Source organism: Sodiomyces alkalinus (assembly GCF_003711515.1).
Source record: "Sodiomyces alkalinus F11 unplaced genomic scaffold SODALscaffold_2, whole genome shotgun sequence".
NCBI lineage: Eukaryota > Fungi > Ascomycota > Sordariomycetes > Glomerellales > Plectosphaerellaceae > Sodiomyces > Sodiomyces alkalinus.
The window spans coordinates 3,166,173-3,301,851 of NW_021167080.1; the positions used below are offsets into that span (position 1 = coordinate 3,166,173).

Genomic DNA, 135,679 nt, shown 5'->3' on the forward strand with positions numbered 1-135,679 from the left:
TAATTCGGCCAGCAACATTTCACAGAGGCCGAATTTCGTCGGCCGATAGTACAGCAACCCCGTGCTCTCACTCTCACGGCTTTGGCTTACGCGAGTGGACGTCTGACATGCAGCTTCATGCTCCTACAGTCTACTCACATGTCGACGGTCGTTATCACATCATTCTATCATATCTTAGGCCCCCCGAGACAGCAAACCAGACACCAACTCACAATCTTCATCACTTGCTTGCTATCTTGTCGTCCCGACTCCCAGCCACCGACTCCACGAGCTTACGGCAACATCTCCTCAGTCCTCACCATGGCCATCCAGAAATCCAACCGCAACGGGGCTGCCCCCACAACAGACCTCGTCACCCTCGCCGACAACATTGCAAGCCAGACCAAAGCCATCGCCCAATACCTCGAGGCCAACAACGTCGAACCGCCCTCCTTCTCCCCGGCATCCAGCCAGCTCCCCAACACCGCCGAGTACGTCGCCCTCTACAACAGCCTCAAGACGTCGCTCCAGGACCTCGAGCGCCTCGTCGACGGGCCCAAGCGCTGGCTCCGCTCGTTTGTGTGTCAGGGGAACGACCTCGCCGCCCTGCAGGTCGCCTTTGAGCTGGACTTTTTCGGCCTCGTCCCCGCCGCCGAGGAGATCTCCATGGGGGACCTGGCCGCTGCCGCGGGGCTGGATGCCGACAGGACGGCGCGCGTCCTCCGCATGCTCACCACGCACCGCATTTTCCAGGAGCCCCGGGCTGGCTTTGTGGCGCACTCCGCCACGTCCTTGGTTGTTCATAATGATGAGGATTTGAAGTGTGCCGGGGCTTACACGTCCGTTTTGTTCTCTTGTTGACCATTTCTTCACCCTCGACGAAATGTTCAAGGCCTCTCCCTCCACGACCGACTGCCTCAGGGCATCCCCCTACGAGTCGGACAGCATCCATTCCCCGTTCAACACGAGGCATGGTGTCCCCATGTTCCGCTATTACGCCGAGAGACCACGTGAAGCCGCTCGTTTCGCCAAAGCCATGACCGGCGTTGCCAAATGTTCGTACATGCAGCCTTCACGTTCCCTTGGAAGCCTCAAGATCCCACATGCAGCCCCCTGAAGACTCGACGGAGGATTAACTGGACGCAGTGGACCGCCCCATCACCGAGCTGAGGGACTTCTTCCCCTGGGAGACGCTTTCCGGCACAGTCGTGGACGTGGGCGGCGGAAACGGCCATATTTCCAGGGCCCTGGCTCTTGTAAGTGCATGATGTGACATTGATGTGTGCCCCTATCCTCTTCGTGCTGCGTCCAGTCTTCCCGGACACATCATCTGACGCGAGACCACACATCCAGGACTTCCCCCACCTCAACTTCATCGTCCAAGATGGATCCCCCGAGATGCTCGCCCAGGGCCAAAAGATGCTGCCCCCCGCCCTGCAGGGCCGCATCAAGTACATGCAGTACGACTTCTTCTCCCCGCAACCGCTCCGCGACGTCGCCGCCTTTATCATCCGCCAGTGCACCCACAACTGGTGCGACCGCGACGTCGTCAACATCTTCCGCGCCTTCGTGCCGGGTCTCGAGGGCAGCAAGCCCGGCACGCCGCTGCTGATCAACGAGGCCGTCCTCCCCGAGCTTGGTGCCTGGCCCGCCCACGAGGAGCGTTTGCTCAGGCAGATGGACATCCTGATGTTGATTGGGTTGGGGGCGAAGCAGCGTACGAGGGCCGAGTTTGAGGACCTGCTCAAGCAGGCCGATCCGAGATATGAGGTCAAGAGTGTGTCTGTGGATGGTGCTCTGGGCTTGTTGGAGGTTCATCTGAATCACTGAGGTCTACCGTTGGTGTGAGGAATCACATGCAAGAGTAGGATGGCTGTATCTTACTGTGGAAATCAAGTCCATGTCAGGACTCAGGGCCCAAATATCAATGTTCTTGATTCTCACGATGCATGTGGCGTTTGATGTTGTTGTTCACTCAAGTGTGTCCACATCAGTCCTCGCCTTATACTCCGGTCCCTGGCCAAAGTTGAGATTGCCCTGCCTAGACACATAGTCCTGTCAGCATGGAATGAAATAGGTTGGGGCCAGAGTGTGCTGCATGCCATGATACCGTGATACGGCCTTTCAACTAGATTATACGAAATAAATACACCGTCTACACCCTCCCAAAGACTGTGCCCCTTGTGCTGCCGCATGTTACGCCACTGGAACCAGAAATATACTAGGAACAACGCGGTCTTGGTATTTCATTGCTCTGTCGGGCTGTGGAAACGATAGACATGCAAAGTCTTACACGGAATTCAGACGCTGGAGCGCATCCACAGCCGGAGCCTCCTTTGCAAGGAGATCAACCGTCTCCTTCCAAAGCTTCAACTGGGTCTGTTTTCCTGCCGGGGACAGAACGAAAGATGACGGACTGTATCATGTTAGCATTTGATGTCTGCATGTCGCCAGAATTCCAAGATGGAAAACTGGATAAGACCAACACGTACTTCTTCACCTTCTGCTCACTGATATACGCCCCCCGCACTTCGCCATGAAGCGCCGCCGCGTCCGCTATGCAATGCCCACCCTGCGCAGACGTCCACGCGATCAGGTTCACGGCCGTGGTGGCCTGCGGATCGGTCCGATGGAGCGAACTGGCGCAGAACCCCGGATTGACCGTGTTGATGACAACGTCGAGCTGGAGCTTGGCGGCGCGGTCGCTCAGCTCGCGGGTCCAGAGCACGTTGAGCAGCTTGCTGGTGCTGTAGCGCTCAATGTTCATCTTGTCGAGCCCCTTGAAGCATTCCCGGTACGCGTCCAGCTCGGCGAGCATGTGGGGGGCGTGGCGCTCCTTGAACTTGGCCCAGAAGTGGTTTTCCGAGGACACGATGGTGAGGCGTCCAGGCGTGCCGAGGGCTTTGGCGGTGCGGTCGAGGGGAGCGAGCATGTGCACGGAGAGGAGGGCGGTGCCTAGGTGGTTGACCTGCCGGGGGTTCTTGGTTCAGTCGGACAGTCCATGCATTGATGATATGTAGTAATAACATGACCATGCGGGTTATTCCAGTATTGTCCTGTGCCTTTAACAAGAGCATGAACAATTCAAGACGGATAAATTCAGGGGGATACAGAAGCAGCAGAAGCACAGAAGCAGCAGAAGCAGAACAAACCCCCCCCACTGCAGAAACACGCGACGAAATCAAAAATCCTACCTGAACATGCGCCTCGTGCCCCGTCTTCGACGCAACATAATCCACATTCTTCACCCCCGCGTTGAGGATGACAATGTCGAGACGATCCAGCCCGGACGCTCGCCTGCCGAATGCGTCGAGGCTCGCAAACGATTCGTGGTCGACCTCCCAGACCTGCACGTCGACGCCCGGCGTCTGGGCCAGGATCTGCTCCCTGGCCGCCTCGCCCTTGGCAACGGCGCGCACCGCGAGGATCAGGCGGGCCAGCCCATGCGCCGCCAGTTCTTTCGCTGCTTCCAGCCCCAGCCCGACATTGGCACCCGTCACGATGGCCGTCTTGCCGTCGAGGCGGACGTCGGCCGCCAGGGGCTTGGGCTTGATGGTGAGTTGGCGGTAGAAGAATCCTGCGAACGTGCCCATGATGTAGATGTGTCGAGGTGCAGAACGGAGCGGATGGGGAGCGAGGGGGAGGGAGATTCGTGCTTCGAGAGCACGAGGCGCGAGGAGGGTATTCGAGCGAGTTTTCGACCCTACTAGATATTCTTTCCGCCCGCAATAGGAGTAAAGACGATAATACTATGGAAAACTGCCAAGACCCTCGGCCGACGAATGTCGGTTTACCGCATTTCATGGGGCAGTTGGCGGTTGGCGGTTGGCGGTTGGCGGTTGGTTGGCAACCTTGTCCTTGGTCCTTGGTAGGTTGGTCGCAGATTTGGTCGTTGTCTCTCATTATCCCGTGCGCTTTTCCTTTTCCCTCTCTTTCCCTTGCCGTACTCCCATCAGCTGTTATGTGCTTTTCCCTCAATATGCAAGCCGCTGGTTTAGGTTAATAGTCTAACCACTGTCCATCCAGCCCCTCAGCTCTCAGCCCCTGACCATGGCCCGGCACTCCATCGGACACTACGGTGGACTGCCGGCCGCCCCTCCTTCTTTCTATTCCTTCTTGTTATCCTCGGTGACTGCTTCGGCGTGTGGACAGCGGACAGTGGACAGTGGACAGTGGCCCTGCTTTAAACGCCAGACGTTTCTACTCCGTTACCCGTACACCTTAATCCACATGCTCATCCTTCTTATAACTCACGTGGGGGGACCTACGTTTTACGCGCAAACGCTCTAAACCACTTAAAAGCTATATTAATCGATAGCTCTTTCTAAGCTCTATACGCCTATCTATAGCACTGTATCGCGTAGGCGCTATTTAGGGCGTAAAATAAGTGCGAAAACGCCTGGAAACGCACCTACGGGTGCCCCACGTGCGGGGGAAAAATCTGATATAGCCCGTGCGCCGCTAATAAAGCAGCCGCGCAGAGCCGTAGCCACTAACGCCTCGCGACCCTAGCACCCTATAAAAGACCCCAGCCATAATAATAGCCATAGTACTAGCTATAATAACGCCCTAGCCCACTATAACGCCCCCGGAACTAACCCTAAGCCCCCTATAATTATAAGGGGCTTAGGGGAGGTAGAAATAGGGGAAACCCCTAAAAGCCCTATAAATACAGGGACTTCTACCTTTATTACGCCCTTTAATTCGAAAAGGCAGCTTAGCCCTTCGACCCTAACCCCTAGAAGGTTTTCTAGGACCCGAACCGAGCCCCCCTCCGACTCTAAGGCCGAAGGCCTCTTCGAAACGCCCTCTAGGCCCCCCCCCCTGCTGAAAAACAGGGCCTTATAGGCTCTAAATAGGCTAAAAAGGCCCCTGGAACTGCTAGAAACCCCTCTACTACGCCCTAGAAGTCGACTAGTTTGGCTAGTAAGGCCTAGGCTAGGGGGCTTCTCTAGCAGGCTTTTTAGCTACTTTAATAGGCCTACGACCTCGACCCTATGCCCTAGATTAAAGCCCTATCTACAGGGCTTAAATCTGCTATCGACGGAACCCTATAAGGCTCCTAGCCCCCTATACTCGAGCAGAAAGTCGACGAACTAGCCTAAGCAGTTCGTAGGCTTATAGAATAACCTAAACCCCTTTATAGCGAGGCTATAAAGGGAAAAACAGGCTTTATAGCACCCCAGGCCCCCTAAAAGGCCTTAGCACTCTTAACCCCCCCGGCCCCCCTCCCCACGGACCCTAAAAAGGTCCCTAAGGTTATTTTATAGTCTATAGCAGGGGAAATAATCCCCCGGGAGAACTTTAATCCTCTTAAGCTCCGGAACAGGCTAAATAAGGCCCTAAAAATCTCTGCTATTACAGCTATTAGCCTATTAACTAACGGGAACCTTTTTTTAACCCCGGGCCCGAAATATAGCGTTTAGCAGCTCCTAGACTCTTAGAATCAGTGGTTTAAGGAGCTAAACCTGCCTCTTTCGCCCCCCTAACCTATAGGCGACTAGTTTAAGCTTATTATTAAATAGGTGCCTACTAGGGCCTTCGGAGGAGGGGAAACGCTATTATCCGACCCTGCCGACCCTTCCGACACACCGCTAAAAGCCCTGAACCGCAGCCTTTAACTGGGCCTAGGTTTAAAGTACCTAGTTACTAAAATCGGCACCTTTAACCCTATTAGGGTAGTAGGGAAGCCTCGCTGGCTAAGAACCCTAGACGGGCTTCACGGCACTATTATCGTTTTAGTACTAACTACTGAAGAGCAGAAATACTGCTTAAAACAGGGGCTCTATATAGCCGGCCAGCGGCTAAAGGTCTATAAATATAGGCCTATAACCCCTAGGACCCAGTACTCTAACTGCTAGAAATTCGGGTATACCCGAGGGATCTATAAGCGCCTAACTACCTGCTCTATCTACGCTATAGAGGGCTATAGCGACGAAGACCACTACTATAACGAGTACGAGGAATACGGCGACTACGAACACAGGACCTATAAGTGCCATAACTACGAGGGGGTATACCCCCCTTACAGTACAAACTACAAGGTCTTTCAAGCTATTAAACCCTAAATCCTATAAATAAAGGGTCTTTTAGTTCGAAAGAAATCCGGTTTATTCAGCATAACGTCGATAAATAGGGTCCGGCGTAGGAAGCTATCCTAGAATAGGCTTTAGAGGCTTCGGCTAATATAGTCCTTATCTAAGAGCCTTCCTACGTCCTAAAACCAGAAGGGTAGTATATTCGAAACCACCTAGCCTTCTATACTATCACGCCTATATCTCGGAAAACCCAGTTTTTTCCTATTAAACCTAGGGTCCTTACGTATATAAGAAAGGGCTCGGGTATCGAATTTTCACACCGCGAAGACCTTCTAGATAATATAGACACGCAGCTTATAGAGGTCTATTATCTGCAGACCTTCTATATCCTAAACGTCTATAATCAGATAGAGCAGAATCCCGAAATAATAGGCAGAGGGCCTTTAAGGCCCCTTAGCCCTACCCTCTCTACCTCTTCTACTTCTTCTTCCCCTTCTTTTCCTTCTTTTTCAGGCTCTCGAAGCCGACCCTGGACCGAAGATCGCGTGCTATAGGGCCTTTAGGTCCCTAAGCCGACCCTTATTATAGGGGACTTTAATAGGAACCACTAGCAGTAGAACGGGGCTACTACGAATCAGGCTTCTATTAAGGCCTAGGCCCTAGTAGACTGGTTAAATAGCCTTGAAGCCACCTGTTTAGTGGATCCTGAAGAAGTTAACCTAAACGGGGGGACCTTTTTTAGGTCTAATCTTCGTCAAAAGTCGGTTATAGACCTAGTATTTTACACGCCCGGCTTTAATCGTCTCCGCTTTTATAAGTGGGAATGTATCGAAAACACTCCCTCCTTACACCGCGCTATCCTGATTTCAGCCTCTATTCTAGGCTCTAAAAGTCTATCAAGGAATAGGCTATAATACCAGGGAAAAGGTACACCGTAGCGGATAATACTATTAGGCTTAATAGTCGTATATTTCTTAAGACTTTAACTTAAGGGAAAAAGGGTATTTTTCCCTCTACGCTAATATAGCGATTCTAAGGTTTTCGCCGAACACTTAGCGGCCCGAGTATATCTCCGACTATATATAGTGCGAATCTATAGTGCTACTCTATTCCTTATACTACCCCCTCTTTAACGGGACTAGTCCTTTAGGCCCGTTTTAGCCCCCTTAGTAGGTCCACGCGATTTAGCCTCGCGCGAAGCTTATCGTCCAGTTAGCGATTTTAATTAGTTACCGTTATAAGGCTTCCTAACCTCCTTCTATAATATTATAACTTTCTTCGTGTTAGCCGAGTAATCGGTAAACCGTTAATGGTATAAGCGCGTGGCTAACTCGCTTACCTATTATGATTCCTATTCTAGCGTCTCGTATAATAATCGGCGATTACTCGCCGTGTTTCCTAATATCACGCTTATCGCTATTCCTTCCTTTATTATTATAGTATATATTATTACTAAATTTACGGTTACTATTCTTTATACTTACCCCTTCTTTAGCTAGATTCGTAACTAAGGCGACTATTCGCCGCGTAGATAAATTTTCCTTATTCCCTTTTATAGTTATTTTCCTCTTCTTTTCCCCTTCCTTATATAATCCTTTATTCTTTATAGTACGTTCCTAACTTAACTATAACGTCGAATAATCGCCGTATAACTATTTCTATCTTTATTTTTATCTTTATTCCTAGTTATAATTAGTTTGTACCGTTAAGTATTTGGTAATATATCGCTTTTACTTAGTATACCTCGGGAGCTTCGCTCCTTACCGTATAATACTAATATTAGGTTTATCGGCGGCTACTTAACAGAGCCGCCCTACGGACGCTATATTACCTCTGTAGTAATAGATATTTATATTAATTATATTAATAATTCTAATAGTAACGCTTATTATTATATTATTTATACACGCTCTTACTAAGCTTATATATTTATAAGTTCCCCCCTTAGTTTTATCGAGCGCTTAGTATCTAATACGTTTTTAGATTCCCGATAAACTCTTAGGCGCTACCTAATAGATTTAGAATATTATAACGGGTATTATAACTCTTAAAGCTAATAGCGAGCTAATAACGCTTAGTCGCCGCTATTTCTATCTCCGCCTTTAGGCGGCCTATAAATAATTTCGTAAAGCTTTAGACGAGATTACCCGCCCGCCCGCTATCGCCGTCGCTAATCGTCTTATACTTAATAAGTTATTATTTATCCGGTCTCTCTTAACTATTAATCTTATAATACGGGTTTGTACTTACCGCTCGCCGTTTATATAGCTTCCGTTAATTTTAGTTAGGTTAATAACCTTAATATCGCTGATACTCGCGCCCTTATAGGTATAGTAATCCCGCCCTATAACCGTAGTCTTATTACCTTTACTACTTTAGTTTAGGCCGTTTATAAGCTTTATTATACCGAAGGTGGAGAATACCCCGCTAAGCGCTTAGCGAGACTAACCGGTTATACTTAGCGCGGTATAAATATATTCCCCTAGCTATTAGGCCTAAGTTAAGCTATAAACGCCGTTACTAAACCCTATTATCCCATTATATTTACCGCGTATACCGGTTATTATATATCCGCCCACGGCCCCTAAATCCATAAGTCGTCGGATAATAAGGTTAAGGTCGCTAACCCGTTACCGTAGCCCGCCGCCTCGCCTATTACCGCTAATAGCCCTAAGGCTATCGCTAAGTTATCGCCTATCGCCGTTAAGTCTAAGGATAAGGAGGAGGAAATAAAGGAGGCGGAGGAGACGGAGGAGGAGGGTATTAAGCCCGACTCTAATAATATTAAGATTTATAATCCTATCGTGATTATACCTGGTTCCTTACTTAACCCTACCTTTTCACTCTTTACGACTACCTATTTAATATTTTAATCGCTTTACCCTCTAAGGGCGCGAAGACCGTGAAAGAGAGTCACTAAGATATCTAAATATCACGAAATAAACGATCCTACCTTCAATTTCGATAAGGCTACTAGCTAGTTTAAGCGATAGCTACGCGATAGCGAAACCGCCTTTATAGAGGACGCCGACGAGGAATATAACGGGAATACGCCGGGAACTAACACTATTCCTACTACTCCTACCTCTACTACCGTACCGGCACCTATTCCTGCCCCTACACCTACTCCTATCGCTAGCACTACCTCTACTACTACCTCTACCCCTATTACCGTCCCTATTCCTCCTATAACTATAACAAGACCCGTATAGGATCCCAACCTGCCCCCGCACGTAGACATTAACCTAGCTATACTAACGGATAAATAACTAGACGAACGCGTTAAATAGATAAAGGTATAGAACCACCGTAAGCGTAAGCTCGTTTATCTTACTAAGCTAGAAGCGAATACTGCTACCGTCGCTACTACTGCTACCGCCTCTATTAATCCCGCTATCGATTCCTACCGAGCCGATATTACCCACCGTCGTATAGCTAAACCTTAATATTATATTATCGTAACCCTAACGGGATCCTAGTATACCCACGATATATCCACGACGTCTTTTATACACGGGTCCGCTATATAGGCTAAGTTTAATTTCCCTTTACCTAAATAGGATAACGTATCCTAGGCTAAGTATCGCACGTTTATCTAAGAAACGAATTAATAATTTAACCTAGACTCTTAGTCCTTCCCTATAGACGCTATAAAGAATTACTTCGTTATATCGTGCCTCCCCCACCACTTTAAGGAACGCTAGTAGACTAAACTACGATATAAGTACGATAGCGACTCTAATAGGGTTAGCTAGGCCGTACTATAGGCTTAGTTATCTTATTAGGTTAACGATAACGATACCCGCCTACGGGAGGTAGTAGTATAGATCCAGAGCGAGTCTATCTTATTTTAGAGAGAGGGCGAGTCCTACGCTAAGTTTATATAGTGGTAGGAAGCCCTAGAGTCGGAACTACCGGGCGAGCTCCCGGACTAGTAGAGGATATAGATAGTGCTAATAAGGGTCCTCCTACCTATCCAGGACTATATAGTGTTTATAGGGGTTCCTAAGGACTACTAAGACCTAGCCCCGGCCTGCTATAGGGCTAAGGCTTTAACCGTTAACGATAGGCTAGCCGTTACTCGAGCAGACTTTTAGTCCACTACTTAATAACGTTATTTCCGTTCGCGCGCCCTAGGATAAAGTACCTAAACAGCCACCTACGGTTCCACTAGTATCCCCGCGTCTACTCCTATATCTGCCCCTACGCCTACCCTAACCTCTACTCCTAGCTACCCTATACGCCCTAAACTATTATCGTACCTCGACTCTATCACTTACTATAACTATAACTAAAAGGGGCACTACGCTACTATATACCTTAGCCCTCTGGCATAGCGTTCGAGTAATAGTAACCCGAATACCTAACCGGTATCTATATCCCGCCCCACGGTCGGCTATATTACGGACGAGGTGCCTTAGGAACTATACCCGCTTCGGACTACCCCTACTACTATACTAGTAAAGGCACGTATATCCTTTCGCCGAGGTAAGGGATAGGTATAAACGTCGGCCCTCCTTAACGGAGGCGCCGATATTAACGTGCTAGATCGGTCCCTCCTAAGACTTAGTTAGGTCCCCGAGGGATCCCTGATCCCGGTGTCCTGGATTACGGAAGGATAAACGAAGATAACCTTTAGGTCCCTCCACAGGATTATTACCACTACCGACTATTAGAATCGGAAGAAAATACAGCGCGTTGAGTTTTACGTTATAGACCTCGATCCCTAGGGCGTAAAGATTATCTTAGGGAGGCCGTGGCTTATAGCCGTTAACCCTACGTTAATTAGTAATACAGTATATAGACTTATCCCTTAACCTACGTAGAGCTCGGTATGGTTACGTTACCGAGAGAACGATATAGGGTAGTTAGATAAGCTAAGTCTATCCTTACTCTAACCTATATAGGTTCTACGCGGGTTCTACGTATCGGCTATATCGGCCTTAATGGCCTAGAAAACCCTTTAGTGGGATATAGAGATATATTCTTAAATAGGGTCTACCCTAGCCTAGATAAGGACCTAATAGCTACCCCTACGCTACCGGAATAGTATTAAGATTTCGCTAACGTTTTTAACGTCGAAAATACCGGGCGGCTACCGACGCACTAGTAGTAGGACCACGTCGTTAAAATCGAGGAAGGGAAGAAGCCCCCTTACGGACCGATTTACCCATTTACCGTGCAGGAATTAGAGGTGCTACGCTAGTATCTATAGGATACCGTTACGAAAGAGTGGATTAGACCGTCCACTAGTCCGGCCGGCGCGCCTATCCTATTCGTCCCTAAAAAGGGTAGTAAGCTACGTCTTTATATTAACTATAGAGGGTTAAATAAGGTGACCGTTAAGGACTATACCCCCCTACCCCTAATCCACGAAATCCTAGATCGGTTATCGTTAGCGTAGTACTATACTAAGCTAGATCTTAAAGATACGTACTATCGGTTACGGATTCGGGAGGGCCATAAGTGGAAAACGGCGTTCCGGATAAAATATAGCCACTACGAATACCTTATTATACTATTCGGGTTAACTAACGCCCCCGCGAGCTTTTAACGGTATATTAACTAGGCGTTAACAGGCCTCGTCGATACTATCTATATAGTCTACCTTAACGATATCCTTATTTATAGTAAGGACTTAGTTACCCACCGCGTGCACATTCGCGAGGTCCTTATAAGGCTTAGGTAGTAGTCCCTATATACTAACCCTAATAAGTATAAGTTCGAGACTAAAAACGTTAAATTCCTCGGGTTTATCTATAGCCTAGATAGGGTATATATAGACCCGGCCCGCGTTAAGGCTATCCATGACTAAGAACTCCCTAATAGTATTAAGAAAATACAGGTCTTCCTAGGCTTTACGGGTTTTTATAGGCGTTTTATTAAGAACTACTCTAAGGTGGCCGCCCCTCTTATAGACTATCTAAAAGGGGGACCCACTAAGGGCTATACCGGGATTATAGTACTATCCCCGTAGGCTTAGTCCGCGTTTAAGGAGATAAAGCTACTATTCCAGAAAGCGCCGGTCTTACGGTATTTTAACCCCGCTCTACTAATACGTATTAAGCCCGATACTTCTACTTTTATAATTAGGGCCGTTATTAGTTAGCCCGAGGATTGGCTCTAAAGACCCGTTACGTTTATATCTTATAAGCTCCGCGGCGCCGAGCTTAATTATAGTATACCCGATTCTAAGCTTATAGCTATTATTAAGTCTTTTCGGACGTAGCGGCATTATATAGCCTATAGTCAAAGCCCTATAGTAGTCCTAATAGACTACCTAAACTATTAATACCTGCTGGATAAGCCGAAGCTTAAGGGGCAGCACACGCGGTAGCTTAAGGAGCTCGCCCCGTTTGATTTTAAGATTCGGCACCGCCCGGGGACGTTAAACCCTGCGGATAGGTTATCCAGGAAGCCCTAATATACGCCCTATAAGCGCGCCCTAGTTACTAACCGGGCTAAGGTGGTAGAGTCTTTTTCTAAGCGTTTTATAGGCTATATCGGGAATTAGGGTGGTTCCCGTAATAGCCCCGGGTATAATTTTCCCGCTCCTCCTACCTTAGTAGTTAAGACGTAAGCGGATACCCTTTTTTTAGAACCCGCTCCTCCCACCTTAGTGGTTAAGACGTAAGCGGATAACCTTTCTCCCTCTATAGAGTCTACTTCGAAGCGTTTTTCCTTAGGCCTATATAGGACCTAGTATAGTACCCGCGCTATTCCCGCTCCTCCCACCTTACCGGAAAAGATAGTCGAGACGTAACGGATAATCTTTCTTTAAAGCCCTTATCGAGACGTCTTATTTTAGGTCTTATCGGGAACTAGCGTGGTTCATGTACTACCCCCGAGTCTAACCCTATTATCCCTATTATCGATTCCCCTACCCTACTAGAAAAGGTAGTAAAGGCGTAAGCGGAAGACCCTTTTTACGCCTGTTAGCGAGAAGCCCACGGCGATAATACTATATACGGATAATGGTCTAGGAGTAGTGGTATCCTTTATTTTAAGAATCATGTTTTTATACTAAACTACTCTAGCCTCCGTTAGAAGGTCCTATAATATTTCTATAATAGACTTAGCGTGGGTTATTATAGGGTTATAAGGACTATTCAGAGGATTTCGGACTTCTACTTTTAGGATTATTTACCTAAGGATATCCGGTAGTTCGTGCCCACCTATACTATCTATTAGCATACTAAGCCGCGGTACTATAAGTCGTATAGCGAACTAGCGAGTCTTTTAATGCCTTAGCGCCCCTTTATAGAGATATCTATTAACTTTATCACGGGCCTACCGCCGGTTTATAGCGCGGCTATAGATAAAAAGCGGGATACTATTCTTATAGTAGTATACCGCCTAATAAAGTACTCGATTTATATCCTCTTAAGTAGTGGCCTGATAGCAGAAGGACTTACTAAGTCGCTATAGTATCACGTCTTCCGCACTTTCGGCCTACCTAACGGTATTATCTCGGACTAAGGCTTACTATTTATAAGTCGCTTTTAGGTAACCTTATATCGGTACCTCGGCACCGCGCGACGTCTATCTATAGCGTGGTACCCGTAGACGGATAGATAGACAGAGCGGCAAAACCAGAACCTTAAGCACTATCTTCGCGTTTTCTACTCGTAGGAATAGGATAACTAGGTTAACCGACTACCGCTCGCAGAATTCACCTATAATATAGCGTGGCACTCTACGATATATTACACCCTATCTAATACCCTAATAGGCTATAACCCTTAAGGCCCTAATAAAGTATAGCTCCTAAGGGTAAACAAGGTCCACGCCGCTAAAGCAGAGCGCCGTGCGGAGTACTTATAGCCTAGCGCCGATCTATCTCGGACCTTATTAAAAGGGCGTAGGCCTCCTATAAACGGTATTATAATAACGGTCGTGCCTAGCGTTCTTTTAAGGTCGACGAGTATATCCTACTATCCACGAAGAATATCCGGTAGAAAAGGCCTTTAAAAAAGCTTAGCGATAAGTTTATCGGCCTATATAAGGTAACTGAAATCATCGACACATATAGCCTAGCTTACTAACTAGAACTACCGAAGGGTATAAGGATTTATAACGTCTTTCCGGTTTCTCTGCTAGAACTATAGAGGTCCCGCGATAGGTTATAGCCGGGGCCACCACCTATAGTCGACGTCGAACCGGACTCGGATAAGTACGAGGTCGGAGCTATCCTAGCTTACCGATATCAGGGTAAGCGACGTTAATACCTAATTAAATAGGTAGGGTATAGCGATGAGGAGAATACCTAGGAGCTAAAGTGGAATATTCCCGATAAACTCATCAACGCTTACTTTAAGGCGAGACTATCCGGGGACTATATAGGTTCCTATAATATCCTTACGGGGAACTAAACGGGTTTATATACTATTCCCACGGGAGACCCTATAAATATAATATAAGGACGTTATCCTATCCTTTCTCTTCCTTAGGGATAATAAGACTTACTAAGAACCTAATAGGTTTATACACTATTCCCGTAAGGAACCTAATCAGAATATAGCGTATGTATCGGCTATATTAACCTAGTAAAACCCTTTAGTGGGTCGTAGAGATAAAATTCTTAGGTAGGGACCCCCCCTTAATCTAGACGGGGACTATATAGGCGTACTTAATCGGTTACTGTTTTCTTCCTTAGAGTATTTTACTCTCGACCTTTATTCTTCTTTTTTAAGCGTTCTGCTCTTAATCTCTGTTTTTCTGTATTAGGCGCTAATAGCCCTTTACGCCGTTATCTATATATCTACCTATATTAATCAGGACCTACGAATATACTAACCGGGGCATAATCTCTACTCCTTACACCTTATCCCTCCCCTTTACGAATATTACGATTAAGACGATATATCACGCTAGATTATAGTTAGGACTATTAGGGTTATGATAGGAATACCCTAAAGCTAGTTAAAAAAAAAAAAGAAAAAACTTAACCCGAAGGCTAGTAAAAAACCTAAAAAAAAATTAACCGTTCCTCTATATATACTATCACGGCCCCTTTAGGGCGTCCTTAAACCCTACTAATTTATCGTCTAGAGGGGTAGGCTCCCGCCTAGCTACCTCGCCGTTATTATCCTCTATATATACCTAGCTCTGCCCCGCGGTAATAACCGTTACCCCCTTTTACCTACTACCCGCGGATAGCATTAAAAGCCGAAAAGACAGAGGCGTCTTCGCCTTCTACTACTTCTTCTTTTTCTTCTATAATAAAGGAGTTAAGGGCGTTAGAGCCTTCTTCCCCTTCTTCACTAACTAGGTCGGTACTATATCGTTATCGTCGGGCACTTCGTAAGGATCCGGGGGACCCTAAGGACCTTACGGCACGAAGCCTTAAGGTTACATGGGGCTACCACTTTTACTAAATATATCGTTATCTATAAAGCTAACCCCTACGGGGGCTAAGGCAGACCCTAAAGGCGTAGGCAGGTCTTCCTAGGCCTAAGCCTAGGCTAGGTTAAGGGCAGCTATCTACTCGAAGGCAGTGGCCGTATATTCCTAGGCCGCGAGGTCGCGCTAATATAACGCTAGGCGTTACTACTCGATATCGAGCCGCTACTACTTAACGGTAAGACGCTACTACTATAACCCGATAAATTACTTAAGCAGCGACTATATACTATTAAGCCTTTTATAGATATCTTCCGCCGTTTTCTAGCGGGTATTAGTAACTTCCTTAGCTTAACGCTAAATAGCTATAGCTTCCTTAGTAGACGACCGGTTAACCTTTAGCGTCGCTTAACCTAAAGCCTCTCTAAGAATAACCTAGTATCGAACTACTATAGCCTAGTACTATATAGGATTAGTAAAGGAACTATACAGGACTAATAGAGGAATATAGTCGAAAAGAAAGACTATAATACTTACACGACGACTCTTGTTTAGGCCACCTTTCTTAATAGCGATAACTAAAACCTTCTATAGCTACTCGGTAGCGTTCTTACCGGCGATAAGGGAGCTATTATATATATTAGAAAACAGGACCACGGAGTAGTCTATAAAGGGAGGGACTATAGCTATAGGGAGAGTATAATAATAAAGGTGTATAACTTACTCCGCGGCACTTTAGGCTATTATACTTAGAGTAATAGTAGCACTTATTTATCCGCTAACCGTTATCGGCGTATTAGCAGGTTACGGCCTTAATAGTATACGTCTTTTCCTTAAAGTTAATCGTTACTAACTTACCTGTATAATGTATATAGGGGGCCCTTAGATCCCCGCCTATACCTATATCTATTACCCTTTAGCGTGGAGCGACCGGCGGCGTAGTAGTCGATAACGATATAGCCGCGGTAGGAGTAGGAGGCTTTAGCGTAGCCGGGGTAATAACCTATAACAAGGCAGGTTAAGTAGCCGACTATAGGGCAGACTACCTAGCGGACTATAAGAATAACGCTATAGCCGTGGTCTTAAGCCTCTTAGAGGCTCGCGTTATACTTATAGGAGTGGCAGCGCGCTTATTATTATCATTATTATCTCCCTAGGAAAGTATAGTAACTACGCTATACCGCGCGGTTAGCTAGTATTATAGATTAAAGACGTGTAGAAGTATTTATAAGATAGTAGTTAATTAATAGAAGACTATAAGACGTTAGTATATAGTATCTTAGATTAGGGGAAAACTCACGAAGAATAGTATAATCGGAGAATTAAGTATAGGAGAGGAAGAAAAGAATAGAAAGAGGGAATAATAGTAGGTTACGAGATATCCCTAAAAAGCAGTTATATAAGTACCTATTTTTAGTATTAAGAAGGAAGCTATAAATTCACGGAAGGGGTAATAACGGACCCTATATAATACCGGCTCTAGGAGTCTTTATAGATAAATTAAAGGGATAGCCTAAAAGGATAAAGGGATATATTAGGGGGCTAGTAAAGGAACCGGCCGGGAACCTATGAGGGTCCCGGGTAGGGTATTATCTGTAGTGGTTTTATCGATAGAATAAAGAGAGGGAGTATATACCCGGGTTAGAGCCACGGCCTAAAAGGCTCTATATAGGAACTAGGCGGGGACCTATTAGGGTCCTATCGTAGAGGGCTCTGGTTCGGGGTACCGGGGGACTTAGAGGACGGATTCGGGTACTGGGTTTTCGAGGAGCCGGGAGGCCGGCACGGATCGGGCGCTCCTAAGGATAGGAGTATCCGGGGAAGGTCGCTATATCAGGTGCCTATAGCAGTGGTTATAATAGGTCCCTAGTATAAACCTATAGGGGTCCAGGCGTGTCTAGTCTAAGACCCCTCGAGGCATAAACAAAGCAGTCATTATACTAGTAAATAGAATAGTCCCTCGAAGTAAATAAAGCAGCCCTCGAGGAAGTGAATAAAGCAGTCCTCGAGGAGTAGCAGAGTATAGTCTTAAGGAGCGGAGGAGCCTCCCCTTAGAAGAGGGAGGCTAGCGATTAATCTGACTCTTTAGCTATACCCACATTCTAACCCTATTATAATCCTATCGTGATTATACCTGGTTCCTTACTTAACCCTACCTTTTCACTCTTTACGACTACCTATTTAACACTAGAGCCTAGCCTCGACTAGCAGCTATAATAGGCTATTAACGCCTCGGATTAGGACTCTATAGGTCGCCACCTAACGGATACTATCTCCCTGGCTCTTAAGGCCTCTGTGCCTAAGCTAAGGGTAGTAGAGCGTTCGAAACCGTGGTAGACCCTAGAGCTAAAAGCCCTGCGAAAATCAGCTAACAGGGCTTTTAGGGTTTTTAGAAAAGCTAAAGCTAAAAAGGGGGCCTCGGCTACCCGGCTAGCGGCTCTAGAAACCACCTGGAAAAAGGCTCGAAACGCCTATTATAGGGTAGTAACAACAGTAGAAAAGAACCACTAGGAGGCCTTCCTAGCTAACGCTTAAAGCCCTGAGATTTTTAAGGCCTATAACTACATAAAGAGCGGCCTAAACGCCAAAATCCCACCGATTTAAACGCTTACGAAGCAGAAAGCCTACGCCTTCGATAAAAAATACAACGCCCTTATTCAGCCCCTTTTTCCTCTTCCTCTTCCTTCTGCCACCGACGCCCCTAAAGCCCCTGTATTTACAGGCCCTTCGAGGGACCTAGGCCTCTCTAACCCTTCTAACGGTCCCTAGAGCCTGACTAGATCACGCAGTAAGGGCCTTAGAAGACTGTGGGAGTGGCCTAGCCTATAGGCTACCGAACTATAATGCGCTATCTTTAAAGCTGCTAAGGAGAAAGCCCCAGGGCCTAATAGGATAAGCCTATAGCCGATCCAATAGGCCTATAAGACTATTCCAGGGCCCTTCTTAAAGGCCTACTTAGCTTTATTTTAGGACTTAATAGGGAGACCTCACGTTTCAATATCGAGACCTCACACGTGATATTTTAGTGGGGCCATACCGCCGTTGCTGAGAGGTATATATACCGCACCCATTTTATATATACACTTTATATAGAAAATCGCAGGCGACATCGTAAACCTTAACGTATTACTTCCTGGACCGCAACTTTGAATCCAACCGCCTAAAACACCATAACAATAAGCCACGATATCCTACACAAAAATGACCGATCACCGACCCTACGGCTCCGACCTCCTTAAGGGCGTTTTTCCTTCTAAAGAAGAGGCGCACGAAGCTCTTACCGCCCACTGCTACTCTAACGGCTATAGTCTCGTTATCCATAATTAGTATCCGAATAGCAGGGCGCCGATACGTGTCACCTACTGTTATAGGAAGGGCAAGGCGCCTACGCCTCGCGTTACCTTAACGCACGAATTAAAGCGGCGGAAGACTATAACCCAGATAACAGCCTACCCTTATAGGGTTAATATCTGCCATTATAATAGCTAAGGCTGGGTTATTAAAGCTATCGTTAAACGCGGCGCCGGCGCTAGCGAGCCGGCTTATAACCACGGTTAGATTAAAGCCACTACCTTCGCCTAGTTTCGGTCGCAGGGTATCCTATTATATAGACTTAAGATCGTTTCTTTATAGAATAGCGGTATTCGGCCCCGTGGGATTATAATAAGGCTCCGTAATCCTAAAGATCCAGCCTAGCAGCCGCTAGACGTTACCGTAACCGATATCTTAAACCTGCTCGCCCGGTATCGCCGTAACGAGCTTACTAGAAGGACTCTAATCTAGTGGCTTTATAACGTACGTTATCTTCCCTCCTGCTATTATTATTTAATTATATACTAATATCTTAGTAACTTAATATCGAGGATAGCTTTTTTTACCGCGACTGTCGTGATAGCCTTAACCGAATCTAGTCCCTCTTTATTACCCCGAAATCCACGATCGTGCACCTTTAATAAGCTCCCGATATCCTTATAATTAACGTAACCTATAAAACGAATAAGTTTAAGATACCGTTACTTAATTTTTACGGAGTATCACCACTTCGTAAAGCCTTCTCTATTACTATTGTTTTCCTAAATACCGAAAAGGAAGAGTAGTACGCCTGGGCTATTCGGGTTTTACACGAATATCTTCTTACTACTAATTCTACTCTACCGCGTTATATTATTACGGATCGAGAGCTCGCCTTAATAAACGCACTGAAATCCCACCTAAATTGGAGTCAGGTTCCTAATATCCTATATCGTTGGCATATTAATATGAATGTGTTGGCGAAAACTAAGGCCTCTTTTCCTAAGGCTACCAGGCTAGGCGATAGTAACGTTAAACGGCACCCTACATTTTATACGTTCCTTAAGGATTAGAATACCCTTATTATAAGCCCTATAGAGGAGGTCTTTATATAGCGATTATAATCTTTCCAGTAACTAGGTAAAGACCCAGGAAACGTAGTTAATTACGCCCTTAATACCTGGATCAATCCATTCAAAGAGAAGATTATAGATTACTACCTAAACAGCGTATCTTATTTTAGCTATAAAATAACGTTAGTTATAGAGTCTTCGCATACTAGCCTTAAGAGGTATTTACACTCTTCCACAGGTGACTTAACCACTATTTTCCGCAGCCTAAAGCTATATTAGAAGAACTAAGGGGAGGATCTAGCTTTAGTAAGAGCCCACCGAATTAGTAAGGTGTAGTTTCCTATAGCTAGGATTCTTTTTAGCCTTATTAGTCACCACGTTATTCTATAAGCCTTCGAACGTATTAAAATCGAGCTTTCTACCCTAGAAAAGCTACGTAGCAGGGATAGAAGGGAGAGTATACTATAACCCCCAGGGCCCTACCGGCCCTATACTATCACAACCTCTCTAGGCCTGCCTTATCAGTATATGCTTTGTACACACTTACGCGATACCGAGCCACTCGATATCACGTTAATCGATAACCACTAGCGATAGAATCGCAACGAGGTCTTTACTTATACTAGTTCCTTACCGCGACCCGATATACCCCTAGAACCAATAGTGGTTCAAGGGAAAGGCCGGCTAAAAGGTGCTATCGCGATATCTAGCACGGGAAAGAAAAAGGGCGAAGGGAAGAATAATACTAAACGGCTCCTATCTAGATTCGAAATCGTAGCTGCCGAAAAGCGATATAACGCCCTACTACCTTTAACGGCCCCTACTCTCCTATAATACGAAGCTAGTATATAGGAACCTCGGTAATCCGCCCGGGTTTTTAATAACTTAGATATAATAGAAGAGCTATCGTCCTCACAGGAACACGAATTAGTGGTTATTTCTACCTAATTTAAAGGCAAAATAGATATGTTAGTGAGGACTATAGATAAAGATATATCTCGGCAGCAGGAAGAAGACGAGGAATTAGATAAAATAGAGGCGGCGTAAGCGGCGATACTAGATAGTTAGATTTAAGGGTTAAAATTTAAGTGAGTGTTGACATTTGAGTATTAAGATTAAGTGTTCAGATTAAGTGGTTTATGATATCGCCTGCGATTTTCTATATAAAGTGTATATATAAAATAGGTGCGGTATATATGTCTCTTAGCAACGGCGTTATGGCCCCACTAAAATGTCACGTGTGACGTCTCGATATTAAAACGTGAGGTCTCCCCATTGAGTCCCTTTATTTTTAGCAGGCTACCACCCTACCTGCTAGAAAGAGGCCCTAGTGGTCGTTCTACTAAAGCCGGGGAAGAAGGACTATTCTAATCCTAAGTCTTATAGGATTATAGCCCTTCTAAACTGCTTAGGTAAAGTCCTCGAGACGGTTATAGCTACTAGACTAAGCTTTTTAGCTAATACCCGCGACGACCTTCTACACCCTAGTTAGATAGGGGGTAAAAAATAATAATCCGCTATCGATACGGCCCTTCTTCTCCTCTACTATATCGAAAAACAGCGTAAATCACGGCAAAACGCCATAATTTCTACGCTGTTTTTAGATATTAAAGGAGCCTTCGACCACGTCGCCCGCCCTTAGCTACTAAGAATCCTTTAAGAGCTCTAACTACCCTTGAATCTAGTTAAATAGGTAGCATCCTTCACAGAAAACAGGCGTATCCAACTAGCCTTTAAGGGTTAGGTTTAGCAGCCCACCCCCCTAAATATAGGGGTCCTATAAGGCTCCCCGGTTTCCCCTATTCTATTCCTAATTTATATTAGGAAGGTTATAGCGGGGCCGGATTTTAAAGGTCTTCAGTTATCCTATATAGACGATTTTCAGCTATCTATAGCGTCTACGTCGGCTAGGAAAAACTATAAGATCCTAGAAAGAGCCGTAGCCTCCCTTTTCAAAGCAGCTAATAATAACCACGTTCTTTTCGACCCGGATAAGATAGAGCTTATTCACTTCCACCGAAGACGCTCTATCGAAGACTCCCCGATTATTATAGGAGGGCACTTAGCTAAACCTACGCTAGGTACTATTAGGTGGCTAGGGGTCTAGTTTAACCCTAAGCTATCTTTTAAACCCCACTTCGAAAAACGCCTAAATTCAGCTACAGGGGTCTTAAGTAGACTCTATAGGCTAGCTAGCTCGCAGAGGGGCCTTTCTTTTTAAGGCCCTACGGCAGCTATATATAGCCTGTATAGCCTCGCTGGCTGACTTCGGCTCGCAGCTATGGTGGGACCCTAAATCACCTAAAAAGCACCTAGTCGACCGCCTAGAACGCCTATAGTACGGCGCTCTGGTCAGGGCTTAAGGGGCTTTTAGAGGGGCCCCCTTACGGCCTCTAGAACTAGAAGCAGCAGTGCCCCTAGCGTCGATTCGGTTAACTAGATCTAATAGGCTTTATGCCTTTAGGTCTTTAAAGTTCTTACCGAACCACCCTATAAGACGCCAGCTTCTAGGGGAGCTAGGGGAAGACCTCGCCCGTCTATAAGACCTATAGCCCACCACACAGCTCTATAGGCTAGGCCTAGAATTAGCTGCTTTCGTAGGGCAGTCCTAGGAAATAGAGGGCCCTATAGCTAGGTAGGAGGCCCCCTAGGCCTCCGAACCTATAGCAGACCTTAGACCCTTTTTTCCCTTAAAAGAATAGCCTATAACCGCGAACAACACCGAACCCGGCACCTAAGACCCAAAAACAGCCCACCTCGAAGCCCTTAAGGATATACAATAATCCTTAGGCGAGTAGGCCTCTATTCCCTATACCGACGGCTCCCTAGGCCACCCTATAAGGCCTCCTATAGGGCCTAAGCAGGCTATAGCTACTATAATACAGTTAGCTAATACCGGCAGACCCTATAGAGCTATAGGCTATAACCTAAGGAACTCTGCCGAGGTCGCCGACACCGAATTATACGCTATTCTTCAGGCCCTTCGGATTACCCTAGAGCAGTCGCCTAGGCCCTTAGAGTGCTATATTTTTAGCTATTCATAGGCGGCTATTCAGAAGCTTTAGCGCTCCTCTTAGTGGGCTATAGAGGCTAAGACCCTTATCCTACAGCTAAAATAACAGGGCACTTCTATCTCTATATAGTGGTGCCCTTCGTATATAGGGATAGAAGGGAACGAACTAGCGGATAAGGCAGCTAAATAGGCGTTAGACCCTTAAAAAGCTACTAAATCTATTAGCTTAGTTACCCTTAGTCACGTAAAGCGTCGGGTTAACGAGGCCTTAGTTCGAGACTAGAAGGCTTTATAGAACGAAGAGGAAGAGGCGGAGAAAAGGGGTAAATCGGTGCGTTTAGGCCGCCTTTATAGGCGCCTAGTCCGAGATAACCTCCGCTTTTCCCGAAAACCATTATCACTGCCGATACAGGGCCCTAAGTGGGTAAAGTCGGCTTTTACTTAGTTAAAAACCGGCTTCGGATACCTAAAATCCTACTAAAAAAGGGCCTAAAATAGCGCTACCGACTACTATTCCTGTCCCGGCTCCCCTATACAGAATATAGCCCACCTTATCCTTTGTTGCCCTTTTTATAAAAACGAACGAAAAGCTCTACGGGAAGCCCTAGCAGGCCTACCGCTATCCCTACCGCTATTATTCGGTACTAAAAGAGGTATACAGGCCTTAGAGGCGTATCTTTTAGCTACTAAAATAGCCTCGGCGGAGTAGTATAGAGCGTAAACCTCGGATCCTACGGTCCAGTTTTCTATTTTGGTTTTTTACCTGTTTTTCGGTATATTAGGCAGACTGTTACAGAGGATTTCCTGTATTTATTACTACTCCACTCCTTACTATAGTTTATTCTAGCCTCGAGCCTATAGGTTAAAAGGCGCCGCGCTATAGCTTTAGGGCTGTATTCGCGAAATGAATTAAAAAAAAAATTCCACATACTTGGCATCTGTGACGATATATGACTTGTTGTTACTCCATGTCAGTAAGGCGGAAGGAAGTGTTTGCCATGGAACTATACCAAAAGCTAGCCACTGCAACATGAATGCGTACATGTAGAGAACGAGGCCTTTTCGGCGGTGATGCGTTTTCCAGCGGGGGCACCGGGAGCATCAGTCCTAGCATTGGTTCAATTACGGTTACGATTACGAGCAACTCTCGCACATTTTAAACCCCCGGTAGACAATGCAACATGTAAGACGGACCAATCCTAAGACTTGATTCCAAAGCCCAGCCATTCGGACTAATAAGCACCCAGATAGGGTTCCGGGACCGGAGCGTTGGTGTAACGTCGTTCGATGTGCGGAAGCCACACCCGTCTTGGCCAAGGCCCAACGGGAGGATTCGACAAAGCCTCCCCGTGCTGTTATTGCATCGTGGCGGCGGTAGGCGCATCTCGGATCGTGCACCATCGAAGGCTCCCGTCCAGTACTTGGTCGACATGAATTTATCCGTGGCCCGTGGCTGATTTGCTTACTCCGCCGTCCGTACGTCCCAGGATCTGATTCCAGGAGACTCAGCCCTGCTGGCCTGTGCCCTATAGCTCGTCCCGTCCCCCACGGGGTGTGTCCACTAATGTGGAACTGTGGAACATGCAGGGTCTGATTGTTGCCCTATTTTGGAAATAGAAACGGGTCCCTGCTTTGCTGCGTAACGTTGGTCTGGGCCTAGACCAGTCTGACAGAGAGGAACGGTGGTCCACTGGTCCCGAAGGCCGGGGTCGTCGGACTGTCGGACACTCGGAGCCCGGACGGGCCATATGTATATGTATGTTCATGTCGATGAACCCAGAAGGATCACGACAATAACAGACGTGGAATCCTCGGACGACCCTGACGCCACTACACCAGGAGAGCGTATCCGGACCTTTACCTCCAAACTCCGAATCCCAAGTCTTGCGTCCTGACCCCTGACCCTCGGTCTGGACTCTGGAGACGCGAGGGAGCAAAACAAAGCTGACAGACACCCCTGCTTCGTACGAGTCCGGATCGTGCTGGGTAAAAACCAAGAGTTCTTATCTCCATTCTTCCCTAACTCCGGCATGTTCGGAACCGGTTAACGGTCAACGGACAAGGCTGCCTCCCTACTTCGTAGAGTGAGTCCCTACCCCTGATCATAATTTATCCCTGTCCTCCTGATAACCGATGCTCCATATACCTAGTAACCCTAACACCCAGCCCGCCTTGGCCCATTCCTTCTTAGTCCTTACTATCTGCGTCAGCACGTAATCGGGTGAGATGGAATCATTATCGCGGGCGTCGTAGATTGCACGCGTGTGTAATATCCTACTTTGCTTTGTCAGGCTGTGCAGCGTGCTCCCTACATGTATGCAGCTGCACGTGCATGTGTGCTACAATATCCATATTTACGGTTTGCCCCTGAACCCACGTTAGTAGTTACCCACCCCCAACCACCCCACGTTCCGCGTTCTGACCGGCCCCGGCCCCCGATTCCTCCGCGTAAGAGGCGTCGGCCCGATTCCGTGACCTGCGTCACCAGCCTACGGGTTCATAAGCGGCTTTCGGGCCCGGCAGATAAGATAGGCGTTTTGGTTTGGTGGCGCTACCACTGGTGATGGGCGATCGTGGTGGTGAGAGCCGGAGGTGTAGGCGATGCCGCGATGGCGTGCACACTTCATTCACATCAATGGGACAAGCTGACGGATACCCCCACGGGACGCCAAAATCCTACATGTAAGCTACATGCACGCAAGAATAAGCCTCAGGCCCCAAGCGACTCCCACATGCATGTGCCATGATGCAACGAAGACACAGCTATGCCCTGTCACCTCGTGGCGCGGTGGCGACACCCATTCTATCCGCAGACAGAACTCAAGCTTCTGCTTATCGCAACATGAACGCGTGCGTCCTGAAGACCAAGACTCCCAAGACCGCAAGACCCCAGGGGCCGGACCGCATAGGCCACAGCCCAGACCAATGATTTAATCTCCAGGCAGCATGTAAGCTCAACTGCAATTTGATCCTTCAGACACACCCACCTGATATGGGTACTTGCCATGACTTTACAGTGTAGAGGCTCGCAACTCGAGACTTGCGATACGCTCATCTCATGGTCAGAGGAAACGAACCACGAAAATCTGTTCCTTCACCCGCCGGCGGGGAAGCCATTGGCAGTTTGGCATTTGGGACAAGGCCGTAGAGGAACATTAAAAAGAGTTGTTGTTTCTGACCTTCAATGCCTCCCCCCCCCTTCCTCTTACATGGTGGCATCTGTTGTCTTGTATCTTCGTTTGCGTCTTAACCAACAGGCCACATCACCCATCCGTCAAAGCATCAATGTCCGCATTAGTCCATGCCCCGGCGTCGGGCAGCAGTTCGGGTCCCGGTTCAGGCCCAGGCCGGAAGCGCGGTGTCTCGACTTGTTTACCATGTTACAACAAGAAGCAGAAGGTGGTTGCAGTCTTTTGCTATTAGCTGCCCATGCTAACACCGTTGGTCAATCAGTGTAACCGTCAATATCCATGCAATCACTGCGCAAGGCGACGCAGACCGGAACAATGCACTTATGTATACCACGACCAGCGTAAGGCTCCGGCTGCTGCTGCTGCTGCTGCTACTGCTCAAGCTGCTCAAGCTGCTGCTGCACCGAAAAAGATGCCCCCGCCTTCGGTAAACCAAAACCAGTTTCACGAGATCCAGCTGTTCGGGTCGTCGGGCATGGGTTTTGCTGTCGACTCCGAAGGACAACCCGCCATGCTGGAACCGTCCAACAGCTGTGGGACTGCTCTCCGGGAGGACCACACGACTCCGCTCTCCGAGTTGTTCGGGTATTTTGAAGATAGCGAATCCAATACGTTGGGTCTGCTACGAAGAGTGGTCCGTTTTCTTTTTCTTTTTTTTCTTTTTTTTCCTTCTTTTTTTCCCCCTTTCTTTTTCCATCCCCACGTCCCAATCCCCGAGTCCCCGAGTCCCCCGAGTCCACTGTCCGCTCCCTCGGACCTCATCCACCGGCCCCTCCCTACAATGCACACATCACGTTGTGTATAGTTCATGGTGTCTACATGAAAGGAACATTGAACGCAGCTCATACATCGAATCACAGGCAGGCTTGGACCAACGAAAGCACAACCACCAAACCGTCCTATCTCGCGAAGTCGGCGCCAGTGTCCTCGCAGAGATGGAGCGGATGCCCCCACGGACCGTCATCGACTTCCTGATGCAGTTCTTCCTAGCCGAGGTAAACTGGATGTTCCACCTCGTACATCCCGCCAGCCTGATGTCCCATTACGAAGCGTGGTGGAACAAGCGACGACAAATCAAACTACCCGACACTGACGTCGACCCCAGCCCCAACCCCAGCCCCAACCCCAGCCCCAACGCCAACGCCAACGCCAACGCCAACGCCCACGCCCAGGCTACTACCAACGGCGGCGTCGGGGTCGAGGTGGAATGCGTCTTCAATGCGACCGACATCGACTTTGCGGCGCTCATACTGCGCATCTGCGCCTTTGCCGCGCAGTTCTTGCCCTCGGCGTCGCATACCATCGACTCGGTCCGCGGAATGCCCCTGGCGAAAATCAGGGAGGCGTGCGGCGAAGTGGCCTCCGCTCTCGGTGGCATTGCCGTGGATATCGACTCGCGGGGCTCCCTTTTCCGTGTGCAGCATGTGTGTTTTTCCGGGTTGACGGCGGGGTGTGAGGGCCATATCAGGAAGGCCTGGACGACGCTGTGCTCTGCTGTGTGCCTGGCGCAGGGACTTGGTTTCCACCAGGATGCGAGAGGGGACCAGTCCCTTTTGTTGGATGAGTTGGAGTATGAGATGAGGAGGAGGGTGTTTTGCAACTTGTATGTATGGGACGGGTAAGTGATTGAACCCCTGAACCCCTGAGCCCCTGAGCCCCCGACATGACTCCTGTTAACAACTTCACACGGGAGTAAAAAGTCTTCTATCCCGACAGCTCGACCATGTTCCATTTCTAAACGTCAGCCTCAATGTCGATAACCTTCCGAAAATGAATCTCACCACGGGGACGGATCCGGATAGCGGTGCCCCTGAAGGCTTTACTGAGCGTGGTAAGTATTGGCCGGGGTTGGCCAATGCCTCCCTCTTTTTCTTTTTTTTCTTTCTTTTTCCCGATTTGCTCTTGTTTCGTTCTAATTTTCATTTCATTTTGTTTCTGCTTCTATTTCTATTATCCTTTCCTTCCTTCCCCCTATCCCTTCGCTAACATCACACTATAGTACTCCAAGCCCGGTTGGTCGCCTTCTGGCGAGACTGCAAGCCAAGCGAAAGCAGAGGGGCAGAGTATGACCCGACAAGGGCACAGGAGAGGTACGAGAGATTCCGACGCGAGTTCATCGACACTCTACCTCCCGCTTTTGCCCTCGAGCCCAGCCTGGAATGGGACAGACAGCTCCCCCACCTTTCCATGCAGCGGCAGCTCCTCTACACAGCCATCTTCGACTCCATATGCCACAACTTCCGTCCCCTTTTACTCCTAGAGCCCGCTTACATCCGCCGTCTACCCGCGTACAAACAGGTGCTCCTCTCCTCGCAGGGCGCCATCCTAGCCCACTCCGCCCTCAAGGTTCTCGAGTGCGTGTCGACCTTGAGCGGCATGCTCGGGGCCACCTACACGCGCCTGGTGGCCATCATCTTCCACACCTTCGAAGCCGGCGCGCTCCTTTTATGTCTCTGCATCAGGGGCACGGTCCAGGACGGCGACCACCTTCACCAGGCCGAAGCGGCCTTGGCCGAGTTGCGCGCGGCGTGTCCTAGCCCCCCGGAAAGTGGCTGGGGTAGTACCATGCATGTGAGCTCCGGCGCCTCGAGGACCACGGGGACGGCGGGGGCCATGGAGATGAACGTCACGCGACGGCAGTGCGTCCAGGCCGCGCGGGAGGCGCTGGTCCGGCTGGAGCTGCTGGGCGAGGTCAGCGACATGGCGGAAGCGGGTGCGTGCAGCTTGGCGCAGCTGATGAGGCAGCTGGATGGCCACGGTGGCGGAGAGGACGCACTCATACTCTACTCCACCGCTTCGTCTCTGCCGTCGGAGAAGGAGGTCGATGAGCAGAACCGGACGCCGCCGGAACTTGAGGAGTTTTGGCCCGAGAGCGGCTGCTCGGATACCATTATGAATATGGGCTCAAGTATAACGTTTGCCAAGATGAATTGCACCTACTTTGATGGGTCACAGATGGGTGATTTGGGGGATATCTTGTTAGAAGAGGGCATGCAGGGCTGGGATGCTGGTTGAAAAGTCTCACCTGGTTCCTTACTTTGTCGGTACACGGAAATAGGGATAACATGGCGTATCGTCTGGGCGGAATATAGCACTGAGAATTACATGTAGATACAAATTACAGTTAAATGATCAAGCTCATGATCAACTACATGTGCAGTTATACTCTCAGAGCTATATGTTCTTGGGGTCAACTTGTCGTCCCGTATTCGTGGGTTAAGAAGTCAATATCCGCCTCCACGACGCATTTATCTTTGCCTGTACGACGTCGTGAAGATCGAAACCTCTTACGGCTTCTCAGTACGACCTAGATCATGGTTATATTTTATAGCTGGTGCAGGAACCCGCGTTCCAGGCCGCCAATACGGAATTCCCGGTTGGCCACGTCTCCGTCATCCCAGGGGCCCTACCCCGGCCTTTGCCGACTTCCCTCCACTTCATTCATGATTCAACTACGGATTCAAAACATACAGACATAGGACACCGATACGATAATGGAAGAAACGACCGACTGCATCCACAAGGTCTGGTCTTTGCTAAGTCTATTTTTGTATCAGAAGTAGGTTTCTAACTGACTCTTGAGTCTTCTTACCCCCGACGAAACCAGAGACATGGCCTCCGGTCCCTCTTTACGCGCTTACTGATATCATTGAGGTCGACGAGATACTAGACAGTTGTGAAAAGAAAAAGGAGACAGAAATGACGAAAAGGGGGGCACATGGGGACCAGCTTCCAACCCCGGTGAACCCAGGCGAGTCTAGGAAGCCATCCCACCGGTATACGCACACGCGCCCCTGAAGGTGTTGTCGTGGTTAGTGGGACTTCATCATACAGGCTTGTTGACTGACCTGCAGAAGTCACCCGAACTGATCCGAGAGATCCCTCCGATATCAAACCCCCAACCTCCGACAACAAATGTCAGAACGTGCATATCGGTGCGGAAACCATGCAGGTGCTCATTTACTCAGGGTTCCAGGTACCCTGAAGATTACATGTGGCGTAGAAAATCATGGGGGAAAGGGGCTGGAAATCCTTCGGGGGGGCCATCACCGAAAAATGTCGGCCGAGATTTCTCGACAATTCAAACGTAGCAGCGACAACTCCGATGGCTAGATCTGAATCTACATGTAGACACTAGAGAAAAATGCACGGTCTTTTGCTTCTTGCAAGAATAGGAACATGTAAAGTCTCACTTGATCTCTCAACTCGAACCTTCACATGAGCACTGTCTGTCCGTCCGTCTGGGAGGAAAATAGGGGCCGTCCCAGATTCCCAGCAACTAACAGCAGCCCCTTTATTCACGGGTCAACTTTAATCAATCCCGGTGACCACGCCCAATATGAGCTCCCTACCTAAGATCTTCTCCGGAAGAGACACCCAGTCCTATGCCGCCATCGCCTCTCTAGCGGTCGTCAGTCTCTACGGCCTATACCTATGGCTCCTCCCAAAACCCCTCCCCGGCATCCCTTACAACTCCAAAGCGGCGAGACGACTCCTAGGCGACGCCCCCGACATGATGCGATCCGTAGCCCAAACCAGGGAAGTGATGCGCTGGTTCGCCGAGCAGACGCAAAAGCTTGACGCCCCGCTCTGCCAGGTGTTCATCCGCCCCTTCTCCAAGCCCTGGGTGCTGCTCGCCGACTACCGCGAAGCCCAGGACGTGCTCCTGCGGCGCACGCGCGAGTTCGACCGGTCCAGCTTCACCGCCGACCTGATGGCGCCCGCCGGCTACTTCCACATCCGCTACAAGACGGACCGCAAGTGGAAGGCCGCCCGCCGGTGGCTGCAGGACCTGATGACGCCCGGCTTTCTGCACACCGTGGCGGCGCCGGCCATCTACGAGAAGACCCTCGACCTGGTGCAGCTCTGGAAAGTCAAGAACCGGCTGGCGGACGGTAGGCCCTTCGCGGCGGATCTGGACATGCACTGCGCCTCGCTCGACGCCGTCATGGCTTTCACTTTCGGGGACCGCATACGGTACTCGGCTATCGCTCCGCAGGTGGACATCCTGGAACATCTCGAAAAGACGGACGTGGGCGGCGTGAGCGCCGACAGGGACGAGCCCGTTAGGTTCCCGAAGGCCGACCTGCACGAGTTTATTGTGGCGGCTACCGAGGGGACTGTCATTCTCGAGAAGATCATCAACTCCCCGACGCCCAAATGGACGCACTGGTGGATGAGCCTGTCGCCTTGGTATCGGAACATCTTCGCCGTCAAGGACCGCTTCATCCGGGAACAAGTCAACCTCGCCGTCGAGAGGTTCCGGCACTTGGAGAAGAACAACACCGATATTGATGAGGATGCTGCTACTCGGTCGGCCGTTGATCACATTCTGCTCCGCGAGCGAGCCCTGGCGCAGAAGCAGGAACGAGACCCCGACTTCAGTAGCCAACAGTTGATAGACGAGGTGAGTGTCAGAGTGTCGCCCTCCATATATCTCTCTCCTGGGTCTGTTCCAACCGGGCCTTTTTTTTTTTTCTTTTTTTCTTTTTTCTCTTTTTTTCTTTTTTCTCTTTCTTTCTTTTTTCTCTTTCTTTCTTTTTTCTCTTTCTTTCTTTTTTCTCTTTCTTTCTTGTTTCTCTTTCTTTCTTTTTTGTATCCACGTTTACTATCTTTTCCACTCACTTACACATCTTTTGCCTCGCAAGATCTTTGGCAACATCGTAGCCGGCCACGACACCACCAGCTCCGCCCTAGCATGGGTCCTGAAATTCCTCACCGACAACCCCGCCACCCAAACCAAGCTCCGCGCCGGCCTGCGTTCAGCCCACGCCGACGCCGCCGCCGCGGGCCGCGTGCCGACTCTCGCAGAGCTGATCCGCAACAAAGTACCCTACCTGGACGCCGTCTGGGAGGAGGCCCTCCGTCTCAGCGCCGTCAGCGTCACGCGCGAGGCGACCTGCGACACCACGCTGCTCGGCCACCACATCCCCAAGGGCACCGTCGTCTTCCTCCTCTCCAACGGGCCGAGCTTCTACGGCCCTTCCCTCCCGATTGACGAGGACAAGCGCAGTCCTTCGTCCCGCGCTGCCGTCCCGAGGCGGTGGGATGAGCGTGGGGACGTTGGCATGCAGGCTTTCCACCCCGAGCGGTGGCTCGCGACGGATGAGAAGGGCGGTGTCGAGTTTGATGCCACGGCGGGCCCGCAGTTGGTGTTTGGGCTGGGTCCCCGCGGTTGCTTCGGGAAGAGGTTGGCGTATTTGGAGGCCAGGGTCATTACCACCATGTTGATTTGGAGCTTTGAGCTTTTGCCTGTTCCGGAGGCCCTGGGCGGTGATGAGGCTACCGATGGCGTTACTCACAGAGCCCGAAACTGTTATGTGAGGCTTAGGAGTACTGAGTAGGGCTCTGGAATGTAACATTTGATATAGTGTAGCATCAATGGTTCATGTTCGGACATGATTTGGCCGAGTCTGGTTAAGAAACAGACACAACTTTGCCAGCACACTGCATAGATATCTTCCAACATTCCTCCTGAATCGCAAGAATGCAGACTTATATCACTTCCGATAACCACTCTTCGTATTATTTGTATAGTTTGTCTATCAGCATGTACGAATATCCATGTCATATAAAATATCAAGTTTTATTGTGTGTACATTAATCCTGTCTCCTCTCAAAAGTTGCGTAAAGCTTGCCAGTAAAGCTGGTAAACATCCATCAGTGTCTCAGATTCAAGCACCATCAACCTCAAGTTGAAAAGGACGAATTCACTTACTTCACCAATATAGTATCAACCCATTCGGGATCGTCCCGGTCACATTCAGGGGTAAGCGTCACTCGGAAGCGGCGAAAGAGGTTGGCGAAGAGAACCAACAACTCGCATGAAGCCAAGCTTGAGCCCAAAGGTTAGCATCGCACGGGGGAAGCTCCTGTGGCAACAGGCTGGGCGAAACACGTACTCTTTGCCAAGGCATTGTCGAGCTCCTCGACCAAAAGTGGTGAGTTGCTTGTCGAGTGTCGCAGCGTCCTCCGACAGCCAACGCGTTGGATCAAAGTCATTTGGTCTGTCCCAGATGTCCGCGTGTCGGTTGAGGATATAGGCCGACGTATGAATATTAACCTGCGAGCGTTATCAGTTTCCATTCATCCCTCCGTCTCAGAGCCCGGACCCCAAAGCCCACATGCAGAGAGCACAGGGAAATGCCACTTACACCGGGAGGTAGATGATGGCCGTATAGTGTGTAGCCCTCCGCGGGAACTTTCCTCGGAAGGCGGCCTGGCAAAGGATGGCCCAGCCGCAGAGTCTCCTTAACGACCGCTTGCTGCGATGACATTAGTGATCCAATATCGGAAGTCACAGAAAGGACATTGATCTCTGATCGTTACCAAGTATGTAAGTTTCCTGGCGTTCTCGTACGTAATGTCCGTACCAAGACTGGGAAAGGCTTCTTTCAACTCGTCAAGGAGCGTCTGGTAGATATTGGTATGATGGCAAACGTAGTATATCCCCGAAATGATGGCATTCGAACTCGTATCGCTTCCAGCCGTCAGCAGCATGGCAAGCTCATCACTCAGCTCTTCCAGAGTAGGCAAGCTGTGTCCCTTTACTGCCTTGGGATCCATTAACATGTCTATGACGGCGGACCTCTCGCCGCGGCCCGTAGAAACCGTCAAGGGGCGTAATTCCTCTTGGGTGGCTGGCCCTGCTTGGCCATTCGTCTGGCATCCCGGGCCAAACCTTTTCAGGTACTTTTCCGTCATGTTGGCGCAGCTCTTTTGAACGCAGGGAACTCGTTAGTTGAGATGAGCCGTGGTACGGAAGACAGAGGAGCGCAATACCTTTCTAAACTTGACATGTGGCAAGGGGAACAAGGAAACGGGGACTCTCTCAGAAACCCACATGGCAACTGCAGAGACGTTTGGAAAGGATGGGCCAATCCATCCAGTCTCGAACGCTGCGTTTAGGTTGTCGCTGAGCTCGCTCCTGAAGTCGGGCCTCGTCAGACATCCTAGCTCCTGACCCAGCACTATCTTGGAGATGATGTCCATGGTGAAGGCCTTGGCCGCGGCCGTGACACAGACTGGTGAACCCGACGCATTCGACTCGTCGAATCTGCCCAAGAGCTGGATTGTCTTGGCTTCAATCAGAGGAGCGAGCTCTTGGATCCGAGTCCCCGATAACGCTGGCGTAAGGACCTTGCGCCTGACGCGATGCTTTGCCGGATTTGTCTCGCCTATCGACGTCCCCGGAAACGAAATAAACTGGTAGAAATGGGGGTCTTTCGTGAAGTTGGTGTTGACTTTAGTGATGTCCTGGTAGACGGCCATGTCGCTTACATGGAGGTCGTTGACCCCTATTCGGATCACCGGGCCTGTAGTATTGAGTTAGTCGCACTAAACTCATCCGCTTCTCCTGCCAACTTCCAGACATGTATTGCATGAGGGAGCGCTCACCATGCTGCTGGTGCAGTCTTTCCACCTCGAAAAGCAACCGGCCATTGTGGTAGTAGTTCCAATACCACTCCCACCACGAGCTGGATACAGCTGCTACCTTAGACCCCGGATATCTTGAGAGAGGGTGAAAATACAGGTTGTAAATGGCTTTGACGACCCAAGAAACGACACCGGCCGTCAGCAGGTAAGCCCAGCTTGACATGTTGGTAGCTCAGCTCGGGCGCAAGATTGGGATTCAGGGGTAAACCAAAGAGAACGCCCAGCCCAGAACTCGTGCACTCACTCCACAAGTGCACTTTAATATCGCCAGGGAATATCTTCCACTTCAATTCCCGTACTTAAGGATTGGTTGATTGGTTATTACCGGTTGTTTCCACTGAATAAGCCAAAGACCGATTCTTTACGGCTGGGTCCCAGCCCCAGCCGGTATCCATCTCAAAGCCGAGATTTGTCGGCCGAACAAAGAGGGACCGGACACTGTTCGGGATCCCCGGCTTCCCAGGCACCCGGAAAGCCAACATCGAGATGTCATCATACCATCCTGCTGCCTAGACCCAGAGGCCCAAGAGTCATCGAGAGCAAAACATAGAAACAAATGCGGCACGGCTCGTGGGCAGAGCACGTAGGACGCCCCGGTCTCGCAACGCGGCGCTCTTGGCAGGGCCGTGGAACCACGCCACGAGGTAAGCCAGGATCTTCAGAGGCTTATGCAGGTTTCAATGCACTGCATAGACGAAAGGCCACGCGAGCCGATGCTACCGAGCCACGCCGTCTTCATGCTTGCCCCTGTCCTGAGACCACTACTAGACGAGCTGGAAACGGCTGGGGATAGCACAACTTGTTACCAGAGATGACGGCAGGCTTACAGCAACCGCCTAATTTGTAGTTGCTCCTTTTGTTTGCCATGCCCAGGCTGTGGCGTAGCGAACTATTGAAGCCATGAGGATGGAGGTCTCCAGGAGAAATCGGAGAGCCAGGGGTTTGATCGCCTTGTAGTCGACGAAACGAACTAAAGCAAAGTATAAAAGGCTAATGTTGATCCTGTAAGTCCTGTATGAAGAGGACCAGGCTTCTCAGGCTTAACGACGAGGCAGACTCCGCTCATTCAGAAGATCAGCATCGTTAACGAGGTCTTTCACTGGCCCAGGAAGCACGTTGTATTCCAGCTATACTCCGTCAGACGTCGACCATGCGTGCAGCTTTTATGTTCCTTTCTGCGGGCATTTGGCTCGTCAGCACCGTCGCAGCGGTGCCAACCGGGACGTCACCCGTTCGAGACCAACCACTCAACGACTTCCTTTCCTCTGTGGGCGTCGATCGGTCCTCTCTACCAAGCAATGTTCGTACGCTCAACACTTGCGTCTTAGCATGCACCATCCTATCGGCCGCCTACCGGGACGCCCTGGTGACCCCACGCAGCAACGCAACTCGCTACGAGCAGGAGGCCGAGGCCTTTTGGTGCGCATTACTTATCTAGCACATTTCGTTATCTCGCAGCCAGCCACTTTCGCTGACGGACGTTGCTTGCATAGGTCGGCGAGCGCTCACAAGGAACCGACATGCCTTTTCACCCCCAGATCTATCGGTGCCCTTCGGACTGCGGTCTTGACGGCCCGGTTCTCGCGGTGCCAGTTTGCGGTCCGCAGTGGAGGCCACTCGCCGTTCCCTGGGTTTGCGGGCATCGATGACGGTCTGTTGATCTCCATGTCTGGGTTCACTGATATTCGCTACCACCAAGGCACCCAGGTCCTCCGCTCCGGGATGGGTAACCGGTGGGGTGACATCTATGCGCACTTGGCCCCCTTGGGCCGCATCGTGGTCGGTGGTCGGCTCAACGATGTCGGTCTGGGTCTGGCCACGGGTGGTAAGTGACGTGCAGCACGTGCTATAGCCTGCCAGAAACCAACCTCTCACGCCCCCCCCCCCCCCGGGTGATCTGACTGATCAAATCCGCTTACCATGTTCTTGCGTCCGGTAGGTGGTCTCTCTCATCTTTCCTCCGCACACGGCTGGGTGTCTCAGAACGTGATCTCCTACGAAGTGATGCTGGCCGACGGCCGCCACGTTAAGGCCAGTGCAACTGAGAACCCCGATCTGTATCACGCCGTCAAGGCGGCCAACAACAACTTTGGTTCGTGTTCCCCCATCCCCTACCCAGCTCAACTTCCTTCTTTTGCGTCTTTCGTCCCTTGGCTGACATTGAGTTGTTGTCCAGGTATTGTAACGCACATCAACCAGCGGACCTATCCGATGGGCAAAGTTTGGGGCGGCACTGTCGTCTACTCAGGGGCATACGCAGAAGACTTTATGGCCGCCATGGCCGACTATCAGCAGGTCGGCCAGCTTGACACCAAGTCCGGTATTCTTCCTTACCTAGCCGTCACCAACGACACCATACTGTCCACGTTTGTCTACTTCGACGACGTGGTAAGGCCTGCAGCTTTCGCACCGTTCTACGAGATCCCGAGCATCTTCGACGGCACACAGGTATATGACAGCTTCTACGACTTTGCAAACGGCGGTCTTCCTACACTCCCAAGGCAAGTAGTAACGGCCCGAGCATGAAACCCTACTTGACATATCTGTCCACCCTCGACTTGTTCTAACGACCTGCCCCATTTCTGTGTAGATGGACTTATGGAGTCACCACCCTTCTGCTAGATAGGGACGCATACGTCGGGCTGGTTTCCGTCCTGTCCGAGTTTGTTGCTCGCGTGCAAAGCGTCACCAGCGGCACGTTGGCGTTGATGGCGCAGCCGATTTCCCAGAGCATGGTGGACGAGTCCCTAGCGAGGGGCAGTGACCCCATGGCTGTCACAGCACAAGCGCAGCTATGTAAGCAGAGCTCGTCCACGGCCCACGGGCAACTGGTTTTTGACGATATTGATGTTTTTTTTGGTTGACGTTGACGTTTATTTTCTTCTGATTTAGGGGCCGCTATCAACATCGGCTGGTCACAAGAGAGCGACGACGCAACCGTGAACGAAATCCTCGTGGACTGCCTTGCGGCTGTGGATGCGTACGCTGTGGCACAAGGAGTCTTTGACTCGTTCAGGTTCATCAACGATGCTTCGCCTCATCAGCAGCCTCTGCAGAGCTTTGGCACACAGTCCTATAACAGTCTTAGGTCTGCAAGCCAACGGTACGATTCCAGTGGCTTGTTCCAAAAGCTCGTACCCGGAGGCTTCAAGTTGTCGTGACTTGATAGCAGCGGGCTCTAAGAGAGGGGATCTTTGCTGGTGGTCTGGGACTCTCGGTCGGCGCCTCATTATCATACACATGCATGTACCGATCTTGCCCGGCATGCTTATGGTCCGTCTAGAAAGAGCAGCAGACTCGATTCTGATTTACGACGTGTACGTTTAGACCTAGTTATATATACCAGGGGAAGCTGGAATGTGCAAATACAGTCGAGGTCTTGTATCTATGGAAGTTCCAACTTCCACTCACCTGTATACCACTTGCTTGTTCATCACGACTTTGTCTTCCTTAAACAAAGGAAAAAGACGCGGTGACCTAGAGCGTATACTTAATAAGGTATATATAATAGTAAGTGGAAAGGGAAAAGGGGGAAAGGGGGGAAAAGGTGGAAAGGGGGGAAAAGGGAAAGGGGTGAAAGTAAAAGTAAAAAAAGAAGGGAAAAAAGGGGGGGAAAGGGAAAAAAAGGACAAAAAACATACAACACCGGGTATTCGCTGGTCGTCACCGACCCAACTACTAATCCGGCCCTCACTGGCTTATCTAGGGGAGAGCGGACGGGATCCCGAGTTTTCCAATGGGTATGGTCGTATGTGACAGCTTAACATACACAAACAGCTTAAGTACTCACACCCAGTGTGTACGTATAGAAGTACTCCTTGCTCCGGGCGCCCGGTGATAACTTCATGTTGGTACCAGGACCGACTCCCGCCGTGTAAGTGGGCCTAGGTCTGTCCATGTCCCGTTTTGGACATATCGGCCGATTGCCTCCGGTCCGATACCGACAGGGCCGAACCCCGGCGGCCGGATGCCCATGACTTTGGCCCGCTCGACACGAATCCCCGCCATCTCCATCTTCGCCTCAAGCCCCTGCTGATCGTCGGGGAATCCTTCCATGGGACTGAGCCGTATTCTCCCCCCCTCATATCGGAACCGCACGCCAAACCGATCGGGTCCTCCATCCGGGGTCAACCCATCATCCACCAAAAGTGTCCCATCCGCCGTCCCGTCCAGACCAGGAGCAACGACAAGCTCAAACGGTTTCTCCCTCAGCGCCGCCGTCGTATTCGCCCCCTCCGTCCGCATGGGAACCACACACCCGCCCCTCACATGCAACGGGATGCGATCAAACGGGACGTCTCTCAGCGTAATCCACTCTCCGCGCCCTCGAACGACATCCCCCGTCTCTAGGTCATAGAAGACGTCGTCCGGGAAATACGCACTCACGTGCAGAGCCCCTTCTTCCGTCACGGGCGAGACGAGCAAGCAGTCGCCGTAAAAGTACTGCAGGTCAATAGCGTACGTACTGGCATCGGAAGGGTAGAGGTACCACAGCGGGTTGATGGCCGGCGTGCCGTCGATGGACTGGGCATGAAGAGCGGTGTATAAGTAATCGAGAAGGCGGTAGCGCAGGGTAATGGCGCGGCGGGCGGCCGAGGCGACGAGGGGCCAGCGGTAGAATTCCTGGTGCGGGGACCGGAATTGCGCGTGGTTACGGAAGAAGGGCATGAAGGCGCCCAAGGTGGCCCACCTAGCGCATAGTTGTTCTGTTGTTGCTTCTCGGAAGCCGCAGACCTGGGTGAGCGACGTTTAGTAGTTGTCGAGTTTCCACATGATCGGACGCAAGTGACAAAAGGGGGACGGGGAAGGGGGGAGCGGTTGGCTTACGTCGCTTCCTACCATGGGAATCTGGAAGATGGAAGCAAATGCTAACATGCCTGCGATGGACGATCGACTGGAAGAGAACGATACCAGTTTAGTTTCCCATCAAAAAATATTGAAGGGTTAGAGACTGGATGTAGGACGGGACAAGGCATACTAGTGATCCCATCTCGAGGCATTGTCGCCTAGCCACTTCGCCACATATCGACCGGCGCCTGAAAACGTGCTCCTGGCCAATATGAACGGTCGTAAGGAGGGTCGCCGACGAAGCATTGCCTCGCGAGTCGTCATGCCCATCACTTATTCACGGTGTCGCTTGTCAGAATCGTCACAACCCTGGTGAGAGAGACAGCACAAAGGGAAAGGGACAGGGAAAGGGAATGCGGCGCATTGACTCACTACTTCCATAAAGATTATGAAGATCATACTCCTTCAGACCATTGTAGTGAGCCACATCCGTATCAACAGTCCGATAGCTAAGGTCCAGACGCGCATTCCCACCGTTAGCAATCCTATAAGGCGGGAATAGCAGATCTTCCTCTTTCCCGCGGGACACCTCCCCGAGCATACGCTGCTCTTGGTGTACGGGCAAAGGGTCAATGGGGGGAAGACCATCAGCTGCTGCTCCAGAAAAATCCGTATTCGGAGACGGGCCCACCGGAATGGTGATGTTATACCCCGGGAGAGGTCGAGGGGGGGGTCGAGCAGGTGGCGGTTCTGGCGGCATCCCCTGTCTCCGGGCTTCTTCCTCCGGGTTTTGGCATGGAAAAATGCAAAAGTTGGCCGGTTCGTTCATGTCGATCCTGGTAGGGTATTAGTATAAAGGTGTGAGAGGTTGACAATATCAACAGACCAAACGCCGTCGATATCCACACCCGTATGCGGGTTGAAGTTATCCTCGAACTCTCGCGTCCAGTATTTCGTAACGTTCGGGTGATACCAGTCGGGGAACACGGTGACGCCCTTTTCAAGAATGTAGTAGTTAGATCAACTTTGTCCCTGGATAAGATTGCTTTGAAAAGAGGGAAGAAGACGAGAGATACCGGCCAAACGACACCCTTGAAGTAATATGAGTCTGATCTCTCCGACTTTAGAAATACGTCCAAGGCATCTCTGCTGCCACGGTTGAAAGCCGGGTAGTCCTCATGGGCCACTGCAGGGTCAACCATGAGGATATATTGTTGCTGCTTGCGATGCAAGTTGTGGACAATCTCCTGCATCCTGTTGATGGGAAACCTGTCGGGGTCGAAAGAGAAAACACGGCGTCGGTCCATGTAATCGATATCGGTCCACATTGTCCTGAGGGCACGAACATTTTTTAGTTCTTTTAAAAGCACATAAGGAGCGAGGGAAAAGGCAGGGATCAGTCGACGTGCTCTTACTCGAGGGGGATATTGGCGGCCGAGTAGTTTGCCACGACTTCGGCAACTTCGAACCAGTCCCGATACCCGTGCTTACACTGGTGGAACTGTAGGAACGATGTGTGTCAACGGACCAGAACCTCTCATGGCCATCGCGTAAAGAGCACAGCCGACGAGGGAACATACCCCAAGACTCCAGTACGGAACCATGGCCGGCGGCCCAGCAACCCGGGCATACTGTCGCGACACCTCCACAGGCGTCGGGCCGGCGAAAAAGTAAAAGTCAAACACGCCCCCAATGATACGATATTCGAGGAAGGAACTCTGATTGCCGTTGTCGTCAATAACAATGTCCATCCCGTTGGAGTTCAACAGAAAGACCCCATGGGTCCCGGTCGGGCGCTGCTCGATATAGACTGGATGACTGCCGTACAGGTTCTCCCGGCGGGGGACAGCCACGTCGCGGGCCCAGAGAGCGCGGGTGTAGTTTCGGTTCGGCAGGCGGAAGGAATCGAAATGCTCGCCGAGGCCGAAGAGGTTTGGGTCTGGCGGGAGAGAGGTCCGGAGGCGGAGGAACTGGGTTTCGAAGACGAGTCGCGTGCTGGATGTGTCGAAGAGGACTTCGCCTGTTGTGGCACTTGTGATTTTGAAGGAAAAAGGGGAGGAGGAAGAGGGGTCGCTGAACTCGAATGATAGGAGGGAGGAATTGGCGGAGAATGGCGACGATGATGGCCGAGGAAAGACATCTTCTGGGACTTGATATCGTTCCTTGTCGCGGTCTTGGATGAGGACATGGAGTCGGGAGTCTAAATAGTGTCTGTAAGTTTAAGAGGCAGGGCCAGAACGTGCAAATCATCTCGATTTGCCCATATTGACTTACTAGTCTGGTATTCGACAAGAAGTGTTAGTCGGAGGACAGACCGGCTATAAAGGTCGCAATCGCGACCGACCAGGTCGAGGTCCGCCGACACTGTTTTATCTGTTTTGACGATGTTGTTGGCGACGTAGCCCTTGCAGTCGTCAGGCTCATTCTGGCTTGATGCTAGAAATGTGAATATAGGAGTAAGAATGATTCCTAGTACGGCGAGCTTCATGACTCGTGCAGTCTAAAGAAAGCCAAAATAATGTGACAATGTTTCAAGGAATTGGAGAACATTGAATGAATTGAGGTTAGCCGTCAAAGAAGAGGGGGGATGTGTGTCTGGGTTATCCCCTCAACTTTTGCCGGAGAATCCACCTAGACGCCATCGCGCCAAGGGGCGTATCGGCCGTATCCAATGCAGTAATACGGCGGTACACTGTACAAAATGAGTTGTCAGCTGCCACAGAGACTTTGGGAAAGTCGGGGGATGGATATGAGCCCCCTTACAGCCGATAACAGGGGTCATAAGGAGTCGACGCACGAGTCCTGGTTAAACAACACATGTGCGTAATCAGACTTAGCACTTACACGCCGCTCGTGTTGCGAGCTTCCGCCACTAGTTCGGCCATCACCACATTCTTCGCGTGTCTTTTATTAACCTACTCGTCCATGGGATTTTCTTCTCGGAAACACTTCAAGTATTGTTATTATTGCTATATTCAGCTGTCTGACCCCGTGCCGCTAGCCTTCTCTTTGGCATGATTTCTTTGTGTCCCTGTCGTCCTTTGTTTCGGCACCTTTCTTTCTCTCCCTCGCTGTTCCTGTGTGCCGGCAACGTATTAAAGTCGGTGGAAAGAAAGCTACTATTGTGCTGATCTTATCCTGACGGAGATCCCATCATCCCACGTCATTCTTTTGCTACTACTACCTACCCAGCGCTCCGTAGTTTGAGCTAGACCCTTGCAGTAAGCTCAACTTCTAGATCCACTGCAACCATCCATCTCGTAGCGTCAGGTGTGACGGTGTGACCCCGGTCCCTAGCCTCGTGCCACCCACCCGTGACCCTAGGACTCGAGCCAGAGCGCGACCATGGGCCGTAGTCGTACCGCGTCCGTCCTCCCCTCCCCCGCAGCATATACGAATAGCGTAGAAGCGGCGGGCGACGCCCCCTTTGCCATCCATTGGCCGGTCCATGCGACTCAATGCCACCGTACCCGGCATCCCGGCCAAGGCTCAATAGAGCATCATACCCGTCCGATTATGATTCCCTTTGGGACCTCCTGCCGAATGCCCTCGGTAGCTCTGTTATTCAGCCAGCAACCACAAAAGCTCGGTTGTCTGCTCCTCCGACCCCTTCTGCTTTAGTAGTTGCCGTTTTCGACGAAAGGATGAATATTGATTGGTTGGTTGGTGCGCGTGGGTCCGAATCCCGGTGGGGCGATCGAGGATCCACTACCGGGACCGGAAGCCATAGCCGGACCGTCGACCAAGCGGGTCATTTTCTTCGAATAACATGCGTGTAGTAAGTGCATGTGGTCAACAGGAATCAAATCCCGGGAGTCGTTACGCAAAAGAAAAAAATATCCAATCAATTTGCTTAATTCAGGCATCTATATCTCAACTAGTTCCAGTGCTTTGATACCGCCTGCGTGTCTATAAATTACATGTATTCAGAAGACAAGGATGGCAAAATATGACGGGGATCGGGAAAGCAACCATCCCAAAACCACCGCCCGAATTAGCACGCACTGCGCCCCCGTCCACCCCTGGTAAGGCGCACAGCATCACCAGTCATCATATACATACGGCCACTGCGAACCGCCAAGCGGCAGCCTCTTACAGTTGTCCGACATGATCTTCTGGATGCAGCGGTTGCTGTAATCATCATCAAGATGCAACATCCGGCAGAAGCTGTACTGCGGCACAAGGTCGGGCAGCTTGTCGAGGTCGCAAACGGGAATGTTGAAGAGGGGCAAAAAGTCGGCGATGTTCTCCCCGGGGCTGTTGGTGACGTCGTCGACGAGCTTCTTGACGACGTTGCTCGTGGGCAGGTACGAGTTGGCCGCTTCCTGCGTCCTCATGGCCGATCGGATGACCTGCAGCTGGCTGAGGCCGTATCTCTGAAGTGTTTCCTCGCTCTGGCCAATGTCGGGGAAGTCCCTGACGTGGCTGGCGTCGCTACGGCTATTTCCCTGCACTGCCATGCGAGCCTGTGGAGGGGGGAGAGAGACACGGAAGTTAGCAGCAGATAACACCGGAGCAGAAATGGGCGAGTTGGAATGCGTTGCGCGCCGCTAGACGGAAGGAGGACTTACAATGAGGAAGTTGTGATCCATCACGCAGGCCACGGCCTGGGAATTCCCAATACCGGGACGCCCGAAGCAGGGGCTGAACCCATAGTCCCTCGCAAAGGGATTGTCGTTGGACCACTTGATAATGGCCACATTCCCGGTGTTCCACATGCCGCTGATCATCGAGGCCTGGACCCATCTGGTCATGGTGGAATTGGAGGGCGCCTGGGCGATGTCCTGGTCGGCGAAGGCGCCGCTCTCGATGATCCTCGCCAGCTCCGTCCCCGTTTCCCACTCGTCGTTCGGGGGCGTGTCCGCGAGGAGGCGCTTGAAGTACTTGTCCATCGTATCCATGACTTCGAGCTTCGCCTCGCCCAGCTTCGCCTGCGCGGTCGCAAAGTTGGTGAACCGGGGATCCTCCGGCGGGCTGGAGCTCGACAGACTGGCTGCGCCGGCAGCAATGGTGATCAGACCGGAATACGTCCCGGCACCGCCGCTGAAAGCGCCTATGCTCCCGAACATTCCGGCGACGATGGTGAGCCACGCTGCCTCGCCGGCGGGCTCTTGGGAGGAGTAGGAAATGAAGGTGTTGGCGAACTGGGCCGTGAAGAGCGAGGCGCTGTCGATGGCGTTGTTCAACTCTTTATACCACTCCTGGAGGAAGAGGGCCAAGTTCTGCATCGACCAGAGGGCGAACGGCCTTTCCGGGGTTCGCACGCAGGCCGCCGAGTCTCCCAGCTTTTCGACAGAGCAGGTCCCGGAAACGCTGGAATTTTTCCTCTCCGTTAGACGTCTGAGGTACAGAATGACGGATGCTTTGCTACAGTACATGGGTTGGGGGGAGTGACTTACGTTCTGCAACTTGCTGGCCAATTCCAGGCGTTATCTCTGGACAGACCGTTGTATTGGGCAATCACACGGGGAACACCCTGGACATCGGTGGGCCAGTCGGTATCGAGGCCCAGGTATAGCTCGGACCTAGAATCAGAGATGGGTTAGAACTTGGGCATGGACTGGGAACGAAAAGGGGAGTCAAAGGACCACGCCCTCCGCCTACCTTAGGACAAGCCACCGGCCGATCCTACGATCATTCCACAGTTGGGGCGTCCAAGTGCCACCGTTTCCTCCGCAGAACCAGTGGTCGTCCGGGTCTTCCGGTGTAGGATCAGGCTGGGGCGACGCGCCGTAGTGAGGTAGACCAGGGTCAGGAACAGGGTCGTCTGCTGGCCAGTCATCGCCTCCCGCAGGGCAAGAGTTGAACCAAACCCAGGCCTTTTTTTTTTTTTCGAATATATCAGCGACATTGAGAGGTAGACAGGGATAGTATACTCGGGGATAGTGTTACTAACGTGCCCAGTAGTCGGGTTCGTACCGACCATGTCAGCGCGGCCTTGGCCTCCGAGATTCGGGAAGTGCATGTTTGGTCCTCGAGAAGATCCGAGGAATGCCTTGATGGGCCTCTCCCACTCGAAGAGACTGCCGCCCAGGTTTCCGCGTTCATGTTCGGCGGCCTGGCGCTTGTTGTACCAGACATTGGCGTCTCCGTTGAACTTGTCCGTCCAGACCAAATCGGCCCTTCCGTCGCCTGATGGAGAGACGGTGTAAGTAGAAAAGCCTTCCAGGAGAAGGGCTGTGCTGTTAGAGCTCAAAACTCACCGTTTACATCCGCGAACTGGAAGTTGGCGCGGTCAAGGTCCTCGTGGTACTTGACTTGTCCCGCATTGAACCAGCCACCATGCTCGTCGCGGAGCCAGGCCGTCGCACGTCCGGACGGTTCCATGCAAATGTAGTCGACACGTCCCGAGCCGCTGTGAAAACGAGGTGAAATTGGTTAGCTCGTCAACCGTCATCGGGGCCATCGAATCCGACCAGTTGTCTTACCTGATGTCGGCAAAGTGAGCGCCGTTGTCAAAGTAACCGAGACCCCAGCCCTGGTTACACCTCGCGCTGTTAGGAATATCTCGAACATCCCAGTTAAACCGGCTCCCGTCCCACCGGCTATGCCACACTCTGAGAGCGCCAGTGTTCCGATCGATAATGCCAATAATATCGTCCTTGCCGTCGCCGTCCCAGTCTCCGATGTGTAGGGCTCTGCGGTTAAGCCCCGTCTTGAGCGAAATAGGGGTGCTCCAGGCCGAAGTGGCGTAGAAATCGGACTGTTCGCGTGTGTTCTTGTTCAGGAAGATCCATGCTTCTGCGTTACCATTGTCCGAGTCCGGCGAGATCCAAATGTAGTCGTCGACACCGGTGCCAGTCATGTCGCCCCAGTATATGCCGTCACCTGATGTGGTCATCGTTCGTTAGCAGTTGGCTCGCTAGGACTGCAGATGTCAGAGGAAGGGTTAGGCGGAGGGTGCAACTTGCCCTTTTGAAACTTGCCACCGCTCCCCAGATTCTCGTAGGGCACGAACCTGCGCGAACAGTACGACAAGGTGCACGATTCCCAGTAGTGGATGTACTAGAGGCAAAGTCAGCATCATCTGGGAAAACCGCCCTGTGGTTCTCGGAAAAAGAAAAGGGAGTCCAATATACTCACGTCCGCTCTCCCATTGTCACCGAAGATTCGACCAAAAGCAATCTGATGCCTGTCAATCCCGATGTTTGTACCCATGCCCTGATGGGTTACACCCGCATCGAGCCATCGCGGGATCATGCCCTTATCCGAACCTCGCTGGTTGATCCAGGTCGTGACCCTTCCGTGCTCGTCCATCCAGGTCCAGTCCGATCGGCCGCTGTGCACGCAGCGCATGTTAGCATTCTCTCTTTTGCTTCCGGGGACAAGAAGTCCAGAACCCCTTTCGGGGCTGAGGACACAGAACATACTCTCCATTGATATCAACTTTGTGACAGGGCTGGATGTCAGTAATCCATCGTCAAGATAGCTTGGGGTCAAGGTCGGATCGGGCAAGGTTAACAAAACATACCAAAACGGACACCCCGAATATCACCCATTCCCTTGGCCGTGAAGACCGGCCCGCCTGAGCCCATGTTCTGCCAGTAGGCCGCCCTCTCGCCAATGCCACCATTGCGCCAACAGCTTCAAGAAAGCATGCGTTAGCAACAGAACACCATCGATGGCAATGTCTCGGGATCCTTGGTTCAACTTACAAGATGTCGCCAGAGGCCGGGATGACACAGTAATCGAGCCTCCCGTCACCATCGATGTCGCCCAGGCGCACGTGTGCCCTGCCGAGGCCCCTTTCCGGGGTTTTATACTAGACCAAAAGGCACCGTTAGCAAGTCGGAAGGCACGAAATAGAAGCAGAGATTCGCTGCATACCGATCCCAGCGCCCTGAATGTGGGCGGATTTCCGCCCGTGTTGAGAGACACAAACCTAGGAGGCGTGTCAGCAGGCGATTCGCAGACAGGAAACAACGGTCATGGACGTGGGCATGGAGAAAGCCTCACATTTCTCCATTTTCAGCGATGCAAATAAAGTCATCCAAGCCATCGCCGTTCTGCTAGTGTTAGTCTCATGGCTCTAAAACCTCGCAGTCTCGCCCAGTATCTTGATGTGACGACTTACAACATCGCCCCATTGAATAGCTGAGAGCAAACAAAGTATTCATGTTAGCTTGTGGGCTTCACACCGAAGAAAAATCGAACAATGAACATACCTTCAATCGGGCATCCGTCTCTGATATAGTCGTCCTTGACATCAATGTCATGCTCTTCCGCGAAATTCCCATCTCCCATGTTGAGGCGGAACTTGAGCGTCCTGCGTTCCACCTTCCAACCCCAGACGAGCTCATCCCGCTCCCCTCCCTTGGGCGCATTGTACACGTTCACGAGCTGCGCAAACCACACGCGCGTGCCCTTGGACCGGCCCAGGTTGGTCACCTCGCGGTCATTCCGGGGCACCGACTGGTGCCTGTACGTGCCGTCGTCGCGGATCACCGAGTTGGCGGCGTGCAGCACCTGCCTCCCGCTGCGCACGTCCTGGTTGCCGCTGCCGTACTCCTTCCTGCACGTCGTGGTGCCCTCGCTGTCCTCGAAGAGCCCGGACGGGCTCGGCTCGCTCAGCCACCCCTTCCCGTTGGCCTGGTCGATCGCCCAGTCCCAGACGGCGGCCATCTTCATGTTCCCCGGGATGGTCGGGTGCGTGAGGTCCGGGTGGGGTTTGATGTCCCCGCTGGTGATGAAGCCGTCGGCCATGTCGGCTAGGACCACCTTGAAGGGGGTGACCTCGTTGCCGTGCTCGTCGAGCGTGACGAAACTGCGGAAATGGCGGTAGTAGAGGTCGCGGTACTCGGCGTTGACCTTGTCGACGTTGCCCTGGTTGATGCCGTTGGGGACTAGGGTCGAGAGGACAACGACGGCGTGGGGTACCTCGGAGAAGATGGTTTCGATGAGCTCCTTCATCCTGAGGCCCGTACCGTCGACGGGTTCATGCCGTCCGTTTTGGGTCGCGTCGTTGGTTCCAGCGTTGATGAGGACCACGTTCGGTAGCCAGGTGTGGGTGGCGCGCTTTGTCCTGGCGGTCACCTCGCTTACACGCTGGCCTGAGATACCCTCATGGTCCTGGTTTCCTCAAGTCGTCAGTCTGGGGATGCTCCAATCGCTGTTGGGGGGGGGGGGGGGGGGGGGTCGGAGGGAAAGAGGGGCGGTCCAACCTCTTTTGATTGCCGCTACTCACGTTGTCCTTCATAAGGCCACGGTTAAAACTGCCGACCATGTTCACCTTCCACCCCCTAAGCCGGAGCTTGTCACGGAGAAACTTCCGGTAGCCGTTCATCTGCGTGTCGTCTTCGGGCCCATGCTCTCCGGCCGTGATGGACGCACCGAGAGGCATTACGCGAAGGTAGAAGTCCCGCGCGTCAGCACGTTTGAGAAGTTTTATGTTTTCGTAGTTGGGCGACTGGGACGGTTCGAGGCCGGCAGAATAGGGAAGCGCGGCGCATGGCTGAAGGAGAAGGGCGGCCACTGCACCGAAACCGGCGAGTGTTGCCTTCAAGGAAACCATTGCAGGATGGCTAAGACGCGACAGCGATGGAACACACTATTATCGCCTGTCAGTTGCTCTGAGAGAAGGCGTCTTCAATGCGCGGACGTCTCGTACTTATACGCTTGCTGACTCTGCCTCAGGGATCACAACACTCGACGCTCTAGCCCTACGGGTTTGCGGCTGACGTTCCGTCCAAGGCGGGCATTGGCGCATTGCCGGTACTATAGATAGGCACCAGTAAAAGCGGATCCTTCTAACTCGTTTCGGGGTCGCCTGTTTCTTGGGGTAGCAAGATTGGTCCCTTTACGACCCCAAAGAAGGAGCGTTGTCGATAAAAGGGAGCACCTCTGTTCAAAATGCTCCTGGTGCAGTGGTGTCCTCGTAGAATGGACTACTCAAATTACATGCCCGAGGACGGATCATGCTCCTGGTCGCAGGTGCGACGCTATGCCAAAGACCGGAAGACCGGAAGAGACTTGCCGTTGCCCTTGTGTTCCGTTCGGCGGCGTTGAGTCTTGACTCTTGAGCTTCAAGCGGCTTCGCCGAATCCACGGCTCTTGACGCCGGCCCGGAAGGTGACAAGATGAGTGACAGCATATAGGAAGTCGATCGCGTCTACTGGGCGTCCGAGGAATAATTAATACAAGCTACAGGAATTGTTGAACGGAGAACAGAAAGCAAGCATACCTGTGACCTAATTAGGTGCCATCCATGGCGGAGTATCACTTCTTGACGTCTGGGTTAAGGGTCCTGGGACTTAAGATTGCTTGTGGATACGGTGAATCCTTCAGTGGCAAGGCAGAGGGGGAGGGGAAAAAATCGCCCCTACATGTAGGCACTGGACCCTGGTCGCTTCACGTCGTTGTATTTGTAATTCAAATATGACAAATGTCAGACAAATGTCAATGCAGACCCCTGTACTTCGCCCCTATGTCAACACAGCACAAAGGGATGCGTATGAACAGTCGAAGACCGTTGTAGCAGGGTGAATGAATTAATGACAGCTGGGATCCCAACGCGAGAAGAGGTTTAGAGCCCCCCACCTTAGGAATATATCAACGGTCTGGTCCGTCCAAGATGGCTTCAAATTTCGTGAGGGAGCCGAAAGACGATTCGAGTTGGGAGAGCTGTGCTCCTCCTAGCAGCCTGTGGGCGGAAAGGTCCGAAGCCGTGACCACTGACAGGGCACAGCACCCTGAAGATGAAGGTGGCTGCCGCTGGAGATGGAGACAGCTACGAATTGATCCTTGCATGGGGTTGCCTTGATCGAGGGACATCCAACGACTATTCTTTTGGTTCGACGCTTGAAGGAAACATGAAGGGTCTGGTGGTTTCCGACGTCGAAAAAAGAGGCGTTGATCGTGGACCATGGCCCGTGGGGGAAAAGAAAGCACAGTCTACTCTCGAGGAACTTCAACGAGCAGTAGTCAGTACGCCTTGTACGATTGAAGGAACCATCTTACTGCTGTTCCTGTGATTGAAGAGGTCAGCTGTGCCCGTCTTCCGCCCTCCCCTATTCCGTCTTCCGGGTCGACTTAAACTCTTTTTAGGTAAAATAATCCACTACTTCCTTACCACCCGAAATTAGGTACGTTTCGTAGGTCTCTCGAAGTACCTAAATATCCGAGAAATTAAAACACTACCTTAGGTATTACCACCACTTTTACTACTACCAGAGTAACGTCGCGATTCTGCTCGGCGTGTAATTATCTCATAGGTCGTCTTCTAAAGCACGAATACCAGGGTTAAATAGCCGTAGTTTAAATATATACTAAGACAGGTAAAGGGAGGGAAAAGGTAAGTGGAAAAGGGTAAGTGGAAAAGGGAGGAAAGGAGGGAAAAGGAAAAGGGCGGCACGGGTAGAGGGGCGCGTGTTAGGATTAAAATAAATAAATACGGTTAGTAGATCTATTATTCCTTAGTTATACGACGAATAATATTAGGGCACGTGACTATCCGGTGTTTTCCCGCTTATATAATCCGGTCTAGCGTTTTTCCGACTATATAATCTGTATCCGGATTTTTACGCGATTACCTAACCACTACTTTTTCCTCCCTTTATAATAACGTAATAAGAACTAACACTATATTATAATAACGTAATATCTCTACAAAGAGTACTCGTACGTGTTCGCTTTTTTGTGTTTAGGTACTTCGAGAGACCTATAAACGCACCTAATTTCGGGTGATGGGGAAGTAGTGTATTATTTAATCTTAAAGTAGTTTAAGTCGACCCGGAAGACGGAATAGGGGGGGGGAGTCAGGACTCTGGCTCCCTGTGTTGTTGAAGCTGTTATTGAAGGGAATGACTATTCGTTATGTAAGTTCTGATATCTACTATGTAAAACCCACTTTTTAGTGGGGCTATGAAGTTAGGCTTAAGCGTATAAAGTATCGCACCTAATTTATATATAGAGATTAATCCACTTTATATAAGTGTTATCTATCTTATTAATCCACACACTTAATAAGCTATAGTAGAATTAAAGCTACTCTAGATATCACGACGTAACCTTATAATAACCGACGATATAACTCAAGATCGACCTTACGGCTCTGGCCTACCGCAGCAGGGTTTTAACTTAAGGGAGCTAGGCTATATAGCTCTTACGACCTACGCCTTCTCGAACGGCTATAGCCGTATTATTAACGAATAGTATCCCCGTGGTAAGGAACCGATACGTATCACGTATATCTATAGGAAAGGTCGGGTTCAAGGGCGTTAAGAGTCCTAAACGCATGAGTTAAAATAACGGAGGACTTCGTTATAATCCACTACCTGCCCCTTTAAGGTTAACCTACGTCGTCGTGATACTAGCTAGGTAGTTAAAGTAGTCGTTAATCGCGTTACTAGTTAACTAAGTTCCTATAACTATAGCTAGATTGAGGCGAGCGCCTTCTTATAGTATTATTCGCAGGTTATTAAGCTATACATTCTTAAGATCGTTTCTATATAGAATAGCGGTATTCGGCCCGGCGATATCTTGATAAGACTACGTAATCCCGAAGATCTAGATTAATAGGCGCTCGATATAACTAGAATTAACGTTATAAACTTACTTACCCGGTATCGCCGTAGCGAGCTTAGTAATAAGACCCTAATTTAATGGCTTTACGAGGTTTAATTACTTTCCTGACTTTTACTTACTATTACCATTGTATAATTATATACTAATTTCTTAGTAAATTAATAAACAGGATAGCTTTACCTACTATAACCGCCGTGATAGCCTTAACCGACCAAAGTGCCGTTTTATCGCCCCCTAATCCATAATTACCCTCTTACGATATTCCTCCGATATCCTCGTAATAGATATAACGTATAAAACTAATAAGTTTAATATACCGCTAGTTAATTTTTACGGTATATCGCCTTTACGAAAGACCTTCTCTATCGCGATGGTTTTCCTTAATAGCGAAAAGGAGGATTAATACGCTTAGACGCTTAGGGCCTTAACCGACTTTATCCTCGCCGCCGATTTACCGTTACCTTACTATATTATTATGGACTAGGAGTAGGCCCTAATAAACGCGCTTAAATCACACCTAAATCTAGGATTAGTATAACCAGATAAAGATGTAGTGGCACCAGATCGTCAAGACAAAGATCAGACAAAGAGGTCAGTCCAGTAACACCACGATGCTTAATCAAAACATAACCAATAACACTATAACCTTTAGCGAAGAAGTAGATCGATAGTCACTGCTCTAATCAGGGTAACGTAAGTTAAACTGGAAAGATACCTTAAACGTAGAATAAGCAATTATAAAAGAGGATAATGATTAAATAATAATCCCTCGATAGGGATGTCCTGAGCCTGTCCTTAATATATATATAGGAGGTGGATCTAGTAGCCTTGAAAAGGGGGTTATATAACTGGCTATTAGAACCACTCCAAAGCCGTATCTACGCGGTTATAATACGGCCCTAATTATCTCGATTACGCCCTTGTAGCGTAGATAACTCCAAAAATAAGCAGATACAAGCAAATAAACCAAGCAAAGAGCTATTATATACCCTTATTCCTCTAATCACCCCGTCTTCCACGTATACCTAGTTAGGGATCCTCTTAGTTCTAGTTCCTCCGTATTTACCGTTCCATTACTATTTTCACTAACTATATCCTTAAAACGTCGCTTATCTAATCCTCTACCTATATCTCTACTTACGCTTCCGTAATGTCCTTCCTCCTACTATATAGTCGGGCTCGCTAGCCTTCTTAGCCTCTTATTAGCAGTAGCCGTATCGACTTCCTACTTAATAGCGGTACTATAACGACATAGCTCGCGATAGCGGGAGATACTTACTACTATTAGCGGCGGTATCTTATAAAGCGGCCCTATAAGGGTTATTAAACGACTAGATCTATTCTGCGCGGCTATAATTACTTAGTCTAAGCGGCACGTTCCTTATCTCGATTAACCTATAGAATAGTAAACTGCGAGATATTTCCAGGCCGTGATCCTGATATGCTTAGTCCTCCTCCTACTTACTCTATATATCCGTTCTCACGGAAAACTTAACGAGATCTTCTCCCTTATACGTGTAGTAGCTAGTGGCTAAGCTAATCTTAACTAGAGCGGACTATGGCTACTGTATCTACGGCTTCGACTGCTTTTTTAGCTTAGTCTTCTTTGGATCAGGGGAACTAATAGGGGCTTAGACCTTAGGAGACTTAGGCGGTACTATAATAGGGGCGTGCTTTCCTTAGTAACTTTCTTATACTTAGGGGTAGTAAGCTTCAGATTGCCTAGCTCCGGGAACGTGCCGCTATTATTATTATCGAATGCCAGGACTTTAGTTGGTCCCTAACTAGGGGAAGGGGACTTCTATTTAGTCGTCTAAGAGGTTTTAGGAGTTTTAGAACCCTTAGGCGGGTTAATAGGCTTCCACTCTTATTAATAAGCGTGAAATTAGTTATCTTAGACGGATTATAGAAGGGTAATATAATAGGAGTAGTAGTAGGAGCTAGGTTAGGGGTTAGGGTAGGCTGCTTAAAAACTAGCTCGGGCTAATAGCTGAAGCCGAAGAGTTCGCCTATATAGCTTAACTAGCTATACCGGATATACCGTGTATAACTGGCGTTATCTATAGCGTAATAGCGACTATCCCATAATCAATATAGCCTAGAGGAAGCGGGAAATAAGTATCCCTCCTAAATAACAGAACGGATCTATTCACTAATAAATAGACTATACGAGTACGTATTTTTCTGCTAGGGACTAGGGATAATATAGAATTTCCTGGTTAGGCTATCTATAGCCTCCTCGGGCGCCTTAATATACCGTAGCTAACTCACGGCCCCGCGAAAACTCTCTAGTAGACGCTTCTTAGCTCCTCCATTATACTATATACTATTGTATACGTATATAACCTAAGTCTCTTAATCTAAGATTAGACTAACAAAGTGGTTTCCTCTAATATAGTATATAAAGGGGATTAGCCGGCTCGTCGAAATACGGAAAAGGTCCCTATTACTAATATCTAAGTAGTTATACTTTTTCCTCTTAGCGTCGTATCCCTATAAGGTAACGTTATTAATCTAGGCCTTAGGCCTAGTATCCCCTGATCTATCTAGTGATTATTACCCTAATTAAGTCTTTCATAGTAGATTTCTCTAACGACTAGCCCTTAAAGAGATTACTGTATACTCTCTACGTAGTAAGTAAGGCTATTCGGGTAGATATAATGCTATCTGCACGGACCTTCGCTAATAGAGTTAACGGGGTTATATTATCCATAGCCGCCCCTCCTAAATACTCCCCTTCTATACTCTCTAGGAGCTATTAAATAGTATATTAGTTCGCCTTATCGCTTATAGCGAACTTAAAGAAGAGAGGATTATTGTTAGATACTTCGAATAGATGGTAAGGGAGGCCGGTTAAGGGGAAAGCCTAGCTACTCTTCTTAGGAACGTATTCTATACGGCTCCTAGTACGAGATTTAATAACTATACGTGGCTTAGGGTGAATATACCTCTTAAGTAAATCTCCTACCGGGGTAGTAGCCTAGTAGTTAGTTATATCGATATATAAGAAAGAGGGGGGGTGAAGAAAAGGGGGGGGATACTAAGGGGAAATAAGAGCTAACACGAGTATAAACTACGGCAGGTTAGTCTGATTAGGTTTAAAGGCGTCGAGGGCAGTTAAAAAAGAAAGGGAAAAGTCATTACTTATAAAATAGAGGTTAGTGGTTACGGGTAATATCCGAGAGCGAAAGGGCTAGCCGAAAGCTATAGAGTGGAAAAGAGAGGAAAAGAGATACTTAGAGTTCGAGGTTAAGAGATATTTATCCTCCTCAAATAAGCTTAAAAGTGCCTTCTTCCGCGATAGTCTTCCCCTTAAGAGTTCCTTTATAGTAGGCGTTACTATTTAGCTACTGCCTATAAAGGAGTCTTTCGATTAGTTAAAGGAGGCGTGCCTTAGTTATAGCAATAATAACTTCTTTAACCCGGCAGAAAGGTCCCTGATTAAGAAAAAGACGTTGAAATCCGGGCTTTAATTAGTCGAAAAGATTAGATAAAATAGCTCCTGCGTTATTTAGTTATAGACGTAGCCATAACTCAGGAATAAGGGATCTAAAAGAGGAAATAGTGAATTACCCCTTCCTTAAGCCGTAGCAGGTAAAGGCCCCTTTATAACTACTTTAACTAAATAGCCGTCTTTATAATTTATAGAAGTAATAAGGCTCGTAACCTCCCTTGATTGCTCGATCCCTTTAGTATAAAGGGCGAGCCTTTCTAGCGTTTTCCCTCCTCTTCTTCTTCTTTTTTTTTCACCGTAATATTAAGGCAGATACGAATATAACTATTATTTACACTTTAACTAATAATAGTAATAATAGCGACTAAATAACTAATTAGTATATTTAATAAGACCGAGTCGCACGAGAGGAAGAAGGTAGTCGGCCGTTAGTAGTCTATTAAGCCGACTCCTTGGTTTTAGTCTACTGCTTGTCTGCCCCTTAAAACCCGTAAGGAGTACTCCTTTAGGGTGACCCTAGTAGATATAGTGGTAAGTTTTTTATCGATTCCGTATATAGGTTGCCCTAATTAGGCTATGTAGAGACTAATATCCCTTAGGTAAATCCCTATTTCGGCTAGTATAAAGTAGCTAGTAAGGGCGACTCGTCGTATGTTAAGTTAGACTTCCTGTAATCGTTAATTCCTGGAGAAAGTAAGGCGGTAGTCGCCGGGCGGGTCTAGGATACTCTTCTTGACCTTAGAGACGTTAAGGTTAGTCTATTTATAAAAATAAAGGCTAGTAATAGTTCGCCCCTCTTCTATCGTCGAGTCTTTATAGCGAAGGATATAACTAGCCCTTAGAGGGAGTATCTTATAAAGATCGTCTCGCGGCCCTATACTACTAGGGCACTCCTAATCTAGGTATATGGCATTATTAATAAGGTCCTCTACTAGTACTATAAGGAACCCTAAATAGCTATAACTAATCGGGTTAATAATAAGATTCTATACCCCTTCTTGGAGTACGTATTGATCCAGGAGAGCGAGGAGTTCCCGGACAACGCTAACTGCTAATTCTATAAGTCCGCTTATATATATTATAACGATACCCTTCGGAGATAGTTTTAATAGGGTAATTAAGAGGTCTCCTAGCCAAATAATAAGTATCCGGGTATTAGTTATTCCGATCCCTCTCCTAAGCAGAGTCTAATACTACCTTAGTCAATTTATAATAACGGCTATTATCTCTTATACTCCCCTTAGCGTGGCGTTTATATTATTTAATATAAAAGCCGTTTATTAATAGGTAGCCTATTAGTAACGCGATACTTCGGGAGGTTAAAGTCTCCTAGCTCGAGATAGTATTCCGGCTATAGTTCCGGCTTTAATATATCGGTATTAGACTAAACTAGATAACCACTACTAAAGGGTTAAGGATAGCGCTTAGTATTAGAAGTGGGAGACCGTTAAGTATTATCGGATCTCTTTTCCCGTAAGGGCTTATGTCTACCATAGGGAAATTAAGGTATACGTCCCTAAGTATAAGGACTATAAAGAAGGACCGGTTTAGGAGTTAAAAAAAAGGGAGGGAATAGGTATCTTTTACGGTGATTAGGGGAATAAAGGCATAGTTATAGCTAGATAAAGTAGTCAGGGCCGGATCGGCTAATGGGTAGTGAATTATAACGAAATAAGCTTCCGAGCCTAAGTCGCTAGCGTAGTTAGGTGAAGAAAGAGCTATTATTTAGGAAAGCAGGGTAGGGTAATAAGGTTAGGGGAAAATAGGTATAAAAAAGGAGGTCTTCTTCGTAGCTTATCTTTTTCTCTTTTCCTCCTCTTTATAAAGATCCGTTTCCTACTTAACACGAGTAGATTCCACGGGCCTATCTACTAACAAAGCCCTTATAAGAAGAATAAGATTTATAGGCAGCGGCCGGCAGTCGATTAATTAGGCTAACAAAGCTAGGGAACCTCCGGATTTTCCGGATTTTATTATCATTATCGCCGTTATCGTTATAATATTACGTTTTTCTTTCTAAGGGTTTTTTTCTGGCGGGGCTCTTAACGCCGTTAACTTAGTGTCTTAAACTTACTCTTCTAGTAATAGGTATAGTATTAATCTTCTCTTTCTAGGCGAGGGACTTACGTATAGTAGGTTTAAGGGTAGTATAAGTGGGCGTGGTTAGGGGAATAGATATATAATAATAGCAATAAGGAGAGTAATTAGTAACAGAGATTAAAAAAGGGTCTTTAAGCAGTGAAAAGAGGAGGGCCATTTATACTTCTAAAATCAGGCTAATAAGATTAATATAATAACTTAACTAGTTACTAGTACTAGGGTTAGGGAGGGATTTACAGTTTACGGCTTATAGCCTTTTACGGTATTTGTCTTAATTATATTATACCCTTTGAAACCGTCCCTATACTAGTTATTCCTGACTATAACTCCCTTCCGTAGAATAGGTAGCTTATATTAAGCCAGGTGTAATCGGCTTAGGTTCGATAAGTTATACGGTGATTAGGGGAATAGAAGTGAAGAATTTAGATTATAATAAAAGAAACTTATACTTATTATAGAAAGAGTATGTGTGGTAGTATATCTCTATAACGTCTACATAGTTAGGCTTGCTTATAAATATAATAAATAATAAATATAGAAAAAACCTTCTGATCGGGGAAATAAGTCTAGATAGGTTTATAGTGCTTCTGATTAGGGTAATAAGGGTAAAAGTTTAAAAAAGAAACGGATTAGGGTAGTAGTTAGGAAGATTATTTATAGATTTGCGCCCTTTATACTAGCGTATATCGCGACTCTAGGTGGATAAGAGACTTATCTCTGTTTACCCTTAGCCCTAAAACTACACGCTAGCCTTCTAGCGAGTATAGGCTTTAAAAATAAAAGAAATTAGGGAAAGTAATGATAAGATCCTTTAATATACTTAATATTAAAGTCGAAGAGCCGGATCTAGACGAGTTATCGGGTGATTAGGGTATTAGGGGGATTAGTAGCAGATCCTTTTAACTAGGATAAGAGGGCTTAGGCGTCGGTTTCGAGGATAAAGTAAACCCTATAGAGGTAGTTACGTAGGCGCCGAAGGGTTTTTAGGACTCCCCTTAGCTCTAGCTTACTAATATTATAGACCCTCTCCATAGGAGACTAATAACCGCTTTCGTATTATACCACCGCTCTTTTATCCTTAACGTACTAACTAAGGATTCTACCCTATCCTTCCGTGCTAGCGTTAACAATAACGTAGATAATTCCCACGCCTTCGCTATACTAGATAGTAATCACCATAGGGGTAGTGGTAAGGGCTTTTTTAAGGGCGTCTATAGCGTGTTATTAAGGCTCCTCCTACTTAAAAGTAATATTCTTCCTTAGTAGGTCGGTTAGGGGTCTAGCGATAATAGCGAACTTATAAATCTAGACTCGGTAAAAGATAGCAAGACCGAGGAACGAACGGATATCAGAAACCGTACTATACCTCTCCTACTCTTAGACTTTACGATCTTAGCCTGTTTAGGGGAATAACTATCTATACTATAGACGTAGCCCACAATAATAGCCGCTTTCTAACACTACTAGCTTTTAATACCTATAATAATATCTCTAGCTAGCTCTACGTTAAGAAGCACTTTATCGATATTAGCGATATACTCGGCTATAGAACGGCGAATTCTAGGTCTGATTAGGGTATCCTTATAAGTGGTTATCAGTCCTTTTACTATAATATCGTTAATAAAGGGTCTATAGTACTAGAGAATAAAGTCGTAAAGGATACGGGTTATAATACGTATAAACTAGGCTACTGAATTAGTGGCCCCCTAAAGGAGGGTATATATTCTAAAGAGTCCGATAATAGTCGTAAAGGTAGTTAGATCTTAAAACTCCTCGTTAAGGGTAATCTAATTATAGCCAGAGAAAAGGTCTAAGAGAGATATAAGCTTATATATAGCGAAATCCTCGGAGAACTTATTAGCCCTAGGCGGTATAAAGGTATCTTAAAGGGTTACTGCGTTAATCTTAGTAGCCGAGTTAATAAGCCGTATATTACCGTCCTTCTTTTTAACTAGAAACTAGGGGTTATGATAGGCTACGTGGCTCTCCTCGATTATACCTTTCTTAAGGCGGTCCTTTATTATCTACACGACGATAGACTCTAGAGTCTTAGGGATAGGGATCCTTTTCGCCTACTACGCCTTATAAGGAACCGCCCGTATCTTCTATAGAGGGGCTACCCGTTCGTTAAGGCGGTCGTACTTAGTCGAATCCCACGTAATAGCTATCTCTCGGTTTAGGAGGACTTTTATTAGGAGCTCCTATGTCTTAGGGGTTAAGTGGTTAACGGTCTTCAGGATAGCGTCGAGTCTTTCGAGTATAAGGCGCGAACGGGGTATAATTTTAGAAAACTTTAGTGTGATTATGCTAATAAACCGCTCGTCTTCTAGCTCCTAGTCTTCCTCCTTAATTTCCACGAGGATATTCTTCTTTTAGTAGGGGTCTTTATTAGGGACACTTTTATTAAACGGAATATCGTTAAGAGGATAAACCTTAAGAGCCTTAGGCTTTTATATAGTAAAGACGCCTTCGGGATTAGGGGGATAGTATACTTCTTTAAGAAGATCGAAGGACTTCCTCTTCCTAGACTACTATAGTCTTTTCGACGTAACCGCGGCTATACTAGTAATACTATTCTCCTCTTTCTTTAAAGCCTTAAGCGCTCTTATTTAGGAATCTTTCTACATTATCCGGTCCTTCCGAACATATAAGACTAAGAGGCTATTAGGGTGATTAGGCTAATAGTGGTATAGAAAAGTCGAAAAAGATAAGTGGTTAGTATAAATTAGTTACTATTATATAGTCGTAGTTATTATATAGGGAGCCTCCACGACACACCTCTTATATCTTTAGCCCTAATTTCGTGGTATCGCCCTTAAGGCTATATAAATTCTCTACGCTAAGGGCTTTACCTCCTCCGTAAACAGGAAGGCTACTAAAGTAGCAGCGTCCTTATTATCTAAATAAAAGAAAATATCGTTATCGCTTTCCTTCTTCGCCTCCTCCTCCTCCTTCGCCCCCTAGTCGGGCGAACCGCTAGTCCTATCGTTACTCGATATTAAGGTAGCGGCCCCAGACTAACTATAAGGGACTCCGTCCTCCCCCTACTACCCGATACTTAGATCTAGTATATCCTCCTCTTCTTATCGTTTCTCCTCCTTTTTAAACTTAGGCTAGCTCTACCTATAAGGGCGGTCGTTAAGTTATTCCCTACTAGCGACTAGGACGATAATACGGGTATCCCCGTAGGCGAAGTCTATATTAATCTATCCGTCTCTATAGGTAAAAGAGGCGTGGCTATCGAGTAATAATAGCAGGCTAAGAAGTATACTAGGCCCTATTCCCTCGATTACTATAAAATAGGCCTTGCCGTACTAGTCCCCGACCTAGAGGTGCTCTTCTAGATATCCTATATAGTTTACTCTATCTATGTCGTTAATCCCCTTAATCGCGATATTACTTTTCCTGATACGGCTCTATAATCCTAGCTTTTCCACGAGGTCTAGCCGAACGGTATTAAGGACGGCTCCTATATTAATAACTACGTAAAAACGATCCTCTGTAGGGTAGGACTTAGCCATTCGCTTAGTTAGGCTAACCCGTGTAGTTATATACTTCGTATAAACCGTGGGGGGCTTTAGTTTATTAATTATTAGGTCGGGCGTCATAGATAGGGTATTATTAGGCGTAGGGGCTATAGTCGTGGTATTCGTAAACTATATAGGGCGTTCGGGTCTAAGGGGTAAGGGGTCGGTAAAAAAGGCCTCTTTAGAGGTTAAGCGGATAACTTTATAAGGCTTTACCTAGTTACCGATCGATCTTAGTATCTCCTTATAGTCCGCGAGGATAGCTTTATTAGTGGAGAGGAGGTAAACTATAGGAACCTTAACTTCTATTTCTAAAAGGTGCTTTAGGCTCTTCTTGCGGACCTTCTATATAATAGCCTCCTAATTAAATAAATTAAGGGTATTCTTTTAAGCTAAGGCTTATAAGGTAGGCCGGGCGGTGGTTAAAGTGGTGGTGGGTCTAGATATAGGGGCCGTCGAATTAGGGGTTAGTCCTTCCTCTATATCGGTATCGTTAACTATCTCTATAACCCTTTAGAAGCTTTCCGGAGTCGATAGGGTCTATTAAATAGCCTGATTAGGGGAAGCCGTTACTTTTAGCATGGGTTTACTAATTCTCCCACTCCGGATAGTACGAAAAGGGTCCTAGGGGTCGGTCGAAGTATATTAAGATATAGACGTAGTATATACCCTAGCGGTAATAAAATTAATAGATCCTATAACCTTAGTGACTCTTAAGGCTTAAGTGGCTTAGTTAGCCTAACTACTGTAACCGGCTTACTACTTCTATACCTGCTTAACTATATACTTAATTATAAGCCTATCAGTCTTTTTAGTCTTATAGGGAAGCGTAGCGGGCTAGAAGGTCGTAATATAGAGGTCTACGAGGTCCTTAAATCGGCTATAGAGCTTAGTAGCTGGCTAATATAATATAAGGCGTCGGTATAGCTAGTACTCGTTAACCCGTAGCTCGCTCTCTAAGTAGGCTGCCTAGATACCGTTCTAATCTATAACTAAATACTCGGGGAACTACTACTTAACTAGGTTATAGGTATTATCGTGAATTAGGATAAGGTAGTTATCTCTCCGATACCCTTCTTGGCCGTAATAGTAGTAGCGACCTAGTAGGGGCTGGCCGTTATTCTAGGCACCTCTCTGCTATCCTAGGCGGTTATCGTCTTACTAGGTCGGGCGGTTATTATTACGTCGGTTATTATATCTAGGGCGGGGTCCTCTATAGTAGATCTCCTTAGTGTACTAGGCGTTATTAGGCTAGTAAGCGGCACTATTAGCCTGATTAGGGACGGCGAAGTGTATTAAAGTAGTTATTATAGGTTAAGGGGCGTGCTTAAGGACGGTATAAAAGGCGTTCTTTAGATTAGACTTTATAGTAAGGAGGGCTTAAACATTTTCCGTGCCTATCCTCTTAGATAGGGCGAGCACTTAGGTAGTAGTGCCCCTAACGCCTTTAGCTCTATTATCGATAAGGGAAATAGTATACTTCTCAAGGAGGTCGGCGAGCTTATCTATATCCGATTAAGAGGCTATAGACTCCTAGACTATAGTAGGCCGCCTTAAGATAGTGGGCTGGAAAGCGGTATTATTAGGCTAATTAGACTTAGCTATACCTAGTATAGTGTCTCCGTCTATACGCTTACCCTTTACTTCCTAGATATCTGTAGACTACTCGCGTAGTATTTCCGAAAGCAGCCTATAGCTTTTAACTATCTTCCTTAGATTAGTGCCTTAAATTTAAAGTTTATTAGCGATAAATATATAGATATCTCTATGCAGAATAGTAAGGACGATACCGTAGAGCTCGGAGTCCTCGACGAAAATACCTTAAACCCGCTTAGCCTTAGCCTTCTAGATAGTAATCTGCTATAGTAAGTCCTTAACCTAACAAACGCTATAATCTTAGACGTCTTATATTTCACCCGAAGCTAATAAACCTTATAAGAGAAGTTAAGTTAGTAGTCAGGATCTGAATAAGAGTACTCTTTAATAAGCTTCTTAACTAGATTAGACTAACCACCTTTAGCGGCTTAAACCTCTCTAACTAGGTGTTTAACAACGGGATAAATAGCCGTATCCGTATATAGTTTAACGTAGGTAATCTTATCGACTTTACTAAGGCGGTTAAGCTTAGTATAGTTATCGTACTACTAAAGGAATATAGAGAGGGATTTACCACTAAAGCGAGGAGCTCTAGTAGCGAGGGGGTTTAGGGGTGCTTTTAACGTAGTAGTGGTAAGGGGTAGGGCTTTAACGACCTCGGCGATAGTACTCTCTCGGTCACGGCTTATTAGGGTCTGCAGGAGCTTAATTAGGTCTTCGGCGGTAGTAAGGGACTGCTAACACTTAGGGGTAGCGGTAGTAGGAGTATTCGAAGCCGGCTAGGTAGTAAAGGTAGACTAGGCAGGGGTAGTGTTAGGGGTAGATCCAGGGGTAGTTATCGAAATAGTAGTCGGAGCCGCGGTAGACGTAGTAGTCGGCCTAGAAGCGGGCGGAGGTAAGGCCGTAGCCCCGATATCGTGGTTCTCCTAATCAGGGGTAGTAAAAGTAGTAGGCGTGAGAATACGGGGAATAGCCGGCGAGGGAGCCTTATTGTCGAAGTCGCTAATAACGATAACGGGGGTAGGCTTATAATACTAAGTCTAAGTGTCTATAGTGTTTAAGATATAAGTATAAGGGGGTGGGCGAATAATAATAATAGGGTTTGGGCGTTTAGGGAAAGGTTCTTCGAACTAAGTATCTAGCGAGAAGATCCTATAGATGTTTTAGATACTAGCTAGGTTCTTATATATATTATCTTATCTTAATAAGAGTAATAAGGTCTTTAATAAGAGGGTAGTAGCGGTCCTAGGTTTTACTCCGTGATATGTATCTTCGGGTCTAGCTTTTTTAACTCACCTTAAAGGCAAAGGCCCCCTATAAATAGGAGATTGCCTGTTAGTAAAGGGACTATACTCACGGATATTAATATCAGTAATATTATACGCTAAGTCTTATGAAGAAGTATTGTAACTTACTCACAGGGTCCGTAAAGGTCTTATCTATTAGACTATCGGGTCCTTATATAAGGCATCGTTATTTCGCTTCTACGCTCGGTATTAGTATTTTCTTTAGATTATTAGGGGTTAGTTACCCTAATCCGAGTCAGCTGCTCTTAGCAGTCTTATCTTTTCTTCGCTATTATACAAGAGTCTGTTTTAATTAGTGGTGGGGGTTATAAGCCTCCTATTAAGTCTATTCTATATCCGGGATCTAACTCTATCGCGATCTAATCAGTTTCTTTTATTCCTATAGTTACTACCTCCGCAGCGGCGGGTCTTAAAATTAAAAATGCTAAAGGTACTTCCAATCTTACCTATATAGTCGTTTCTTTTTCTAAATCTATTAGGATAAATCTCCCCTCGGTCTTAAAGCGTTAAATTCTTCTCGGTCGTTATGTTTATATTCCTTAGGGGTTATTAACTAATAGTCTGTTTAAGAGGGCCGGAACCTTCCTTAAGCGCCTTTTATTACTCTGATTAGGGTTAGAATACTTTAGGGACGCCGAATAAATCCGCCTCCGAGCACTATATTATAACCAGATAAAGACGTAGTGGCACTATATCGTTAAGACAAAGATTAGATAAAGAGGTTAGTCTAGTAACACCACGATACTTAACTAAAATATAACTAATAACACTATAACCTTTAGCGAAGAAGTAGATCGATAGTCACTGCTCTGATTAGGGTAACGTAAGTTAAACTAGAAAGATACCTCAAACGTAGAACAAGCAATTGCAAAAGAAGATGATAATTAAATGATGATCCCTTAATAGGGATATCCTGAGCCTGTCCTTAATATATATATATATAGGAGGTGGATCCAGTAGCCTTGAAAAGAGGGTCATATAACCGGCTGTCAGAACCACTCCAAAGCCGCATCTACGTGGTTACATTAGTTCCTAATATCCTATATCGTTAGTATATTAATATAAACGTCCTCGCGAAGACTAAGGGCTTTTTTCTTAAGCCTACTAAGCTAGCTAACGGCAAAGTTTAACGCCACGCCTCCTTCTATTCCTTCTTTAAGGATTAAAACTCTCTAACCGAGAGTCTAATAGAAGAGATCTTTACATAACGACTTAAAGAGTTCTAGCGGCGGGGTCAGTACCTAAAAATCGCAGTTAATTACGCGATGAATTTCTAGATCCTGCCCTATAAAGAGAAGCTTATATATTACTTTATAAATAAGTTCCCTTACTTCGGTAACCGTACTACCTCTATTACCGAGTCCTCGCACGCTAGCCTTAAACGGTATATCCTCTCTTCTACCGGTGACCTCGTAACTATTTTCCGTAGTATGAAGCTATACTAGAAGAATTAAGGGACGGACTTATAAATAGAGAGGGCTAACCGAATTAATATGGTGGAGTTTACAATAGTAGGAGTTCTTTTTAGCCTTATTTTACGAAGAGTTATTCTATAGACGCTTTAAAGGATTAGAATTAAGCTTGCCGACCCAGAGGTAATATGTTAAAAAGAGCGAAAGTAACCGTAATAGCTAGGGCCTTATCAGTCTTATACTATTACTAATACATTTAGCCTGCCTTATCGGTACGTACTATCTATCCACCTACGCGATTTAGAGGCGCTTAGTCATTTATTATTTAACCTCTACTAGCGATAGAATTGTTATTAGGTTAATACTAGTACTACTATTCTATCTACCACTACTCCGCCCCTTAAGCCGATAATCGTATAAGGAAAAGGCCGGCTAGAAGGAGCTGTCAAGATATCGAGTACGGGTAAGAAGAAGGGATAAGGGGAGAATAGTACTAAACGGCTCCTATCTACCTTCGAAATTACGGCTACTAAGGAAAAACGTAACGCCCTCCCCCCCTTAACGGCTCCTCCTGCCCTAACCCTATGATATAAGGCTAGTACGCAGGCGCCTTATTACTCGGCCCGGGTCTTTAATATAGATATCGACGAACCACCTTATAATAGCTTACACGATCACGAATTAGAGCGTATTTCGACTAAGTTTAAGGGTAAGATAGATACGTTGTTAAGGCGTGCCGAGGAGGAAATAATCCGCTAATATAAGGAAAAAGCAGAGCTAAGGGAGTTAGAGGCGGCGGCGTTAACTGCTTTAGAATAGCGTTAACTGCTTAAGAATACGAAAGTTCTAATTATTTTTGCTTATAGCTTATTAAGTATATAGATTAATAAGATTGATAACACTTATATAAAGTGAACTAATCTCTATATATAAATTAGGTGCGATACTTTATATACTTAAGCCTAACTTTATAGCCCCAATAAAAAGTGGGTTTTACATAGCAGATATCAGAACTTACATAACGGATAGTTATTCTCTTATTAAAGCTCCTACTAGCCACTGCTAGTCAGCTAGTATTAACTGTTATAGGGGAATAGACAATTTAACCGGTGTTGCTGTGCTAGGTGCATATAGCCACCTTATCGAGGTATGACAAACCATATTATACTAGACGTGTAGAGTACCTCGATCCCATATATCCATAGTTATTTCCCCTTATTTTTGCTAATAGATAGATATCCCCGTGAAGTACCACGAGCATTACGTAGACAAATATATACATAATTCCGCGTACCTTATTTGTGTTCTGACATGCTGCTTTAGAAAAGGTTCATATTGACCCTGCTGAGTCATAACAGAATGGGCGAAAACGGTAAGAACAGGCCACCGCCTAACGTACGCCCAGGATCGAGACCAGCCAATCCATCTTCAAGGTACTAGGTACCTCGAGCGGGGCCATTTCTCGGTGTATTTAAAGTAACTGTACCCGACTAGCAGGTAGGATGAAGTCTTCACCAATTATCTTCACCAATTGTCTTCACCAATTGAACAAGTCACTTTGCTTGTAACTTTTCCTTGTTCCGAGTCCTGACAATTCGCGTCCAGAGACAACTCCCACTACCTATGCGTTTGACGCCATGTCGGTTACCGGTTCCGAGGTTGAAGACTCGGTGACGTCGGAGCCCGTCTTCCGGAACGTTCACTGTTCCCGATATTTCCCCTGTCCTGTCCTGTCCTTGTCCCTGAAGCCCATGGAGTGCAGTATCTCGATAAGAACATGAAGCTATGGCTTATTGGCAATTGCTTGAGCTAAGCTGCAAAGGCAGGTCGCTTCGTGCTTATGTTCTAGAAGCGTCCTTTGGCTCTTTAGCCCTCTAGGCACCGCGACAAGAGCCATTGAGCTGCGCTGGATCAAGGCAAGGGTTTGGTGTGGATACTGAGTCTGTAGGGCCTGCCATCTGGAGATAGCTTGGTCTTTAGTTGTGTGGATACTACGAAGTACGGAGGCGTGCTCTTTGCATTTGGGGGTGTTGCTTTGAGTGCCCGGTTCTCGAAACCACAAGCAGAGAGTCAGAGACAACGAAAAGGATGTTCAGTTCAATGAGTTCTAAATTCCGTACATGTATGATGTACGGAGTACAGTGCAATCTTCCAAGTTGGTTGGTGCACTGGGCGTTGCGATTGCATACAGGTACTCTCCAATGCCCTCAAAGACATAAGAAGGTAACGGATTCTCGTCTCTGTAAAGATTAATGATTCCACTAAGGTACGGTTCATGATTCATCAGTTTATCAGCCCGAGGATATGGCGCATAGTAGGTACCTACAGTACCTGTACCTAAAGACCTTAGAGGCCCTGTAGCCCTGTAAGCCCACTAGCTTGGGACCTTGGGTACCTTATGTACGTACATATTATGACAAGCCCGCTATTAGTTTTCGAAGAACATTCCCCGCCGTGCCAGACGGGAAAAGGCAGGTCGGCACGCATAACCCCCTGCCGGTCCCAAGAAACGAAGGGAAGCCAAGGAGTCAAGGACCCCTCACGGCCCTTCGCTGGTAAGCGCACTTTAGGAAGGTGATAACATGCTACCTCGCCCCATTACTACGCCCAGGCCCCGCCGCCCCTTCTCCCAGTCCACAAGCCTGGGATACGAGATGTTCAACCCCAGCCTTCTTTTCTACAAAGTCTGCGTTTCTATGCAGGTCTGCGCCGGAATCAGTCCAATCGGCCGAATGTCCGGGACGAACAGAACCCACTTCTACCCCATTGCGGGGTCCTTTTCTTGGAGATTGATAGCAGAGAGTGGCAGACAGGGCACATAGACAGGACAGACAGGGAAGAGAGGGCATACAGTGGGTGAGCAATAATTTCGGTACATTTCAAAGATCCAGTGATTCGTTACTTTTGCAACATAATATGGTTTTTGCCCTAATAGAAACAAGTGTTCCCCAAAAGGTTCGAAGCATTCTACTTTGGGGTATCCCGAAACTTTTGCTCTCACTGTAGAAGGGCCCCAGACGGTAAAGCTAAGCTGATGAAGCTATCTCGTACGTTGCACTCTGTGGTCCAGTTCGCTTGGCTTACAGGCAACAGTGCAGCTGCCAGCACACATCCCTCTTCATCCCCTCGGGTATACGGGTGTGGCACATGTATGTATTGATGCGTACGTTGTACGTTGTATGACCAGATTCCCCCAGGGCCCCAACGTCATGCTGCCAAGATGATATGCTCCTTGCAGGAGCACCGAACCAGTTACCACATCGTGGACGCAAAAACGGGCAGCGTATCCTTACCCGAACCAAGCGAAGCATCTCGCGACTCCACTCCGTTGTTCCCTCCCCTCGTGCTCCCCCAGGGGTACATAAGGCAGTGCTCCCTCCCCGCAGATCATCCCCGGATTTCACTTCCTCAGTGCCATTGTCGGTAGCAACTCCTCCCTCCCGATAAGACAACTGCAGCAGCCGCACGCGATCAAACCATGAAGTCCGCCGCCGGTGCCCTCGCCCTGGCGCTGCCCTTCGTGGCCGCCAAGGCCTCCTACGACGGCTACAAGGCCTTCCACATCGATAGCCACCACAGCTACGAGGCCCTGCAGGAGAAGCTGTCCGCCCTCCACGTCGTCGACATTGGCTGCGGCGATGACCACGACCACCTCGACATCGCCGTCGCCCCGGAGGACATTGCGGCCTTTGAGGCCCTCGGTCTCGACGCCTCCGTCGTCGCCCAGGACGTTGGTGTGGAGCTGGCCCGCGAGGGAGCTCTCAAGCCTTATACCGGTGCGTACACCAGTTCATGAGAGTCCATGCCCGTTACCTTGGCACATTGTGTTACCATGCCCCGTGGCCCCCAGCCATGGCCCTGGCCCATGCTTCTTAACAACATGAAGTTAACATAACACTAACATGAAACCTTCCAAACAACAGCCACGGTCAAGGCCGCCGGTGAGGTCCCCGGGCTTCCCGAAATGAGCTGGTTCGAGTCGTACCACGAGTTCGAAGACCACCTTCAGTTCCTCGAGGACGTCCATGCCGCCTTCCCCAACAACTCGGAGACCTTCGTCGCCGGCGAGTCTCTGGAGGGCCGCCCTATCTCGGGTATCCACCTCTGGGGACGCGATGGTCCTAACGCCCACGAGGCCATCGTCTGGCACGGCACCGTCCACGCTCGCGAGTGGATCGTCGCTCCGGTATGTCGGACTGTGCTTTGAATGGTCATGTTGGCTGGGGGCAGAACATAAAGTGAGAACATGAAGAGAGACGCGAAACTAAGAGATCAATCCCCCACAGACCGTCGAATACCTCCTTTACCAGCTTGTCGACGGCTACCAGAAGCGTACTTGCACTGCCGTCCGCGCCATTGACAACTACGACTTTTACATCATGCCCGTCGTCAACCCCGATGGTAAGCCCCGTGCCCACTCATTTGCCTTCCCCCCCCCTCCTCCTCTCCCCCCCCGTCTCCCCCCCTCCCCTGCCTCGGGCCCTCGACTAATATCATATTAGGCTTCGTCTACACCTACACCGACGACCGCCTGTGGCGCAAGAACCGCCAGCACCGCGAAGGCGCAACCTGCGTCGGCACCGACATCAACCGTAACTGGCCCCACCACTGGGACGTCCCCGGCGGCTCCTCGCCGAACCCCTGCTCGGGCACCTACCGCGGCGAGGCGCCGGGCGACACGCCCGAGATGGCCGTGCTGACGAACCACACGCTCGAGGTCGGCGGCCGCAACGGCCTGAAGCTCTTTGTCGACTGGCACGCCTACAGCCAGCTCATCATGCTGCCCTACGGCTACGACTGCAGCAAGGCGGCCGAGAACAACGACTACCAGATGGAGCTGGCCGGCGGTGTCGCCGAGGCCATCCGCAGCGTCGACGGCCGCGTTTTCGTCTACGGCCCGACTTGCCCTACCATCTACCAGACCTCCGGTGTTAGCATGGACTGGGCGTACGATATTGCCGGCGCTGAGCTGTCTTGGGGTTATGAGCTGCGCCCTGCTAATGCTCGGGATGGTGGCTTCGTGCTGCCGCCTGAGGATATCCTTGTTTCGGGCCAGGAGCAGTGGGCGGGTATCAAGCATCTCCTCAACAACTTCTAAATGGGTCTTGCCTCTTGACCCAGCCGGCACTACTTATGGGAACATGAAGGCTCATGTTTTCGGGAGTGGGTTCACATGTGGATAGAATACTTGAAACTGTCGCAAAAAAGAGCGCCAGAAAATGCGCCAGGAAATAGTGGAGGAGAAGGAAATACCTCAATTGCTTTGGCTGTCTCGAATTCCGAAGGCTCAACCTGCTTTGACTTTTCTTTTGACTTGCATGTTCTAGACTGATGTGAGTTGATGCCACTCGCTCGCTCGCCGCCATTCGTGATGCGCCATGAAAAGGCAGTGCAGCCGGGATAACGAAACACTCACTTCAGAAAACCCACGGTATAAACCGCGCCGTCTTCGCATGCCACCTCTCCCACTCCCCGCCAAACGCAGACTTCAACAACCGCTCCTCCTGCTTCACCCGCGCCGAGATACCCCCCGCCATCAGCGCCAGCGCGACCGAGACCAACCCCCACTGCCACTCCCGAATCGCGAGGCACCAACCCCCCGGAAGCCAGCTGCTCAGCGCACCGTCCGGCCGTAGCAGCAGCGCCGCGTTGGAGAGCACCAGGATCGCCAGTCCCGTGTAGCTGGGGTGCTGCACGTAGCGGTAGATGCCGGAGGTGGTGAGGCGGTCGGGCTTGGTGAGGGTGAAGGTGAAGTTCGTGCCGAGCGTCGAGTAAGGGACGAGGCGGAGGGGGATGCCGGCGCAGAGGATGAGGGCTAGGGGAATGGCGGTACGGGGGGACCAGGTGAGGAGAGATTCGTTGAGGTTGTGGTTTTCGGCGGCGCGGCGGAGGAGGTGGAGGGGGATGTTGGGGTGGTGGTAGGCGAGGGCGGATGTGTGGAGGGATAAGAGGGTGAATGGTGCCAGGATGGCTCGGATGGTGAACTTGTGGGTGATTCGCAGCCAGTGCATCAGGTCCGGGGGATGGTCGGCGTTGTTCATGTTGTCCTCGGCGTTCGGCGGTGAGAGGGCGATGCAGGTGCCGATGGTGGAAGCGGCTATTGCTGCTGATAGCGATACTTGTTGGAGGGACATTGTGATGGCTGTATGATAAGCGTAGTCGATATGGACATGAGATAGACGGACGGTGGAAGGTGACGAAGGGAAGAAAAGAGAGAGAGTTGAGTGCACAGCAAGTTCCACGCGTTTTAGTGGGACGTTTCGGTATTTCTTTGATTACTTGGCCGTTACGCGGGTAAAACAGGGACGCGTGACATCTCAGTCGCACCAATTAGACATCAATTCCCCCCTGTCGAGTCCGTGAAGATGGCGATGATCCCTTATGATTTTCAAGTCCAAGACAATCGCATTAATACGTCTTACTGTGCACATCGCAGAATTCCCCGTTTCTGATTAGGATGGCTGCGACTTTCGAGCGTCATTAATACTGAGTCGCCTGGAGAAGAAGGGGAACAGAGAAAGGCGTGCACTTTTATTCGGTGGGTCTTAACTCTTGTCTAAGACATGGCGATAGCTTCAATTCACATCCCAATGAGGAACCGATAGTTCGTGATTGGCTACGACTGGCAAATTGCGGAAATCTTTTAAACACTTATCGCCTATCTCGCCCCGGTATCTACCGAGACCGAGGCCGAGACCGAGACCGCCAGACCGCCAGACCGCCAGAAGACCGGTGGGTGGTACCTAGTGGTTGACTCCGGGCCGGTATCTTTTTATCCGCCTAATAGGACAAAGATTAGAGATACACGTGTAAGTCTAGCACATAGAGTCGACGTCTCGTGACGTGACCGGTGACCGCCGAGTACACGTACCTCACTAGCACTATTAGCACAGCATGAGGGGGTCCGCCGAACTGATAAGGATGCGCCGGGACGCTCCTCGACTGCAGCAACGGGCTGTCAGTCTCAACTGTCACTGACATTCCCAGCATTCATGTTCACTGCGACTACATTATTTTCACAATGTATTCAGGCTCGGGCTTCCTCGCAATCCTCGACAAAACACAAGGTCTCGCAGCTTTCGTGGCCCTGTCGCTTATTATCATCATCGCAGTCGTGTTGCGGCTTTATCGCCCGCAGCATAGTCCCCCTCCCGCCGGAAAGTCGACGACAAACGCCTCAAAGCGCGCGAAAAAAGACGAAAATAATCCCGAAAAACGGATACCCTCTGACTTCCAAGCCCCTACACCAACTCCCTATCCAGACTGGTCGATCAGACATACAAAACCGCTGCCGTACAGACCATTCCGCTATGGCCCCAAGTACAACGTGACCATGGGCCTCCGGGCAATCCACCACGACGACTGGATCGAGCTCGACAACCAATTCCCCAAATTCCACGCCGAAAAAGCCCGCCGCATCGCCGACCGCGGGGAGAAATGCACCAAGACCGCCCCCGAAGCCTACCCCGCCGCCCTCGAGCTCCTCGAAGAACTAGCCCGCTACCTGCCCGCCCGCTACCCGACCCTCTTCCGCCTTACGGAAACCGGGCGCCTCGTCAACCTCTGGTCGGGGGAGTCGTTCGACATGGCCGAACGTCCGCTGGCCGAGGACCCCATGGCCGTGTGCGCGCGGCTGGTCCAGGACGACCTGGCCATCATGGTGGAGCGGGAGGACGACGGGCAGTACTACCTCCTCGCCGGGTCGATCCTGCTGCCCGGGTTCTGGCGGCTGGGGGACAAGTTCGGCATGGCGCTCTCGGAAATCCACTCGACGGGCGACGTGCCGCAGTTCCGCGAGAAGCTCGAGGCCGGCATGGGGAAATTCTTCGCACGGCTGCGCCCCGACGAGCTGTACGCCCGGCATAACTACTTCATGCAGGTGGATGACGGGCTGGGGTGGAGCCGTAGCATCGGATCCGAGGACGCGCCCGAGGGGTCGAGGGGGTGGGGCGCCGTCAAGGAAGGGGACAAACCCATCGAAGAGGTGTGGTTCCGGTCCGAGAGGCAGACGTTGCGCAGGTTGCCGAGGACCGGGGCGGTGGTGTTCACTATTCGGACGTACTTTCACCCCATGACCGAGGTGGCGCGCGAGGACTACGTTCCTGGTAGGCTGGCCAGCGCTATACGGAGCTGGGGCCCGGATGTGAGGCGCTATAAAGGGCTGGAGAAGTTCGAGCGCGTCTTGCTGGAGTATCTTGACGAGCAGCACCAAAAGCAGGTCGAGCAGGGACTGGACCTTGGTAAGGAGGATGAGATGCGACGATATCCATGGTAGAGGGTTGCCAAATCGTGTATGGATAGACGCAGCGTCTCAAAAAAAAAATAGAAAAAAGGGGCTTCATTGAGGGGAACGGACTTTCTCGGTTCGACATCGGAGACCGAGGTTAATCCACCTCTGTGGGCATAGTCCCTATATATGGGTATAGGTCCTACACGAGGGTACTAGACCCACACAGTATAGCTTATATACGCGGGTCAGGTAACGGGTTTACACACTATATCTTTGGCTAGCTGTATATATATCCTAGATAGTCACCTAGCTAGCTATATATACACGTTTTCTATATATATTACTATAATCTGGTAATAACTAGTCCTTTTTACGATCGTTAAAACGCCGCGTATCGCGATACTAGTCTATAATAGACACTAGCTTCGTTTCGACCTCTATATATAGCCGGAGGGCGTACTCTACGCTCGATACTTACTACGTTATTATTAGAACCGCACTAAACACTATATAGAGATCATGTAACACGATTTATAGGTAATTCGCTTTGTTTTATAATAGAATAATACTATAAATCTAGACCTGTCCGACTACGAGATCCCTTACCCAATCGAGTGGGTTAAAGAACGAGTAGCTAGTATCCGTAGACTATTTCGGACTTTTCGATATAAATTTATATAAATCTATATAAACCTCCCCTCTTCTACTAACTAATTATAACCACCTATCTAGACTTATAACGTAACGTTAACGTCTATATATACTACCCCGTATAATTCACTATAGAACGTACTAGTGCCTATTACCCCGCTCGCCTAACGTATTACTACCCTTAATATCTAAGATACACCTATTCCGCTAGCAAGCTAATCCTAAGCCTAAACTATATAGATAAATTAGTTCGGCAGAATAAGCCTTTCACCTCTACTACCCCTACTATAACGCGGATTACACAGATATCGAAACCCGCTATAAGACGATCCTTAAAGCCTCCTACCCTTACTAGACTCACCGTAACGGTTATATAATTCGGATCCATTATATAGTTTACAGACATTAAGTCCGGAACTATTATACGTCTTAAATATAGCAGATAATAACCCTAGCTAAGGCTAGGAGGATATATAATAAGAATAACTATCCCCTAAAGACGAACGTATAGTCCGTATCTTTAGTCGAGTAATAACTTAAGCTATAGTCTAGGTCTACATACAATAAGCTTACGCTTAGCCACCTTAAATAACTATAACCCGATAGTAAAATACACCCCTAAAGCCCGAAGTACCCTAAACACCCTAACGCCCCTAAACGGAGGTTATATATATAGTATAGCTCCGTCTATTAGATATCGGCTAATTTAACCCGAGAGCCAGAGACCTAGACCGTTCGGATATTATTATATAAGGTAGTAACCCGGTATATATAGATATCTACGTGTTTACGGATCGATTACTCAGAATTCACGCCAATAAACTATAAGCCCTCCGGGATATATAGACTTAATACCTTAGGGGAGATACTTTAAAATAGTACTTATATCTCCTAATCTAACCGGATAGGAAGCTACTTAAATAAGCCGATATCCAGATAGTGTGCGAGAAACTAACCGAAGACTTTAAGCCCGATCGCTTAAAGGTACTCGCTTTTTAGTAGGGATCTAACTATACTATTATAGATATCGTAAAGGGTAATAGAATTCACGATTTTATATAAAAGATACTTCGTGCCGCACGCGATATAAATATAGGTAAAGTAGGCAGACTTAACGCTATTTATAATAAAATGGATAGACTCGTTTAAATAGTAATCCTGCCGCCGGTAGACGATACTACCCCGAAATAATAGCTAGATTAGATTAAGAAGCGTAAAAACACACTCACTACACTTACTAGAGAGGGATATCGGCCACCTAACCATTATAATATAGTCGCTACCTAATAAAATAGACCAGGCCGTTCTATATTTAACCGGTCGCTATATACCGGTGGATAATTCCGATAGTAACCTAATATCACGCCGACTACTATATAAACTAGCAATTCTAACAGGTATAATATAACACCTAACACTATAACCGGACCCCGTCCCTAATAACCCACGTAGAAATAACTATTATAGGGAAGCTAGCCGTTAAATTACCGTAACTGATAGAGTAACTAGCCGAACACACGTAAGCTATAGCCTAACTACCGCTCGTATTAAAAGCTAACGGCTAAAGCTTATTAGGCTAATATAAATAAACCTAATAAATAATAGATATAATAATAATAAATAATCGAGTATTACCCTATTAATAACGAACCACCTTAAGAAATTAACTCCGAGGACGTACCCGATACCTATAATCAAGAATTTTATAAATAAGGTGATAACTAATACCGTATTCTAAAGGATAAGGGAAGTAATAAGAATAATTATAATTATCATATTATACCTATAATACTAATAGTTCCCGTAATACCCCTTAACCAGCCCTAATACCACTACTATCGAGAATTATTCCTAAGTAATAATAAATTGTATAAACACGTTAAATAAGTCCACTAAGTCACGTAAGTACGTGAAATTATAGACTTAATAGCCACCTAACCACCTATACTATAGAATAATAATATAGAAACACGCCCTTAGACCGAAACTCTAGTAAAATAGTCTACGGTTAACGCTAGCTACGATATAGGTATAGGTTACAGATTTAGATCCTATACCTACCTTAAGTATACTATTACTACCGATACGAAGGATAAGATTCTAATCTGTACTAATATAGGCTATTCTGTGATACATATTAACCGTATATTCCTCCGTAACAGCTACCCTAACCTCTAAATTAGATATTGCGCTATACCTATTACTATTTATAGTATAGGCATTAATATATACGCTACTAAAGAATACGTGTTACTGCTATTCCGATTTAAAGGCATATATAACGATTAACCCACTATTATAATATTTATTAGAGAGGTATTAGTTATCGATAACCTTAAAGCTAATATACTCCTTAGTATGGATTATATAGTACCCGAGTAATTTAATATTTAAAATAGCATAAATATAATAATTATATATAGCTATTAAGTCGAAATCCTAATACTTTATCGGTTATATACACGCCGTTAACGAATTAAGGTCGTTATATAAGGCCCCGTTAAAATTCCCCCGTATTCAACGAGCTTTACTATAGTTAATTATAAAACGACGGATTACTAAGATTATATACTCGAACCTATAGATTTACCCCAGCCGTTATAAACCTATACTATACTCTATAACTCTAAGCTTTAATTAATTCCACTATAAAACTAAGCGGACGAAGTTTACCATATAGAGTCGGGTATATATATCGGCTATATAATATTAATCGACCGCGATTACTATACTTAGATAGCCTATAACGCCGAAGTAGTAACAGAAACGGTATATAAAGGCGAGTCGTATAATAGATAACTTCCTAATAAACCCCGCTATATCCTCTAAGACGCTATGCTAGACGAAGCGGCTATATATAGACACGAAACAGGTATTAGACTATATATATACGAAGGATTAGAAAAGCTTATGGATATAATCTCACACTATAAAGACGTCTTTACTAATAAGGGCTTCGTATATATCCCCGAAGATTTATAAATACGGGTAAAATTTCGACCCGACTAGTATAACCGTATCCCTAAAAGATATCGGGTGAATCTAATGAATGTAAAGAACTAAATAGTTATCGATATAACTATTAATAAGCTAATTAAACACGGTAAAGCCTGTAAAACTATACACGATATTTTATTTTCCTGGCTAGTATTCGTAGTGTGGAATAAGATAGACGATTAATAGAAAAAGAAAGGCAGAATAGTCGTGGACGTACAACCCTTTAACGATACTATTATAATAAACGTATACCCTATACGTATATAAGACGAGATCATATAACACGTCGCAGGTAAAAAATAGATTATTATACTCGATACTATAAGTTTCTACTATTGATAGTAAGTTTACCTAGATTATATATAGGCCTTTACCGTCACTACGGTAAGGGGATAGTATATATTTAAATATCCTTTTATAGGCTTTAAGAATTCGAACGCCTATATTTAACTAATAATAGATAACCTACTCGAGGGCATAGCCGCTAAGACCTACTACGACGATATCGTAGTAGTAAGCACTACCTTTAAAGAGCACCTATGAGACGTTCTAGAAGTCCTGTACCGTTTTTAGTACTTTAACCTATCTATAAGCGCTCGTAAATCGGTAGTAGCCTATCTATTAGCTATCGTTCTTAGTAAGCTCATAGACGTATAGAGCCTTTTAATACCCGAAGAGAAACTTAAGGCTATCCGTATAATCGAATTCCCTAAAACACTTAAGTAACTGGAGTACTGGATCGGCCTCGTAATATCGCTTCGGCACTATATTCCTAAATTCGCGATACTTATAGAACTATTTAAAATACGTATGGCGAATCTTATTAAATAATACCGCCGAACTAAAGTATAATAGACACAGGTATAACTCTAAGAAGGCCCGAAGCTAACGGCTAAACGTAATTCTAAACTAGCCCGAACCGCCTAGGCCCGATTAATTAATATCCTACTCCCGACAGGATATAAGATATAAGCTTTCCACGTCGTGAAATAAACCCTCTACTGAAATATCGCGTTAGCTATATTTAACCTATACGATAAACTTTTTATCGATATAGACGTATTATATAACGGAATCGGCGTTCACGTCTATTATATCGAGAAAAAAGCCCTAGAAAAGATACTTATAGACTATATAAAAATAGCTTACCCGCCCCGGACCGCTATAAGACCTATCGCGTTTATTTCTCGAGTACTACGTCTAATAGAAAAGAAGTACTGGGTAACCGAACTTAAGATCGTAGGCTTAGTGTGGACGCTTTCTAAAATATGCTACTAGATTAAAAATATCAGAAATCCACCCGTTATTATTATTCCCGACTACTAAGCGATTATTAATATAATACGTTAACTGGATATCTCTAATACTACGTCGAGAACGGGCGCTAATAAAAAGATTCTTAGGGCTATAGAATATATCTTTTAATTCGAATTCTAAGTTATCTATAAACCCGGTAAAGACTATATAGTTCCCGATACGCTTAGTAGATTACCGGTAGTATACGATACCACGGAAATAGGATAAGGGTAACTCGACGAATTACCTTAGGATAGACCTAAACACGTATACCTTATATTACCACCTATACGATTATACCCACCTAATACCGAAGCCACTAAGGCTTACCTAAACGACATACGTGATAATATTAGAGTTTAAGTATAATTACCTAATTAGACACTTAAAGTAACGATATTACTCGTTTAGATATTACCCGAATTTAAACGTAAAATCCTAGAAGGCTATAATACTAACCTATTCTAGCGAAATATTATAGTAACCCTTTAATAAAACGCAGAACTCGAGCTATATAACCGAGCTAAACTACTATTCGAATAGTAAACTAACGGCCTACTTTAGTACGTGTCCGATAGCCTTCCCCGCCTCTATATCCCACGGACATATTAGCTTAATATCTTCACGATAATCCACGACGGAAACTACTTAGGATACGCTAAACTCGTATAATTCCTACACTAATTTTACATCCACTAAGGCTATAAGGAATTCCGGCGATACCTTTTAACTTACCCGATATATAAAATCTACTCGAAGCTATATTATAAACCTTACGGTAGCCTCTAGCCTATTATTCTACCACTATACCCGTACTATATAGTTATTATCGACTTCGTGCTTATACTGCCCGAATCGCCGGACGGATATAATTCGGCACTTATAAGCGTCGATAAGCATTTGAAAGAACTTCTTATAATGCCCGGTACGACTAATTAGATAGCAGAATAATAGGCCGACGCCTATCTTAACACCTTACTCCGTAGTAATTAGGGTATACCTAAAATTATTATTAGCGATAAAGACCCTAAATTCCTATCTAAATTCTAGCAATAACTCTAGAAAAGACTCGGTACTACGCTAGTCTATACTACCGTATACTACTCGTAAACCGATAGTTAAACAGAACGCGTTATATAAATCGTCGAATTCGTACTATAATTCTATATCGATATATTAAAATAACCCGAGATATAGGAAAAAGCACTACCTTAACTATATTTCGAGTATAATATAATAAGATCTAGTATTACTAGATATAGCCTAGTAGAAATCGTTAAAGGCTTTACGCTAAATAATATTATAATAATACTGGCTAAGATAGAACTATACGCCCCTCCTATAGCTAGGCTCGAAGCCGTAGATATAATCGCAGAAGCGGCTATATCTATAAAACAACACTACGATCGCCGACACACGCCTAAGTTTTTTAACGTTAAAGATAAAGTGTATATTAGGCTATATAAAGGATACTTAATTCCGGCATCTTATATAATATCCACTAAACTAGGCTAATAATACGCCGGTCTATTCGAGATCACCGAATAAGTCGGCCGCCTTATATATAGACTTAAGCTTCCGGACTCGTGGAAGATACACGACGTTATATTAATCGACCACCTAGAGCTAGCTATATTTAACCCGTACGGCCGATATATTCCCCCGATCTAACCTATCGTGATAAAGATACTACTAATCGAAAAGATTATTATAGAAAGATAATCTAAGACTCGCCGTAACTACTTAGTTCGTTTTATAAACCTTCTAGCTATATAGAATTAATAGCTCTTATATAAAGCTATTATACGCTAATATAATAGAGTAGAGTTATTACGCGAATATAACACGGCTACTAAATAGCAGCACTAATACTATTCTTAACACGGATAAGGTAAGAGCACTATTCGGTAATAACCACCGCTTTTACCTGTCTAAATAAGCTAATCCTTTCTAATATAAATAGTTCTCCTGACCTTTAATAAACTCTTCTCTTAGTTTATCTCCTTTACCTTACTAATAACTTATTTAGTATATCTCCCCTTTCTTTTCTACCTCATAACGTTTACCGTTCTCTATATTAATCCGTTTTCCCTACCTATCTCTTACTACTATATTTCTAATATAATACCCTAAATATAACGAAAATATATAATAATTTCCCCTACTATGACATGATAGAGGAAACCGACACTCTCGGCCTCCTAACTAAACCCCTTTAAGTTAAAACGCCTAATACCTATAATAATAGTTAGTATTAGGCTACCGAAAACGATAGTTAGTATTAGGCCACCGAAAACGACCCTAATAACGAGAAATAAAAATAGTTTACTTAAACCGCGGACGACTATAATACGCCTACTAAGAAACGTAAACGCGCTACTAAGAAAATAATTACCCCCCGTAAAAAAAGTAATACTTAATTAACCGATAAGATAGCTAAGCTTTATAACGATAACCTTATTAAAATTATCTAGTGCAGGGAACTTATTCTCTAGACCTAGGGTATATACGAAGACTAGCTCGATAACGCCGTGGTTAGGGAATACCTAAACTAAATTAAGAACCGCGTAAACTTAGATAAGGATAGTCCCTAGCGTTACATAATACTATAAGTTAATAACACTAAACTAATATAAGTATATAATAATAAATAGAGCGTATCTAATATACCTAGAGTCACTCGCCTTACCTATATACTAGATACTAAACCTTATACTCCGGAACCAGAGTATATTTAGGCTATTATAAATACTATCCTACGTACCTTAGAGATCCCTAAGAGATTTATAGGTAATAATAAATACCTGTAAATTATAATTAAGTTACTCCCTTACTTCACACCCTGGCTATAATAGTATAACGTCCCTGCCCGAAAAAACGCTAAAGTCGCTCCCACTTAACCTAGCTACGCTAGTATTAACCTAACCGACACGTAGACTATACTAAACTATATACAGGACTAGCTTAGCACTCTCGCGGCGGATCTTACCTAAATAGAACTCCGCTACGATAACACTACTAACTAACTTAACTAACTATTCGCGGACGTAACGGAGATTAAAAATCGTATAACCGTACTATAGTTTAACGAACTCACTAATAAGATAACGGAAGCGAAGGATCTATTATAGAAGATACTCGATAGGTTTAATATTAAATACTAATCTAAGGCGTTATATAACGACGAGGACGTTATTTAATTCAAGAGAGGGCAGACTATAAGCATAGTCCCTATATATAGGTATAGGTCCTATACGAGGGTACTAGACCTATATAGCATAGCTTATATACGCCGATTAGGTGACGGGTTTATATACTATATCTTTAGCTAGCCATATATATATCCTAGATAGTCACTTAGCTAGCTATATATACACGTTCTCCATGCATATTGCTATAACCCCCCCCCCCCCCCCCCCCCTCTCCTAACATCCGTCCGTGAGGTCTCTTATCAGACATGCGATAAGATAAGGGCACTCATCATCGTCATCTCCAAGTCACTCGCACCCCTCTCATATTTCTTCCCTTCTCTCTCTCACTCTCACGCACACCACAACATGGCCAGTTCTATTAATGGACACGACATACCATGTTCACGGCCTCAGGAACGCTATACAGTCTTCCGGCCTTCTTGAGGAACATCAAAATGCCATCATCACCGGCGGAGGGCCAAAGAGGCCTACTGACCCGGACCAGTTGGCCTACTTCATACGCCTGATCACCGCAATCCGAGACGGTCGCCGCATTACCACCACATACAACATTGTCGTGCTCTTCATCATCACTGTCCTCGCCTTGTTCCACTTGCGTGGGAAAGCAAGGACTTTGAAGAAGCGGACACGACAAGCTGAGCTGGAGCAGAGACGATTCAGACGAACGTCACGAACCCAAACCGGGGGTGACCGTGAAGCTGAAGATGCCAGCCTCTCCCCCCTCTCATCCTCATCCAGCAGCACAGCAGTCGAAGGCACAGCTGCCCCTCCATGTGCCACGAAGAACGACACTACAAACGTCCAAATTGATATCGAGCGAGTGCCCCTTCTACCCAGCGCATCTTCACCAACCCCTCCTGCGGGCCGTACACCGAGCCTCGGGAATCTCATCACCGCCTGGTTGATGTACCAACCACGTCCCCCCATCCCCCTCATCAACAAGACCCTCCCACCCAACGGGACCTCGCTCTTCATCCTCTCCTTCCTCGCCTTAAACGTCTTCTATCACCTCTACCGCGTCCCGCTCGAACCCGCCTACTTCTTCGCCTTCGCCGACCGCGCAGCCTGCATCTTCATCGTCAACCTGCCCCTTCTCTACCTCCTCGCCGCCAAGAACCAGCCCCTGAAGCTTCTGACCGGCTGCTCCTACGAGAGCCTCAACATCTTCCACCGCCGGCTCGGCGAGCTGCTCTGCGCGGAGGCCGCCGTTCACTCCCTCGGCATGCTGGCCTTCCAGGCGTGGTTGGCGCCCGACTGGCTCCTGGACGGCACCACCTGGGACTTTCTGCGCAACCGCCTGGCTCTCCTGGGAATGGGCACTTTTGTCAGCTACGAGCTCCTCTACTTGACCTCCCTGGCCAGTTTCCGCCAAAAGTGGTACGAGCTGTTCCTCGCCTCGCACGTCGTCCTCCACGTGGCCGCTCTCGTCCTGCTGTGGTTCCACTTCTCCACCAGTCGCCCTTACGTCGCCGTCTCCCTCGCCATCTTCGTCCTCGACCGCATCGCGTGGAGGTTGGTCATCAAGAGTACCGTCGTGGTGGCCGATGTCACGGTTCTCCCGGACGGCGACACGCTGTTGCTCTCCGCCGATTGGGACTTGCCATCTTCCCAATTGCCGCCGCCGTCGCCGCCGCCTCCCAAGGGGTTGTTCGGTTTGTGGTCCTCTTGTGCCCGGCGGCTGGGCTGGACGCACCGTGGCGTCAAGGCCGGCTGGAAACCAACCGACCACGTCTTCCTCACGGTACCCGCCCTGGGCCGCACGCATGCGCTCCAGACACACCCCTTCACCATCGCTTCCGCAGCGCCCGTGCCAGTTCAATCGTCCGACGGCGTGAGCGTCACACATGCCTGGTTCAGCCTTCTCATCCGGGCCCAGTCGGGCTTCACCACCGACCTCCTCCACTACGCCCACCGACACCGTTCCGTGTCCGTTCGTCTGGACGGTCCGTACGGGTCTTCCCACGCCCTGCATACCCTCGAGGCGGCAGATGACGTCGTCCTCGTCGCCGGGGGTTCGGGCATCGCCGTCGCCTTTCCGCTCGTCTGGGCCTTGTTGATGGACGACGATGCGAAGACGGCGAGAGGACCCATCAAGATGGCAGCAACGTCGCACGCCGAAGACCCGAAAGCCGGTGTCCCGTCGCGACGCGTCCATCTCTTGTGGATCGTTCATTCTCGGGAGCACCAACACTGGATACCCTCCGCTATGTGGGACGACCTGGTGTCGGCCGGCTTGGACCTCGTCATTCCGGGTCCCACCGCCGTCGAAGGGCGACCGGACGTTGGAGGATACGTGGGGGGGTGGCTTTTCGATTCGGCTTCGCGAGGACGGGACGTCGGCGTCCTGGTTTCGGGCCCGGACGGGCTCAACCGCGTTGTGAGGAATACGTGTGCCGGCGCCTTGGCTCGAGGGGCCGATGTCAGATTAGTTGTCGAGAAGTTCGGCTGGTAGGGGAATGGGCCGGTTGACCCGAAAATGCATGTGACAGTTGAGCTCACAATGTGGGCAAAGGCTGTTGTCTGGCATTCTTTTCAGACCGTCGACAAATCCCCGCCAGCCACCACGAAACGTCGTGTGACGTCCTGTACGTCCATGGATGATGGATGAGCATCCGACAACATGCTGCTGCGACCACATCCTGCCAAACGGGATCCAATCTCAGCACACGTCACAGCAGCTGCAGTCAGATTCCTTCCCACTGTCTCAGCTTGGGTTACCCAACTTTTCAATACATTGGATGACAAGCGGCTGACTGAGACTCGAGGCTCGAGTCCCCGGGACGTTGCAGTGGTTCTGGAAGGGGCTGTGCTCCCGCAACTTGATGACGTCTTCGGGAGGGATCGACGGCCGAACAGCACAGAAAGCCACTGACGAGGGGTGGCAAAATACCCAAGACAGGCAGGTCGCGGGGTGGCACTTTGTCCATATTGGCCGGACGAAGTGGTGATCGTGCTTCGTCTTTCTCTGCCGGGCTTTCCTTCCCTTCATATTCCCTCCCTCGACGACAATCCTCATCGTCACAACCTTCACAATGCGCGCCGCCCTCCTCGTCTCCTTGGCCTCCGGCGCCCTTGCCGCCCGGCCCTTCCTAAACGAGCCGGACACCGGCATCGAAGCCGTCCTTGGTGACACCCCCGAAGGCTCCCTCCCGGATCTGGACGGCCTGGTTGGCCTCCCGGACTTTGAATGGGTTGCCCGCCGTTATCTCCCTCTGGTCAACTACACCTACTACCAGAACGGTGCCGCCGGCGAGTGGTCCGCTCGGAACAACCTCGAGGTCTTCTACCGCTATCTGTGGCGCGCGAGGCAGATGACTGATATCACCGGGCTGCCAGATACTTTTCAGTGCGTTTTTCTCCTGACTGCTGTGTGCGCATCATCGTGGTGAAACCGGGATCTGTCTTCTGAGTCCTGACTTCTTCGAATTCTGTACAGAACTACCATCCTCGGCCACAACTTCTCTGCCCCGTTAGATAATTTAAATTTAACAACTAAATTAGGTAAGAATTCAAAATATATTAAAGATATTATTGTAAATAAGATTGTATAAAAGAAAGGTAATAATTTAAATAGTATAGGTACTCCGAATTCTGTATCTGTTAATATTTCATGCGTAGGATGAATAAATATACTAACATCTATAAAGAATCCAGAACCTAAACCAACGAAAAGATCTTTAGTTATAAATCCAAAATAGATAGAAAAAATAGCTAGAACAACTAAAGGTAATATTAAGAAAATATCACCTTTATGGCTAGTATTTTCATTATTTAATTTATAATGTTTAGAAGATCCGTTAGGATTACTTAAAAAGGCTAAATACAATATTTTTACAGAATATAATATAGTAAATATTGCACCTATAACTGCAATAATATATACAGCTATGCTGCTAAATTCATATTAACCGTAAGCAGATTCAAGTATAAAATCTTTACGAAAAAGTCCTGTCATGAAAGGAAAAGTTACTAAGCTAAGACTAGCTATTAATATAACAGAATACGTTAAAGGTAAATATTCTTTTCACCCTCTCTATTTTCTTAAATCTTGGTTATCCCCTTCTACATCTCTCCTTGTGCCCGAGCTGACTTTGGCCATGTCAACGGAGAGCTGAACCTTGTTAAAGGGGCTGCCGCGGGTGGTATTCTCTACATTGTAAGTGTCTTCACCCCCTGGCCTCCCTACTCCACGATGGTCATGGGCATCGGTGTCATAGGTGTACTGTGAGGAGTGACAGGCGACTGCTGGACGATATAAGATCACCTAAGGACTAGTAGGAGCTAAAGAGGGGGTATCGTGATAAGATTATTCGTTGAGTCCTCCTAAGACTCTAGGAACTATAGAAGGCACTCCCCTCTTTATACCTACCTAAGGTCTTCTAACTAAGTAGGTAGCGAGAGGCCTCCTTAGGACTAAGTTTAGGCGTAAGCTGGTTCCTAAGCTAACCAGCTTACTTAACCTCGACGCGTCGTGTCTTTAATAGTCTAACCTAACTACGATCCCCCTATCTATATATAAGTCTGGTGCTAGTCCTATAGTAACGTATAAGCACTGTATATTCTAATAATATACCCCTCTCTAAGAATACTCCTATCCTTAGGAGCGTAAGTGCGGATAATTAAAGAGGGATTAGTTATCTAGTAAAGGGAACCTATATTATTACGAAACTCTTTAGGATAACCGTCTTTATTTAGACCGGGTTCTTTCTTCCCACTTAGAGTACTCGAGGAAGATAATAAGCGTTTACCTTTAAACCGCAGATATAGCTATATCTAACTAAGACGTTATTTAGGCATAAAGGTCCTAAAGGCAGTATAATTAGTTTAAAGAGCGAAGTAAAAAGGAATCTATAAATAATTATCGTGTAAATAAATAACGTGCCTAAAATATCCTTAAAGCGAGTATATAAAGAGATTACCTATAGTATTACCGTTAACTAGCACGGTTCCTGTTATAGTAAGAATAAAAGGTTATAGGAGGTCTAATAGCAGGTGTAAGGTATCGTTATAGTAGATATAAGGAAGGTATACGCGGTTCTCCAGGGTTAGTTAACCTCTTACTATAGTAATAATAATGATATTAACTATTTTCCCGTATAACCTTCGTGTTAACTTTTTTTTCTTTCCTAATATAAGCATATATTCATAGCTCTTCTTATACTAGTAAGTGTCTCTCCACGTCTATCATTAAAGATTAATAAGTAATAAGAGATAGTCTTCGTTTATAATATTAACTATCTTTCTATATCCATGCGCTAATAACTCCTATTATTATATCTAACTATCTAACTAAAGACTAACTAGCGCTTATTATAGAGTATATAGAGAACCTGCGTTAGGAAAACCTAGCGTTATGACTAATAATAGAGTAGTAGAACGGTATTACTAATAATAATAATAATACTCCTACTAAAGTGGTTAACTAGGGTAATAGCCCCGTTATTAAGCTATCGTCGGATAGCGAGTACGCTCCTAGTAAGTAGAAAGAGAATAATAATAATAGTATTATTATAATTAACGACGATTCCTTTAAGGGCTTTTTCGAGGGAGAGGGTAGTAAGGTGGTTATAGTTAACGATAGGGAGGAAAAGGAGGATAAGGACGATACCGACCCCGACACGGTTAATAACGTTAATAAGGATAAGGATATAGCCGATACCTAGGGAGGCGATAATAAGCCGTAGGAGGATACTACGTGCACGGTTAAGGAGGACGTAGAGGGCACCTACCCTTACGCTCCATATAACCGTTATACGTAGCACTTCCTCCGGCTTAAGCTAGACGGTAGTCATGACTATATTATCTTTAGCGCTTATAGAGAGGCGTATACTATTAATTCGTATAAATATAAGTATTACTAAGGTAATAGTTCTCGGGGTTACGTGAAGGTAAGTGATTATAACCCCTTCCCGATAAGCCACTCCGTGTATTACTAATAGACTTCCAGATAACCCTTAAGGCGGAGTTACTAGGTAAGCGTATATAGCGTCGCTTAATTAAGGCTAATAAGCGCGGCTACTATACTAACGCGTAGCTTATAAGTAAACCTGACCCCCTAAGAGAGTATATATTACTAACTTAGTAATAGACCGAACTTAAGGAGTTATAGATTTTACTAGGTAAGGCTAAAAGCGGGTATTAGGCCTAAAACTGGCGGGGCTTTAATAAGGCTCCTATAGTCCGCCGCGCCGCCAAGGAGGCGGTTTAAGATACTCGGTCATATTAGGAGATTATAGAAAGTGCGCTACTATGTTTCGTAGCTATAGGTAAACGTTTATACGAGCACCTGCTTAGTAAGTAGCTATAGTAAAACGGGGGATTAGGGGACGGTTAATATATAGTCACCGAGACTTTATATCGGGGGGGGGGGAACTCCGGCCTTAGAATTTTTCGCTTTTAAGGGTTTCTTTTTTCTATCTAGTATAATAGTAAGTCCTTACGGGGTACTAATTAATTTTCTAGGCCTTAATTTAGGAGGTCTACGGGTTCGGTATATGAATTCCTAAAATTCTAATACGTAAGATATTTCTTAAGCCTAGTGTATTAGAATTACACTCTTAAGGTGCTCTGGGTATCTATTTAGGGGGTATCTCGGGACCTCCTAGCGTAATACTCGCGAAGGAGCGATTCCGGGATATTACGCGTGGGTTCCTAAGTATTATCCTTATAGCCGTAGCCTTCCTATTTAATTAGGTATTATTAGCGGTTTCTATTATAACGGTGGGCCAGGATATCCTTAACTTCGTACTTATCGGACTCCTAAGGTTCTACCTAGACTTCCTTAAGGACCTGGACGCCGTCTATACGAGGACTCTAGGGTTCTAAGAGGGAAATAGGAAAGATATTATGAATTTTTATAGTTACCGGAAATTTTAACTTATAGGCGAGTCCGTGATTCCCTATAACTTCCTTAATTTCGTAGGGTCCTAGGTACTTATCCGAGAGCTTCTTACTAGGCCGCTTCTACTTAATATTCTTAGCGGAGAGGAGGATATACTTACCCTTTTTAAACCTATAAGTAAGCTTATCGGTGTTATAGTACTTTATATAGGTCTCCTAGGCTTTTTTAATACGATCTATAAGGGCTCTCCTATTCGTTATTAAGTGCTTAATATACTTATTAGCCGATACGGCGTAGAATTCGTTAGCCTTAGGGAGCGTAATATTATTAGGTCCTCGGGGGGTATAGCCTATAAGTGCTATAGCGGGGGACTACTAGATTATAGAATACTACGCGGTGTTATACGTGAATTAAGCTAATAAGAGCTTATCCACCTAGTTATCCTATTAGTAGGTGTAATAAGTCCGTAGGTAATACTCTAGGTTCTAATATTACCGCTTAGTTTAACTATCGGTCTAAGGATAAAACGCTATTAATAGTCGCCTTTTAAGTCCTAAGCGTTTATATAGGGTAAACTAAAATTTACTCGTGAATAAAGAACCACGGTTAGAAATAATACTATCTAGTAACCTAAAGATAAAGAAGACACTTAACTATATAAGGTCCGCTAAGCCCTTTATAGTTAAATTGGAGCTATACGGGATATATAGGGTAAATTTCGTGTACCGGCACACGATAATAAGAATAGCGTCCTTTTTCTTAGTTCTATGTATTACGGGCGGTAGGCCGGTAATAAAATCGACTAAAATTTCCTAGAACGGACGGCCCGGTATAGAGAGACTCTAGAAACACCCGTAAGGCTTCTAATATCTAGGCTTAGTCCTCTAATAAATAGGGTAAGTAGGGACGAAAGTCTTAACGTCTTATTTTATATATTCCTAAAAAAAGGAGTCTATAATACGCCGGAGGGTCCTCGTGATTCTATAGTATCTAGCTATAGGGTAGTCGTGGAACGCCTATAGGATCTATTCCTAAAGGCCGGAGTGTTTCGGAATAAAAAGCCTATCGCGGAAAAAGACTAGGCCTTATTTATTATAGAATTACGGGTTAGTCGGGTTATCTTCTCGTAGCGACTTATAAAAGGGGTCCTCTTATTAGGCGTTTATAATATTATCCTTAAGACTAGGTAATAACGTTATTATATCCTTGGGAGGGCTAGGGGTAGTGTTAGGGGTAGCGTGAACGGGTCCGACTATAAACTTTTATATAAATACTTTAACCGGCTGTTATTGCTCTATACGAAGGTCGAGATTTCCTGCTACGTGCTAGGGCTTCCTCGAGAGGCTATCTATAGGGTTACTAATACCTAGTCGGTATCGGATAATAAAGTCGTAGACTACTAATTTCTTAAGCTATCGGGCGTGCTAGGCCTTAACCTTAGGTTTTTTAAGAAGGTAGCGGTGGTTTAAGTAATCTGTTAGCACTTCCACGGGGGTATACGCGTAAGCGACATAGTGCTTTTATTATCGAAAAGCTTCTATAATAGCTATAAGTTCTGTATCCGGGGTAGAGTAGTTTAATTTAGGACCTTATAGCTTCTTAGAGAAGACTACCGTAGGTCTCTTTTATCGGTCTACGTCGAGTTAACTAATAACTATACCTAGGGCGAAACTCGATACGTCCGGCTTAATCCGGATTAGTAATATCGGGTTAAAATATCGAAGAACGGGCGCCTCCTAGAATTTCTAGTATAATAGCCGAAAAGTATCCTATTCCCTAAAGGTTAATACGAAGACCCCTACTCTTCCTCCGTCTTTTAATAGGTTAGTTAATGGTGCTATAATCTTAGAGTAGGACTTAATAAACCGCCGGTAAAAACCCGTAAACCCTGAAAAAACCTGGATTTTCTTAATCGTATCTGGCTCTTCCTAATCCCGAATAGCTTCTACCCGCTTAGGGTCTATAAAGACACTATAAGGACTATAGATAAACCTAAGGAACTCCACCTTTTAAATCTTAAAGATATATTTCTTCGGATTAGTATATAGGGACTATTCTTATAGCCGTTATAGGATACTCCGTATATATCGCCGATACGATACCACGTCTAAGCTATAGATTAGAATATTATCCAGGTAAATAATGTAAATAGTATCTATAAATCCTCGTAAAGACTTATTAATATACCGTTAGAAAGAGGCAGGCACGTATAAAGATTAAAAGGTATTATTAGATACTTGTAATAACCGTACTTAGTCCGAAATACGGTCTTCTATTTATCGCTTTCTCGGATCCGTAGCCGGTAATAGGCGTCCTTAAGGTCTAACTTCGTATAGATCGTTAAATAGGATAGGCGGTCTAAAATCTTATAAATTAGCGGGAGTAGCGTACGGTCCTTCTTAGTCACCTTATTAAGTCCTTAGTAGTCTATATATAGTCTTAGCTTTCTACCCTTCTTTAGGATAAAAAGGATAGGGGCGCCTACTAGACTAAATAAAGGCCGGATCTATTATTTCTCCGAAGTATCTTTAATATACTCCCTTAAGACTACGAGTTCCTCCTCGGCTAAGGCGTAGATAGGACTAAAAGGGGGCGATTTACCTTCGTTAAGTTTAATTATATAGTCCTACTTATAGTGTGGTGGAAAACGTCCGGCTTCGACCGTGTTAAAAACGTTAGTAAAATCTCGGTATAGTTTAGGGAGGGTATCCTTATTAAAGGGTCTAGGGGAATTCTAGGTATCCTTTTATAGGTCTTAAGGAGGGTCTTAAGTAGCGGTTATAATCTATCCTAAACGCGTAGGATAAACGGCCATAGTAGTCTATACTATTAAAGGGACTACTATAATAGCGCGGTTAATAGCCTTCCGTAACTAACGGGTCGTGGTAATAAGGGCTAATTCGGACTTCTAAAGGCGGAAAGTCTATATCTTATCCTTCTAGTAGATACTAGGACTATAGGACTAAAGCTATAGGAGACTAAGGATAACCTAGGCGCTATTAGGATCTAAATCTATAATATAGAATATAATAGTTTCGGCTCTGGTTCTCCCCTAATTATCTATAATCTAGCAGATTAATTTCATTATACTATAGGTCTTTACTTACTAACCTAGTACTAACTATAAGACGTCTTTAGTAGGTCCTAAGGGTTTATAACCGGGTAGGAGGCTAGCGCGGTTAATAATATCTAAGTTAGAGCCTAAGTCTATATAAGTACGGTAGGAGGTTTATTCGCTATCTTATTATACGCCGTCTTATCGTAACCTAAGTTACACCTCTAGAGGGCCTTAGGAAAGAGGTGCCGATATAGATGGCGCGCGTCCCTAGTATAAGGATTCCTCGGAAGGCATAACCTATACTTGACCTACTATTATATTTCTCTTAGGATCTATTAGTACGGCATTAGTACTAGGCGTCTTATTAGTATTCTAAGGCCTATTAGTATTCTAATTTATCTTCCTAGGGTCTTTAGGGCACGAGGAGCGATAATAGCCTTTCTCGTAATAATAAAAATACTCGATTTCCTTAATAGGGGGTAGTAGGCTAGTCCGGGGGTTCTTCGGGGGTTTATCCGATATATTCTCTTCTTATCCTTTAATACCCTTAGTGTTATTCTGGTTACGACCACGTAAAGGGCTTAACTATCTCTTCCGCTTATCGTTACGCTTAGCCCGCTAATAGGTATATAGAGAAAAGCGAGGCTAGTTATTATCCTTAGTATCCTGGATTAAGGTAACCTAGGCCTAGTAGGCGGCTATATAGAGCTCTTTAACTAACTTCGGTAATCCTCTAGCACGGATCCGGTCCCTAAGGGGCTTTCGTAATTTATTAAGAATTAACTATATACGAATTTTATCGTTAAGAATAATAGGAACTTCCGTAAAGAGCCTATTTATAAAGTCTAGGAATTTATCGTAAGACTAGTCTAGTTTCTGCCGTATACGGTCGGAGAATGGTTATTCCGTGATAGATATTTTCCGGGTATTATCGTTAACTAATAGACTAGCGAGGAACTTTTTTATATCTTCCTAAGTAACTCCTCCTTCACGATTTATATCCGAAGGTAGTCCTCTAATACTAACGCTATAGTGATTTAGTAGTTAATAGGAGATTATTAAAGGCGTAGAAGATTTTAGGTAATTCGGTGCGAAAATAATTAGGGTTTATAGCGATCCGGGACTTAATATCTTCGACGAATATAAGATATCCGTCGTAAGACACTCTATCCTACTTAAGGATATCTATATTAATTTTAATTACCTTATTACCCTACGCGGGTGCACCTAAAGAGGACTAGGAGGGCTCTTAGGAGGTTATAGGGGTAACGGTATCGGGGTCGACACCGCTACGTAGAAGTTCGAGTCGGCGTTCTTTCTTCTTTCTCTTAAGATATAGTTTAAGATATCGGGTCTCCGCTATAAGTTCGGTATCTTAGAGGTTTATCGTAGGGAGACTCTAAAGGTCTAAGTAAGCACGTCGTGTTACACGGTAGTCCCTTTATCCTTTAGGATTAGGAGTATTAGGGTTAGGGGCACCGTCGGAGTAAGGAGGGGGTAAAAGGGAAGAGGATTCTTCGTCGTTATCGTCTATAGGTCCTGTAGGAGGGGGAATTAGCGGATTAGGGCGTTAAGGTATAGTGGTCTCCTAATATTCTGCTAAAGACTAGTCGTTATAATTCCTATCGGTTGTTACACTCGTATAAAAGGGGAGAACGAATAAAATATTATAAGTATACTATAAGGAGTAATAGGCGACTACTAGATGATATAAGATCACCTAGGGACTAGTAGGAGCTAAAAAGGGGGTATCGTGATAAGATTATTCGTTAAGTCCTCCTAAGACTCTAGGAACTATAAAAGGCACTCCCCTTTTTATACCTACCTAAGGTCTTCTAACTAAATTGGTAGCGAGAGGCCTCCTTAGGACTAAGTTCAGGCGTAAGCTAGTTCCTAAGCTAACTAGCTTACTAGATCTAAGCTGACTTCTAAGCTAACCAGCTTACTTGACCTCGACGCGTTATATCTCTAACGGTCTAACCTAACTATAATCCCCCTATCTATATATAAGTCTGGTGCTAGTCCTGTGGCAACGTATAAGCACTGCATGTTCCGACAATCGGTCACTGGATTGGTCCAGACTAACGCCGTGAAAAGCCCTCTGCGTACTCTAGCTACACAGCCGAGGAGATTTTCGCCGCCAAGGAGGAGGGCCAGATCATTTTCCAGCAGGTGAGCCGGTCATTCTCGGGCGTGATTCATAAACACATAGGCTTCGAATCACCTGTCCCCCTTCTGTATGTCTCGACCGGCAGCTAAAGTGACCCGTTTCCCGCAGCTTTACTTGAACGCCAACATCACTGAAGACACCGAAACCATCCGTCGCATTGAGAACGCGGGGGCTGATGCGCTGGTTCTCACAATTGACTCGTCCGCCGGCAGCAACAGACAACGTGCTGTCCGGTTTGGCGTTGGCTCTGCGTACGATCCCCTCAATCTCTTCCGGCCTATCACTGCCCCTCGCTTCTCTCTGACCAACATACACTGACATGTGAGATACAGGAACACTCAACTCACCCGCCTGACCGTAGGTGCTCTGTTTCTCCATCATCTCCCAGGCATGGTGGCACAGCATCGACTGACAGACTCAGTGGGACTACTACGACCAGCTCAAAGACGTCACCTCCCTCCCCATCGTGCTCAAGGGCGTGACCGGCGTGGAAACGGCCAAGAAAGCCGTCGAGCACGGCGCCCCGGCCATCGTCATCTCCAACCACGGCGGCCGCAACCTGGACGGCAGCCCGTCGGCGCTGGAGATCCTGCTCGAGATCCACCGTGAAGCCCCGGAACTACTGGACCAGGTCGAGATCTGGGCCGACGGTGGCGTCCGCTACGGGGGCGACATCCTCAAGCTGCTCGCTCTCGGTGTCCGTGCTGTGGGAATCGGCTGGCCGTATATGTTCGCCAACGTCTACGGCACCGAGGGCGTCGAGAGGGTCACGGAGATGTTGAAGAGGGAACTGCTTGTTGACGCGGGGAATCTCGGCTTGGAGAGCTTGAAGGAGATTGACTCTACCTATGTGAGTTCAATGTTCCACTTTTGAGTCTTCCTCAGTTCAAGTCTGAGGTCGGTTGAACTAATGCTATTATCCTAGGTTAACTGGACTCCAAATTATTGGCTGGGTTGAGCTATGTCTAGATTGGAGTGACCCGTAAACTCCTCCGATTCCTATGATTGTCTAAGACTGCATGATGTTCTGCTACGTACATTACCCTTGCAGGCCGGGTATTCTTCAGGGGGGGTATCGTTAAGCCTAGTCTATATCTCTAAGACTTTGGATCTAAAGTGGCAATTCATGAAACCAAAGCAATGCCGGCAATGATTCCAAAATAAACATGAACGGGAATCCCCCTTATCTATTCTCTCTCAGCAGCTTCTCAGTCTTTGGTTCGTATCGTGTGATGAAAACCACGATGACGCCGGCCAGTAGTCCAACAGCAGCAGCTAACACTTTGTTAGTGGGCGAGCTTTCCATGCTTCCAGAGTCTCAACCATTAAAACATACTCAAAGTAAAGGCCCAACCAGTCCGCATGGTCTGAATGGTCGACATGCGACTCGCTATGGTCGAGGCCGAGAACATGTATTGCACGAAGTACTTGCTGCTGATGACCTCCGTTTTGCTCTGCGGGAACACCTCTCAACGGCCCGAATAAATCAGCATAATCCACGTCTACGAGGGAGGCTCAGGAGTTTCTTCTCCCCCCAACTCACCTGCAGAGAAGGTATTAAGCCCGCTAAACGAAGACATGAGGCCCACACCGGCAACGAAAGCACTCGCCGCGGGGAGAACCATGCCGCCCAGGCGCTGTTCAAGGCTCCAGCCCAGCACCAGCGTTCCGAGGGGCAAGATGACGAACATGGATGCGAAACCGGACCGCAGCCGGTCGCGCGGTAGTCGGAGACCGTTCCGCCTCTTGATGTACCGCTTGACGGTATGGTCGGATATCCTGCCGCCGATGGTGCCGCCGAGGACAAACCCGACACCGGGCGCCAGGTAGAAGAGACCGCTGGTCAGTGGCGTGGTCAAGTTGAACCGTTCGTTGATGGCGGGGCGGATGGAGCTGAGCATCCCGTACTGGTTGAAGGCTAGCAGACCGCAGGAGATGTTCTGTGATATGGGGTGTCAGGGCCTAAAGGATCGCGGTGCGATGACTGTGCGTCGTGTTCACGTTCATGTTTGCATGGGAAAGCTTGAGGGTTGGGCTTACGGCTAAGAGAATATTGGGGTGTCTCATGACCCTGAAGACGGGGAGCGGGCTGAAGACTCGCAGCAGGCGTTTCGCCGTCTCCTCGGACTGTTCCTGGTCTTTCTCGGCAACGATGTCGTGCGGGACGAAGAACCACCCGAGGATCAGCCCTATGAGCGTCATACCAGCTTGGACGCCAAAGATGACCCGCCAGCTGGTATACGCTGAGATAATGCCGCCAGTCAACGGTGCTACCGGGAGACAGAGTCAGCTCGTAGTCGAAAAGAAGCACGGCCACCGGGCGGGTGGCGGGAAAATATGAAAATAAAGGATGATGCTGTACCAATGCCGTTGCCGCTCACACAGGTACCCAGGAAGAACCCCACGGCAGTCCCTCGGATAGTCTGCGAAGGCAGGCGATATAGTCAAATAGATCAGCGAATGCTCCCAAAGTCGCACGCATTAAGACACGGATGACAGCTAAACGCACTGGTTCGAAAAGATCTGAGAGAATCGTCTGCCCGTAGACCAGAAACACAACACCGATAGTACCACCGATGACCCAAATGGCCGTGAAAGTGGCCATGTTCGGGGCCAGGGCCGACCCGATGGAGCAGAGGCCGAGAACACAGGCGGCAGACAGGTAGGCGAGACGACGGCCCAAGAGGCGGGCAACGGGTACCCAGATCAACGGCGAGGCAGCCATGGCGAGGAAGACGCCCGCATTGGCGACGCTGATGGTGGTTGCGGGAATGGAGAACTCGGCGGCGACTTCAGGGGCGGCGGCGAGGATGGACGACGTGGCGAAGTTCATGGGCAGGGTCATCCAACAGACGGTGAAAAGGGCGACCCATCTTCGCCAGCCGGGGAGGTGAATGGCGGGGTTGTCGTCGATGGCGACGGGTCGGGGGGGTCGGGGCTCGTCGTTCAAGTCGGTGCACGTGGATGCCGCTGGGTTCGGGGCCAGTACTGGGTCCGGAGTCGGAAACAATGGCGGGGACGGGCCGGGCGGCGTCGGGGCCGGGTCGGTCGGGACCGTCGGGACCGTCGGGTACGTACAGAGGGGTGGTAACAGGAGCCCCGACGGGACGGCAGGTGGCTGCTCAGTAGATAGGAGGTGGGCATCCTGGGGAGCCTTCTTCGCCTTTTCCACACTCATCTTGGACGCACCGTGTTTTCCGACTTCCCATGTGATCTTGAGATCCATCACACCGAGAACGAGATTCGGCTAAACAATGCCCTGGCCCTAGACTGACGAATGACCGCTGAGTAACGGCATATTACGTACACACCTTCGGTGTATATCTACTTGGCAAGCTTTTGGAATGTTGAAAGTTACTTACGGCTTGTTAACCCGAGGATCTCTCGTCTTAGACCGAAACTACCCCTGAATTCCTGGCCCCGTCTATATTTACAGAAGTTGCGCAATATAACAGCATAACTTGGTGGACAAGTCAGACTGTCAGACAACGTCTAATCTATCGTTGTATTGCTGCACTGAGTGCACTCGATACACGTTTTCTACGGTTCTACCAGGGTCAAATTCAGTTCCTCCTCCTTATTTTGGTGAAGTCATAGACATACACGTTGCCAGTCGGTGTAAAGTGCCTCGAAGCCCCTTAGTCCTTTATCACTCCGTAGTCCCCCTTTTCCGTGTCAACTAGTAACCAAAGGCAAACTTAAATAACAAGAGTCACAACATCAAGTTAGAGAAGACAACAATGGGAACTTGAAGTTTCAAAGTCATAAGTCATAAGACAGTTGTCTGTTACTGTATTTGTAAGTTGTAACTACCTGTCGGAGGACTCAGGAGTGGACTGGAAAAGATTGGCCGCTAACGTCTAACATGCTAATGCTAATCCACTATGGTCTGACCGCTCGCTAAACTATGCTGAGAGAATAGCAACGAGGTGACTCTCATCATCTCCTTTAGCAACCAGCGTAGATAGCTATGACATTGTTAGTTACGGAGCCTGAAGCCAATGGAGAATGGAGAACGGAGAACGGAGAACTTACACTGGGCATACAGGGCGTAGGTGTCAGCATTGTTCAGGTTCTGCGCGGTGCTCAAGCGCTGGACGCAGCTGTAGCCATAGCAGTAATCGGTAGTGCCGGCAACGTGGCGAAGGTGGGTAGCCTCGTGCAGGGTGGTGCTGGCGTGGGAGATGCCGTAGCAGCTGCCAGAGCGGGCCGGGAAGGTGAAGTAGTAAGGGCAGTTGACGACGTAGTTCTGGGCGGGGACGGCGTAGGCGACGACGCCGTTCGAGCAGGCGCCGCCGGGGTAGATGTCGCGGCAGTGCTGGCGGGCGCCGGAGGTGGTGCTGCCGCACTCGGAGGCGATGCGGTTGAAGACGCCGACGACGGTGCTGCGGGTGGCCGAGGTGGACGACTTGAAGAACTCGTTCATCTTGGCGGCCGAGCCGGAGCTGGCCCAGGAGGCGGCCGTCACGGCGAGGCTGCGGCACGCGCTGATGGCGTTGACGGTCGCCGTGCGCTGGGTGCCGGAGCAGTCGCTCTGGACGGCGAAGCGCTTCTCGAGCATGTCGTGGAATTCGCGGCGGACCATGGCCGCGGCTTCGCCGTCGACGTGGGCGTGCAGCACGTTGGAGCTGTAGGGAACCACGCCGGCGATCTCGGTCGAGTCTTCCTCGGCGTAGGAGAGGGCGCCGGCCGTGGTGAAGTCGAAGTCGCCGCCGGCGCTCAGGTCGTGGCCGATGGCGACGTCCCACTCAACCTCGACGGTCTCGCCGGCGGAGATAAGGCGGAAGGACTCCTCGGTCAGGGCCGCGGTGTCGACCATGAGACGGACACCATCGAAGGCGATCTTCTCGTCTACGACAAGTTAGTATGCCGTAATAACCGTATATGCCCAGTAGGAGGTAGCACCAGGTGCTACTCTGGGAGAGGACATAGTTCAAGGAACACATACTGCCGAGGAAAACCTGCGACTTCTCAACTTCAACGGTATCGAGGATAGAGCCCGTCTTGAGGACTTTGATGGCGGAGCTGCCGGTGTTTGTGATGCTGGCCCTGACGGCGCTGTTGCCCGAGAGCTCAATCTTGACCTCAAGCGGGCTCTCAGTCTCACGCCTGGTGATGTCAACCACAGCGGCGCTGGCAAGAGCCGCAAGGAAGGAAACGCTGGCGAGGAACTTCATGATGGTCGAAATAAGCACGGCAGGGGATCCCGGTATAAGAGAAGGAGTCGATGGATTTGGAGTTGTTCTTTAGTCCTAAGCTCCGATGGCTGCTGATGATGGCTAGAAGATCTTCCTCGGAGCGTGAGGCCAGCCCCTTTAAATAGTTGTCCCAGCATGAAATCCACGAAGCCGATATCCGTGATGATCGTCGATCTTCAACCATCTCTGCCAGAGAACTTCCTGTGATCTTGGCGAGAATCGCTGGTGTGGCAGACCAGAACCGAATAAGGAAGGCCATTCCACAAGCAAGAGGGTGAAGAATCAACGGAAGGTCAGCGGCTCAGGTGTGTGTGTGTGTGTCAGTGTGCGCGTGTGATGAAGCATCGGTCATAGAGAGCAAGTTGCAACTTGCAACCCCCACGATAATGCATGCTCAGGGAGTCAGGGGTATGTGGCAACTAGCGCTTTCCAGCGCATCCGGCCAGAGAATGGCCTAAGCTACATGTACGCAGCAGCAGAGTCAAAGGTGAGGGGTGAGGTGAGGGGTGAGGTGAAGAACTCAGGACTTACTTGCATCGACTGGACCTTATGGAACAAGGAGTACGAGGCGTCTGTCAATTCCCGCAAATTACGATCACAATAGGATCACAAATAAGTACATGTACTATTCGGGCAGAGCTTGAGCCTTGGTGGGCACTTCATGGGTTAGGGTTCACCATTCTATTGGTCCCCCGATCAAGACGGGACTCATGGGAGCATATTCTCCCATCCTCGGTCTCGGGAGCCGGCACTTGTAAGTTATTAGGCACGAGACCCCCGTTTCATAGTCTTGGGGTCCTGATTGGAAGGATAATAGCCCTCCAGTGTACAAGTGCCGGCCCTGCCGGGATGGACCCAGGGATGTTGAGGGGATTCGAAGCACCAAAGATCCCAAAGATCATGTTTGGTGTTTTAGGCTGTTGGCGGCTCCTATCTATAATCTTCTTGATCTCCTTCCCGAGATGGAAAAGGCGCCACTTGCGTAGGCCTGCATGGTACGGTGCTCCCAAAGTCCCACAGTCAAGGTCCCACTTCATGCTGCGGCTTATGAGGTGCATTCGATGGCCGATTATCTCCAGTCTGGGGAGTCTGAGATTGATTTCAGCCAACGAAAATGGCCGAAATCATCTTGGCAGTTGTGTGAGAAGAAAACATGAAGCCGCCGGGTTCCGCGTGTCACGTCCCGTGTCTTGACGAATACAGGGTCGGCCGAGTCCATGGGTTAATGGCCCTGCAGGTCTGTAGCCCGTGATGAGGGGTGAACACTGAAGACTCCGGTGGTAATTGGTAATCAGCGTCTCACCAGAACCGACAGGGGCGTCAAGGGGTCAGGACTCAGGACTCAGGGGCTCGAAGAAGTTAGCTGATCGACATTTACTCCCCGGACCCCCCCAGATACCCGCGTTAACCACCAAGTTTCCCGTCTCGCGGCCATCTCGCCCGCTTCCTGTTCAGGCAGGACAGTGTTCTTCGAAGTTCACATTTATATGCTGATGCAACCTCTGGGCACGAATAGTCGCAGGTGTGCAACGTGCTGCGGCGTATGTTGACAAATGTGTAAGTTATGAATTATCTACCTCCCCGGTTTGGACTATGCGCCGAAGACTGATCACTGATGGCATGCTTCGGGCGGCATGTTTATCAGAGACAGCGACGCTGCGAGTCTGCGACTGGCATTTCCTCAATGATCGAAGTGAAGCGTTCTTTCTGACCCCCCACGGGCCACCACGACGAGTTGGGGGAGGTGGAATGGAACAGACTTGATAGTGATTAGTGAATGCTTGGGGGAAGCCGGAACTTGGAAGCCGGGGAACTTGAAGATGGGTTTACTCGCGCTGAAGAAACACTGCATAAGGGGGTCTCGAGTTTATGAGGCTTATTGGTGGTTAGCTCGCATCGCTGCTGTTTGAAGGCCAGCTTCAGAGATAAGCCAACGTTACCTGCCGAAGACGGCGGTTCGTTGAACGTTCCGAAGAGGAAGGCGCACAACAGACATGACATGGATGCGCTGAAGGAAGATACCCAAAGTTGGTCTAACCCAATGGCCAATGCAACCAAGAAGCGAGTTCAGCGGCCTATATTAGTGAGTCGTCTCCCATTTCAAGGGAATGAAGTTGAATTATAATTGAAGAAATCGCATATTTACAGTCGCTGATCACTGATCAGCACAACTAACACCAGGACCAAGAAGGCCAATGTGAAGCCAAGCTCAGCGTCTCCGCTCTATGTCACATGCATTTATATGGGTTCTACACGTGTATGTACCACCCGTGAGTTCCTTGTAACAAATTGGACTCGCATTGGAGCTCAAGTCAATTAGACATCTCTCGCACTTCTTGGGTGTAGCTTAATTCGACCTAGGGTAATACTTATGGACCAGGTATTCCCCGCGTCATGATACTCGAATCTGTACCAAATTAGTCATTACAACTGCTGTCAACCCGTACTTACTACTCCATACTCTGTACTCCGTAACACGCCGAACCCCCGAGGTACCCAAGGTAACCATGAGTTATTGGACAAAGGACGACCCTAAGTCTCCAGTACTCCACCACCCCCGACTGGAGATTTGAGACCAATGACTCCCGAGTGCCAAAAATTTCTCCCCTCTCATCAGTGTCATCACGCACTATCACGGATTCACGGAGCTCCTGTTCAAAATGGCCAATGATCACATACTCACACTATCATGCCCCGACAAGCCGGGCATCGTCCACGCGGTAACCGGCGTCTTCGCGGCGCAGAACATCAACATCCTCGACCTCCAGCAATTCTCCGACCCCGTCTCGGAACGCTTCTTCATGCGTGTCCACTTCGGCCCGACCGAGTCTGAGTCGACCGACCACCTGAACGCGCCGTTCGCCGAACTGGCGTCCCACCTCAAGATGGACTACACCATCCGCCCCGTGCACAAGAAGCTGCGCGTCCTGATCATGGTCTCCAAGATCGGCCACTGCCTCAACGACCTCCTCTTCCGCGTCAAGTCCGGCCAGCTCAACATCGAGGTGCCCCTCATCGTCTCCAACCACCCGGACTTCCAGCAGCTCGCCGCCAACTACGGCATCGAGTTCCGCCACCTGCCCGTCACCAAGGACACCAAGGCCGAGCAGGAGCAGCAGATCCTCGACCTCATCAAGGAGCGCGACATCGAGCTGGTCGTCCTGGCGCGCTACATGCAGGTCCTCTCGCCGCGCCTGTGCGAGGCCATGTCCGGCCGCATCATCAACATTCACCACAGCTTCCTGCCCTCGTTCAAGGGCGCGAAGCCCTACCATCAGGCCTACGATCGTGGTGTCAAGATCATTGGCGCCACCGCCCACTTCGTCACCGCCGACCTGGATGAGGGCCCGATCATTGAGCAGCGCGTCGGTCGCGTGGACCACAGCATGGACCCGAAGCAGCTTGTTGAGGAAGGCTCGAACATTGAGAGCCAGGTTCTCGCGGCCGCGGTGAAGTGGACGGCTGAGGGGCGTGTATTCCTGAATAATAGTAAGACAGTAGTATTTAACTAAGGGAATGCAGTGAATACTTTATGACCACCGAGTACAAAGTAAGACTGACATGGTCTTGTCACTCCTGCGATGATTGTTACGTCACCCAATGTTCCAGGTTGTTTGTATTAACAGATCGCTGAAAAGGGAAAAGGGGGTCATGACTCACTAGGCGACCCGTCTTCTGTCTTTGCGATAATGAAAGCCTTTGTCGCCCTGCGGCCCCTGCCCTTCGAAGTTCCTTATAGTATCACTGTATACAGTATCATGGTCGTCCTACATGGTTCTTATCGTTATATAGAATGTTCTTGGGTCTCGACTTACGGTTAGGCTGAATATATTTTCAATTTTTTAAAATAAAACCGCAGAGTACAGGATGTCGGCGCGCCGGGTCACGAGCCTATTATCGCCGTTGGAGAGCGTTGCGCCGTTCCACAGGACAGGTAACTGAAGTGCACGGACCCCGACATCCCCTGCCGCGCGGGTACCCCGCCATGACCGGAGCCGCGGCGGAACTTGGAGCCGCGGAACGTGAAACTCGCTGTACCTCCACCTCCTCCTCCACCTCCTCCTCCACCTCCTCCTCCGCCTCCTCCTGCTGACGACAACGTCATGTCCACTACCAACCAAGACGAAGTAGGTAAAGCTTGCGCATGACCCTCGACTGAGATACTCCCGAATAGTCTCGACTTTGCGGCTGGTTCGTCAACCCCGCTCCCTCCAAAATGCAGTCCGGTATCTCAGGTAAGCCCACCAGGATCCCCCCTTTAGTGCCCAGTCGTCGACTCGTCGGGGTCGTCACCCACATGCACTGAGCTGATCCCCGGCTCCACGCCCTCCAGTGTCCGACGAACTACACTCTCGATTCAACAGCCTCCTGTCCTCCGACACCCACTTCGGCCTTCTCGCCACCATCCAATCCGAAACCCTTCAACCCCTCGAGTTCCTCCCTCGCGTCTCCCCTTCCGCCTCCTTCACCGACAACCTCACCTCCCTCGCGCAGCACCTCACGCCCAATGAAGCCCTATACATCATCCTCCGCCGCTACGACACGATACCGCGCCTCGTCGCCGTCACCTACGTCCCCGATGCCGCGAAAGTGCGCCAGAAGATGCTGTTCGCATCGACCCGTCTGACCCTGACCCGCGAACTCGGCACCGAGCACTTCCGCGAGACCATCTTCGCCACGACGCCCGGGGAACTCAGCCCGTCCGGCTTCGCCAAGCACGATGCCCACAACGACCTCGACGCCCCGCTCACCGAGGAGGAGAAAAGCCTGGGAGCCGTCAAGAGGGCCGAACAGGAGGCTGGTTCCGGCACGGGCGTCCGCGAGATCCATCTGAGCAAGAGCCTCTCCATGCCCCTTACCGAGGATGTCATCGCGGCGATGAAGGAGGCTGCGCAAGAAGGAGGCCGGGTGTTGACTATGCTTGTAATGCGGCCCAATCTCTTCCTTTTCCCTCCGGCGCTTTGTCCCGCGCGGATTGCTAACGCGCCGTCACTTTGTAGAAAATCAACCCCGACACCGAAGTCGTCGAGCTCGTCCCCTCTACCGAAGTCCCGACATCCATCTCCGAGCTGGCCCAGACCATCTCCCCCACCGAACCTCGCTTCACCTTTTTCCGGTACTCGCACAGCCACAACGGTGACACCTCGTCGCCCATGCTCTTCTTCTACACCTGCCCCATCACCCCGGGTAACAAGGCCATCAAAACCCGCATGCTGTATCCCCTGATGAAACGGGCCGTTCTCTCCGTCGCCACCGACGACGCGGGGCTAGACCTGGCCAAGAAGTTCGAGGTTGAGGAGCCAAGCGAAATCACCGAAGACTTGGTCCATGCCGAACTGCATCCCAAGGTCGAGGCTCGACAGGCATTCAGACGGCCGAAGCGACCCGGTCGGTGAGGAACGAGGAACGAGGAATGCGGAATCGAACAGCCAAGCAGGCTAAATATGTGCGGGCGCTTGGTCTAAGCATTACATACAGGGTACACAGAAATATATGCTGTCTCTTTACATGCAAACAAGCCCTTCCTTTCGAATCGAACGAACGAAGCTAGCCACCGTCTTCTTTTTTATTTATCCCCCAATGCCCGACGAGATGCATTGGTGAAGGCACAAAACCTCCCCAAGTTTGCCCCCTTTTCCAATGAAAGAATCCAACAGATACTCCTTGTGGGTTAAAAAAACACATCACAATCATAGTATCTTCTCCTTCGATCCCTCCACACTAGCCTCTTGTGTCTTCGAAACTAAAAAGTGGAAAAAAACGCGATTAGATCATGGTATCCCGAAAGAAGAAGAAAAAAAAAAAGAAAAAAAGGCGCCGCTCTCTCAACGTCAGACTGCCGATCGTCCCCTTGACCCTCCAGCTTTGCCGTTCGACTAGCTCAGCCCAAGTCCCGGCACCTCAACCTCAACCTCAACCTCAACCTCAACCTCAACCTCAACCTCAACCTCAACTACTACTCCTCGTACTTGCCTCCCGTAAAAGAAAAGTCGCTCTTCTCGAGCCGTTCCCTGATGTACTCGTATACTGTGAAGGTGACGGCCTGGCCGGGGGCCACACGCATCACGCGAGGTGTGATGCCCTTGTAGAAAGCGTGGAAGCCCTCTTGCCTGTTTGTTTCGGGTCAGTCACTCGGTTCAGAGCTGCATCGCTCTATAGGAGGGGAGGAGAAAAGAAAAAAGAAAGAAGAAAAAAAAGGAAAAGAGGGTGAGGGTGAGGGTGAGGGGTTCATAGCCTACTTGAACATATCGCCAGAGATCTTAGCAATCCGGCTCCAAGCACTGCTTCCCGGCTCCGCCGGTGTCCTCTGCAAGCGCGTCTTGATGGTATCGATAGGCGCATTGCTAAGCGGTCCCATGGCACCGCTGACCAGTCCGATGAGCGTCGTCTGCCAGCTGGGCAAGTTGCCCCCGTCGTATTCGGGCTGCCACCTCTTCAGGGCCTCCTTGAAGTAGCTGTAGGCCGTGAAGTTGACGGCCTGGTTGGTGCCCTGCCGCAGCGCCGTCAAGCTGACGCCGCGGTACAGCGCGCCGAAGCCCTCCTCCTTGACGACGGTGTAGAGCGCGTGCGCGGCGTTGCGGTACTTGGGCACGTCGAGCGGGTCGGCCATGGAGTGGTGTTGCGCCTGGAGGCGGATCTTGATGACTTCCATCGGCGTCACGACGGCGACGGCTTCGGTGATGCCGGCGGCGAGTCCGGCTGTTCGGGCCCAACAGGTTTCAATGGTCAGTTGGGTAAAGCTCTCTTCACGGGGCTCGGCTCGGCTCGGCCTCTCAGGACCGGCCGGAAAATGAGGCCGGCGGCCGGCGGGAGTCGGGACTTGCCTAAGAAGGTGGCCTTGCCGCTCACGACGCCTGTGCTCTTGTCCGCCAGCATCTGCTTGTACGCCTCGAAGCTGGTGAACCGAATCGCCATCTTAGGGACGATGCCCGTTAATACGGCGCCGAGACCCTTGTACAGGGCAAGAGGCGTCTCCTTTTTTACGATTTCCACGCCGGTCCGGATAAAGCCTCGTGAGGGGCCGCCTGCTGTCCTCGAACGGCGTGATAGCTGCATGCGCACCTTGATCGTGTCTGGAGCGCAATTATCATGTGTCAGTCGCATGGGCGGGCCGCAGGGATTGGATGCGCACAGGACTCGACAGGCAGGGCTACTCACCAAGGGGGTGGCAAGCAAGCGCCTCCATCATACCGGCACCGCCGCCAGCTACAAAGGAACATTGTCAGCTGCAAGGAGGTCTTGTGGGGGGTGGGGGAAACGGGCCAAACGGGCCAAACGGGCCATGATTAAGGCGCACCGATGAGGTTCGTCGCCGCAGAAGGCGGCGTCTTGCCGTCCTGTTTCACCTTGGACGCCATCCTCGTATTATGATGTATCAATAAGGCTTTGCGGCGCAAGTCCACTCTCGGTTCAGCTGCGCACGTTACGCTTCCTATTCTTTTCGAGATCCAAGAGGAGTCGTAATTCGAACAGCAGTCAAGGCCGTAGAAGTGGTTTAGAGGGAGTGAGGGAATGTCATTGAGCTAGAGAGAGATGTGCGAGAGAGGAAGAGTGAAGGGGAAAAAAGAGAAAAAGGAGAATATCACGTCACGCGAAAATACAAAGCCACCAGGGGGAATTCCTCGGTGTTGACCAGTTCAAAGCCACGGTTATAAGGACGCTATGTTAGCCAGGTTCGCTAGGCATATTGGCACGAGGGGCGTCCTTCCAGCATGAGTCAAGGACACGAGATTCCCCGAGCTCTGGTTGACGGGGCTAGTGGGCAGCTGATGGGAGCTCCGCCGCCGGGGTGGGCGTCCTTTCACCCGCGGCACAAAATCCAACCCCAAGTCCGACTAAGAGGAAACATAAAAACGTGATCGCCGCTTTCGGCTCCCCGGGATTTGGAGACAAGACAGGGCAGAGAGACGTCTGGCATGTGGAGTAGAGGGGGGTATGAGTCTGTATGACGAAGTGTCCCGAGACCCTTCGAGGTATTCGTACCAAAGTACGTAGGAGAGATTGAGAAGAGGCGATCGATGCCGGCGATGATCCCTATTGGCCCCCCCGCGCTCGGCGTAGCGGAACTTCGGCAGCATGCGTGGAAGCTGGATGGAGGCGAATCGATTTGCCGACTAATACGGTAGTTCTTGTAGTTCAGCAGCAAAACCTCTACGCGTACTGACTTGACCCTTATAAGTTAAGTACCTTACCTAGATGGCTAGATCAATGGAGATAAGATTACGGTTAGACAAAGTTTAAATGGAAGGGAACGTCCCGCACGCCATTAAGGTAGGTATCAGCACATGCTTTTAACGGAAGCATTCGATAACATAATCTTATATTCCGTTCGGAGTACGTAGTGCTCCCGTTGTTGTTGTTTTCTGTATCTGTACACTAACATCTGGATCCGAGTGCTCAACTGCTGTCCTGGCTTGTGATTTCCAGGTGACGTCGTTGCGGGGCAGGGCGTTCTGGGCAGTAGGTACCTGTACCTGTACCTGTACCTGGTACAGCGAAGAGAGTTGCCGACCGCCAACCGAGTTTTGGGGTCGCAGTCCGAGCGTTTTCGCAACCTGCTCGGACCCCTGATTTGCCAGCTTTGCCGAGGTACGGATTGGAGTACTTTGTAAACTCCAGACTCCAGAGGGGTACCAAACTGCTGAGTCACCCTGGTATGAGTTCCTCCTCCATAAGGTAATCGGAGTCCAATTGACTGAGTTGTCGCTTTTGTAAGGTACCCTACCTACCTTAGGTACCTCAGCGGTCGTCCGTCTGATGGATGACTCCCGTTGCTGGTACGGACGCAGTAAAGTCTCGTCAATCATTAACATGTGAATTTACGATACTAATGAGTAAAGTAGATCTGCTCGGCAGAGGTCGGCTAGCGTCGACTTTGCAAATCCCATCGTGTGTATCCGTACGCGTAGTACGAATCCCTTCGACATGTCAACTCCACTTCATATATTTCAGGCGTCGAGGTATATCCCACCCTTAACCGAGATATACATACAACGTATCCAATCCGATGCCCGGACCCCCTGTGAAAGGAACATGTCATGTCTATTTTTGGTCACCAACAATTGAGTTCCCATGTAGCTGGTGTTTTGGGCGAGAAATCATGGCATAAATAAACCCCCAGGCAAGAAAGAAGAAGAATAATAAAAAAAGAAAAAGAGAAATAATAAAAATTGGACGCCATCCAGCGCCTCCCTATCCCTCTTCCCGAAAGAACCCCAACTCCCGAAAAAAACGCCTCAATGAGCATCGCAGCGCAGAAGCCTCAAGTTTGGTTGGCCCTCCTCACGCAGGAGTGCCGCACTCCTCAAGCAGCGGATCATCCGCTTCGAAGCTATAAAGACGCACCTCGCCATCCTCGCTGCCGCTGGCCATGCGGCTATCGCTGAGTCCGACACACGTGACTGGCCCCGTGTGGCCCGTAAAGGTCCTCTCGCACTTTCCAGAGCACGGTTCCCAGACCTTGACCATCGAGTCGTTCGCGCCCGTCACGAGGCGCAGAGAGTCGCCCACCAGAGCCCAGATGCCTTCAACATGGCCGAACATGGTACGCAGGCATTTGCCCGTGGCCGTGGACCACAGCTAAAGGGCTCGTCAGCTCGTGGACGATACACCTGGAAGAGAAGGACAAGAAAAGAAGAAAAGGTAAAAAGAAAAAAAAAAAGGGGGGAAAGAACGCACCTTGATAGTATTGTCCAAGCCAGCCGTGAGGATGTAACGTGGAGGTAGCGGTCGCGAAGGATTGTCGACGAATGCCTGACCGTACGCCGACCGATCGTCATCCGAGGAGCGGCACACGGGATCGTGGAAGGAGGAACCCAGTGTCGAGGCGGCATGGGCATAGGCATAGGTCGAAGGGGTGCTGCTCCGCGCACTGGCGACGGAAGCCGCGTCGCCGCCGTTGTCCGGGCTGAGGGTGTCCTCGTCGGGCTCGAACTCCTCCGGCATGAGCAGCACCTGCTGCACCTGACCCATGTGGCCCTCGAGCGTCCTGATGCACACCTTGTTCTCCAAGTCCCACATCTTGATGGTGCAATCGTCGGAGACGGAGAAAATGACCTGCGACTCCGGGTCGAGCCGGACGTGGTTGACCCAGTCGTCGTGTCCGCGCAGGCAAAACGTTTCCTTGCTGTCAAAGTTGAACACCTTGATCGTCTTGTCGATGGAACCCGACGCAAGCCACTTGCCGTCAAAGTCGACGGAGACGACGCCCTCGCTGTGGCCGCGTAGCGTGCTGATGCACTCCCCCGTCTGCCAGTTCCACACCTTGACCGTGCTGTCCAGGCTGCCGCTGAAGAGCTTGTTGTCGACAAACTTGAGGGTTCGGATGCCCATCGTGTGGCCGGTCAGGGTCCGGATTTCCTTGCCCGTGTTGATGTCCCAAATCTTGATTTTGGCATCGTACGAGCCCGTGACGAGGATCTGATCGTCGAACTGGAGGCAGGTCACCCCGTTCTCGTGCCCCTTGAAAGTCTTGATAGCGCACCGCCCGTACTTCCAGTTGAAGCCGACCTTGAACCGTTCCCGGTACACGCTTTTCCACGGCCGGGACTTCCGATCGGCATCCGATGCATCGCCGCTGCCGCCGCCGCCGCCGCCGCCGAGACAGGCGCGTTTCCTGCTGTCGTCGCGGATCACGAGCTCTCGTTTCCTGGTGCCATTGGAAAATACCGTCTCCACGATCTCGTGTGAGCGTTCGTCCCTTCGTTTCCTTGCCAGCTCCTGCTGTCTCCTCCAATCGCGTAGCTTCTGGCGCTCCAGCAAGGGCAAGCCCCAGCCGCACTTGGTGCACTTGCGGTCGATATGCTGCTCGCACATGTGATGCCACACGACGTCGGCGTCGGCCAAATGGCGCCATCGTCGACTTACCTGGGCAGCTTTGCAGAGGGAGACGGTGTCCAGGTAGCTGAGGACTTTGTAGGATATTTCGACGGGTAGGGCAGTCAGGAAGTCGATCTTCAGTTGTTCCTGGACTTCGCGAGCGACGGTTGATAGTTGGGGGAAGCAACATTGCGTGATGATACCTTGAAGCCTGAGACGGTGTTTGATTAGCCTTTGCTTCAGTGTTTTCCTTTTCTTTATTTCCTTTTTTCCTTTTTTCCTTTTTCCTTTTTCCTTCTTTTTTTTGGCCTTCCAGCTTGCAAAGGGAAGACAACTCACATCAAGTCGCGATGCTTCACCGGGGCAGCCGAGAAAAGAGACCATACATGGGTAATGGCCTGTTGATCGGCCGCGGGGAGTCTCTCGAGTTCCTGGGGAAGGGGGGTGAAGAGGTCAGCAACCTGCCAGGACAGCCTCGAGGGGCCAGACGGGTGGAGCATCAGATACAGACATAGGGAACACTCACCCGTTGAATGTTGACCATCTTTTTCTCATCAGCAGCTCGCCGACATTTAGCATCGGGCCGGTGGCGGTAACAGAACTTGCTGTTGGGATCCCTCTCTTTCCTGATTTCTTGCGAGGCGTGCGTCTCGGGCTTGCCTATGGGGGCGTATAATCCGGGAATATGCTCTCGCAGAAACGGGGTGACGGTCTTGCCGTAGATGCTGGGGGCCATGTTGGCGGCGAGCCTGAAATCGTCCTCTTTGTGCGGTATCCTTCTGTCGCAGTGGTCGTCTTTGGAGGGAGGTTGTTGTTGTTGTTGTTGTTGTGGTGGTGGTGGTGGTGGTGGTGGTGGTGGTGGTGAGGGGCGGCGGTTGGTCGTCACATCGTCGCCGTCACCGTCGCTGTCGCCGTCGCTGTCGCCGTCGCCGTCACGGTCACTGTCGCGGTTGCCGTCGCCTGTTTCTATGGCAGTAGCGGCGGTGGTGGCAGTGGTCGCGAGAGTCGACCGAGGGGCGGACGAGGGAGATGTATCCAAAGGAAAGGCGGCCTCATTCTGGAGGTGGTTGGCGAACGGCGTGTGGGTATCCGGCGCAAAGGTAGACGGAACGAGCGGCGACGTGATAGGAGACTTAGTGAACGTGGTCATGGCAATCAGAGCACCAGAGCGGCAGTCCAAAGAGACGTCTTGGTCTTGCCCAGCGATGAATCGGAGACGGGGCTGGACGGAAAGGGGGCCGACCAGGGTGCCTTGACGGTCGAGATGCGGTCAAGAGAATAGGGGGGCGGGTAATGAAACAGGTCTCGGACGAAGGATGAGGTGAGAAGTACCAAGCGATGGTGTGCTTTCCGTCGGGGCCGCGTTTGGCAGTACAGCGACGCTGTCTGTATGGGCGGTCGAGGCGCGAGGGGCGACGGTCCTGTCCTGGTGAAGGTATCCGTAACTTTGTACAGCACCGCAGTATCCTGTATCTTGTATCTTGTACTAAGCTGACTCGACGGCAAGGATGAAATCGCCGTGCACACAATTGAAAGGAACCGGCATCACCAGAGCACCCCGTTCCTTGGTCGTAGCAGGACGAAAGTCTAGATCGCGGGGAACTCGTCGACACTGCTGGATGGCGAAAGAGGCTGGAAATGGGGGGTGGTACCGGTTTATAGAAAGGCGGTGGCACGAGGCCCAATGATGGGGTTGGAAGGTCGGGTCTCGTGTCCCGTCAAGTGGGCGAAGGTGTGTGTACCGAGCTGATGATTCGCATGCGACTGTCGTTTGTTTTTGTGTTCGTGCGAAACAGGGTTGGAGGCAGAGGTGGAAGGTAGGCTCCGCTACCTATTTCCGAGCAATGGAAACCGGGGTTATAGCATTAATATGCGTTCGGAGGGCGGAGGAGATGTGTTCAAGACGATGAGGGCAGCAAAAGAGACTTTTGAGTGCTTTGGGGCGAAAATGGCGTTATCACACCTGCCAAGAGGGACTAGTGGGGCGCTAACTCATGGTCTGGGATTTTGATTGCGGGGACTCAGGTGTACAACGGTACGGTACGTTGTAGCGTTGGGTACGACACCTGCCATCGCCGGGGCCTTGGCACTTCGGACAGTACATATCATGTAACTGTATGACCGCCAAGAGAGCAGCCAGTCAGCTGGAGAGTCTCCAGACAAGATGTAAGTAAAACAAATTACATACTTCTCTCGACCAGCATGATGCGATGAAGATGTAAGTAAGGAGTATCTCGACTGTTTGTTTCTTCAGCCAATTGGTCATGCCCTCCCTTCATCATCCGTTGGTTGTGTTGCAACACCCGTCACGTAATATGGCGTAGGTATCGTATCACGGACTGCGCTTTTTGATTAGGTAAATAGGTCTCCGTAGAACCATTCAGGCGGGGTCGATCAGGGCTTGGCTTGGATGAGCTCATCCTCCTGTTGCCGCTCCTCATTCACGATTGTCATCCCCGTTGCCCTCAAAGACGAGATTCTGTCAAAAGGCGACACTGCGGGAATGCGCTGTATGAGACAATATCACTTACAATGCAATTAGTAGCCCAGCTTCCAGGCGGCACATGTTTCCCGACTGGGTCTCGAATATGTCACACGACAAGGTGGGTACGTATTCGTAACTTACCTTCCCAAGGTTCATAAGGTACCCTTACTTAGCCTGCTCCCAATATTCGGTACTAGGTACCTAATTGTGCACCTGTGATCAGGTAATTAAGCATTAGTTCGTGTCCTTGTATTCGTACTCCGCAAGCTGACAGGTACGGGGTATTTCATTACAGCATTGTACTCGGGACCCGCCTTACCTTACTTTAGATAAGAAGGGAACCTCCCTTATCGCAAACCCATCGTTCCTCTTTCCCGTTGCCGCGTTTGTCCGTCTGACGGACTATTTCGAGATCAAGGTTACAACCCCATAACCCCATAATGTGATTAATGATCCCTCTTCACACTTGTTTCTATTTCCCTCTCCTCTCCTGAAACATGTAACATCTTTTCTTGCTGTCTTCTGCCTACTCCCCTGGTCAGCCATCATGCGTCATCCAGGTCAATAGTCAATAGTTAATTATCGAATTCGCCGACATCCCGTCCTTCGACAAACATCACACAATCGAACCCAATCCCAATCCCGTCCCTGTCCGACTCCCCATTCAACATGGCGTCCTCCCCCCACCATCCCGGCAGCCGTAGCGTGGCGTCATCGACCTCAGCAGGCCGAGACTCACCGTCGCAACCTCCGTACCCCCCCTACGCTTCCGCTTCCGCTTCCGCCTCCGCCACCGACAGCATACCGGTCGAGACGCTGGTAGAATACCTCCTCGCAGCGAAGCGCTCCCTCTCCTCCATGCAGCATGTGCTCCGCGCCAACGACCTGGCGACGGGGGCTCGGCGGTCGCACGAACAAGCCGCTCTCCTGTGTGCCCAAACCCAGTTCGTACGACGCGCCATGGTGAAGCAGATGGGTGTCCTGATGCGCATCCGCCGCGGGTTGAAACGGACCTACGACGCCGGGAAACGCGACTTTGGCTCTGTGGTCAAAACCATGGACACCGCCAACGAGAGGTTGCAGGCCACAATGGAAATGCTCCGTAACACGCACGTCGAGGCGGTCTTTCGCCCAGCCGGGGAAGAACCCAGGAATCTGATGGATTTTGTCGACGAGCGGAGCGTGTATGACATGGTGGAAGCTCTCAAGACATGCCTCGGTGAATTACAGGTAAAGGCACCCATCCATTTCTTTTTTTTTTTGGGGGGGGGGGGGGGGGTTTCTTTTTCCTTTCTTTCTTTCTTTCTTTTTTTTCCGTTCTGGGCTCCCAACTCTGAAGCCCCTGTCTTTTCTGACGTTCCAATCCCAGGCCATCCAGACATCGTTTGACGGTGATCTGCTCCGCTTCGACGACGACCTCCGCGTGCTGAAAAAGTTCATCGTCTCATCGCCCCTCCCTTCCTCCGACGCCGCCTCGACTCCGCACCACCCCATCCCAGAACTTTTCATGTCCCTCGTCGAACACTCCCATAGCATGGCCGAACTCCTCACATCCTTGACCCAGCACTTCGATCTCTGCGTCACGGCCGTGCGGACCACGGAAGGCGGCGCAGACCTCGCCCGTCGCAGAGCGGCCGAGGTGACAACAACACACGGGGGCGCTACGGGCGGCGGCGGCGGTGGCGGTGCTGGCACCGGGGACGGCGGCGATGTCGTATCCATATCCGGCGTCATTGCGGACCAAGAAACCCACATGTCCAACCTGGAACCGATCACGTCGCAGGACAGGGCCGATATGCTGTCGGTGGTGGTCAGCGACGCGGCCGAGGTGGACGGCGTGGTTCGGGAAATCGGCGAACGCCTGCGCGCCGCGGAGGCCGATTTCGCCGCCCTGGAGGAGCAGACGTCACGCGTCAGGGCGGTGTACCTGGGCACGGTCAAAGCGCTCCGGGCGCTGGAGGACGTGGGCGCGCGCCTGGCGAGCTACGTGGCTGCGGAGGCCGAGTTCCTGCAGCGGTGGGCGTACGAGCGGCAGAACATCCAGGACAAGCTGATAGAGATGGATCAGCTCCGGGACTTCTATGAGCGCTACGCCGGGGCCTACGACAGCTTGCTACTCGAGGTGGAGAGGCGGCGGCGGGTGGAGGACAAGGTCCAGCATATCTGGCGCAAGGCTAAGGAGAGCGTGGACAAGCTGGTGGAAGCCGACCGACGGGAGCGAGAAGGCTTCCGGCAAGACGTCGGCGAGTACGTCCCGACGGATTTATGGCCCGGTATGGGCGCGGGAATGAAATCCTGGGAGCTCGTCCTGACGACGCAGGGGGTCGCCGGTCCTGACGAGGGAGAAGGAGGAGTGCAGAAAAGCACACCAGCCCTCGACAGGCGAGTGACTGACGCCGCCCGAGACAGGTTGGGACGAAGGCAGCGATGATACTGAAGCCCCCAGCCGCGCTTTTGGTATGGTTGCTTCTACCGGTTTCCGGATATCCCCCATCCCCGGCTTAACCCTACGAACCCGACTACCGTCGCGGAATATGCGGGTTTCGGGGCGAGGCGTATTCCATCCTGCACCTCCGTTCAACTTCCAGGACATTGCACGTCGCCCAACTCGCCTTCTCCTTCACCCGACTCCCATTCCTGGCCATGGTTTTTGATGTGCTCCAGACCCAGGGGAGAGGGACGCGATCCATCTTGAGGTACGTCGCCCATGTGCGAATACCTCAGGTTTTGTAATATACCTTTTATGGGCACATGTCTTAGCGTTGGAGTGAAGAACACTTCAGCGCTTCCCCTTGACCGGAAGTGAAGCGGGTCTTGGCTATGTTGTCTTTTAATCCTTTCATGCTGTACAAAACAGTCGTTGTTTGATTCTCCGGGTCTCGTCTAGGCGGACTTGGAGGAGCCCAGGAGAAGACGAAAGCAGAGACCGGGCCGTTCTAGATGGGATTCTAGACATCCATACCACGTCGTACTTAATTAAATAGCGGTTGATCCTGGCCACCAGGCCACGCCGGATTCTGTCATGATAGCGCTGTATACCTATTGTCAAATTCAACCCCCTTTTCCGGGGTTTCTTTCGGTATTTGTATGAATTCAGACCCCGATCAATGAGAGATGCCTCCCCTCCATGGAACCGTCAAAGACTGCACCAACAAGGTCGTCCCCGCTCTCTTCTTCCTCGTCGTCGTCGGATGCATCACTGTCGTCCTCGCCTATTCAAACGGCATCCAAGAGCCTGTTCCCAGAGACGTCACTGCAGGTCTCACCGCCACCCTGGGCATCCTCGTCTTCCTCTTCGCCCTGGGCCGCGGGTTCCTCTACCTCCAGCCCGTCCCTACAGGGCAGCACGACCTGGAACAAGGCGCAGGCCGGTCGCATCAGACGACAGCAGCTCCATTGGCGCCTCAGCCGGGACGGATACACTGCCCCATCCAGGCGGGGGGTTCGCCGTCCGGCTCCTCGGATAGCAACAGAATCACGGTCGCCCATCCTGCGCCCGGTGACCATCTTGCTTCCCCTTCCGATCACGTCGCTTCGGACAGCGAAGACACCGTAGTACCGCCCGCTCGCACCACCCGTCCGTATTCCCAAGGGTACGAGAACCGAGCCGCCGCCGCCTTCGAAACCCCGATACGGGCGCCGAATCGCCCAGCACCTGTATATAACGCCGAAACCGGCTTCGGAAGAGGCGGCGGCGGCGGTGGCGGTGGCCGCGCGGACAGCCAGAGCCAATCGCACAGGCAGCAGACGCGACGCAGCGGCGACGACATCGGGACATCGGAGGATGCCCTGGCTATATTGCCGTCAACTTGGGGCCAGCGACATGTCGCCGTTGGCCATCCTTCGAAACAGATGGCAAAGTCCTCTTTGAATTTGCCGCCTGGCCGACAAAGTCTCTTCAGGAACTCTGGGCTTGGGGGGTTGGAATGAGCAGGGGGATATGGTGCAGGAAGACGTCAGGTCTCGGGATGGCCGCTACCTTAGTTGGCGAGGATGACCTGGGACATTTCGAGGCCAGGAATACAACGATGACAATGCAACAAGCTCAAATACTTCCCTCCCAGCCCGACGACAGTGACCGGCGACGAGTGCCAACGTAGAGTGGATGTCTGGCAACATTGCTGCTGCAACGAAAGCACCATCCTGCGTGAACCGATAGTTACTCGTAGCGTTACATTCTGTAGAGGCCATCAGAGTCGGTTTTTCTTTTTCTTTTTCACTTGTTCCATCTGTCACCGACTTGAAAGTTACGTGCGGGGAGCTAGATGAAAAGCGATTGACCATTACCCTAGGAGAAGACACATTAGAAATTCTCGCCCATGAAATTATATACCCAAAAAGCCACGATGTTCCCGCCTCAGAACCCCTTAATCCTGTCCCAGAACGAACCAGACACCTTCTTCTCCTCCGGCTCGGGCGGGGAGACGATAACTGTATCCCAAACTTCTCTGCCGTCAATGAAGAGACGATAGGTCAAGGTGCTCTGATGGCCCTCCTCGTGGTTCTCGATGGTGAGAGCCCCAAACTTGGAGTTGCCGGAATGAATGTACCTGTTTGTTATCCCTGTTAGCCAGGAGTCTCGAGATCAGAACGACAGAGTGGGGGAGAAAACCAACTTGATGCCAACATCCTCCTCGTCGTACTGCCTGTATGTCGGAATCGGCGAGGAAAACTGGTTCAAAGGGCTGCACGAAAACTCGTAAGGCGCAGCGCTCTCGGGCCAACGGCCGTCTTTCGGGGGCGGAAACTTGGTGGCCGCGAACTCGTGCCGGTCACCCGAGACCACAACGACGCCCACGCCTCGAGCGCCCACATCCCACATCGCTTGCAAGACTTTCTGCCTCTCAAACAAGAAGCCTCCCCAGGTGTCTTTCGTGTTCACGGGCCAGTTCTTCGTCAAGGGCACGGAAGACGCAACGATCTTCCACTTGACGCCTTTCGGCTCGGGCCGCTGGAGCCACGCGAGGAAGTCTTCCAGCTGCTGCGCACCGAGCATGGTCTTCTCCGGGCTGTCGAAGGGTTCGTCGTTGTGGGAGCGGTGGGTCCTGGTATCCAGCAGAAAGAAACTCGCCGGTCCCTGGACAAACTCGAAGTATGTGGCCCCTTCCCTCCGCAGGTTGGCACTACCGGCGGCCATAGCTGGCGGAGGGTTCGCCGAAGCCTGGTAGTGGTGCCAGGGGTCGACGGCGGCTTCGTAAACGCCGGTGGTGTTGGCCGACCAGTCGTTGGCGATCTCATGATCGTCCAGGACATGGATCCAGCTGAGGTTCTGCGCGACGGGGGCCCAGTCCGGAGAGGCATAGACGTGTCGGTACTTCTGGCGATAGTCCTCAGTCGACAAGCCGAGTCGCCGAGGCACGTCGATATAAATGAAGTCGCCAAGGAACAGCATGAACTGGGCTTGCAGGTCAGGTAGCAACCTAGCTAAATGACGCAGGCCAGGGATGGCCAACGGGCTGTCCAGTGGGTTGTACGGGAAGCGTGGAAGGATGCAAGACGTGGATAGGAAGGTAAACTTCCCACCAGAGTGCTCCGGTGCGTAACCGGGCTTAGGCGGCGCGATAAACTCGCCTGAATGGTTGTTCGAGGTCCTCCATTCGTAGATGCGTTGCCGAGAGTATCTCAACGGCACATCGATGACAGCCGTGTAGTCGGTCGAATTGTCCGTCCAACTGATGCTACCCCCGGTTAGCCAGAGAGAGGTATCCACGGGGCCTCCAGGAACGTCCTTGGTGTGCAGTTCCAGCGTAACCGGCAATCTGGCCTGATCTGGTTCCCGGACAACAAAGCTCGCTTCGGTGGGGGAGACGTATCCTAACCGCACAAACGACAAATCATCGTTTGGGTAGAAGTATCTGGCCCGGAATAAGACGTCCGTGACCATGGCGACCAGCGCAAGGTTGATGAGGAAGGTCAGCAGCGACAAAAGAGGGCGTCTACGGTCCGGTGAGCCGGTGAGCAGCGTACTCCACGGTCTCGTGGGCTTCTCGCGCATAACTATAGTCTCGTCCACTTCAACTTCGGACTCCACGACGGCAGGTCTCTCCGTCTCAGACCCTGTGGCAGTTGGTTCTGTAGACTGCACCTCTTCGGTGAGAGTCGTCTGCGTGACCTTGACATCGATCTCATCGCTGATGACTTCATAAGATGGACCCTTGAGATACGCAGAAATAAAGGAGGGTACATATAAGGCGAATAGAGTGTATATGGTCAGGCTTAAAGCAGGCTGGTGGCCGGTCAGTCGTCAGTCAGGTCAGCTTGGGATTCTGGTTGAGCCCAGTCCGGGTGAAAAGGGAGGGAGCTTGTAACGCACAGGACCTGCAACCCATCGAAAGAATATGTACGAGAGTATCCTGATACCAGTCGAAGAACACTTCGCTATCCTTTCCTGGACCGCCATTTCGATCGTGTGATTCGTGCCTCCAGGTGATTGAGCGCGTTGAAGATGGCTTGGCGAAATTCGCGTTCAGTCCAAACAGATGATGGACGACAGCAGACCTCGGGAGTGAGAAGATGAAACCGGTGCTGAAATAAATAAGTACAGTACTTCAATCGAAACGAGCGACGAGAGAAGGAAACGAGGCGCGCTAGGAACGCAACTAGAATTCGTGTGTTGCTGGCACGAAGGCCGGTTTGTGATTCCTCGAAATTCTACTACGTCATGTGTGGCCTGCCAATTGGATCGACAGCTTGCTATCAGGTATAGCGCCTGACCCTCACCTTACCGGAGTCGGAATATCCATTTACCCGTTGGACGGGTCATGTGACCTTGCGCTCGGGCTAAGAAGCTTCAAGTATCCCTACTATTCCTTCCACGCTCACCGGACCACTCTGCTTATGCTATACCGCAGTTGCCAGCCTTTTTTGTTAAAGTATTCTGCATGAGGACCAGGATTAAGTGGTCCGGCACACGGGGATGCAGGCTAGCCGTATTCTATGGTCTACAGCGGATGCCCTTCGAGCGTCCTATACCTTCCACCGCTTCTGCTCGATGCCTACGACCTTTATCCCTAGGTCAAATCCCATCTATGGAACGACCGACGGTTCCTCCGGCCCGACTCGTTCGTCTACGGGCATAGCGCATCACCCACTCCACCTCCACGCCCTCTCGCCGAGCTGCCCACTACAAGCCCGTACTGACATGACGTTCACAGGCCAGGTCGGACGAGTATGTTGTCCGATCGCTCGACATGCTGCAATTTGTCGCTGCGTGCCTGGCTGAATTATGAACATGATTGCATCTTCGAACGTCCTTCTGACCCCCTTGCCGAGTCTTCAGCAACGCTATTGTGCCCCCTTAATTACCTTGTCGTTAGAAGCCTCGGCTCCCGCCTCGAGGCCGTGAGCCGTGCCTCCTGATGCTCAGACCTCTGGTTTATGCGATAGGTCCCTCGTCCACCCTCGTCCACGGCACAGAGATAACACTGATCTGACTACTATCCATAATATCCCGCTCGGCCTCGACCGCTATCACCTAGCGGCCGCCGCGCCTTTTTAGAATAAGCCGTGCTATAGGTTCCTCGGCAGCGACAAGATTTCTGAAGCAGTTCCCCGCCTCCTTAAGACGAATCTGGTAAACGGCCGCGCTATCTTGAAAATCCGTTCGGGATAAGTTAAACGTCCAGTTTGCGTCGGTGTAGGTCCTATAGGGATAGATCTCGCCTAACACTATCCCGATAAATCCATCATCCTTCTTATATACCATGCCACCGGGGTCACGGCCAACCGCCCGAAGCCTAAGGCCTTATTCGTACCTCTTGATCCGAGGCGGCAGGCCGTCTGCAGTGTGTCCGCAAGCGCATTCCCCGCCAGCGGCGCAGAAGTCGCATTGCGTCTCGGTCGGTCCCAACGACAGCGGATTGGCAGGCCAGCTAGCCCGGCAGATCACCTCGGAAGCCTTTTGGAGGTGAGTCTCAGCCTGGCAGCATGCTTAACAGCGAGGGAATTGCTGCTTGCCAATCCCAGTAGAGCCCAAGCCAAAGAAAAGTACAAGAGGTTCATCGTTGAACTCGAAGATAGCCGGGCGGAGTACTGTACGTTTGGGATACTGTGGGAACTGAGCACACACGACGACGCATAATTATACTAGGTCCAAAAGTGGGATATAAAACCGGAAGATATAGCTTTAGCTTGGTCCTCCCCATGTTTTCGCTTGGTTCCCTGGCCGCTCGAGTTGCTTACAGCTGCGTCCATCTCTGGAGTACCTACAGTTTCCTCTAGGGGGCCCTCTTAGCGTTACACTCGGGACCTCCGCCAGCCGCCAACTGTGCATCGATCACCACCGGGATCTGGCGCCGCCGTAGTGATATCCACATCAACTGGGGAAGTACAGCCCTTACATGGACAGACAGGGATCATGAATGGAGACAAGACTTTGCTTTTCTAACGGGGATGGAACGCCCTGGGGAAGATGAGGCACGATCAACCCAGGGCATCACAATGCAAAGCTACCTCCAGTTTTCGGCCTGCTCCGTTCTACACCCAAGTACAGTAACCATGAAGAGCCCAACGTCTTGGCCATGAGAACCGGCCAAAAGACGGATCATCTGCCCAAAAGTTGCCAGGGCGTGCATACTGAACAGAGGTTGAGTGTCCGTCGCAGGCCATCCACCAGCCCGAGCCCTCAGCATCGTCGGACGGCTGAGATCCCGAACGACCTAGACATATCCCTCCACAACCAAAGCCCCGGGATTCCGTCTCCTTTCCAGCCCAACGTGCGCATTATACTTGTGCGTCCAGAGATCCCAATGCCACCTGCACTCGAGTGCCAGAGTTTTCTGTGGCCTCACTGATGTGAGCGGGATACTCAAATGCACACCTACTCAGGCTCAAGGGGACCGAGTCAGCCGACCAGAGCCCCAGCCCTCACAAGATTGTATCCGATTTCCATGAGGCGAGGGTTGGGGGTTCGACCGACTCCCACCAAACCGCCTACAGCCAAGCCTTGAAGATGCGCACGTACAGCATCTTGACGAGCTGCACCTCGAGACAGTACGCGGCCAACAAGGCGGCCAGGATGCCGACAAAGGAGTCAGCAGGGCGGGTCATGTTGAGGACATCCCTGAAGGGAGGGATATAGGGGATGCAGAAGCCGATGAGTATTATGGCGCAAGTCGCGAAGACAAGGCAAGGCGCAGCGCGGCTCTGGACGACGGGGATCTTGGCCGTTCGCAGCATGTGCACGATGAGCGTCTGGGTGAGCAGCCCTTGCAGGAACCAATGCGTCTGGAACAGAGCAACCGCTTGAGGATCCTCCGCGGAGCGCACTCCATAATAGAACCAGCCAGAGCAGAAGGTGGCAATGTCGATGACCGACGACGTCGGGCCCAGCACGAGAATGAAGCGCAGCAGGTCTCGGGACGCCCAGCGGCGCGGCAGGGCGAGGTCCTCGTCGTCGACGCGGTCCCAGGGGATGGCGATCTGGGAGACGTCGTACAGCAGGTTCTGCACCAGCAGCTGGATAGGGCTCATGGGCGTGAAGGGCAGCCAGGCGCTGGCGATGAGGATGCTGAAGACGTTGCCGAAGTTGGCAGACGCCACCATCTTTATGTACTTGATCGAGTTACCGTAGGTGACGCGGCCGGTGCGGACGCCGTCGGCGACGATGCCGAGGCCCTTTTCCGTGAGAATCACGTCGGCGACGTCCTTGGCGGCGCGGGCGCTGCTGTCGACGGAGATGCCAACGTCGGCGGCGCGGAGGGCGACGCAGTCGTTGACGCCGTCACCGAGCATCCCGACGCAGTGGCCATGGGCGCGCAGCCGGCGGACGACCTGGCCCTTCTGCGAGGGCGTCAGCTTGGCGAAGACGCGGCAGGTTCGGACGGCGGCGTCGAAGGCGTCGACATCGCCGTCGAGGGCTGCCAGGTCGGGGCCCGTGATGGCCTGCACGTCGTCCGAGTTGGGGCTGTCCGCGGCGATGCCGATGGCCTGACAAATGTTGACGGCCACGGCGAGGTTGTCGCCCGTGAGAACCTTGACCTCGACGCCGGCGCTTCGCAGGCGCTCGACTGACTCGGCGGCGTCGTCCTTGACGGGGTCCAGGAAGGTGAGCAGACCCTCGAGGGTCATGGAGGCTTCAAGCTCTTGGAGGGCGTCCTCCATGGCGTCCTGGTCTCCCGCGGCGACGACGGCCGGCAGCTTGGGGATCTTCTTGGTGGCCACGAGGAGAACACGGTAGCCACCGGCGGCGAGCTTGTCGGCCTGGGAGGCCATTGCTTGACGGGTCGCGCCGTCGAGAGCTTCCTCCTTGGGGCCCCGGCGTACGCGGCTGCAGAGGGCAAGGACCTCTTCGAAGGCGCCCTTGCAGATGAGCATCTGCTGGTGCGTGTAGCCGCGGACCACGCAGCTGGAGCGGCGCCTCTCAAAGGTGAAGGGAAGGACGGCGACGTACTCGTGGTACGGGACGGTGATCGACTCGCCAGGCGTCTCGTTGTGCCGGACAATGGCGGCGTCCATGGCATTGCCCTGGGGCCCCTGGGCGGCAGCGTTGATGTAGGCCAGCTGAAAGACGCCCGAGTTGCTCAGGCCGGCGCAGTCGACGAAGGCGTCCATGCGCACCTCGTCCTTGGTCAGCGTGCCGGTCTTATCGCTGCAGAGCACGGTCATCGCGCCCAGGTTCTGGATGGCGTCGAGCCGCTTGACGATGGCCTTCTTGCTGGAGAGGAGGTGGGCGCCGCGCGCGAGGTTTGTGTTGACGATGGCGGGCAGCATCTCGGGCACCAGGCCGACGGCTACACTGACGGAGAAGAGTGCAGCTTGGGCCCAGTCGCCGGTCACGTGGCCGGAGATGCCGAGAACCTGTCCCTTGTTAGTTGACGGCAGTCCTTGATGCACGTCGAGTGATCTACAGGGGCACTCACAATGGGCACCATCACCAGCATGAACCCGATGAGCATATAGGTGACGTTGCGGATGCCGCGCTGGAAGGCGTTGGGCTCCCGCTTCTTCGACAGCTGCCGCATGATGGACGCGATGACGCTATCGTCGCCCGTCCGCAGCACCAGGGCAATCGCACTGCCCGAGACGACGCTGGTGCCCATAAAAGCCACGTTCTTCAGGTCAAAGGCCGTTTCGCAGTTCTTGGTCTCGGCCGCGTGTGCCCCCGGCGCCTTGGTCACAGGCATGCTCTCGCCGGTAAGGCTTGACTGGCTGACACGGAGGTAGTTGGCCTCGAGGATCATGCAGTCTGCGGCCACGGCATCGCCAGGGGACAGGAGCAGGATGTCCCCAGGCACCACCTCCTTCTCGTGGACAGACAGCTCGACCGACTCGGGCTCAGACCCGGACCCGGGCTTTTCAGCTCCCTGGCCGGGCCGCCGGCGCACCCTGGCGTTGGTGGTGATCGAGTTCTGCAGCTTGACAACGGACACGAGGCTTCGGTATTCCTGCCAGAAGCGCACCCCTGACGAGATGGCGATCATAGCCATGAGGACGCCCAAGGTCTCCCAGCTACGTTCGGGAGACGCAACGCTGATGACGGCGATGAAAGCCAGGAGAAGGTTGAACGGGTTGGGGATGACCATGAGGAGGAGCAGCCACCACGGGGGCGGCGCCTTGGCCGAGACGACGTTGGGGCCGTGGCTCTTGAGGCGGGCCGTGGCTTCGGCCTGGGCAAGGCCGTTGCGGGAGGTGCCGGTGCCGAGCTCGGCCATGGCCTGCCCCTCGTCCATCTGGGCGAAGCGGCGAAGAGCCGCCTCGGGCATGTTCCTGTCGACGGGTGTGCCCAGACCCAGAGCCTGTGCCCTAAGGGCGCGGAGCCGCATCGGTACGTGGGTGAACATGGCGGGTGTGGAAAAGCTTCGTCATATCCGTAGGTAGGTCGTACAAGTCAGGTCTGTACTGGTATGGTGAGCTGGTCAGCCGGTTTGGTCTTTGGATCCTTTGACAAGGGAGCCACAGTGAGAGCAAAGCGTCGAATGATGCCCGAGGTTGCCCGAGTAACAGGCTCGCCCGAGTACCAGGCTGTGACAAGCCATGCGATCTTGAACTGCAAGAGATGCTGCGACGTACCAATCAACACTTTCAAGTGCTCGTTTGTGGGTTCGGACACGTCCTAAGGCGGCTCGAAGCTCGTCGGCTGCTGAGTGCGGGCAGCCAGGATAATCCCGAGCGGTGACAGGGCGGTGAACGCCAGCGTGACGGTTGTTTTGGACGGTACAAGTGAGAATAAACGACTCGATCAGTGGACGAGTCGCTTCAGGGCAATGGTTTGTGATGGCGATTTGAGAGAAGGAGTGAGCGTCCGGGGCGCAAAAAGGGGCCAAGCACGATTTAATACTCCAGCCTGGTCCCGCCCCCCCTTGCGCCCAGCACCGCCCTCGGCGTCAGAGTTTTCAGGCCGGGCGTGGTATACCGTGCAGCGGTCTAGGTGTTCTTGGCCAAGCGAAGACGCGCGTCCCATTTCAAAGTGTGAGGGATATTCCCGTCCGCGTCGCACAAGCCGGAGCGTCACTTTTCATCAAACTCTTCGCGTCATTAGTATTCGGGGATGGCGGGTTGCAGCCAGGGTTGATCGATCTGGCGTGAGACGAGAGACAGACATCAAGAAATCCCTCCCCACGCCTCGCGTTGTCGGGCCGCCGCCCTTTGGTCGTGCTGTGACTCATCATACAGCTGGCCATTTAACCAAGCTCTGCTATGTTATCGAGAACCTTAGGAGCGATAAATAGGTTAAGATAGCGAACCCACTGTTTATAGCTAGAGGCTCCTTATTAACAGCGGAGGAACGCCTCGAACTTTGCCGTGTTACTATCACGGATTATTAACTAAAGCTTCTAGCTAGGGCCGATAACGAAGTCAGAAGAACGAAAACGTGTGTTTTGGTATTTATCGCACGTTAAAAGGCACTTGGATAATTAACTTAGTAGAGCAGAAATCTCGTGTGTATGTCTTTTTTCAAGTTATATCTATATAAGTCTCTTATGCCCTTAATTTAGGTGGTGAAGACTCTGTTATGGGTACTATATTATTTAGATCCTATCCGGTCTTTTCCGGTATCCGCCCCTATTATATCCTAATACCCGAGGTCCGAAGCCCTTAATTAGGGAGTAGATCCCCCCTAAATCTTCTATAGACTACGTTATAGTCCTGCCTATACGATATACCCCTTTAGTTAAGGTGGGTCTTCCCAGGTTAACTAACTAATTAAAGGCTTTAGTTTAAACTAAACGCTCTTAGCTTTTCTATCGTAAAATTAATAGTTAAGAGAAAAACGCCCTTATAAAAAGGATCTAAATCCGCCCTATTTAACCGTTTAATTTAATTCTATCTTAATTAGTTCCTTAATCCTGATTAGCCGGATCTACTTAATCGGATCTATATCTATCGGATCTACTATATCCTCGGAGGCCTTTATAGTCGCTATAGCTATAGCTTTAGCGCGTTTAATCTTTTCGTGTAGCCGTTTAGACTACTCGATACGATCCTTTCAATCCGTTAGATTAAGCTATTACTATAGTCTTTTAATCCCTGCCTCCGGTAATACCTTTATTAAACCGTCCGCGATTATCTTCTTCGTGTTAATATATATAACCTTAAAAAAACCTTATTATACTAACTAGGGCGCCTACTAGTTATATATATCGATATACTATAGCCTTATCCGTAGGCGTTATACCTTCTTATTAATAAGGTTAATAGTCTGCTAATTATCGTAGTATAGCCATAATTACTATTAGTCTAACCGAAGCTCTAAATCCCTTAATATCCGGCTAACGAATAGCGTCTCCTTAGCTACTTCGGTAAGAGTAAGTAGTTCCGACTCTATTAACGACGTCGTTACTATTAGTTACTTACCCGCCTTCTAGTTAACGGTGCCGCCGAAAAGCTTTATCGTATATTCTTATAAGCTCTTACGGTCTGGATTATCCCTAAAGGACGCGTCGCTTATTATTAGGAAGAGCCTATCCCCGCTAAATTCCAGGTAGTAGTATCTTATATAGTATAGGAATAGCAGTACTTATTAAGCCCTTTTAAGGTAGTTAGAGGAGGGGTTAACGTTATATTAGGAAAGCTTTAAATAGGCGAACGCGATATCGGGTCTTATTATAATAGCGGTATATAGGATAGAACCGATTATACCCTAGTATTACCGGACCTCGGGAATTAACGCGCGTATGCTATCGCGGGGTATTAGCGGCTTTATCGTTAATAATAGGACCTTTAGTGGTTTTCGGCAGAGTATATCTACGTAGTATTTAACCGCGATCTTCTCTATATAGGAGGATTATAATAGCTATAACCTACGGGTAGCTCTATTCCTTAGGACCTTAATTCCTAGGAACTAATAGATTTCTTCGCCTCCTAATAACCTATAGCTTCGCTTAAGGGCGGCCTCAAGGTCATCGGCGTTAGTCTTACAGTCTCTATAATATATAAGTCCGATATCGTCGATATAGAAGAATAGGATTAAACCGTTACGGATTATAATATAGGGGTTATTAGGTATAGCCGTAAATCCTATCCTCTATAATATACTGCTAAATTTCTATTACTATAGTAGTAGCAATACCCTTAAGCCGAAAAGGGCTTTCCGTAGTAGTAATACCTTACCTATCACTTTATAGCCTTACGGTATCTTTATAAACACCTGTTCCTTAAGGCTAGCGCTAACGAACGCGTTAATAGCGTTAAACTACCTTATCTCTAGGTTAAATCGGGCGGCGATCGCTATTAATATACGGAAAGACCGCGAGGCTAGCGTTATAGCGTAGGTATCTTTAGTCTTTAACCGTTTTTATTAATCTCCTTAGACTATAAGGCGTGCCTTATACTTAAGGAGGGTGCCCTCCTTATTAAATTTATAGGTGTATACCTATCTATAGGCGAGGACTTATTACTTATTAGCCTAATTACTACCCACCTCCTGCTAGTAGCCTATCTATCGGTGCCCTTTAAGGTATTCCCCCTTAGCCTATAAATACCGCTCATATAACAGGTAGAGGCGTATATCGCGGTGGTGCTTTAATAGAGGTAGGAGATCCTCGCGGGTTACGCGCGATAGCGGCTAGGAGGTATTAAAGGGAGTAGAATCTATAGCACCGATATCGCCGTCGTTAATAACTTACTTCCTCCTACGTATAGGGTTATAAGTCCTTCTAGTATTAAAGAACGCCTTTTAGGCGTTATCGTTCTAGACTAATATGCCTATCCGGTATATCCCCTGGCCAGCTAGTACTCTAGGACCTATAAGCCAGGTTTTTCTCGAGGGGTGACCTTTAGGTATAGAAAATAGGGTGTAATAAAGATATCTTCTCTAAGCTAAGGGGGCGCGCGCCCCGGGACTTAAGTATCTACGGGGAAACCCCGTGGAATCCTCGGCTTCTACGTATAGGAACCCGGAGGATTCCCCGGTATTCACTAATTATACCCTGGGGAAGCTATAGTATACCCTAAAAGTACCTATAGTATACCCCGTGGGTGCTATAGCGTAAGCTATAGTACGCCCGTGGTATGCCCGTAGTACGCCTTAGTATTCCTAGTAGAATCTAGGGCGTATTATATACCCCGGGCGATAAAGCCCTATATCCCACGGGCTTTCCCCGGTAACTATAATAGCCTTACTTAAGGCGCTTTACGGTTATACTAGTAAACCGCGGTCTAATTAAGGAGAATAAAAAGAAAATATAGTTACGCGGCTGTGCCCTAATAGCGACCGCTACCGTGGCTATCTATTACCTAGCTAAGCGAGAGAGAGAGAGAAAAAAGAAAATAAAATTAAGCCGACGCCGCGGCCTTCCTTCCTACCGTATTCCTTAGTAAAATCCCTAGGTAAGTAAATAAGTAGATAGAGGGAAGAAGGAGACGTTTAGTACTATCTCCCTATTATACCTTACCGCGTTTCCTAGTATAGAGTCCTCGGTCCTAGTACCTATACCACCTAACTATATAATCACTTTAGTATAGTGATTTCGTTATCGTCGTTAGCGGGCTACGCCCTAACTATCAGGATACCCTATTAGTCTAGCGGCGTATTTATAGCTAGGGCCGCTTCGTCTATAGTAAACTCCGTGGCGCGAGCCTTAACCTCGGCGTGGTCGCCGATATACGTATCCTTTAGGTTAGCGGCCGAACGGTCGACCTACGTAGCTTATAAAGCTATATAGTATCGGACGATAGAGATAGCCTTTTCCCGGTCGGTGGCTAGTATATTTACTAGTACTTCCCTATATATATTAGTGAGTTATCCGTCGGCTATAAAGAGGGCGACGGCTACTATACGACTTATACGCTATATCGTTAATAGTAGTAGGAGATCCGCGGCGTTCTATATAATATTCCTAGCGGCTCCGTCTTAGAGCGTGGTAAGTATAAACCTAGCCGTAGGAACGGGGAGGGCCACCGTATAGCCACGCCAGCGGATAATAATAACGACCTAGTCATCCTTAGTAATATCCTCTTATCCCTGGAACCATCGACGTTGCCAACTTCTTCGAGGTCTTAACCTAGGGAATATTAGCGGACGCCGGCCTAGCTACGGTATTCACGGCGTTTACCTCCGCCTCGAGGTCGATAAACGCGGCCGTTCGCTGACTAGAGGCTATAGCGGGGGAGTCGGCGTTAGTGCGGTGTATCTACGGCGTCTTAACGTACTTACCCGTATAATTATAAGGCGCGTCCGAATCCCGAGCTATAATATATTACCTAAATAAAATATTTAGACGGTTCCACGATACGGTAATAGGGTTCACGTCTAATAAGAATTCTAGCTAGGGAATTTAGCTTACGATATTATAAGCCTCGGCCTCGGAGATAGCTTAGTAAACCAAGGGGTACTCCTCGGGGATAAAAACTATACGGTTAAGATCTTAGTCCACGGGATAGTTATAGTCGTATACCTCCGCCTCTCGGTAAAACTTAGTAATCCTTATCTTATAAGTCTCTTTCTATACTACGAACCTAATACCTAGTATCGATAGCTCGCTCTTAAGCCGTTCTTTACTCCCGTATAGTATTACTACCCGGAAATAGCCGTCCTTAGTAAACCCTAAGCCGGGCCGTTTAGGGTTCCGGAAAGCTTTATTAAACGTGTCTTTATAGTCTATATCCTTAAATAGCTAGTAAGATAATAGGGCTTTAACGGTAAAGTACGTTTATAGTATAGGGATTACTAGTATATACCCTACGACGGCACGGTTTAACGAAGATACGATAGGGGGGATAGTAAACCACGATATAAGGGGGTAGTTTATTAGTATAGCGTTTTAGCGAGCTTAGTATAAGATCAATAGCCCGTTAGGGAGAGATAGTAAGCTATAATTAAGAAGTAAGGAGTATAGGTATATATTAGAAAACGACGAAATAATGATTAGGGGACGATAGTGAATACTTAGGGAACTGATAGTTAACCACGCTAGCGATATAAACGCTCGTAGTGTGGTGGTAAGTGGGAAGAAACAGAACTCGGTTATTATAGTACGATTTTATTTTTCTTCTAGTACCCCGTGGAGCGCCGTGGTAACCGTGGTTATTACGGCGGCTATAGAAGGTATATATAGGTTATAGTCCTTGTATTCTTACCGTTCCCTAGCGTTACCTAGGGTTCCCTAGCGTTCCTGGTTATTACCTAGGGCGGCGATAACGTTCGTCTTATAGCGCGTTACCGGCGTGCCTCGTAACACTTTAGTCTTCTGGTTCCGCCGCGTGCCTACTAGCTCTTTAACGTCTCGCGGTTCTTTATTACTCGTGGTTCTTTAATATTACCCGGCTATAGCACCCTTAGAACCTCCGTCTTCTTTAAGGCTATCCTTAGATTAACTAAGGTCTTTTATCTCTCCTTAAAGGCGTCGCTTAGCCTCTATAGCTTCTTCTAATATCCGCTTAGCTATAATCTAATATCCCTCAGTATCTACCCCGGGCGATATAAGCCTTATATCCCGCGGGCGTCCTCTAGCGGGGGATAATAACCGGTAGCGCCGTACAGTAATTACTTAATAACCGTAGGCGGCGATAGTATTTACGATAGGAAGGAAAGAAAGGAAAAGGAAAAAAGGGAAAGAAAAGGAGTATACGTTATAAAACGACGGAGATACGCTAAGGGGAGACAGTAGACCACAATATTTGTCGCTGGCGTGCCTCTGGGTTACGCTATAAGGCGTCGGTAATTCAACTACGGCTAAACGATAGTCCTTATCCATAGAACCTCTAGGTCTCGGCGAGGGATATACTAATAGAGATCTCTGCCGTCTAGTTCTTCCGCTTTAACCGGCCGTCTAGCCGTCTAGCGGTCCGGGAAGCCATGGCCTTCCACGGCGTCGTTCCAAAGTCTAAGATAGGGTCTTAATCGGAAATAATAGACACGGCGGTATACGTGCTATAGCCCGTAGATAAGGGTAGTCTTAGTAAACTTATCGGTCACGGTTAAAGGCGAGTCTGCTATAGGGAAGCCCTTCCTCTAGCAGGGAGGATAAGCCGAGGGACCTCGGGTAAATCCGTTAAAGGCTAGTGGAATAAGGGGAAGCCCTCCCTCTAATAGGGAGGATAAGCCGAGTAGTTCCACGATAAATCTATAGCTTATAATTAGTTATTTCTCGGACGATACGGCGGAGGCCAGGGTATACCCCCTAAGCCTTAGGATACGTGGCCTTAGGCACGGATACTAATTCCACGCTTTTCCTTTTAGGGTTACTACACCGCTAGCCTCGGATATTGTCGGCACGTTAAGCCGGTCGGATAAAGGTAAGCCGCGCTAGGAGGAAATATTCTCCGCGAAGTACGAGTAAAAGGAAACTTACGGTAAGGGGAGGCTAGCTCCCCTTATACTCCGCGGGAAAAAAGGAAAAAAAAGGGGGGGGGGGGGGGAGCTTCGGACCCGGGGGGAAAGGAGGGGGGGGAGGTTAATACGCCCTATGGTTCTTTTACCGGAGCTCGGGTTCTACGGAGGATACTAGTATATAGGATAGTAGTCGCTATCCTACGCCCTTAGCGATTATTAAGACAGTTATCGTCGGTACAGGCTAGTATAGTCGCCATCCTACGCCCGACTAGCGATTATTAGGGAGATTAACATTATATTAGAGCTAGGGATTTATAGTGGGTGCTAGTATATAGGTTAGTATATTCGCTATTTCTGCATATTCGGCGATCGTAAATTCCTTAGTACTCCACGTCTAGACGTATTAAAGGGGAGGCGATTTAGGGGGGGGAGGTTAATACGCCCCGTAGTCTTTATCGGGGCTCTAGTCCTATAGAGGACGCTAGTATATAGGATAGTATAATTACTATCCTACGCCCTTTAGCGATCGTTATAAATAGTTAGCGTTAGAGTAGGTTAGTATAGTCGCCTACGCCGACTAGTAATTATTAGGAAGGTTATCGCGGTGTTAAAACTTAGATTCCACGGCTAATAGTTATTATAAAGGCAGGTAATAATCCACGGTATACGATTAGAGGATAGTAGTTCCCTTTACTACTCCACGCCTAGACCTAGTAAAGGGGAGGCGTCTTCGCCTAGCGCGCCTCGTGTCTATTTAGTCTTAGCACACGAAGTCCGCGCCGTTAAGGGCGGATACGCTGGGTATACTAGTATTCGCTAGTAAACTATATACCTATATAGTCTTAGTATATATAGTCTACGCCGGGCGGCGGTACGCGAACCTTACCCGTAAGCTTAGTTACTATTATTTAATATACCTATCCGGTATAGCCCCTAGCCAGCTAGTACTCTAGGACCTATAAGCCAGGCTTTTCTCGAGGGGTAACCTTTAGGTATAGAAAATAGGGCGTAATAAAGGTATCTTCTCTAAGCTAAGGGGGCGCGCGCCCCAGGACTTAAGTATCCACGGGGAAACCCCGTAGAATCCTCGGCTTCTACGTATAGGAACCCGGAGGATTCCCCGGTATTTACTAATTATACCCTGGGGAAGCTATAGTATACCCTAAAGATACCTATAGTATACCCCGTGGGTGCTATAGCGTAAGCTATAGTATGCCCGTGGTACGCCCTAGTATTCCCGGTAGAATCTAGGGTGTATTATAGACCTTCTCGGTCTTATATAGACTTATAATAGTTCTTACGATAACCGAGACGCACCCCCTAGGGGTATTTATAGCTATCTATTAGTGGTTATCGTGTTCTTCTACCTTAATTTCCCTAACCACCGCTAACGCTATAAGGAACGCGCGCACGGGATCTTCCGGGGATATTAGAGGCGTAGGAAACGGTTTAAACCTCGTAGTAGTAAACCGTAAAGTGTCCGTAGTAATAGCGGTGGCCTCTCCTATCGCATAGGCGCACGGACTATAATGTGGTCTATAGGGGATTTAGGAGGGATCCACGCTATAACTAAGGGCTTCGGATATCGAGGACCTCGGGTATCAGGATATAATAGGGGCGGATACCGGAAAAGACCAGATAGGATCTAAATGATATAGTACCTATAATAGAGTCTTTACTACCCTAATTAAGGGCGTAAAAGACTCTCCTAGATATAACTTAATATAATATATATACACGAGATTTCTACTCTACTTAGTTAATTATTTAAGTGCCTATTTAACGTGCGATAGTTATAAGCCCGGTTTATAATGCCTAAACAATAGATATTAATAAGGCTACCTCTATTCTACTATAAAGAAGTAATCACGTCTATATAAGCACTCTTAAATAACTACTATTAACCTGATTAGAGTCATTAAGAGATTAATTAACCTACCTATAAATTAACTAACCGATAAACTAGTAAAGATATCTTCTAACGTATCTAACGCTAAATAGAAGGCGGCCGTTATTACCCTCGTTAACTAGAGGGATTAGGTAGTTTAGGAGCGCGCTGTACGCGGTAAATTAGCCTCCTACTAGGATAACTACCTAAATCTAAAGCTAAGCAATAAGGAGGCTAACGCCTATCTCCTCCTTATACCTACGCCGCCTAATATCCGTAAATATAAGGCTCTTACTATAGACCCTAACGCGGAGGAGGCTATAGCTACCACCGTTACGGCTACTCCGTCTTCTACTATCACGCTAAAGGGCGATAAGGCTATAGACGCCACGGACGCCGCCACGGCTACTATAACCGGTGCCACGGCGGCCACGGCTATCGGTAAGAGGAAGACGGCCGCTCGCCGGAAGGCTACGGCCGTAATAAAAGAATTAACGACTAGGACGCTTATATCTATTAACGACCTGTCTAAAAAGGGGCGTACGCGCTACCTATAAGATCGGTATATATACCGCGAGGAAAAGGCAGACTATAACGTGTAGTAAAAGAAGTTTAATAAGGTATACTCCTATATTAAAGGGGCCGTCTACACTATATTATATAGCCTCCTCGTCTAGCTATAGGACGATACCGTAAATAATCCACGGGCTTAGATTACTCTCCTGCACGCGTATATAGGACTAACCCCTATAGACCTTTGTAAGGAAGCCTCAGTTCTATATCGACGATATACTATACCTATAAAGGCTATACTTAAGGATATAGACGGCTAGGTTATAAGCTGGAAAATAGCGATAATACACTATAAATATATAGGCGTTTTAAAGCTATTAAGCGCGGACTATTAGATAGAAGACGCGTTAAAAGCTATTAGACCTATCGCCTAGGAATAGAGTAATAACTACCTAGTAAATAACTACGATAAGATTACGGAAAACGAGCTAACGATTAACGACTTCGTAAAGGCTCTATATACGGTTTTTAGTAATATAAAAAGCCTATAATCCTCCGCTATAAAGCCTAGAGTCGGGAGAGATACCTTTAATACCCTTAGGAACCTCCCCGATACTAAAGATACTACTAATAATAAAGATAATAAGAAGCGTCCTTGTAGTAATATATCCGTAAAGGCTATCCCTCCCGTAATAAGGAGGCCTTATAAGATATATAAGAGCCCCTATACTACCGCCGCCTATTAGTACGTGAGGCCGGATATACGCCCGTATACCTAGCGTGGCCGTGAAGATATTATGAAGGTTACGGAAAAGAAGATACGTAATTATAGTTTTAAAAGCCGCGTAGACACCGCGATGCAGAAGAGGCGGGAAGCCTTAGGGGCTATTACCGCTAATAAGATAGAGGAAGTCTAGGAAGATTAACTCTATAATACTACGCCTAGTATAACTACTATATAATAAAATCGGGGGGTTACTAGGCCGCCCGTAAGTATAGCTTTAAAAGACCTATCCGTTACTGTGATAGGGAGACTAGGCGCCTACCTAACCTAGGGGGTGGCGCGCCGTCGTCGTACGACGATACTATTAAGATTATAATTAGAATAAAGGGTATCCCTCTTGATTAACTAAGCCAGAGCGCTATTATACTATATAATCCTAGACTTAGGATCGTTAATCTATATCTTTAATAATTAAGGCCGTTTTACGGCCGTTAGACCACCCACGGATACTTTATCTCTCTCCCTTTAGGTGGGTACTTATAAGACTCCTATCCTTGGATACGGAGATATTAAGCTACGTGTGTAATCCCTATTAGGCATAAAGAGGCTATTACGCCTCCGTGATATCGTATACTATAAGGAATTCGTTACTAATATCGTCTTAGAACGCTAGCTACGCCTATAAGGCTACCGCTAGAATACCGTAAACGATATTATCGTTAGCTCCGCCGATAACCGGCCTATCTATAAGCTACTAGATATCCACGGCTAGTATATAATTAAGCGCGCGGAAGCCACGGCCGCTACCGTGTTCGCGGTCTTAGTAAGGCACCCGCGCGATAACTCGTATAGAAGATCACGATAACCGCGGTAACCGTAGAAGACTATGGTATAATAGTAGTATAAACGCCTCGGCCACTACGGCACCGATACTCCTATAAAGATCGTCGACGCCACTTAGGGGGTAAAGATAAAGGGACCTTATATAACGGACTATAACGCGTATAGGTAATCGTAAATGCCTGCGTAGATCCGGCGGATACTATCTCTTTACCCGTTAAAGCCCGGAGAGGCCCTAGCTATTAATTTTCACGATCTAGAAGAGGCGGAGTAGTTAGTAGGCGGACTATATAAGTCTATTATATTCGTTATAGACGTGTATATAGGTTATACGTGAGATTACTACCTATAGAAGAGAGACTAAGGCTCTATTCTGCACGCTCTAAAAGACGTTTTTACCCTACTTAAGATCTAATTCGATATTAGGTCACGTATCCTACGAGCCGATTCTAAGATATTTTAGTACCTAGAAATCGTTACTTTCCTCGCTATTAAGGGGGTAGAATACTAGCCGTCGGTATTATATTTATAGGATTAAAACGGCGTTATAGAACGGATTAGAGGTATTGTTAAAAGGAGGCCGAGGGCTATAAGGATTAGGGCTAATATGCCTATATCTATCTAGCCTAAGATCTTTAAGACTGCTATATATCTATATAATAGGACGCTATAATATATTAACCATTAGAAGATACTATATAAAGGCCTACGCGGCCGTTAACCTGACCTCACGCACCTGCGAGCTTACGGCTATAAAGCCTTTATAAAAACGCGCGATGCCTAAGCTAAAAGGAACCGCCTATAAAGGCTAGAACCGAAGGTATAGATCGGTTATTATATCGGATACTAATCCTCGAATAGCTTCTATATTTAGCTATTATACCTAACGGATATTATTACTACGAGAGCCGTGGTCTTCAACGAAGACGAGCTATTTAACGGCAGGATTAAAACGCTATAAGCTATAGCTTTCGCCG

At 49.0% G+C, this 135,679-nt stretch overlaps 27 protein-coding genes across 27 annotated transcripts; 13 read left to right on the forward strand and 14 right to left on the reverse strand.

Moving 5' to 3' along the window:
* The first annotated feature begins 171 nt into the window (after positions 1 to 171).
* On the forward strand, positions 172 to 1,897 carry SODALDRAFT_343064 (O-methyltransferase). Its single transcript, XM_028613111.1, has 4 exons — positions 172 to 822; positions 872 to 1,034; positions 1,126 to 1,235; positions 1,333 to 1,897. The coding sequence occupies exons 1-4, from the start codon at positions 301 to 303 to the stop codon at positions 1,807 to 1,809; spliced, it is 1,272 nt and encodes a 423-aa protein (XP_028468591.1). The 5' UTR covers positions 172 to 300; the 3' UTR covers positions 1,810 to 1,897.
* Positions 1,898 to 2,268: 371 nt separating this feature from the next.
* SODALDRAFT_272525 (short-chain dehydrogenase/reductase SDR) lies at positions 2,269 to 3,572 on the reverse strand (the record flags this gene model as incomplete). Its single annotated transcript, XM_028607837.1, has 3 exons — positions 2,269 to 2,395; positions 2,472 to 2,947; positions 3,174 to 3,572. 3 exons carry the CDS (start codon positions 3,570 to 3,572, stop codon positions 2,269 to 2,271), a joined length of 1,002 nt encoding a protein of 333 aa, XP_028468592.1.
* A 22,385-nt stretch (positions 3,573 to 25,957) lies between these two features.
* On the forward strand, positions 25,958 to 29,030 carry SODALDRAFT_291188 (hypothetical protein). Its single transcript, XM_028608661.1, has 7 exons — positions 25,958 to 26,135; positions 26,190 to 26,561; positions 26,788 to 27,021; positions 27,130 to 27,545; positions 27,628 to 27,758; positions 27,927 to 28,443; positions 28,519 to 29,030. The coding sequence occupies exons 1-7, from the start codon at positions 26,022 to 26,024 to the stop codon at positions 28,940 to 28,942; spliced, it is 2,208 nt and encodes a 735-aa protein (XP_028468593.1). The 5' UTR covers positions 25,958 to 26,021; the 3' UTR covers positions 28,943 to 29,030.
* Positions 29,031 to 30,266: 1,236 nt separating this feature from the next.
* SODALDRAFT_307224 (cytochrome P450) lies at positions 30,267 to 32,271 on the forward strand (the record flags this gene model as incomplete). The annotated part of the gene is made up of 2 exons (XM_028609057.1): positions 30,267 to 31,334; positions 31,576 to 32,271. The coding sequence occupies 2 exons, from the start codon at positions 30,267 to 30,269 to the stop codon at positions 32,269 to 32,271; spliced, it is 1,764 nt and encodes a 587-aa protein (XP_028468594.1).
* A 419-nt stretch (positions 32,272 to 32,690) lies between these two features.
* Positions 32,691 to 34,526, reverse strand: SODALDRAFT_273221 (cytochrome P450; the record flags this gene model as incomplete). Its single annotated transcript, XM_028607885.1, has 5 exons — positions 32,691 to 32,990; positions 33,082 to 33,192; positions 33,257 to 33,643; positions 33,767 to 34,242; positions 34,325 to 34,526. The coding sequence occupies 5 exons, from the start codon at positions 34,524 to 34,526 to the stop codon at positions 32,691 to 32,693; spliced, it is 1,476 nt and encodes a 491-aa protein (XP_028468595.1).
* Positions 34,527 to 35,513: 987 nt separating this feature from the next.
* SODALDRAFT_322078 (oxidase/Diels-Alderase) lies at positions 35,514 to 37,524 on the forward strand (the record flags this gene model as incomplete). The annotated part of the gene is made up of 6 exons (XM_028609683.1): positions 35,514 to 35,782; positions 35,857 to 36,188; positions 36,303 to 36,455; positions 36,540 to 36,845; positions 36,986 to 37,159; positions 37,256 to 37,524. 6 exons carry the CDS (start codon positions 35,514 to 35,516, stop codon positions 37,522 to 37,524), a joined length of 1,503 nt encoding a protein of 500 aa, XP_028468596.1.
* Positions 37,525 to 38,108: 584 nt separating this feature from the next.
* SODALDRAFT_307227 (hypothetical protein) lies at positions 38,109 to 41,639 on the reverse strand (the record flags this gene model as incomplete). The annotated part of the gene is made up of 9 exons (XM_028609058.1): positions 38,109 to 39,097; positions 39,191 to 39,257; positions 39,342 to 39,483; positions 39,584 to 39,987; positions 40,038 to 40,147; positions 40,228 to 40,483; positions 40,567 to 40,652; positions 40,732 to 41,351; positions 41,426 to 41,639. The coding sequence occupies 9 exons, from the start codon at positions 41,637 to 41,639 to the stop codon at positions 38,207 to 38,209; spliced, it is 2,790 nt and encodes a 929-aa protein (XP_028468597.1). The 3' UTR covers positions 38,109 to 38,206.
* A 1,489-nt stretch (positions 41,640 to 43,128) lies between these two features.
* Positions 43,129 to 44,768, reverse strand: SODALDRAFT_105095 (hypothetical protein). Its single transcript, XM_028606482.1, has 3 exons — positions 44,756 to 44,768; positions 43,723 to 44,676; positions 43,129 to 43,617 (listed from the first exon to the last, which is right to left on the reverse strand). Exons 2-3 carry the CDS (start codon positions 44,527 to 44,529, stop codon positions 43,192 to 43,194), a joined length of 1,233 nt encoding a protein of 410 aa, XP_028468598.1. The 5' UTR covers positions 44,530 to 44,676; positions 44,756 to 44,768; the 3' UTR covers positions 43,129 to 43,191.
* A 70-nt stretch (positions 44,769 to 44,838) lies between these two features.
* SODALDRAFT_105063 (hypothetical protein) lies at positions 44,839 to 48,858 on the reverse strand. Its single transcript, XM_028606481.1, has 15 exons — positions 48,759 to 48,858; positions 48,336 to 48,698; positions 47,317 to 48,220; positions 47,226 to 47,245; positions 47,108 to 47,157; positions 46,979 to 47,033; positions 46,807 to 46,913; positions 46,623 to 46,735; positions 46,522 to 46,537; positions 46,235 to 46,430; positions 46,063 to 46,156; positions 45,580 to 45,979; positions 45,355 to 45,506; positions 45,044 to 45,283; positions 44,839 to 44,970 (listed from the first exon to the last, which is right to left on the reverse strand). Exons 2-15 carry the CDS (start codon positions 48,660 to 48,662, stop codon positions 44,930 to 44,932), a joined length of 2,715 nt encoding a protein of 904 aa, XP_028468599.1. The 5' UTR covers positions 48,663 to 48,698; positions 48,759 to 48,858; the 3' UTR covers positions 44,839 to 44,929.
* Positions 48,859 to 68,271: 19,413 nt separating this feature from the next.
* Positions 68,272 to 70,366, forward strand: SODALDRAFT_330525 (carboxypeptidase A4). The gene is made up of 4 exons (XM_028611218.1): positions 68,272 to 68,845; positions 68,993 to 69,255; positions 69,356 to 69,470; positions 69,572 to 70,366. The coding sequence occupies exons 1-4, from the start codon at positions 68,548 to 68,550 to the stop codon at positions 70,165 to 70,167; spliced, it is 1,272 nt and encodes a 423-aa protein (XP_028468600.1). The 5' UTR covers positions 68,272 to 68,547; the 3' UTR covers positions 70,168 to 70,366.
* SODALDRAFT_330526 (hypothetical protein) lies at positions 70,335 to 71,299 on the reverse strand. The gene is made up of 2 exons (XM_028611219.1): positions 70,491 to 71,299; positions 70,335 to 70,402 (listed from the first exon to the last, which is right to left on the reverse strand). The coding sequence occupies exons 1-2, from the start codon at positions 71,201 to 71,203 to the stop codon at positions 70,393 to 70,395; spliced, it is 723 nt and encodes a 240-aa protein (XP_028468601.1). The 5' UTR covers positions 71,204 to 71,299; the 3' UTR covers positions 70,335 to 70,392.
* A 731-nt stretch (positions 71,300 to 72,030) lies between these two features.
* On the forward strand, positions 72,031 to 73,570 carry SODALDRAFT_330527 (hypothetical protein). Its single transcript, XM_028611220.1, has one exon. The coding sequence runs from the start codon at positions 72,091 to 72,093 to the stop codon at positions 73,342 to 73,344; it is 1,254 nt and encodes a 417-aa protein (XP_028468602.1). The 5' UTR covers positions 72,031 to 72,090; the 3' UTR covers positions 73,345 to 73,570.
* An 8,246-nt stretch (positions 73,571 to 81,816) lies between these two features.
* SODALDRAFT_356814 (hypothetical protein) lies at positions 81,817 to 83,907 on the forward strand (the record flags this gene model as incomplete). Its single annotated transcript, XM_028613942.1, has 1 exon — positions 81,817 to 83,907. One exon carries the CDS (start codon positions 81,817 to 81,819, stop codon positions 83,905 to 83,907), a length of 2,091 nt encoding a protein of 696 aa, XP_028468603.1.
* Positions 83,908 to 83,950: 43 nt separating this feature from the next.
* On the reverse strand, positions 83,951 to 84,444 carry SODALDRAFT_356815 (hypothetical protein; the record flags this gene model as incomplete). The annotated part of the gene is made up of 2 exons (XM_028613943.1): positions 83,951 to 84,113; positions 84,179 to 84,444. The coding sequence occupies 2 exons, from the start codon at positions 84,442 to 84,444 to the stop codon at positions 83,951 to 83,953; spliced, it is 429 nt and encodes a 142-aa protein (XP_028468604.1).
* Positions 84,445 to 84,487: 43 nt separating this feature from the next.
* On the forward strand, positions 84,488 to 85,683 carry SODALDRAFT_356816 (hypothetical protein; the record flags this gene model as incomplete). Its single annotated transcript, XM_028613944.1, has 3 exons — positions 84,488 to 84,801; positions 84,866 to 84,924; positions 85,541 to 85,683. The coding sequence occupies 3 exons, from the start codon at positions 84,488 to 84,490 to the stop codon at positions 85,681 to 85,683; spliced, it is 516 nt and encodes a 171-aa protein (XP_028468605.1).
* Positions 85,684 to 93,565: 7,882 nt separating this feature from the next.
* SODALDRAFT_330530 (FMN-linked oxidoreductase) lies at positions 93,566 to 94,695 on the forward strand. The gene is made up of 4 exons (XM_028611221.1): positions 93,566 to 93,775; positions 93,857 to 93,881; positions 93,946 to 94,374; positions 94,450 to 94,695. The coding sequence occupies exons 1-4, from the start codon at positions 93,594 to 93,596 to the stop codon at positions 94,480 to 94,482; spliced, it is 669 nt and encodes a 222-aa protein (XP_028468606.1). The 5' UTR covers positions 93,566 to 93,593; the 3' UTR covers positions 94,483 to 94,695.
* SODALDRAFT_291213 (MFS general substrate transporter) lies at positions 94,472 to 96,724 on the reverse strand. The gene is made up of 6 exons (XM_028608662.1): positions 96,034 to 96,724; positions 95,887 to 95,947; positions 95,565 to 95,794; positions 95,068 to 95,464; positions 94,861 to 94,992; positions 94,472 to 94,799 (listed from the first exon to the last, which is right to left on the reverse strand). Exons 1-6 carry the CDS (start codon positions 96,700 to 96,702, stop codon positions 94,708 to 94,710), a joined length of 1,581 nt encoding a protein of 526 aa, XP_028468607.1. The 5' UTR covers positions 96,703 to 96,724; the 3' UTR covers positions 94,472 to 94,707.
* A 594-nt stretch (positions 96,725 to 97,318) lies between these two features.
* Positions 97,319 to 98,796, reverse strand: SODALDRAFT_348969 (metallo proteinase). The gene is made up of 3 exons (XM_028613397.1): positions 98,473 to 98,796; positions 97,560 to 98,375; positions 97,319 to 97,492 (listed from the first exon to the last, which is right to left on the reverse strand). The coding sequence occupies exons 1-3, from the start codon at positions 98,699 to 98,701 to the stop codon at positions 97,473 to 97,475; spliced, it is 1,065 nt and encodes a 354-aa protein (XP_028468608.1). The 5' UTR covers positions 98,702 to 98,796; the 3' UTR covers positions 97,319 to 97,472.
* Positions 98,797 to 101,247: 2,451 nt separating this feature from the next.
* On the forward strand, positions 101,248 to 102,434 carry SODALDRAFT_330534 (formyl transferase). The gene has a single exon (XM_028611222.1). The coding sequence runs from the start codon at positions 101,383 to 101,385 to the stop codon at positions 102,232 to 102,234; it is 852 nt and encodes a 283-aa protein (XP_028468609.1). The 5' UTR covers positions 101,248 to 101,382; the 3' UTR covers positions 102,235 to 102,434.
* Positions 102,435 to 102,938: 504 nt separating this feature from the next.
* On the forward strand, positions 102,939 to 104,118 carry SODALDRAFT_338443 (cofilin/tropomyosin-type actin-binding protein; the record flags this gene model as incomplete). Its single annotated transcript, XM_028612780.1, has 3 exons — positions 102,939 to 102,957; positions 103,056 to 103,645; positions 103,723 to 104,118. The coding sequence occupies 3 exons, from the start codon at positions 102,939 to 102,941 to the stop codon at positions 104,116 to 104,118; spliced, it is 1,005 nt and encodes a 334-aa protein (XP_028468610.1).
* Positions 104,119 to 104,459: 341 nt separating this feature from the next.
* SODALDRAFT_376562 (mitochondrial carrier) lies at positions 104,460 to 106,477 on the reverse strand. Its single transcript, XM_028614826.1, has 5 exons — positions 106,020 to 106,477; positions 105,881 to 105,928; positions 105,547 to 105,795; positions 104,962 to 105,421; positions 104,460 to 104,832 (listed from the first exon to the last, which is right to left on the reverse strand). The coding sequence occupies exons 1-5, from the start codon at positions 106,078 to 106,080 to the stop codon at positions 104,679 to 104,681; spliced, it is 972 nt and encodes a 323-aa protein (XP_028468611.1). The 5' UTR covers positions 106,081 to 106,477; the 3' UTR covers positions 104,460 to 104,678.
* Positions 106,478 to 108,004: 1,527 nt separating this feature from the next.
* Positions 108,005 to 110,276, reverse strand: SODALDRAFT_338445 (sulfur controller 2; the record flags this gene model as incomplete). Its single annotated transcript, XM_028612781.1, has 4 exons — positions 108,005 to 108,301; positions 108,401 to 109,751; positions 109,880 to 109,971; positions 110,067 to 110,276. 4 exons carry the CDS (start codon positions 110,274 to 110,276, stop codon positions 108,005 to 108,007), a joined length of 1,950 nt encoding a protein of 649 aa, XP_028468612.1.
* A 2,418-nt stretch (positions 110,277 to 112,694) lies between these two features.
* On the forward strand, positions 112,695 to 114,456 carry SODALDRAFT_272385 (kinase activator; the record flags this gene model as incomplete). The annotated part of the gene is made up of 2 exons (XM_028607833.1): positions 112,695 to 113,255; positions 113,395 to 114,456. 2 exons carry the CDS (start codon positions 112,695 to 112,697, stop codon positions 114,454 to 114,456), a joined length of 1,623 nt encoding a protein of 540 aa, XP_028468613.1.
* A 471-nt stretch (positions 114,457 to 114,927) lies between these two features.
* SODALDRAFT_105233 (hypothetical protein) lies at positions 114,928 to 116,137 on the forward strand. The gene has a single exon (XM_028606483.1). It carries the CDS (start codon positions 115,140 to 115,142, stop codon positions 115,953 to 115,955), a length of 816 nt encoding a protein of 271 aa, XP_028468614.1. The 5' UTR covers positions 114,928 to 115,139; the 3' UTR covers positions 115,956 to 116,137.
* A 245-nt stretch (positions 116,138 to 116,382) lies between these two features.
* Positions 116,383 to 118,425, reverse strand: SODALDRAFT_338447 (alkaline phosphatase family protein; the record flags this gene model as incomplete). Its single annotated transcript, XM_028612782.1, has 4 exons — positions 116,383 to 116,575; positions 116,642 to 118,104; positions 118,138 to 118,251; positions 118,339 to 118,425. The coding sequence occupies 4 exons, from the start codon at positions 118,423 to 118,425 to the stop codon at positions 116,383 to 116,385; spliced, it is 1,857 nt and encodes a 618-aa protein (XP_028468615.1).
* Positions 118,426 to 119,085: 660 nt separating this feature from the next.
* Positions 119,086 to 119,985, reverse strand: SODALDRAFT_330540 (hypothetical protein). Its single transcript, XM_028611223.1, has one exon. It carries the CDS (start codon positions 119,728 to 119,730, stop codon positions 119,500 to 119,502), a length of 231 nt encoding a protein of 76 aa, XP_028468616.1. The 5' UTR covers positions 119,731 to 119,985; the 3' UTR covers positions 119,086 to 119,499.
* Positions 119,986 to 120,936: 951 nt separating this feature from the next.
* On the reverse strand, positions 120,937 to 124,104 carry SODALDRAFT_105349 (MG transport ATPase). Its single transcript, XM_028606484.1, has 3 exons — positions 124,035 to 124,104; positions 122,885 to 123,858; positions 120,937 to 122,822 (listed from the first exon to the last, which is right to left on the reverse strand). Exons 2-3 carry the CDS (start codon positions 123,803 to 123,805, stop codon positions 120,957 to 120,959), a joined length of 2,787 nt encoding a protein of 928 aa, XP_028468617.1. The 5' UTR covers positions 123,806 to 123,858; positions 124,035 to 124,104; the 3' UTR covers positions 120,937 to 120,956.
* Positions 124,105 to 135,679: the final 11,575 nt, after the last annotated feature.

Bases quoted from the DNA above. Each gene is read 5' to 3' on its own strand.
- SODALDRAFT_343064 (XM_028613111.1), top strand. From the start codon at position 301: ATGGCCATCCAGAAATCCAACCGCAACGGGGCTGCCCCCACAACAGAC. The intron at 1,035-1,125 runs GTTCGTACATGC...AACTGGACGCAG, and splicing joins CATGACCGGCGTTGCCAAAT to TGGACCGCCCCATCACCGAG. The intron at 1,236-1,332 runs GTAAGTGCATGA...CCACACATCCAG, and splicing joins TTTCCAGGGCCCTGGCTCTT to GACTTCCCCCACCTCAACTT.
- SODALDRAFT_291188 (XM_028608661.1), top strand. From the start codon at position 26,022: ATGTCCGCATTAGTCCATGCCCCGGCGTCGGGCAGCAGTTCGGGTCCC. The intron at 26,136-26,189 runs GTGGTTGCAGTC...TTGGTCAATCAG, and splicing joins GTTACAACAAGAAGCAGAAG to TGTAACCGTCAATATCCATG. The intron at 27,022-27,129 runs GTCGACCCCAGC...GTCGGGGTCGAG, and splicing joins TCAAACTACCCGACACTGAC to GTGGAATGCGTCTTCAATGC.
- SODALDRAFT_105095 (XM_028606482.1), bottom strand. From the start codon at position 44,529: ATGTACTGTAGCAAAGCATCCGTCATTCTGTACCTCAGACGTCTAACG. The intron at 43,618-43,722 runs GTAAGTCCTCCT...CCCCCTCCACAG, and splicing joins TGGATCACAACTTCCTCATT to GCTCGCATGGCAGTGCAGGG.
- SODALDRAFT_105063 (XM_028606481.1), bottom strand. From the start codon at position 48,662: ATGGTTTCCTTGAAGGCAACACTCGCCGGTTTCGGTGCAGTGGCCGCC. The intron at 47,246-47,316 runs GTATGTTCATTG...GTTTGCTCTCAG, and splicing joins AGACGGATGCCCGATTGAAG to CTATTCAATGGGGCGATGTT. The intron at 46,157-46,234 runs GTGAGTATATTG...CTTTGCCTCTAG, and splicing joins GTGACAATGGGAGAGCGGAC to TACATCCACTACTGGGAATC.
- SODALDRAFT_330525 (XM_028611218.1), top strand. From the start codon at position 68,548: ATGAAGTCCGCCGCCGGTGCCCTCGCCCTGGCGCTGCCCTTCGTGGCC. The intron at 68,846-68,992 runs GTGCGTACACCA...TCCAAACAACAG, and splicing joins AGCTCTCAAGCCTTATACCG to CCACGGTCAAGGCCGCCGGT. The intron at 69,256-69,355 runs GTATGTCGGACT...AATCCCCCACAG, and splicing joins GCGAGTGGATCGTCGCTCCG to ACCGTCGAATACCTCCTTTA.
- SODALDRAFT_330526 (XM_028611219.1), bottom strand. From the start codon at position 71,203: ATGTCCCTCCAACAAGTATCGCTATCAGCAGCAATAGCCGCTTCCACC.
- SODALDRAFT_330527 (XM_028611220.1), top strand. From the start codon at position 72,091: ATGTATTCAGGCTCGGGCTTCCTCGCAATCCTCGACAAAACACAAGGT.
- SODALDRAFT_330530 (XM_028611221.1), top strand. From the start codon at position 93,594: ATGTCTCGACCGGCAGCTAAAGTGACCCGTTTCCCGCAGCTTTACTTG. The intron at 93,776-93,856 runs GTACGATCCCCT...TGTGAGATACAG, and splicing joins CGGTTTGGCGTTGGCTCTGC to GAACACTCAACTCACCCGCC. The intron at 94,375-94,449 runs GTGAGTTCAATG...CTATTATCCTAG, and splicing joins AGGAGATTGACTCTACCTAT to GTTAACTGGACTCCAAATTA.
- SODALDRAFT_291213 (XM_028608662.1), bottom strand. From the start codon at position 96,702: ATGAGTGTGGAAAAGGCGAAGAAGGCTCCCCAGGATGCCCACCTCCTA. The intron at 95,465-95,564 runs GTAAGCCCAACC...CCCATATCACAG, and splicing joins ACCCCAATATTCTCTTAGCC to AACATCTCCTGCGGTCTGCT. The intron at 94,993-95,067 runs GTGAGTTGGGGG...CGGGCCGTTGAG, and splicing joins GCTTAATACCTTCTCTGCAG to AGGTGTTCCCGCAGAGCAAA.
- SODALDRAFT_348969 (XM_028613397.1), bottom strand. From the start codon at position 98,701: ATGAAGTTCCTCGCCAGCGTTTCCTTCCTTGCGGCTCTTGCCAGCGCC. The intron at 98,376-98,472 runs GTATGTGTTCCT...AACTTGTCGTAG, and splicing joins GTCGCAGGTTTTCCTCGGCA to ACGAGAAGATCGCCTTCGAT. The intron at 97,493-97,559 runs GTAAGTTCTCCG...ACAATGTCATAG, and splicing joins CTACGCCCTGTATGCCCAGT to CTATCTACGCTGGTTGCTAA.
- SODALDRAFT_330534 (XM_028611222.1), top strand. From the start codon at position 101,383: ATGGCCAATGATCACATACTCACACTATCATGCCCCGACAAGCCGGGC.
- SODALDRAFT_376562 (XM_028614826.1), bottom strand. From the start codon at position 106,080: ATGGCGTCCAAGGTGAAACAGGACGGCAAGACGCCGCCTTCTGCGGCG. The intron at 105,422-105,546 runs GCAAGTCCCGAC...GGGCCCGAACAG, and splicing joins CGGCAAGGCCACCTTCTTAG to CCGGACTCGCCGCCGGCATC. The intron at 104,833-104,961 runs GTAGGCTATGAA...CGAAACAAACAG, and splicing joins ATCTCTGGCGATATGTTCAA to GCAAGAGGGCTTCCACGCTT.
- SODALDRAFT_105233 (XM_028606483.1), top strand. From the start codon at position 115,140: ATGCCTCCCCTCCATGGAACCGTCAAAGACTGCACCAACAAGGTCGTC.
- SODALDRAFT_330540 (XM_028611223.1), bottom strand. From the start codon at position 119,730: ATGGTATATAAGAAGGATGATGGATTTATCGGGATAGTGTTAGGCGAG.
- SODALDRAFT_105349 (XM_028606484.1), bottom strand. From the start codon at position 123,805: ATGTTCACCCACGTACCGATGCGGCTCCGCGCCCTTAGGGCACAGGCT. The intron at 122,823-122,884 runs GTGAGTGCCCCT...AACAAGGGACAG, and splicing joins TGCTGGTGATGGTGCCCATT to GTTCTCGGCATCTCCGGCCA.